The sequence below is a fragment of the Octopus bimaculoides genome, chromosome 13 (assembly GCF_046866305.1).
Source record: "Octopus bimaculoides isolate indiv1 chromosome 13, ASM4686630v1, whole genome shotgun sequence".
Classification (NCBI taxonomy): Eukaryota; Metazoa; Mollusca; class Cephalopoda; order Octopoda; family Octopodidae; genus Octopus; species Octopus bimaculoides.
In genome coordinates, this window is record NC_142940.1 from 30,028,669 (window position 1) to 30,169,175 (window position 140,507).

Sequence of the window (140,507 nt, forward strand, 5' to 3'; positions counted from 1 at the left end):
TCATTTTGCCCTACATTCTAATGACTGTGCCAACCAACAACAAGGAATAGATATGTGATTTGAGTTTCATCAGCAGAGTTTGTTTCACTTTTCTGTTTCAAAATTGGTGATTATAATGTCTAATAATAATAAACTCCTAATATTGATTTCTAACTTGACATAAGGCTGCATATTTTGGAGTTGGGTCTAATTGATTAAACTGCCTTCAGTGCTTGATTGGTATTTTATCAATTCTTGAAGGATGAAAAGCAAAATTGGCCTTGTTGGGGTTTAAATTCAAAATCTGAAATACTGCATCATTCTGTCAATCTGCCAGTTTTGTTATTTCTTCATCTATTGAAAGTCATTTGGTTTAATTATCTGTGTTGTATAAAATGTGTTGTGATATTTCACTCTCTCTGTGTGCTCTGATTTCAGATTGAGGTCAGCATTGCCTTTCATCTTTTCTAGGTCAATAAAGAAAATATCAGCTGAGTGTTGGTAAAACCATCTCTCTTTCCAGCTCTCACATTCTGGATGTTCCACTGGGTTAAAGAGAACTAAAAGATTGTCTATGCCTACTTTTGATTATATGGACAAACAATAAGCAAAAGAATGGTTACATCCTACTCAATCATCCTTGATTCTAAGTGACAGCCATTGTTTTGACTACAACTTATACTTGCATCAGATATGATGATGGCTGCACCACATATCTTGTTAATTATAGGCTTTATATGGCATTGTGGCCATACATCTTTCAAAGCTAATAAGTTGTTGGGGGTTACACCCTTATTTGTTCTTTAAAATGCACGAAGTGCTAAGAATATAAGTTCAGAATTCTCATCCATAGTTTTTTACAAGAAAAATTTAGGAGTATCACTAAATTTAAACTGGTCCCAGTTCTTGACTGTTCTTTATTTTATTAACTCTAGAAGGTAAAATGACAAAGTTAATCTCAGTAGCATTTCAACACTGAACATTAAGGCCTGGAACTAATTACCAATAATTCTTCCAGTTTAACACTCTTGTTGATTAAAATGGTTGTTCTAATGGTAATTTCATATATAGAACATTATTGAGGTATTTGTACTATTTTTTTTTTACTTCTACTTGTTTCAGTCATTGGACTGCAGCCATGATGGGGCATTGCCTTGAAGAGTTTAGTCAAACAAATCAACCCTAGTGCTTATTATTTTTAAGCCTAGTACTTATTCTCTTGTTCTCTTATGCCAAACCACTAAGTCATAGGGATGTAAAGAAACCAATACCATATTGTCAAGCAGTAGTGGAAGAGAATCACAGACACATAAATAGACTTTATTCATATAAATATATTCTTTTTATTTGTTTCAGTCATTTGATTGCAGCCATGCTGGAGCACCACTTTTACTTGAACGAATCGACCCCAGGACTTATTCTTTGTAAGCCTAGTACTTATTCTAGCGGTCTCTTTTGCTGACTGCTAAGTTATAGGGACATAAAAACACCAACATCGGTTGTCAAGCAATGGTGGGAGGGACAAACACTCACATATACACACACACACAAACACATTATATATATATATATATATATATATGACAGGCTTCTTTCAGTTTCTGCCTACTAAATCCATTCACAAGGCTTTGGTCGGTCTGAAGCTATAGTAGAAAACTCTTGCCCAAGGTGCCATGCAGTGGGACTGAATCCAAAACCATGAGTTGGTAAGCAAGCTACTTACCACACAGCCCCGCCATATTTTTATATGTATGTATATATATGTATGTATATATATATATATATATATATATATATATATATATATATATATATATATATATATATATATATATATATATACATATGTGTGTGTGTGTTATCATAACGGCATGTTGTAAGATGTGAAAGATGAACGAAGAACAGTGATTGAAGTTGTAAAGAAATATTTATTTACTGTTACTTTAATATTTGCCATACTATGACAGGTAGGTTAGTGTAATAGTATAACACAATTCGTAAAGCATGCAAGTTAAGAAAGTTAATTTCAGCCTGTATATGTGTATATACAATAGAGATATAGTAATGTTACAGAGAAAAGATAGTGAATTAGTGAAAGTGAGAGTGGTGGGACGAAACAACTGCTTCGTTGGTGAGTTACCATAGTTGTCCCTTTGTATCTTTTCTGTCAGAGACGGCATTTTGTTCAGCCGGTCAGCCAGACTCAGTTCTCCTTAACTGATTTGGCTTACCGAGTTCTTGTTTTTATAGCTATCCAAAAACACCTAGAAGGATAGACATATTGTTGTGAACAATAGATTTCGTTGGCAGTCTGTTATCTCTGTTCTAGCTTTTGGTGGCTCAGAAAAGGTTAGAAGGGTCAAGTGGCAAAGGCATTATTCTGCTTAGTGGAGGTATCTGGCAAATGTAACTGCTGTCACTCACAGAAAGAACTATTGTTTTACTGTGAGAAAAGTGCTGTTGAGCTGTTAAGTGAAATTAGGCAATCGAGGATCAAATCCATGCTATGCCTGCATGAAGCCACTACATATATATATATATATATATATATATATATATATATATATATATATATATATATAGGGAGAGAGAGAGAGAGAGAGAGAGAGAGTTAAAAAAATAGAGAGATCTAATGGATATAAATTAATTCATTAATTACTCAACATATTGACTTTTAGATCTCTCTGTTTTCTAACTCAATTATAATATCTGATATCCTACAATATCCTATATAATATATTCGTTGAAGGATTATCTCTTCAAAATTTAATATATTAAACCAGTGTATCTTGGATAAATAACCCTATAAGAGGTTTGAGTATCCTCATTGTGACTATATATATATATATATATATATATATGTATATTATGTTATATTTATGTATATAAATATCCTAGGTCCAAACTCCTGTCTGCTTTCTCTGATATATATATATATATATATATATATATATATATATATATATACACAAGGTGTGTGGGGTATTTGAGGACATTTCAATTTTAGTTCATTACACCTTCAAATTATTTTGTGATGCACACGAAATTTCCAGCAACTGTGATAGTTTTAGGAGTGGTGAGTAGTAAAGGTCATATGATACTTCTTGCTTTTTTTCCAAAGGGTCTAACTTAGAATTAATGCTGTTGGATACATTGAGATACTGGAAACTGTTTTCAACCTCTGGACTGATGAAGTAAACAATGGAAAAGCATATGTGTTTCAGCAAGACTCAACCACCTTCTCACAAAGCCCTAGTCACCCAAGAATGTTTCTCAGACAATCTTTACAATTATGTAACACCCAATATGTGGCCTCCAAACTCACCAGATTTGAGCCCCATGGACTACTACATGTGAAGCACTGTTGAAAGGGAGACCAATCGTCATCCTTATAATACCGTAGCTTCACTGAAGGCCACCATTGTCCAGGTGATGTCCAAAATGAATAAAGACTATATAGTGTCGGCATGCCAGCAGTTTCGGTCCTGCATTGAAGCTGTCATCAAAGCCGAAGGCGGTTTCATAGAATAATTTTCTTTAAAAATCATTATCAAGACTAATTGCACAAATGTTTATTCAAATGCATATTTATTTATGCTGAAATATAGTTGTTTTATTATGTACAAAAACTGTCCTCAAATACCCGCCCTATATAGCATTCTTTCGATATGGATATTTTATCTGTCATTCTTTCCAGCTATTTTGATGGCATGTTCGGTAAAATCTGTAAAAAAATTCTGCCGCTGCAGAAGACTGCAGTGCTGGCAAACTAAGGAAACTGAGGACCAGAGGTCCTGTAGACTGTTGAAAAGAGCTGCATGAAACCTATCTAGTGTGAGCTACTGACGCAATACTGCAGAAACCCCACAAAAGAGTGCTATCTATCAGGCACACAATGCTGCATCCACTTCTGCTGCGAGGTTGGCAAATGATAAATATTGGATGATGAAACTTCAGTCTAATGTTCACTGGAAAGCTCTTGCCCATGTTTATTTGAAGCCATCGAGTAGTCTATGGGTATCAAAGGCAGTCCACTATGATCCTGCTGAGGATTACACTATTCATTAAGAGACTATTACAGGGGATATGTCTATAATATGTCCATTTTGCAAGGCCCCTCAAGTAGGTTGGAGAATCCAGTGGCCTATGCTGCTCAAACGGAAAGGTTCGCTTGCCTGACCTACAAAATACTTCTCAGCCTTTCCTCCCTTTACTCCTTGGTCAACACTCTGATTCGTAGCAATTTATACAGAAAATTTGTGCTTATAACTCTGCCTTCCAGATGATAAGTTTCGGTCACAAACCCATTCATGAAGACTCCTATAGGCCAACGTTAAAAATTCAGGGCCAAACCTATCATCGGATAGGCTCTATTCTTCCTGTCAACAACGCTGAATACCGATTCCTTCAAATTTATTTCATGTGAGATACCACTGAGCAAATGGCTCGTTGAGCTCAGGTGGAACCTGGAACAAAGTGAAAAAAATATCACAAAAGCAACTTAAACCGTCCAAAGGATGGGTGCGTTTGCTAGTATATATATTGTTACGAATGGCAGGGTGGAATATATCCTAGTGATTTCACGTTCACACGACGTGAACATCGCTCTCTGGTTTCAAATTTTTTTTTTTAAAACAGGAAATAAAAAGTATTCAACATAGGGAGGGGGTGATATTGAGAAATATCCCTTTGCCATTAGCTAGGTTTGAAACAGTGCTCTGGTTAGTCATGTCAGTGAGATTTCTATTGTCTTGTCAGAAAGCACGGTTTCTTTATAGCTGTAGGTACTTGATCTCTTGACCTTTACGGTCATGGAAAGTTTAAATCAATGACAGAGTAACTCAGTTTCAAAAGTAAACACGCACTTTCTGACTGCATCACCTGATATATACAGATAGCCCTTAAGTTGCGAGGGCACAGCGAGAGAGATCAGCCAACTAGCAGTTTCTATGCAGAGAAGCTAAAGTGCAGAAGAAAACAACAGGCGCGAACAACACGGCCATTACAGAGGTAAATGAAAAAAAACTGTTGTCGTTAAATGTTTTTAAAGACAAAAGAAAGAAAGAAAGAAAGTAAGAAAGAAAGAACTCTCCAAAGAATTGTCTGTTGGTAAATGTTTTAACAGAAAAAGAAAGGAAAAAAAGAGAAGAAAAACTGTCTGTTGTTGTTAAATGTTTTTAAAGAAGAGAGAGAAAAAAGAAGTCTTGTTGTTAAATGTTTTTTCTTAAAAGGAAGATTTTGACTATACGCAACGGTTCTTCACTGATTCTTCTTCTTTTCTGAACGGTTTGATTTGTTAAGCATTTTGCACACGTGGTTTTCTGAGCCAGCAAAACTTTTCCAACGAACTCTTGGACACGTCTTGCAAGTTCATAATTTAACTTTTACACGCCCACATCAAACTCTACCACTTTAATTCTAAATGGCTGGATGACATCGGATTGTTGAAATGGTTATTAACATTAATGATATGGTCGAAAGGGACTACCTTCTGGATGAAATTTGTGTCATAATAAATGATATGGGTTCAACTATCCGATTCCTGGCGTATTTGGGATTAATCCACAATTCCTTGGATTGCTGTAACCAAGCTATGGTCTTGGTAAAGCAGCATCAAGTCTCTGAAGGAAAAATGTGGAAGTGTTCTGTGTACAAATGGTTTCGGAGTATTAGACGGGATTCCTTTTTCTCTAGTTCCCGTCTACCACTAAATCGTCTTGCAGAATTGATGTTGTAAAAACTAACAGCGATGTGGCAAATCTAAGGATTCTCGCTCATCTGAACCACCACAGACCGACAGGCACGAAGAAATTTTCTTTGTCCTGTCAAAAAAATGATAAATTATGTCCAAGAATATAGTCAGGATTCACTTCCATTTCATTGTTTCATTTTCAGCAAGAGTTTGTTGTTCTCTGTCTATTACCTTACCTTTGGAAAGGCGAATTTCTAGTTCTTTCCACTGAGTGAATGCATTCTCATGCGCAGTGCTAGATTCATGTTCTTGTATCTTAGGATTCAACTTCCACCAAGATTTGAAACCATCATCTGAGTAAAACTTTGAGTTTTAACTTGAAAATAGCTTACAAAAACAAAACAAAACATGGCTTCTTTCAGTGGAGAGTATATCATCCAAATTCTCAAAATTTTTTCCTCGTTTTGTAAAGTTCAAAAAACCAGTTTTTTGACAGTCTTCTAGTCTCCCCTTTCAGTTATGTTACCTGTCATGGATGTACAACTTCTTTGAATTCACAGTCAATATTTTGCACAGCCTTCGATCTTTGTTGTACAAGGATTTCCCGAATCCATGATTAAACTTAGCAGGCCACATTCTAATGTCTTTCAAATTAATATTAGAGTTTTGTTCTTCAGTAGCTTGTGGTGGATCAGCATCATCAACTTCATCTATCTTCTTTTCAAGTTGCACTTCATTACCAACATCATCTCCATGACCTTCTACAGTAATACCAGTTTCGCCTGGACAGTCAGAAATTTAATTATGGCACCTTCATTTCTCCTTTCTTCTCCTTCTCTCGTTTCTCTCACTTTTTTTTTTTTCAAAATGCTACACTGCTGTCCTAATTCGCTTCATCTCAAATTAGTGATATCATAAATTTACATGAATAAAATCAAATAGAGTATAGACCAACTTAAAAAATAATCAACTCTCTGGATATCATAGACACACTGTCACACAATATTACTGTATTAACAATATTACACCATATATTACACAATATTAACACACAATACAAGTTTATTGATGATAAGTTTAAATTTTAAGGTAATTTTAATAGCTACTTTACATTATTAAAGTCTATAATATTTATACTGCATTTTTATTAATGATATATTAATACAAATAAATTGTGCTGCCCGGGGTGGATCACCCTCCCATCCCATCTTGGTACGCCAATGTCCGTAGTGACTCAGCGGTGTCAGGTACTACCTAAATCAACATCCTCATGGCAGACTCAGAGTAATGAGGAACCTATCCCCACTATGCCAACTATAAGAGCGACAACAACACACACAACACTACATATCCTCAATACAACGTTCCGGTTACACACAGTACGATAGAATCAGGGTGTACAAAGGAGCGAACACATTCTAAGAGATGATGAAAATGGTATATGCCCATATAGATGGATATGTTGTTGAGCCAGCTAATGTGACTCTACTCAGAAGGCTGTAATATCATTTGACAGGAAACTCGGTATAAAGAATACATAAACAAGGCTGTGACTTTAAGTACTTTTAATGTGGCCACACGTATATACAGAAGCTGAATGATATTATGAAAATGGTCTGATGCTTGGAGGCCATGGTCTTCCGTGCGTTAGCTCCTATTTGCTACTGGCATGTGGTGTGAGAGAGAACCCATTAGGTTACGTCTTCATAGTCTCGTGTCTCGATGCAGAAAGAGAAAGTCCTGAGGGCTCGTACCAGGATCTCACACTCTAACGCCATCTAGTGCCAGTTTGTTTAATCCTGCTCTCAAAGGGTGTAACTGCGCCTACAGAGTCCCCCCCCCCATTAGACCGGAAGTGGTCGATTAAAAGAAGTGTAGGTGGAGTGTGTACTAGGAGGGCACAGAAAACGAACCATGGCAAAAACAGCTGTATAAACAGTTGAAATTGAAAAAATATATATAATGCAAGTATGTACAAGGAAACGTTCAGCAAATAAAGGTGTCCAATCAAATAGAACAAAAGATATATGTACAATGATACAGAAAGAGAGAAAATATGAATGTGGTGTCTATAACAACATGAGTCTATTCTCCGGAACAGTCACTGGCGAAGCAAAGTTAAGCAATGTAAATAGTCTGAGACAGTTTCTTCAGCCAATCTTCTTCTGCCAGAACGTGTCCTAAACTTAGCAGGTCACATTCCAATGTCTTTCAAATTAATATTAGAATTTTGTTCTTCAGTAGCTTGTGGTGGGTCAGCATTTGTGTGGTTGATGTTTTGGTAAGTGGAGGTGGTGCTTATAGGGGTGGGGTGACAGTGTTTGTGGAATGATGGTTGTTTCAGCAAGTGACATAAATGTTTCGGAAAAGGCTTTTTTTTACTCTGTCGATAGAGACAGTCTCTTTTTTCTGTGAATGTCTACAGTGAACAGTTTCGGTGTGCTTCTAAGAATGTGATAGGGTCCAGTGTAGGGAGGTGAGAGCGGTCTTTTGATGGCATCATTTCTTACAAACACGTGAGTCCAGGTAGAAATATCCGAAGGTACTGTCAAAAATGGCTTCAGGAGTTGTGAAGAAAGAAGTTGTACGTAGTCTGTTTGTGAGAGCTATTCTATTGGACGTCTGTCTAATCATTAAAAGATTTATTTAATTATGAACATAGAAAGAAATTATACATTAATCGCAATTTTTGTAAGCAGTTTTTAAAATGTTATTTGCAGAGAGAAAAATTGAAAGATATAGGAAATGGACATGCGCGTGTGTGTGTGTGTGGGGGGGGGGGTGTATGTAAGAGAGAAAGAGGGTAAGAATGAGAGATAGAGTGAGTGAGTGAATTTGTGTGTCATTGATTTGAAAAACAATTTATATTATAGAAATTGATACATACCTGTTGAAGATTAAAATGTATGTAAGGGCTATTGTTTTCGATGCGTGTATAATCATAGAGAAACAGAAAGATATGAAATGTCCGTTTGTGTGTGTATTTTTGGCGGGATTTTTGCATTTAGCAGGAGTTGGTTTGTGTTTTATCTGTCGATCAATGGCCAGACAAGTGAAAAGGAAAGGCGATCTTTTGAAGTGGGTGTCGAATGAAGGGACATGGACAGTTTTATGACTGAACTTCTTTTGAAGTTGTGGTGAGAGGGGAGAATTGATGTGCGTGCGTATGACTGTGTGTGTGTGTGAGTGTGTATGTTTGATGGGGTGTGCACGACAGAGAGAGTAATGTTGATGGTATATGTGTATATGAGAGAGAGAGAGAGATAACTGAAATTTATCATTCAGTTTATATATTTATTAATATGTATATATGTATGAATGGCTTCAGTGACACACACTCACATACACGCAGGTTGTTTTAATCGATTTTCTCTGTAAGTATGGGGGCTAGGAAAAAATAGAAAGCGCGTTCCAATTTATGTACCCGTCTCCACATATGTGCCATTTTTCACGCGAATCCACCCAGCCGTTTGGGCGTGAACCTCAAGACAAGAAAGAATAAAACTGTCGGCCGACTTCAATTTATATTATAGATATATATAGTTGTATGAATGTACATAGGTTTATATGTATGTGCATATGTGTAGATGTATGTGTATTTTAGCGTGTGAGTAGCTATGTGTGTATATATACATGCACATATAAGTATGTGTGTGTGTGTGTATATATATATATATATATATATATATATATAGGATCTAGATTCATATATATATATATATATGGACTTAAACGCAGGTGTTATTTAAATCTTTTTATTTCTGACATATGTTTCGAAGAAAACATTGGTATTATTCCAGTTGGAATAAAATGGTGTAAAATAATGCAATCTTCTCATCAGGGAAAGAAAGAAACCAAACACATCAATAAGACATTTTAACAGAATGTGATGACTGCGTATATGATGAAAGGAAAGCTAGCAAGTTTTTTTAAAAACCGTTTGTAGATACAACGTCAAGGAGGAGAAAGAAAGAAATTAGCAGAAAACTAATATAAAACTAAAAAGATTTAAATAACACCTATGTTTAACCCCATTATTTATCTATATAATTCAAAAACATTTCACCTAAACCTGGAGTTTCTATCTTTATAAGTAGGCTGTTACATCCTTGGTACTTGTGTGAATTTTTGGTATCCTGGTAACTATTGATTTATTTTTTGTTATTTGTAAACACTGAGAAAACACTTATATATATATATGTGTGTGTGTGTGTGTGTGTGTGTGTGTGTGTGTGTGTGTGTGTGTGCGTGCGTGTGTGTAAAATACAAAAGAAAAAAGTATTTGGGTTTAGCTGTTGTCCGTGAAAATAAAGACATATATATGTGTAGATGGATAAACATATATGTGTATATTGTAAGATTATACGTATATATGTGTGTGTATACAAGTTTATGTGATTGTGTGTGCTTGTACATAAGTATAGGTATGTTTGTGGAGGCGCAGTGGCCCAGTGGTTAGGGCAGAGGACTCACGGTCATAGGATTGCGGTTTTGATTCCCAGACCAGGTGTTGTGAGTGTTTATTGAGCGAAAACACCTAAAGCTCCGGCAGGGGATGGTGGAGAATCCTGCTGTACTCTTTCACCACAACTTTCTCTCACTCTTACTTCCTGTTTCTGTTGTGCCTGTAATTCAAAGTGTCAGCCTTGTCACACTGTCACGCTGAATATCCCCGAGAACTACGTTAAGGGTACACATGTCTGTGGAGTGCTCAGCCACTTGCACGTTAATTTCACAAGCAGGCTGTTCCGTTGATCAGATCAACTGGAATCCTCGACATCGTAAGTGACGGAGTGCCAACAACATAGGTATGTTTATATTTGCATGTATATATCTAAGATATTGTATCTATTTACCCATGGACGGTCGTCATGACAAGTATTGATGAAGGGAAAGGTGCATTCGCTTTTGAAGGTGATGATTGCGTGGGTACGGTGCTTGTAGTTTGTTGTGGTGTTTTGGAGAGGAATGTTTGGCTCTGGAGTGAAGGCCTCAGCAAAAGCACATGTCACCTTGTCAGTAGACACTGTTTCTTTTCTACCCTGAATGTCTATGGTGAAGAGTTTGTCTGTTTGTGAAAGGACACGATAGGGCCCTTTATATGGTTGTATGAGAGAACTTCTCACAGAGTCATCCCTAAGGAACACATGAGTCCAAGTAGCAAACAAGCAGTAATATTCCGTCGCAAATTCGGCCAGAAAAAAATGAGCCATAATAAGCTTTACTGAAGACACTATGCCAGGATGCCACAAGGTGTGCAAAGTGCTAAAAACAGTCCGACAATGAGATTCAGGAACGAAAGGACGAGGTGAACCTGTAGAAACATCACATAAAATATCTTGGTCAGCAGTTAACAAAGGTAGGTGGTTGAATTTACAATTTGCAAATTCAACAGACGAAGTGTCCAATGAAGCTAAAGAAGGTTGGTCAGCAGCTAATGCAATCAAGTCAATGGAAGAAGTAGATGACAACAAACAGGCTGGTAGACAATAAACCATCAGCAACCACATTATGGGAGCCGGAGATATGCTGGATATCGCTACAAAATTGAAAGATAAAATCAGGATGCCGTGTCTCTCTAGGCAAGTATTTATCTGACTTTGAATGTAAGGCGAAAGTAAGAGGTTTATGATCTGTAAATATAGTGAAATCTCTTCCCTCGAGAAAATGACACAAGTGTTTGACAGCTAGGTAAATCGCTAACAGTTCTCTGCCAAAAGTGCTATAGCGTGTCTCGACTGGCGAGAATAGAATGCCAAAGGTTGCAGATTTTCTTCATGAGGTTGCTGTAAAACAGCACCAACAGCTGAATCAAATGTATCAACAGCAAGCGAAAGCCTTTCATCAGATTTGGGGTGTGCCAATAACGATACTTTAGCAAGCTCATTTTTGACAGTTTCAAAAATCTCGGTAAGTGACGGTGAAAGGGAAATAACCTTATTCTTTTTCTTGCGGTCCTTCAAGAGATTAGTGAGGAGGACCAATTTTTCCACACAGTATGGGATAAAATATTGGTAAAAATTTACCAATTCCAAGAAACGGTGAAGCTGCTTAAGAGAAGTGGGAGCAAGAAGATTCTGAATAGCTTGTACCTTCTTCGGAATGGGTCAAATACCGTCGTGATCAATGATGTGACCTCAAAATTCCAAAGGTGAAGAGCCAAATACACACTTGGCATAGTTAATTTCCACTTGGTAGTCACTGAGACGCTGGAAAAGTAGCATTAAATGCTGAATATGTTCTTCCTTTGAAGAACTGGCACTGAGTAAGTTATCTATATAAGCATAGGCGAAGTCCAGACCACGAAAGACTTCATCTATAAACCTCTGGAATGTGCTAGCGGCATTCCACAAACCAAAAGAGATGGAAAGAAATTCAAAGGAACCAAAAGGTGTAGTGACAGCAGTTTTTGGTATGTCATCCAGGTTTTTGATGATATGCCCAGGTGAGGTTAAAAATGGCGCATCCATACAAGGTGGAAGAAAAATCCGTCAGGTGCATAATGGGGTATCTATCCGGTAGTGTAATAGCATTTAACTTCTTGTAGTCCTTAACTGGACGAAAACCAGTAGATCCTTTTCGAATTAAATGAAGAGGTGAAGACCAAGGGCTTGTTGAAGGATGAATAAACCCCAGCTGCAGCATGTGGTCGAATTTGGCTTTCGTAGCCTTGTGTTTGTCTGGCAGTAAATGTCGAGGACGAGCAAAAACTGGTAGTATTGATGAACTGCCTCATAGCACTCTACAACGATTACTCACATGGAAATTTAGGTCGATCAGCTCAGGAAAAGAGTTTAAATGTATCTGGCCCATAACAATTGATAATGATTTCATACAAAACTGTTTAATGCAAGACATCAATTTTTTTCAAAATAAAAAAACCAAATAATGTATATACTGAATCCAACAAGATTTACAAACAGTAAAATTGAAGTTTCTCAAAGAAGTACTTTGAAAAAAAAGATTGAAAAAATTGTCAGACTTTGATGACATCCTGGTTAGTTTACTCAAAGAGCAAACTCTTTTCTAAATGCCAAATATCACTTACAACAGGTGGGTTTTCTGATTGGATGAATATACTCAGAACTCTAGAAAATCATTAAGACAACATGGAACATAACAGGGTGATGTTGATCTGGCTAACGTGAGAGTCAATTAAAAAACACTGTGGATCAGCAACTTGAGGAACAGTTGAGAAAAAAACATGCAGTACTATTTTGAAGTACTAAAAAGAGTTGTAGCAGTTATAAAGTTTTTAAGTGAAAGAGGTTTAGCATTTAGAGGTCATGAGGAAAAGTGGGGCTCCCCAAACAATGGAAATTTCATGGGGGGGGGGCATTGGGCTTATTGCATAGTTTGACTCATTTTTACATGAACATTTAGGGAAATGTAAAAATGAAAAAGTAAATATTACTTACCTATCCAAATCTGTGTATGAGGATTTGGTAGAAATCATGGGAAAACATGTGAAAGATGAAGTAGTGAATCAGACCAACAACCTAGACATCAAATACTACTCAATTATTGTTGACTCTACACCTAACATGACACATGTTGACCAGCTGGTAATTGTGGTTCGATACTGTTATAATGGAAAGCCCTGTCAGAGATTCTTAGCATTTTTGCCAATAGAAAAACATTCATCCACAACCTTCAACAAAATAACAATTTCTGGAGGAGCATAAGCTTTCACTTGTATAACAAATAAGACAATTGGAAAGTCCTATAGGATAGCCTACTGAGGACCACAGACTGAATTTGTGGTTGGTGCAAAGTTCCAATCAAATCTGGGGTGATGTGGTGGTGAAACAGTGAAGTAGACAATACCATAAGAATAGAGAAACAGGCATAAAAGAACTGGAAGAGTTTGGTAACAGAGAACTATACCAGGTAGCTAGAAGAGAAGCTAGGTGATAAGTATATTTAACTAAGAGAAAAGCAGAAAGGAAGAGGTTTACCAATGTTCTGTGGTTGAGGATCAGAGAGATGACGTTTTCTGGATTGCGGGACAGTGTATTAGAGAAAATCATGATGTAGGAGAGAAGTGTCTTCAAACTGATGATGTTAAACTTGCACCAAGCGAAAGAGACATGGCAGTTCCACTTCGAAAGGCTGCTTAAATGTGAAGAATGCATAGAAAAAAGTCTTCCTAATATGGACCTGATAGAGGAACTAGCTATCCAAGTTGATAGCAGCATGATAGGTAAAGCAATTAAAGATATGAAGACAGGGAAATCCCCTGGCCCATCAAGAATTACTGCCAAGATGCTTAAAAGATCTGGTGGAGTGGGATACATCCTAGTTACCTGCATGATCAGGTTGTCTGGAAAAGGACCATGCTCAACGACTAGTCCTTCAATCAACCACTACAAAGGAAAAGGAGATACTTTGGACAGAAGTAATTATTGAGGTATCAAATTACTGAACCAGATCATGAAAGTAGCAGAAAGGATCATAGCTCAACTAACTAGGAAGAAAGCTAACTGAGATGAAGTGCAGTTTGCATTATGCCATGGAGAAGCACTACTGATGCTATCTTCCTAGTAAAGCAAATGCAGGAGAAGCATTCAACCAAAAATAAACTGCTGTACCTGGCATTTGTTGACATGGAGAAACGGGGTTACTTGTTTTCTCATTTGGTGCTGCTGCAGAAGTTAGGGTTAAATGAGTGGTGGGGGAGAGCTATCCAAACTATGTACAGGGATGATGTCTGTAAGATGAAAGTCAGCTAAGAGAATAGCAACAAATTTAGTGTGCACCACTAAACTGCTTATCATAGTCCTCCAGGCCTATGGAATTTAAAATTGGTTGCTCATGAGGGCTCTTCTATGTTGATGACCATGTTCTTATAGCTGAATCTATATTAGAATTAAAGAAAAATTTCAGGTGTGGAAGCAAGGCCTGGAATAAAAGGGCCTTAGAGTTAAATCAGCAAATACCAAAATATTAGTAAGCAGAAAAGCAGACAAGTTACTAATCTCTTCGGGGAAACAGTCTTACTCAATATGTAGTAAAGGTATAGGTACAAATTCCAGGTGCATGCTATGGATAAATAGAAGATGCAGTGGAATCACAGGAAAGTTAATAGAAAAAGTAGTCTTTGTGTGTGGCAGATGTGCAGGAACAATAAACACTAAGAATACACAGGAAATAGATTTCTTCCAGTGCTCAGAAAGATCCTTAGCAGTAGTAGATAGTTTCTGTTACTTAGGTGACCAAATTAGCTGTGGATGAGGAAGCTCTGAAAGTGTAGTTGCTAGAATAAGAATCAGCTGGGCAAAGTACAGAGGGCTATTATTTTTGTTGGTAACAAAGGAGCTCTCTTTCTCAGAGTGAGACAAATTGTATGATGCTTGTGTAAGAATAGTTATACTACATGTTAGTGAAATATGGGCTGTGGATACAGAGGGCATGCAAAAGCTTGAAAGAAATGAAGCTAGCATGCTTCACTGGATGTGCAATGTCAGTGTACGTGTATAACAAATTACGAATTGGGTGTAAGAAGCATTAGATATAGTGTGCAAGAGAGAAAACTGTGTTGGTGTGATCATGTGATGTGTACAGATGAGAACAGTTGCATACAGAAGTACTGATTTCTAAAATGTGGAGGGAGCTTATTGAACAGGAGTTACAAAGACATGGGATGAAGTGGTAAAAATGCTCTTAAGATGTTGTGCCTCACAATCTGTCCCTGACAAACCTCTCTTCCACAGCCCATTTTCCTAACACCACCTCCTTCCCTCCATCCAAGTTCACCACTCACTGTATTCTAAAGATATAAAGACAGGGAAATCTCCTGGCCCATCAAGAATTACTGCCAAGATGCTTAAAAGATCTGGTGGAGTGGGATATATCCTAGTTACCTGCATGATCAGGTTGTCTGTCTATCTACCTTCACACACATGCAAACTTACCTGTACATAATGTATCCCGGTTGAATCTCTTCACGACATATCCTCCTAACACCCCTCCATCTAACTGTGTCCACTCACATTACCTCCCCTCCATTGCTCTCTCTCTCCTTTACCAATTTTGTGAACTTACCCACCCACTCAACTTATCCAACCTTTAGTTTTGCTTTATTTAATACACCTGCTTGTAACATCTTCTCCCTCTCTCTCTCTCTCTCTTCAGCTGAGGCAGCCATGGCTCTCCTTTACTGCAAGGCACCTATCTCAGTCCCTCTATTCATATTCTAACCTCTCATCACCTGGCACAAAGCCACCACCCTTGATACTACTCCCCACTCAGTTTAGGGGTGGGTCTTGTCTTGTAAGTTACTTGGTGACCTAACTGCTGCACATGCCATGTAAAAAAGCACCGACACCTGGGAAGAAGGATGTTAAATGATGATGATGAGCCATGTGGAAACTTTATATGGTTACCCATTCTGCTAGAAAAAGAAGTACAGAAAATGAGCGTCAAATTTCATTGTATTGTATAATGTAGTCCTAGATACATATCTGATAATATAAATGAGATGGCTATGGTAAGTTCTTTTTAACTGTTTCATTGCTCTTGAACTTTTTAGAACATTTTGGTTCTTTTCTAGTAGAAACAGTAAATTATTGAACTAAATACTTTTCTATTGGTAGCTGATTTGCCACATGTATATATAGTTGATTTATTCAACTATGTACTTTTCTTCACATCACTTTGGTGTTGATCTATTCAGCTATGATAAATTCTCCAAATTCATGGCTTTTTCCAATGTTAGAAATCAGCATTTAGTTGCAATTGATTACATTGTGTGTACAAATCTGTCAAGGTTAGCTCTGTCTTATATCTCTTCTCTAGGGTTGATAAAATAAATCCCAATCACATATTGGGATCTAGTCACTCTCCTATACACCCAAGACAGACATCAGTATTATTATTAATAGGATAATTGCATTGTTGTTACAAATTGTTGTTACTACTGAACTAAATGTTTCACATCAAAGTAAGACAGTAGAACCTGATGTCGTCTGTGATAGCCTGTGTTTACAAGTTGCAAGTACAAAAGATTCATAAAGTGGAATAAATAATTTTTCTGAGAAGAAGAGAAATTTTTGTCATGCCAATAAATAAAAATTTCATTTTGGAAACTTTTTATCTTTAATCATTTTCAAAAAGTTATAATATTCTCATTAATTATTCTTCAGTGTAACCCTTATTCTTGGTAAATAAATAAGTATCAATAATATCGTGTAATAAGTTGAATTAAGTATGACTCTTTCCGACAAAATTTACGCTAAACAGTTTGTGAACAAATGTTGTTATCCTAGAACACCTTTGATTATAAGTTTACTTTGTCAAGTCCAACAAAACAGACTTATAATCAAAGGTATTCTGACCAGTACTGTAACAGTTTTTCATGCATAATTTATTTAGAAGCACATAAACCAATGCATCCATTTTTTTTTATACTTTTGCTAAAGACAGGGGAGTATGACTTTAAATGAATGTGACTGCTATTTCTTGCAGGTTAAGTTACCATATAGAAGTCCTCTCTTATTGATTCCACTTGTTCATGTCATAAAAAAAAAAATTATTGTTTGAACTTTATCCTTGAAATGAATTTTTCTGTATGCTTTTTATCATTTCAATTTTTCCTTGTTCTCTGAATTAGTTTGTATGAACAAATGTGCAAATTCATTAAAAGATTTCAGTCTTATAAAGAAAATTGTATTGTTGAAATAGCTTATAGTCCCTTCCTTGCAACATTTTCTTTGAACTTTTTGCAAAAAGAAAGAATTTAAAAACTTTCTGATATCTGACAATAACTGTTATTTCTTTCAGCATATTTCTACTTTCCTACTTTTTTCAAAAGTCCAATGATTCTCCCATCAGCAGAATGAAGTTTATTCTTTGATGATGAGGCTTAAACATGCCTGGAGTCATGTACTATATTCATTGAAGCTTCAAAATTTTTTCCATCTGCATAATTTTTTATTTTTGTTAGCTTTTTGATATTTTCTGCATTAGAAATGTTATTACTAACTGTTATTAATGAAAAAGGCCTGCAAGGAACTAAGAAAATTGAAATGTGACAACATTGAAGCTAAATACTCAGCTTTGGATGATATGACAGAGTAGAGTTGATTATTTACAATATTTGTGCAATAAAACGACTCGTGCGACCAGGTGAGATTCAAAGTCTAACGGCAGGTGTTAATCTATAAAAGCTTGCAAAAAAAAAGGGGGGGGGGGAATTGACGATTAGCTGACTTGTCCTCTTCAAAGTAGACAAAATATCCAATACGTTGGATTTTTGCTGATCATGATAAATCAATTCAACATAATCATTTTTTTCTGATGAACTTGTATTTTCGGAGGAGGGGGAGTAAAACCAACAAACAAACAAAAAAACACGATAGAATTATTTCCCTTGGACTTGTCTCCCAAGACACACGTGGGGAAGAAACGATAATGATTTAATAATGAGAAAATTAAACAATAAATATATAAAGAAAAGAAAGTTCTGAAAATAATTAGATTTAAGTGTGCTGGTAGTTTTAAGTATTTGGGAGTTTGTTGGCATATCAAAGAAACAATATATATTTATGTATGAGAAAATATCGACATTGGAGCGATGTAACTAAATGCAATCCAGTAGGTTGCCTCAAAACTTTCTAAAGGTGCACCAGTGTTCCTTGGTGCATAACCCTTTATTTTGTTTATTTGTTTACGAATTTTTTTCTTTTTGCACCATTTCTTTTTAGTTTATTTTTGCAAATTGTTTTCTTTCGATGAACAAAATACAATCATTTCCAATAAAGATTTTAGATTCATTGAATAATTCACAAGAAACAATTTTCTTCAAAATAAATTTTTAGAAAGACCCAATATTATTAAAAATGATGAATTGCCGAAAGTTGCAGCATTAAAACATGAAATATAAAATAGTTTTGAACACACACACGATCACACGCGTACGCGAAGTCTGTTCTGTCTAGAGTCAGTTTAATCAACCAATCGAATGCCACCACGTTAGTTGGTGCAGACCACATGATAAAATTACGTGTAAACCGGCAACAGTAAGTGGAAGTGGCTATCATTTTCCATTGTCAATGAGTAAGTAACTTTCTAATAATGATAATTAATTTTATTGAATTATTTTTGAAATCTCCACTACTCAAACATAATATATATTTGCTAATTTCAGTTCACCACTTTGTTGTTATAAGTAATTCTACATAACAGCGTCATTACTTACCGCCCTCCCCCTTTTTATGTTAACTTGAAATCTCGATATTTGAACATGTTACCTGAGGGAATGGCAGGTACCGTTGTTAATTCTCTGCTTGTTATTCAATTCCACTAACTTTTAACATCGCTCCAGTGTTGTCGATATTTTCTCATATACATATATATATATATATATATATATATATATATACTTAATGGATTTTTTTTTTTTATTACACAAACAAAACCACCACAAGGTTTATAAACGAGACAAATTAAAATATTTTATTGAACACACTATGAGGGGTGGTCTACTGATTGTATATCAGGAAAAATATTGAAAACATAACGTGGCGTACATGAGAACTGGCATTTGAAGAGCTAAAATAAAACACTGAGGGGAAAACCATTGAATCTTTAATTAATTGTATGTTTAACAGCTTACCTAATACATATTTTTATAAATGGCAGCACGTAACGTCTCTTTCAGACTGAAGCTTTCTTCTATAAAACAACCCCAGTGTCATTGGAATTATAATAGGCGAAAGATAAGCAAGATAAAATTTCATCAAATTAATTTCTTTTTTTCTCTGAAGTGCACGAGAGACCCATGTGAATGACATGAAATGGAAACTAGGTTGTTCGCCGGTATCTAGCAGTCACTGCTCTCTTGCATATTTAACAAAATGGTCATTTACTACTTTCTCCTCTTTGCTTATTTAGTTATTGTTAACGTTTCCAAAATTCTTAAGTTTGCCCCTTCACCAATTATAGTTCCTTGTTCTATGTAATCATAGAAGCTAACGCACATGTTAGCACAAGAAATGTTTGCTTGGATTTCATTTCCTTACTTCACTTGACAAGGAGTAGTGAATTTGAGTACATTAAAGTCGTTTACTCCTTAAAAAAAAAAAATCGTCGATGAGAATGAACTTACAAAAACGAGGGTGTATCTTTTGTTGCTATAAATAGTGTCCCAAACTCACCGTCTTTAAAAAAAATGGACATGAGATAATGTAGTTCACTGCTTGAAAAGCGACTTGGGGTATAATATATGGCTGGAATACTTTTAATCAAGAACCTTCATATAAACCTTCATACTAGCATGTCAAGACATGCTAGTAATAAAGGTTGTGTGTGTGTATATATATATATTCTTTTTTTTTTGTAGGGGAGTGATGCATTTTATGATGTAGTCTTACATTGATTTGTGTGAAGACTAAACGATGGTCACGACTAGAACACTTGATGATTGGCCTGCTTCAGTCCAGATTAACCTAATCGCTCTGATAAACTGCTACATAATTCATTACCGATTTTACTGTAATAAATAGTTTGTACCTATTTCACTTATGATGCTCCGGTGAAATGAATGAATGTTACATTCTCATATTTCCTTTGTAAATTTGAGGGCTTTGTCCCTCTAAATGAAGAAATCAATAACCCAGTCGCCCGCCCCGATTACTGTTCATGGTTGCAGGCATTTCATTTTACTTCATGTCGCTATTGCATATTATTGAAATTTATGAATGCCACAGCATTCTATTTCTAGCCTTCCACCCTTTTAAATAGCAAACGTTTGTGCTTTTAATTAATAGAAAAAGAACCCATCTAGCAACCCGTTTGCAGCCATTGCATTTTATTTTCGACTCTCGGTTCTTCGTGATAGGCATACTCGCCACATACTCTGCTTATGCTTTTAATATAAAGTTTTGTGCTTTACTTAACGAGAAGAAATAAATATATTAAATAGCGAGATGAATATATATGTGTGTGTACACTCTGGCGCGCGTACGTTCGTTCATTACGTCTAGTATTAATTGTACAAATAAAGCTAAAAAGTAATCGGACGGCTATTTCGTTTCGAAGGTCCTGATACAAATTCCCCTTGTTAACGCAAAAGACAATATAGCGCAATGTTATCAGTATTAGTATTATAACTTACATGGCTGTCCGAGCAGCAACAATTAAACATAACTAAATAAATGTAACATCGGTGTGTATTTCTAACACAGTACAGAGTATTAGGTCTGCTTTGCTTTGGGATGAATGGTTCTGCTCAATGCCCATAGCCTACGATTAGTCTTCGCGACCCAGTTTCGATTTCTAGTTGTAATTTTCTTAATATATAATTCCATTAAGAGAAAATGCATGAGCCCCACACAATCTCATTTGAAATTTCTGCCTTCTCATTCCCATTAAAAAAATCATAATTAAGGATCTTGTTCACGTAAGTGATAAATCGTTATTTTTCATCGCATGTTTTGACTCCCCCCTCCCTTTTGTAGTAAGCCAGCTGAAATTTTCCCGTTGAACCAATGATGGCTCCAACTGCTATAAACAGCTATCCATAAACTACTACTTCACATCTTATTTGCTTGAAAAAGGTATTGGATAGTGTAAACTGTAAAAGACGGGATTGTCACGATTGGAATGCCTTTGATAATAGGTTTGTTTGTTCGACCCCGGACAAAGCAACGATTACCGTCAGGAATATTATGGCTGAGGAAATGATTCCCCCCAAAAGACAAAATTGTTTTACCATCCGGTCTAGATAAATTATTTCTAGATTGTTCGTCCTCCGATTGTTTTTCTTTTTTCTCCTTCTTTTACAAAAAGGGGAAATGAAAAAAAAAGTTTTTTTTGATGAATAAAACTGTTTTAGAATCAGTTTTAATTTTTGCTCAAAAGAAAAGATTCTAAATTTCGAGTTGTCGTAAATTAATAGTTTGAACTTTCATCGAACAGGTTATTGAGTGACAAATCGATGAACAAAACTGGTTCCATTATTAAATACGATGTTAATAATGGACTCTCATTCAGTATTATATGTAGATCTATTTCCGTCTTTTTTTTTTCGTTTTAACTCCCCAATTTCTACTCGTCTCTATCGCTAACATGCAACATGCTTTTCATGTTTCTTTGTGCATAAATGTTTGCCCAATAATTGGACACACGCGCACGCACATAGATACACGTGTGTGTGTGTATATATATAATTATGTGTGTGTTATAAGTTTTTGACATCATGCTTCTTTGTGCCTGCTTAGTTCTTTTTATAATGGATGTGCAGATATTTCTAAGATTTAATTTAGGTAACAAAAATTGAAATCAATGTTTCTTTATATATTATCATTTGTTTGAGTTGCATTTTGTCTTGACATCAGTTCGTTTGCAATCCTTCATGAAATCATGTCTGGCCGAGGGGAAATATTAACTTTTTGGAAATAGGAAGGACATCAGGTTGTAGAAAATCTACCTCTACAAATTCCATCCAAGAAGTGAGCATTAAACAATGATGAAAATTGACTTAATGTGTAAATTTAAAGATCTTTTAAACATCCCCATTATAAGTATTTGTTAATAAGCAGCTCTAGTACAACTACCCATTGTTTGACTACCTGTTACTTGGTTTTATATGTTGCACCTACACTTGTTTTGGTTACCTTAGTAGTTAGTTGATGAATCCTCAATGTTAGGTTTAAATGTAGCATGGATTTATGGGTGTGGTACTTGTATTTGACATAGGAGCTAGACAGAAATGATTAACATAAAATTACACCAATGCACACACATTTAGTAGGCTTGAAAATGGATGAATCTAATTAACTTTAAGTTACTTTTAAGATGTGCTGTAATGGAATGTATTAAATGCTCTGTAATCTCTCTCTCTCTCCCTTATATGTTTGTGCAGACACACGCACACATATGTATATGGTCCATGCAGATACGAAAAATTCCTTATAAAAAGTGATTAAATCAAAATAGTGTTATCAGTGTATCATGTGTGTGCGTGGCAGATGGATAGAGGGGAATGGAGGAAGTGGGAATGGTAGGTATCAAGAAGATGAGTTGTGGAATAAAGATCCATCAGGGACAGATTGTGTGAGGGGCATGGATGTAAATATTTTTGCACAGTAAATCATTAATTGCCTTGGTCCTTTGGTGTTGGGAAGGGCATCCAGCTGTAGCAACCAAACCACATCAGATTGGAACCTGGTGCAGTTCTTCTGCTTGCCAGCTCTGGTCAAACCATCCAACCCATGCCAGCATGGAAAACAGATGATGATGATCACACACACACAAGTGGATTTGGTCAATGGAAACTGAAAGAACCCCGTTTGTGTTATTTATTTACGACCCACAAGGGGCTACACACAGAGGGGACAGACAAACGGATTAAGTCGATTATATCGACCCCAGTGCGTAACTGGTACTTATTTAATCGACCCCGAAAGGATGAAAGGCAAAGTCGACCTCGGCGGAATTTGAACTCAGAACGTAGCAGCAGACGAAATACCGCTAAGCATTTCGCCCGCCGTGCTAACGTTTCTGCCAGCTCGCCGCCTATTTGTGTGTGTATTTATATGTTTATATCTATATGTATGTCTGTGTTTGTCCCCCACTACCATTTGACAACTGGTGTTGGTGTGTTTATGTGCCCGTTACTTGGTAGTTCAGCAAGAAAGAGTGATATAAGTACTGGGGTTGATTCATTTGACTAAAAATTCTCCAGGGCATTGCCCCAGCATGGCCGCAATCTAATGACTGAAACAAATAAGATAAAAGATATATATAAGTTGGTATGAAAAAGTTCCTGGACTAGTTATGTTTAATAAAAAAATAACTCATAATAAAAAATAAGTTTTAACATCATCATCTTTGAAATAGTCACCTTGTACTGCAATACACTGGTCCCAGCATTCCTGCCATTTTTGGAATCTGGCCTGGAAGTCATTTTCCGTAAGCGAGTTGACCTGTGATTTGCCTTGATCTTGACAATGATGTTAAAATGGTAACCTTTGAGCTGCATTTTCATCTTGGGGAAGAGATGGCAGTCCACAGGTACTAAATCTGGTAAATTGGGTGTGTGCGGAGGCAATACCATGTTTTTGGCAAGAAACTGAGTGAGGAGAGCTCAGTGACAGGTTGCATTGTTGTGAAGAATCCAATTCTTCATGCTCCCCAGATCCAGTCACTTTCGTCAAATGTCCTCCCTCAAATGCTTCAAAATGTTGTTGATTGTCCTCCAACTATCCTCATGCACAAGCTGATGAATTTTCTCCACTTTTCCAGGGGTGTTACTCATGACTGGTCTTCCAGATTGCTCATTGTCTTCCAAGGATTTCTGCTTTTGAAACGCCTATTGCCCCATCACTGTAAGCTTATCAAAGCCTGCTCAATGTCTCTTGCAGACTTCCCAAGTTTAAGGCAAAATTTCACGGCTCTTTGTTTCAACATCCTGTCCATGACAAAAATCGCAGACTACAGCATACATGTGATCACAAAAATACAAATTTCACCACTTCAGAAGTAAATACTGTGATGTCACTCAGTACACTGCTTCATGAGGATAGCTGCTAGCTCTCACTGAGCACACAACTGTGTATTACCATCTGTTAACATGCTACAGAACTAGTCTGGGTACTTTTTGATACCACCTCATATTCTCTTTTATTCTTTTATCTTGTTTGTCATTTGACTGCGGCCATGCTGGAGCACTGCCTTTAGTCGAGCAAATCGACCGCAGGACTTATTCTTTGGAAGCCTAGTACTTATTCTATCGGTCTCTTTTGCCGAACTGCTAAGTTCCAGGAAAATAAGCACACCACCATCAGTTGTCAAGTGATGTTGGGAGTGACGAACACAGACACACAAACATATATACACACATACATACATATATATATATATATATATATATATATATATATATATATATATATATATATATATATATGTGCACACACATATATACGACAGGCTTCCTTCAGTTACCATCTACCAAATCTACTCACAAGGCTTTGGTCAGCCCGAGGCTAAAGTAGAAGACACTTGCCCAAAGTGCCACACAATGGGAATGAACCTGGAACTATGTGGTTGGTAAGCAAGCTACTTTATTTCATTTAAAGTTGCCACAAGGGCAGTACATAGAATCGTAGCTGCGGGCTGGACAAAAACATTAATGTGATGAGGATGATAACGACAAAATGAATAAAAAATGGGAGGGGCTCCAGCGCCCACCAACCGATAACCCCTCGAAGTCATGTGTTCAATACAAATCATTATTCAAAAATTTTACAAAAGCTCAAAGTTCTCAATTTCTAATCCTCCTTGTCCGGGCCCCCAAGCAAGTTTCCCGCTGCCTGCAGGAAAGACCGCATTGGCAGGCCCTGAATGATGGAAGCAAAGTCTTCCTTATTGCAGGTCCTCCCAACTTCCATCACCTCCGCAGCCACCTGCAGAGGCCAACTTGGATCGTCTATGCAGACCGAGTCAACTCTCTCGGTCCAAGAGACTATCCAAGCGCTTCTCGACGGGCCCAACAGAGGATAAGGTCCGTCTTCATCTCACAGGGAGGGACCACAGGCCTCTCTGTCAGTGGCACACTTCCCACCGGAGGGGCCTCTGGCTCAGTCGGCGTCACGGTGACGTCTGCCGCCCGTCTCCCATTTTTCTTGCTTTTCTTTCTTTTACTGGTTGCGGGGATCGGGGCCTCCATTGGCACTCCCGAAGGGTCCTCCTCCTCTCCCGCACCTGTGTTTCTCCTGGTGAGCAACAACAGATGCTCACCTTTCTTTTTCTTTTCGTGGAGGCACCCACCTCCACTACTTCCCCCGTCTCCCCCTCCCCTGGGGGGGGGCACTTTTTCTTCTGCTCTAGGGCCTCACCTGGGCCCTGGGGGCAGTTCTTTTTGATGTGGCCTTGTTCCAGGCATATGTGACACTTGGTGCGGCGGGGGGGGGGGGGGAGAGACCCTCAAGGATCACTGGGTACCTGGCCCCGGCCATTATCAAAAATTCAGGGAATATTAGGTCGTCAGCCAACTGGGTCCAAAGGGTCAGAACTGCTTTTGACCCAACCCGATCGGTCGCGGCTTCCACCCTGACACTAAGGAGCTTGGTTCCACTGCTGCCCAGACCTCTACGAATGGTCTGTTCGATCCATTCAGACTGAACTCTGGGCAGCAACCCACAGACCTAAGCCCTCATTATTTTCCTCCCACAGTATGTGGGAAGGAACAAGATTTTCTCCCCTTCCAGACGCTGGCCTGTCACATTGAAAGCCTCTTCAGGGGAGTCGAGCAGCAACCACACCATTGCATGTTTGATTCCCCTGGAAATGTAATTTTTTGCTGGCAAACAACTTGCCAGCTCACTCTCAATCACATCCCTATCAAAGAGGGCAATGGCGTCATGTGACCTAGAATAGGTCCGCAGGGCCACTGCCCTCTTCTCCAGGTGTACCAGTCGCTGCTTGGGTGGGACAATCTCCCACTCCAAGACGGGGTTTTTTTTCAATTCCATGTCCACAAGAAACACAAAACAGTTTTTAAACAGTTCAATAAAATAACACAAAGAAGAGAGAAAAAAATAAATTAAACTGATAAGAAAAAGAAGAAACCAAAATTTGGAAAGAAAGAGAAAAAAATGAATTTTAAAACAGACAGGGAATCCTTGGTAATGCTCCAACCAGGTAAATCTGACAGGACTCTCTTCAATAGCACTCCAGCTAGGCACACTCCGCAAGGTGAAATCCACAAAAGTGCAACTCCTTCCACGCGAAACATGTCCACCAGAATGTTCGAGTTATGGCGGAAAAAAACGCCACACAAAAAGTTTTCAAATAAAATTCTCAGTCCGCCTTTGTGGCGGCTCAAACACATCCACCAACAATGGCAAGTGAGAAACACAACCTTTTGTTTGCTAAAGCGAGCAATAATTTTGAGCTGCCGAGAGCAGGCGAAATTGTCCCAGAGCTGGCCAAAATTTACTGAAAAAATAAAGCAACAATAAATTCCGCCCAGCTCAAAAAAAAACAAATCCACCTACCTCGGCTGACTTCACAATTATTCACTTTTTGGACAGAGCCAAAACACTCGTGCCCACCTCGGTCAACAGCAAGCAAAAACACTAATGCGCATGTGCAGAAGCGAGCTACTTACCACACAGCCACTGCTATGTCTATTGCAGGAGAATTAAACAAAAGCTGGCAAATGACCTACAATATATATATATATATACACTCGTACTTGTTTCAGTCATTTGACTGTGGCCAAGCTGGAGCACCGCCTTTAGTCAAGCAAATTGATCCCAGGACTTATTCTTTGTAAGCCTAGTACTTATTCTATTGGTGTCTTTTGCCGAATCGCTAAGTTACGGGGACGTAAACACACCAGCATTGGTTATCAAGCAATGTTGGGGGGACAAACATATACACACATATATATGATGGGTTTCTTTCAGTTTCTGTCTACCAAATCCACTCACAAGGCTTTGGTCGGCCCAAGGCTATAGTAGAAGACACTTGCCCAAGGTGTCACCTGGTGGGACTGAACCAAGAAATATGTGGTTGGTAAGCAAGCTATTTACCACACAGCCTCACATAATGTGTATATATATATGTGTGTGTGTGTGTGTGTGTGTATATATATATATATATATATATATATATCATCACCATCATTATCATTTAACTTCTGTTTTCCATGCTGGCATGGGGTTGATGGTTTTACCGGAGTGCTGGCTAGACTACACACACATGATTTTCTTCTAGTGCTTCAATTCTGTTTATGTACATATATTTTACTTGATTGCTGACATTTAGCAATAGTTTCTCTCATTATTTTGATATGCTATTATCTGTTATTAATAAAACTATCAGCATTTTTGATGACATGAGTATGCTAGTTTATAATAAAACGGATGTCTTTAATTTTTGTATTGCCTCCTTACCCTAAGCACTAAGTAGAATTCCATTAATTCTTTAGTCTTCAGATTACTCTGTCAAATGTTAGGTTTATTTATTCACATTGTTTTGAATTAATCCTGCATTATTTTGGAGCTTTGAGAAGTCGATGATGTGATTATTTATTTTTCAGAATGACATTGTAGGGTATGTATGAGAGGCCAGATCTGGCAATAAAACAGATAGAATATTTTGGGCTGGATATGACTAGTTTAAAAAGGGTTAAATCATCATCATGTGGTTGAGCTTGCTTGGACATTTTTAACCAGAGGATCCACTGTCTTTGGTGAGTTGATCTACATATCTTGTATTTGGATGACCTGCTCAAGTATGGCCATGCTTTGGGATCCATTGCAGTAGGTCATTTGCCAGCTTTTGTTTAGCTCCCCTGCAATGTCCTGCAAAATGCAAGTTTCTTTCTCTTATGATTGTAGAAACAGGCAGGAGATATTCATGCTGACATTTCTCGGTGGGATGAGTTCTCCAAGATATGTTTAAGACTGATGTAGTAATAATAATGCTTGTCCATCAGGTCCCCAGTTGTAGATATACATGTTAGCTGTGCATACTCAATAAACAGTCTCAGACAAAATTACAGGGTTGCCTTTTGGCAAGTCATAGCACCTGTCAGCCACCTAGCCAGGGTCATGGTGAAATCTTGAAATCCTGAAAAGAGCAGAAATACCAATATCATTGGAATAGAGGGTGGTAATAGGGAATGAAATACAAAAAAAAATCTTTGGATTTCTTCTCACTTTGCAGAGCAAATTACACTTTTGTGAAACTTTGTCTGGGAAACTCAACAGTTTGACTCGCTCTCCAATTGTCTATAGGACCTGCGATCATAGGCAAGAAATTGGTAATCAAAAGACATTTCATGACTTGCATTCCATTAAAACTAGGATATAATGTATTCTCCAGTCAGGTTATTACCTATGGAAGGATTATTAATGAGGTTAGCATATTTTTGAATCACAGCCAAGGATATGCATAGGCTTGAAAGAAATGAAGCCAGTATGCTTTGCTGGATGTGCAATGTCAGTGTGCATGTTCGACAGAGTGTAAGCATCTTGAGAGAAAAGTTAGGCATAAGAGGAACTAGATGTAGTGTGCAGGAGAGGTAACTGCACTGGTATGGTCATGTGATGCGTATGGATGAGGACAGCTGTGTAAAGAAGTGCTGATCTTTAACTGTGGAGAGAACCTGTGGTAGAGGTAGACCCAGGAAGACATGGGACGCAGTGGTGAAGCATGATCTTTGAACCTTGAACCTCACAGAGGCAATGACTAGTGAATGAGACCTTTGATGATGTACTCTGCTTAAGAGGACTAAGCCAAGAACACCCATGCAGGTTGCACATAAGAAAATCAACCTTGAACGTTGGGCCTCACGGAGGCATAGTGGCTGAGTTCTTTTTGAGCGTTGGGACTGGGCCTCACAGAGGCAAAGTAGCTGAGTTCCTTTTGAATGTTGGGCTTCACAGAGGCAAGGTGGCTGAGTTCCTTTCGAGCATTGGGCCCCATGGGGCAAAGTGGCCAAGTTCCTTTCGAGTGTTGGGTCTTACAGAGGCAATGACCAAGACCTTTGGCATTATTTCGTGCTTGAGAAGAAGACCCATCAGGCCGTGCAAAATCGCAGTCATGGTAGATACCGGTGTCATGCAAATGGCACCTGTGCCAGTGGCACATAAAGAACACCCATTACACTTTCAGAGTGGTTGGCATTAGGAAGGGCATCCAACTGTAGAAAACCATGCGAAATCAGACTGGAGCCTGGCGCAGCCTTCTAGTGTACCAGCCCAAGTCAAACCATTCAACCTATGCCAGCATAGACAACGGATGTTAAATGATGATGATGAATTATTGTGTTAAAGATGCGTATGGAAAAACAAGGTTACATTTACAAAATAGTTAAAAGTTTGTTTGGAGGGACAATAAGATTTTGAGGAAAATTTAGGGTAATTCTAGTTTGCTTAAACACAGGCCTATTTCAGGTCACCTGGATGAGTTTTCATTGTATGACCCAAAACATCCATTGACTACATTTGTAGATTGTATGTAAAATTTTTAAGGACATGTTTATACTCTTCCAACATTCCAATAGATATTAAATTCAATTAGCCTTTCAAGCTCTGGCTTTCATTTTATGCACAAGCAGCACTCTGTCTTAGTGAAAAATATGAATATACATTGACACATGTTTGAAATGCCATTTGAAGTTAGCTTAATCAGTTTCATGAATATTGACTACAGTCCTCAAGATAAGGGAGAATGTTATACATTCATTGGTGGTGGAGAGGCTTTACATTTTGAGTTTAAATACCACTAAGGTTGACTTTGCTTTTCATTCTTTTGGGGTCAATAAGTACCAGTTGAGCACTTGGTTTGGTATAATCAATTAGCTCCTCACTTTAAAAATTTCAGGTCTTGTGACTATAGTAAAAAGAATTAAGTTTTTGTTTAGAACATAAAATTAACTTGGAATTTTGATGGAAGGTTTTAATTTAGAAATTTAAAACTGAAAATTTGTATCTTAGAACTAGGGATGGTCTAACACAGGTTAAGGGATATTGCTTGTGATCAGGGATTAAGAGATTTCTATTTTTTTAAATGATACTGATAATCACAAGTTCATACATTTACAGAGTAGGAATAGAGGTAACTGGATTGACCCAAGAATAATGAAATGTGAAATCACTCAAAGTGAGTTTTGAACTCAAAATATAGAAAGATGAAACTAAATACAGTGAGATTTAGTTCTGCATTCTTCCATTTTGTAATTTCTTAGTCAACACCTATATTTATATTATGAGATTGTTTTTGCTTGCCCTTATTCTCATTGTCTAGTTTTCTATCAAAAATTTGCCAGCCAGCATGTTGTTAGAGAGACACAAATGAAGAGTTTAGTTTTCAGGTAGTTAAAACAGATCACAGACCCTTTTAATCTCATTTATGAGAGGATCAATAGCTGTACATTGTAACCTTTGTGATCATTTAAAGTTTGGCCAAAGACAGTTTATTGCTGTTGTTGGAGTATTTCTTTCTTGGTAAGTAGACTGACAATCACTATTGGCTTTTCTTACTGTAACTTTTAATTCTATCTTGCAGAGTAATAAAATATAACAGACTAGGTTGCCTAAATGTCTTAGTATTTAGTTTAATTACTTGTCTTTGAATCTTGCTGGTTTCACTGCATTGTCAGACATGCATTACATTATTATTCCCTTTCATGGATCTTTCTAGCGTACTGGTCTGGTATGTCTGGTTGTCATGAAATTAAGCAGATGATGTCTTCCACTGGATTAGAAATCTGTCTACTGTAAACCTTTATGGGTAGAATTGAACTCTGTTTAAGCAATTCTATAGTGCTGTTAGTGTTAAAATGTAGCACTTACAGCAGCTAGTTGATATTGGGCCAATGAAAGTGTCAAGACCAGAAATAGGGAATCTCTGAACTACCACTGAAATTTTGGCTTCATCAAATTTGAAACTGCTTTGCCTTGAGTTTCTGGAAAGGTTTGAGACTTAAGACCAAAACAGTAGTTTATTACACTGCTTTCAACAATCTCTGATGATATTGAAAGCATTATAACTGTCTAATAAAACTAACATTAATTATAATTAATGTTGCTGATTAGTGTTATCATGTATATACATATGAATTTGTAAGATTCCTAATTATCAGCACTGATGCACCTTCAGGTTTTTACTTGAAATTCACTCCTGGTATTAAAGTTCTCCACCCCTGAAAAAAATCATTGATACATAACAGCACTGTTGATTGCCTGGTGTTTTCAACTGACTAAAACATTTGTACTCTCCAGTTCTCTATTATATTGAGTGAGGTTGTAGTTCACATGCTCTAAACTTGGGTGGTAGTAAGAGTTCCACAGCTGTTACAATGATCACATGCTTTTAAGAGAACAAAAGTAAAACATGATTTACTTTAATGCAAAATATTTTATGAGTCTCTCATACACAAATCACACATGAATCTTCTGTTGGCATCAATGATAAAAATTCCAGTTATTCAACAAACTTTCTACTCACTATATTTTTCTGTAGGCACATATAACTTTAGTGTATAATACTCAGACAAAATGTGCCTAACACAGTGTGTGATAGAAATAGATCCTTTGAATTACAATTTATTCAGATTATTTCCATACAGTTCCCATCTGTCCACTTTCACTCAGTAGGGTTGGGTTAACCTCATGCTGTAGTGTTATGCAGTGGAAACAAATCTGGGACCTTGTTATTGTGAAGTGAATTTTTTAACCACTTCACCATGCCTTCATCCATTTCCACACACTTTGCACAGTCACACACACACATACACACGCTCTCTCTTTCTTTCTCTCTCTCTTTCTCTCTCTCTCTCTCTTTCTCTCTCTCTCTCTCTCTTTCTCTCTCTCTCTCTCTCTCTCTCTCTTGTACACATACATAAATTGGGTAGTTAATTCTTAATTGAATCATTTGAATATTGTTACAGCTAAGTAGTCTTAGTTCTAACAACTTAACCATGAATTAAAGTCTGGTCTGAAGCTAACAGGGTAAAGTTCTTTTGTTATAGTAGAAGTGGAACATTCTGAAACCATTTTCTCCTTATGTCCGTTGAATCTTTGACATTCTTCGTATACTTAATGTAATGTTACCTGATTACTGTTTATAAAAGCTGTTTTTTCTATGTAGATGTGCAGGATTGGTTTTAATGTTGCCTGTTAAAAGTGAATTGATGTATAAGTGCCATGTATATATATATATATATATATATATATATATATATATATATAGTTGGGAAAAATTGGGTTGGTGGTGACCTGTTTCAAGAGGTGCAGTTAAGAGGTTTAACTACCATTATTGTTGCCAGTATTTTTTATTGTAATCGATATTGTTTTTCTGTATTGATGTTGGTTATTGTGGTTTTAACTCCAGTTCAGCCCTGATCCAGCAGCCTTATAAACAAAGACATTCCAGCTATGAGCATATTAATTTTATTTAGACATAGAATTTTACATTGCCTCTCTTTTAAAGTTACTAAAGTACAGTTTGAGGGAAATTTGGCTGCTATTTTTAACAAGATTAATAGCCATGTAGAGGCTCTCTTGGCTTGTTTTGATTTTACTGATTTACTATGTAGCAGCTTACTGTGCGTATCATTCTACAATTACAGATGCCTTCCAGTTAATGTTAACAGCACATTTTCATTCAACGTGTTGTCCATTTCTATTACATGTCCAGTGTTGGCCAATACTTGTAATGCTTCTATCTCTGCTTTTTAAGTTTCAATTGTCAATTTTGAGTGGCGCTAATCAACAATAATCATTAACCATTATATAAAGAGACCTTTATGATCAAAACTAGAGAAATGTCTCTGATCAGAACTAGAAAGTGACTCTTGAGAAATAATGATTTAGAATAAGCTGTATCCCTATAAAAAAATTTCATATATGTTGCAGTTATCTGATTCAGTAACAAATTGCTATGAACATTATCATCATGATTTTTGTCTTTGGGTAGCAACTATTATTTGCTTACCCTGAGGAAGTATGAAAAATGGCTAATATTGCCTTCAAACTTTGCTTTTGTTACATTTATTCAAACCTCAAAGAATCCTTTTCAACACATGGCTATGATGCTCCACCACTAAGAGACATGCTCAAGTGGTTACAGTCAAGCAGCTAGCAAGCAAATCTGGTATTGAGCAGAATATTTGCTATAACGCTATTTCTGCTTCAGCAACTCAGCATTGAATCTGTTTGAAATGTAATGGGAAACAGGTCAGTTTCAAAACATTGATGTTCGGGTCACAAAGCAAAGATCAAAAGGAATTGTAGTAATTTCCTTTGAATTTTAGATGGAAGCAAATAGGAAATAACACTTACTGATCAAGGCGGTGCCTCAGCATGGCCACAGTCAAATGACTGAAACAAGTAAAAGATAAAAAAAATAATAATTTTGTTACACAGTGTAATACATAGTTTCAATAAGAAAACTTCTCTTTTGATGTTATGAGTTTGCAATTCAAGATATTTCATTTTGCACCTATTTTTCATGCTGGCATGCATTATGTGAGTCATCACTATCCAACTCCGTTCTTACTTGGAGTTGATTCGTTCCAAGTTGATGGTCTTTTTGTCCTACCTTTTAATGCATGATTACGGGTGGGATCTTGCATTACAGCTTGGCAAAGGTGAGCTCAGTGTGTGGTAGCTATGATTCAATAGAGTTTAGTCATAGTATTCAGTGTATATTTCAACTAACGAATGACAAAATTCTAGAAATATTGTGTCTTTGTTTAAAATGATAGTGTAATTTGTGAAAGATTTGGTTGCTTTTTCTAGCAAGCTGAACAACTGCTTATTTTGCTTACCATGACAAAAACCTGAATTTTAATGTTTCTATTAACTTGCTACTAACAAGATATATACAATAATTATATCAATAATCTAACAGTAATTGATCTTTATTTCAATTATCAGAGAAATGAGAGATGTTGCCATTTGAGTTTATAGGCACAGTAGTTTGAATAAATAGTTGCAGGATGAAAGGTTACAGAAAGGACAAGTGGGGTTGGAGGGGAGGGGTGCCCAGAGAGTAGCGAATAGGCACAACAAAAGTAGTGGCGTGTGCAGTAAGCTTTTGCGGTGGGTCAAATCTTCTACAGTACCACATATCATTAGCCTTTAGTCATTTCCTTTTTCAGATGCAACATCCTGAGATCATTCTTCACCACTTCATTCCCTCCTCCTCCCACTGGTACCATTCACTTTGTGACTACTTGGCATTTTCCCATTTGCATCATATGTAAGCGACATACTAGTGCAGTCGCTTACTACAACTGATTCCACTTATATCTAGTTTGTCCTTGTTTATTTATACTTTGTTGTTCACATACACTAACATGACACGTCCAGCAAAGCATGCTCACTTTGTTTCTTTCAAGTTTTTGCATGTCTTCTTCCCTAAAGTCCCAAATCTTGCTGCTGTGCAGCAGTACATTTTGCATACAAGTATCATACAATCTACCCTTGATTTGAGGAATAAACCCTTGATGTCAGTAAAGATAACTGCCTATACTAGTTATCACACTTTGGCAATGTGTTAGCTAGAATGATAACTGCAAATTAGCCATGGGAGGGAGAATAGCCACTCTCACTGTTAATTTGGTCACGTAAGTAGCAAAAGCTATCAAGCACTTCTAGGGAACCATTTGAAAGATGTATATGTATATAAACTTGTATATACAAATATGTATGTGTGTTGTTTGGAAATCTTAAAGAAGTACATATAATATTTCATGGTTGTTGGTATTTTAGCATAAGGTAAAACAGAAGAATGGTTTGATCTCAGTGTTCAAAGAAAAAAAAAATTGTTACTGAAGAGAATCAGTTTTGAATTTTGTTTGAGGCAAAAGTTCATATAATAAAGGTTTGTACAATTTATAATAATACAGAGTATATCAAGGTTAAGTAATACAAGATTTAGCTGTTAATCTAATACACTGAATATACTTGGGACAAATGTAAACAAATATACTATCATACATTTACATTATGCAAGCCATATCACTTACTACATCTATAATTATGCCAGTGCAGTGCTATTTATGCAAATCAAAATTTTCTTATTTAATGAAGTCAATGTTTTAATTGACTAATATATATAATCACACAAAATAGATTATCAAATGTCCAGGAGATTCCCTAGGGTTAGTCGATAAATTCTGTTACCTGGGTGAAGTAGAATATTGTTGCTAGAATAATAGAATGGAGAAAGTTCCAGGAGTTATTGCTTTTGTTGGTAATGAAAGGGATCTCCCTCAGAGTGAAAGGCAGATTGTGTGATGCTAGTGAGACATGGGGCTTGAATGCAGAGGACATGTGAAGGCTAGAAAGAAATGAAGTTAATATGCTCCAGTGGATGTGCAGCATTAGATTGCATATAAAACAATGTAAATATGTTGATAGAAAAATTGAGTATAGGAGGAATCAGATGTAGTGTGTAAGAGAAAAGGCAATACAGGCATAATCATGTGATGCGCATGGATGACAACAGCTCTATAAAGAAGTGCTAATTCCTGAAGTGAGTGGAACTTGTGGCAAAGAGATGCAGGAAGACATGGGATGAAATAGTGAAGGCAGACCTCAAAATGTTGAACATTATGGTGGAGATGACAATGAGTTGAAGTGATTGGAATTTTGCTGTGCTTAAGAAAGGTCCTAAAAGCATTATAGTTATGTCCATTTACCTACTGGACCCTGTCCATGCACTCAATCTATCCCCATCATGCTTTCGCTTACAATAGTTACATATCTGAGCTACATTTTAGGACTGCCACACCTCATCTTTAACACTGTCTCATCTGCTATCACTCTTAACAGCCTTTCATATATGCTATTGGCACCCACCTCCCACCTTTGTCCTCTACCACTATGTACTTTTGATGTACTTCTGCTGCACCCATTTCTTTCCTCTACATCTCTCTCTCTCTCTCTCTTTCTATCTCTCTCTCTCTCTTTCTCTCTCTCTCTCTCTTTCTCTCTCTCTCTCTCTCTTTCTCTCTCTCTCTCTCTCTCTTTCTCTCTCTCTCTCTCTCTCTCTCTCTCTCTCTCTCATCCCCAATCTCTCACCACTTACATTTTTTACTTTATCTACAGATTTATTATACTGCTGCTCTCTGCCCTTCCTGCATCACCACTTGTTACCTACTTCCTGCATTTACATTAAATGAAATCTGCTGCTTAGCACGTCAGTAAACATTGTGTGAACTCTACTTTCAGTATCTCTTTACATATGTAGATTTAAGATTCTTCTATCCTTTTTCTGGGACAGTTTGTCTTGTGCACATTTACCAATACAAAAGCTATTCATTTAGTTGCTATATCAAATACATACAAATATACAAAATCGATTTAGTGTTGACCATGAAATGTTCTCCATTTTCCATCCTAGCTGGGCTAATTTAATCTTAAGCTTAAATTTAATGCTATTATTAAATGATCCTTTACTGAGCACTTCAGTGTAATAGTAAGCTCTCAACAAGCTGAGTCTGTAATCTTCTTTTTTTTCTTCCACTTCTTTGCTGAAATTATTTCAGTTGGCTTTCCATTCCCTAATCTCATTTTGGAAAACTGTTATATTTTTGTTTTCAATTCATTCAGTATTTATGCTCATGCTTTCATTTCTATTGACTTATTAGGGTACTAAATTCAGTCAGTAATTTTCTACATGGGAATTCCTAGAATGAGATACACTAGTAGCTACCAATAATTATCACAAGTGCTTGATCTGTTACTTTATTCTCAGTATGGATGTTTTTTTTTTCTTTTTTATCCTCTTCATTAAAAGTAATCTATGGGATAATGTCTAAGCTGGTTTGTTATATCAAATCAGCAATACCAGTTGAATACACTAACATTTGTAGCCCTGCTCCTCTATTCAATTGAATAAGGCCAGTTTTTGTTTCTTTGAATGATCCTAATTTGGATCTATTGATTCCTACTTGATGGAATGTAGATTTTTTTTTGTTCATTTTGTAATGTTAAAAGGTTTTATATGTGTATAAGTTTGTGAGTGGATGTTTGTGGTAGTATCTGTAAACAGTTGGGTATTTGTAATGTGCATAATTTTGTGACTGCATCTTCGTGTGGTAGTTAAATTATATTTGGGTCTCTATTTTATTGTGTAGAGATGAAAATAGTCATATTTCATATTGGATTTCCTATCGTCATTTGTAATATGGGGTATTTGAACCCAGCACCCTAACTTAATATGGTGTAGCTGCTTCTTATAGACAACTATGCTGTGCCCATAGTATTGTCTCTAGGTAGATAGGTAGAATGAATGATTGTCACTGAAGTGCCTTTCACATGTGGATAATGTAGTACAGTAGATTGCATATGAATCATCAAAACAATTCCTTTGATGCTGTGGAATGAATAGTGATAAGTCATAGATGTAACACAATCTTTTGTTGATACTTATTAGCATCTAAATACTATTAAAAAGTAAGACAAAAATGAATATAAGCATATATGTGTGTATTTTAAATGACTTATCATGTTACCACAATGTAACTGATTCAGATCAAGTTGTTTATTAACCAAATTTAACTCAAAACTATTAGTCTGAAATATAAAAAGTATGTTCCTTTTAAAAATATACAAGCTATGAATTTACAATCTTCCAATTACTGTAGATAGAGAAAAGATGCTTTTTGTGATGCAAAAAGAGGAAGGGGTGATTAATTTCTGAAGAGTGCAGTATTCTTTGTTTGTCATTGTTTTTATGTACTTTTATCTTGATTTTTGTTTAAGTACAAGCATGGCTGTGAAATACAGTGAAGAATTTAGCTTTACAATCATTTGCATTTTGGGTTTAGTTCCCCACATGGACGTGTGTATTTCTATTACAGTTCCAAACCAACCAAAGCTTTGTGAGTGGATTTGGTTGACAAAATGAAAAAAGACTATCATATATGTACATGTGTACACCTCTTTGTCTTGACTTTGGACAGTAATTATAAAAATCACCATCATACAAATGGTGTTTTTGTTTGCAATCTTCTGGATGTCATCATTATGATTTTATTTAGATTTATGGAAATCTATTCTTTAAAAGGTGTCTAAGTATTTAACTGGGCAGTTACTATTCATATTTGGCATTTACTATTTCATTACCAATAATTCAAGTAGTAGAATGACGGAATTTGTAGAGCATTTGACAAAATGTTTTGTGGTACTTTGGTGCCTTTCATCTTTCTTGATTTGATAAAAGTTAGTATCGGTCATGCAGTAAAATTAATGACCCCCACCTCCTACCCAATCTATGGTTTTGTAACCATTTGTGTGTTTTTATTCTGCTCAATTGTTACATTGACTGCTATTATAACCTAATTCTTCATGTTCCAGGCTATTTTCTTAATTACAATTAATTCTCAGCTATTTTGATGCAGACTTAACATCGAATCGTTCAATTAAACCGACATTTTATAATAGTCATTTTAATAGCAATGCCTCATTGGCTACAAGTTTCCAACAGGTCAGTCACTGGTTCCTTATACCTGACCGTGAATGATGAGGGCGTGTCTGTGCAACTTGGCTAGAACAAATGCCATACATGATATATTTGTTCAAAAGCATTTGTTTATTGGTTTTCTCGCTAATGTTTACCATTAAACATTGCTGAAATATATATGTATGCTCTTTTTTTTTTGCCTTAAGCATTATTTGTAAATCTAATAAAATGTTTATAAGTACTAATTTCAACATCCAGAATTGGCAGAACACATTCACTTTGGTTAGTAATATGGTCACATAGAAAGCAATATTTGTGGGATTCATCTACCATAGTGGAATGTTCTCTTTGCTGTCTTAAGCATACTTGTGTCAGATAGATAGATATAGTCAGAAAGGTAGAAAGACTAACTTGGTTTTGAAGGACAGTGAAAGCAGAGGTCAAGTAGTTAGAAGGGAAGCCAGACATCAAATATACTCAGCTTGGGGTGGAGCAGAAAGGGATAAATTTGCACAAGTTTTGTGATGTGAGAATCAGAGGATTGAAGTGTGCCCTATTGTAAGAATGTGCTTAAGAAAACTAATGTGTCCTATTATCCTGAAGTATATTCAGGATAATAGAGGTTCACTTGCCCTTGTATGGTGTTTGTGTGCAAACAGCAATGCTTCATGATAATCGAACATTTGTGAATACAGAGGACATGCAAAGACTTGAAGGAAATGAGGCTAGCATGCTCTACTGAATATGCGATGTTAGTATGCACATATGACAAAATGCAAATGATGTAGGAGAAAAAATGGGCATAAGGGGCATTGGATGTAGTGTGCAGGAGTGGGGACTGCACTGGTATGGTCATGTGATGCATATGGATGATAACAGCTGTATAAAGATGTTAAATGTGGATGAAACTTGTGGGAGAGGGAGATCCAGGAAGATGTGGGATGATATAATGAAAACTGCCCTTATGATTGGTAGTTCACTCTCCTCGAGAAGATCCATCCATTTCAGCCAGAAATGAGGTCCTAAAATCATTTCATTAATGTCTGTGCTCCTGCAGCCAATCAGTACCTATCAAACCTTCCCTACAACTCATCTTTTATAATACCAATCTCTCCTTCACCTTTTTAACTATGACACTGTTTCCTAAGCTGCTGTAGTATCTGCAATTGAAACCCCCTCTCACCTTTCTTTGTCACTCAAAACAACTATGTGACCTTCATCTCTTTCACCACAAATCCCTCCCTCTCTGCCTCTCTCTTTTCACACTTCACATCAGCTCCATATATCTCCTCTATCTATGGTCTCTCCACCTCCCTGCTTTTTATGTATTGCCACCTATTACCCACCCACTCATTTTCTTTTACCTTATCTCCCAATGAGACTCATTATCCATACCTCCACTCATGTTCAGCATTCACCTTTATTTCCATCTCTAACCATCTGTTACTTTCTTTTCACACTCTTGGGAACCTACCCATCCAGCTATCCAAGCCTTTATTTGCTGTCATTCTTTCACATCTCTGACTTCCACCTTTTACTTATCTGTTGATTACTTTTTTCCTTCATCTTTCTTCCTTGCCACAAGTGATTCTCACAAAAGACAAAGTGAATGGCTGTCCTCACCTTCCCATCATTCTGTTCTATTCTTCCTAGCATTCTGCTCTCTCACTCTTCATTAGGCCTTTATATGAGAGACTGTATTGATCCATCCTCATCACTCTACATGTACCCATCTTCCCTCCATCCTTGTCCCTATCACCATTTGTAATATTTGCAAATAACAAACACTCCCTTTTACCATCACTTCTCATTATTCTGTATTCTGCACCTAGCTTCAGTGATCCTATATTTAAAAGAGTGTATCAAACCATTGTCATCACTCTACCCACTCTCCCATCTCTGCATCATACTATCTGTACCTGATACACACTAAAACCTATTTGTACTGCCACTGTCACTCTCTCTCTCTCCTCTAGACATTTTCCGTTTATCACCCTTTATCTACTCTTGCTTTGTCCATATCTGCAATTGCTCATCATTCTCTATCTGAGTCCACCTCAATATCTTGAGACTTTGATTGATTCTTATTCAAGTTGCAGAGCGATGAACTTGTATCTGGATCCATGTGATTGCAAAGCAAAATTCTTCACCCCACATATTAGCTTTCATTCCATAAGCTTCATGCTTAATAATAAATGAAAGAAAACCCTGTCTCATAATTTTACTTTTTGACACCTGATGTCTGGAGAATAAGATATAACTGTACAATTTGTTCATGATGCTGTCATTTTTCTTTAAATAAGAGAAATGTGTATCAACTTGTAGCAGTGAAATTTGTGAAAGCCTAACATAACTGGACTGAATAAAAAAGAATTTATCATGTGTTTAGATCTTCATAAAGGATTCAGTGAATTCTTTTCAGTGTGTGTGTGTGTGTGTAGGATAAGGGTCATTCAGAATTATAACTCAACTGGCATAAGTGGTTAAGATAACATTGTTAGATTTAAATAATGATTTCTAACATTGGTACAAAGTTACTTATTTTGGTGGAGAATTAATGAAATTTAATCCTGGCAAATTTTGGTATTTTATCCCACCTCCAATGAAAGCAAAGTAGACTTCAGCTAATTTTGACCTCATAAAATAAAGAACTGTGACTAAATAGCTCAATGTTCCACTGAGTCAGTCAGCCTTACTATTCATTAGTTTAAGTATCAAGTCATTTGAGTTGGTTCTAATTTGGAGTGACTCTCCTCTTACACATCTTGCTTGAATGTTCTGTTTGTGGCATGATATCTACTGCTAGCTGTCTTTCCTAATACCAACTACTTTACAGGATGTATTGGATGCATTTTATCATGGTGCCCGCACTAGCAGTTGCCTTGTTCTCTGCAAGACTAAAAAGTTATCTTTACTTAACATAGTCTCTGTTTAAGACAAATATAACTGAATAGAGGAGAGAAAGAGAGAGAGAGAGAGAGTGTGTGTTTGTTATGAGGTAAACCACAATTTGAATGAAAAGATGATAGGAGAGGTAGGAGTAATAAAGGAGACAGTGGTAGCAACATATTCATTGTCAAGGAGATTGAATGTCAAAGTACCATGATAGGATAGCAGTAAAGATCTGTGATGGTAATAGACAAAAATAAAGATGGGCAATAAGTAAATGCTAAATGTTAATGTGAGGTCATATGAAGGAAAGAAATTGATGGTTAACAGTAAAGAATGGTGATGGTAGAGAGTAGTGAATATAGACGGGTCTTATGGTGTTCTTCATTACTTATGGAAGTGAAGAGTAAACAGATAAGGAGTGATAAGAGGATGATAACAGAGGAGATTGAAAATGAATAGATCAAATGACTTAAGCTGGCATGGTATAGCGAGTAGGATAAGAGAATGATACATGAGAGAGTACAACGAAGAGAATAGTGGAGAGGTAATCTGAATATATTGGGTGACTGAGCACAACTAATGTTATCTCAAGCTGAGTAACAGATATGATTTGATGAAATAATTCCAGATAGTTTTGATTATTGTTTTTTTATAAATTAGCTATTAGTGACAGTAGCAGTGTTTGTAATGATCCAGGTTAACCCTGTAGCATTCAGATTATCTTGTAGTGTTGAGGTTTTAATGATGTGACAGTTTACTTTTGAATGACATTCTTGAGTAGGTCGGAGAGGCTGAATCTGGTTAGTTTGAACTTAAAACAGGTAGAATTTTTGAGCCAGATATACTTGGTTTAAATGTTAAAGGGTTTAATTGGATGTGTTTAGATTATTTTTAACTGGTGTTAACATCTTGAGATACCATCGGATAATTTTTTTTGATTTGAAATGTTTTATTTTTAGGAAATTTTCTCATTTCTATTAGCTATTTTCATAAATATTTAACATTTGTTTCTCTTTTCTTTTTCTTCCTACCAGAAACACCAAGTATGTTTTTGAGAAAGAGTTTATTAATATTTCTATTACTTGCACTGTGTACCTCATTTGTGTGTGCAGTTGAAGGTGATAAAGATAATGATTATTTTACTGGAATCAAAGAAGGTGGGGACCTTGATGATGAAGCAGATGATGATATAGAGAAGCATATAGAGGGTGATGTCTCAGAAGAGGAAGAAAAAGTTGAAGAACCACCAGTTGAAAGAGTAAGTATTTATTTGATGCTTTTCATTTTAGATGAGCTTTTTTTTGTTGCTTGATTTGCTGGCATGATTGTACTAGTGAGGCCAGCCTGCCTGCTGCACTCTAATTTACATGAATTAAAGAGAGATCTGTATGCAGTTGCTAGCTGAATATCATGCTACTGCCTTAAAATAGGTATCACTATGAATTTTAGAAAATATTTAAATCTATTTTCTACTGTACTTTTTCTTGGAGCTTAACCATAAACATTTTGAAACCTCATTTATGAAATTTGGATGAATATTTTAGGAAATATGACATTTTGAATGGTCAACGAATTGGTTGAAATCTTTCCTAATTGGTCTAAATTATTAGCCATATTTGTGACGTCACACTTTTGAAACCAAAGTGATAATCATTTTCAAATTACACAAATAAATAGCGTCCATGGAAGAGCAGTTACTTTTTTTTTTTTTTTTTTCTTTTCAGGTTCTTGAAAATGAAACTTTTTTTGGGGCAATTTTTAAAATATTTGTATTAAATCTTATTTTAGTATATAACAAACAGTTGATTTCACAGTGTTTTCAGACCTAGCTAAATTCAAAAGTACAAGTTACAGGGACTTTAGTTTTGGCACATTTGTAGTAGGTATAGAACTAACTAAATCCCGAGATTTTTGGAAATGATACCATTTCAATAAAATTTTAATGGACTATTAAAATAGCTATAAACAGCAGTGTTTTGGATCAGGATGTCTACACAAGTTGGATTTCCTCCATTTTGACGGGGATTTTTCCTATTTTTCTTTCCCCACCACAGCCTTGGAAATGATGTGGAGAAGCTTTTAATGAAAATATTTTTTTGACAATTTATGAAGTTTTTCACCTCCAACTTCTTCCATGTGGACTGGTTTTGGCCAATTTTTTTGCACTACACACTTAAAAATACAATGGGAGAAGCCTTTTCAGTAAAAAAAAAAAAAATTTTGAAAATATTTTCAGCCGTAAAGGTGTGTGATTTAAAGGAGATTTAGCTGGTGTTTCTAGCACATCCCACGACCACCTGATACCTTATTCAGAATTGCATGTAGACCTAGATTAAAAGACAAACAAAATGTGAAAACTAATTCCTTGCTTTAGCATTTGGAACATAAATTAGAGGCATTAAAAACATATGTAACTTACAGCAAACTCATTAGTAGAAGAGAGAGAAAAAACAAAACAAAATGAATCAGCACTACTTGCAAAAATATAAACACTACCACAAATTATCTGATTGTATTCAAAATCAGAAAAAAAACATCACATTGAATTTTAATAGTCTACAAAATAATATTCATTGCATAATATATTTTACATATACAAGAATGTCCGCTTGTTAAAATTCAGACATCACTCACAAGCTGTTAAAACAGTGAGAGGGAATAAACAACTTTCTCAATGTGACTATTCTGTGCTGATTTGAGGCCCTAGAAGACTTATCCTTTTCTTGAAATTCTGACTCTAACTTGATATTTGAAGCTTTGGATTCATGTTTTTTTTTTCTTTTGACCTCTCGCTGTGCATCCATACATGTTAAATCTATATGTGCAGTAATTCTATATGTAGTACCACCATCTTTATTGACTTTGTGTGGGTTTTTGCATGGTCAAAGTGTGCTTGTCTCCCTTCAACAAAGCTCTGTATTGAAACCTACTTAAAAGAAGAGAAACCTTATTCCTAATGATGTAATAGTCATGGGCAGAATCTTGTAAGTCAGCTCTATCAGGGATGACCTGGGCCTAAACAACTATTTTGGCACACTGTTAGAATTTATTTTGCTGTGATAATCTGCTTGTGACACCTTCATCACCTTGAAATAATGTTTGCAAGAATAATAATTTCTGATTCTTTGAAATGACCTAACATTGGATGTGAGAAGGAGAACAATGTTATTTGTTTATAGCCTAAAGTAATCAAACTTAATTATGGCTGGAAATTTGCATTTCTGCACAACCCATCTCAGGAGGATAATGATATTAATAAATTAGCGAAATTAAATTAATGTGCTCAATAAATATATGAAACTGTTGTAAGCAAAGTTGATAGCCATGACTCTGTAATATACATCCAGTTTATCTTTGTTTCTCTCTCTCTCATTTTAATATTTTCACTTAGATCTTTGCAGGCCTTTTGAGACCAATGTGGTTGTTCTTAGACAGCTACAAGTTAACGACTATAGAAAAATAAGCAGGGATTCCAGAGGCAATCTGCATACATTGTGGGTGGATGCACTATGCAGCTGGCCAAGAAAAGCTATTGTAAGATCAAAAGAAAAGGCAGTGAGGTGGCACTATGTCTGTTAAATTTTGGAGTGCGTTGCTGAGTGACTCAGTTAGATGACCTTTCTCTTGTGAGACTGTTGTAGTTGTGGGTATTTATGAATGTATGTTTTGATAAAGATTTTGGAGACAGTTATTATTTAAAATTTTGTAACCAGTGTTATTAATGTAATCTCTCACTATACTGGTTCTGTAATACAACTTTGTAACAAATGGTATAAAGTAAAATTCCAGTGAGCTGGTTCTGTGATCAAATTTTGATTCTTGGTTATGATCATTTTACCTTCTTGCGAAAGCCATGCCATCTTATTCCCCACCCTCTTTTATAAATATGAAATCCTGTTCCCATAGATGACTGTTTTATTATTTATAATTTGTTTCTTAAATAATTGTTTTTCAGCCTCTTTATACAAAACCGAAAGTTGTTGGTTTTGCTTATTTTGCTGAACCTTTCCATAATGAAAAGGATCTTGATAAAAAGTTAGTATGTTTTTCTACATTATTTTTTAAAGTTTTTATATAATTAAGCAGTAATATTTTGTTTCTTAATTACTTTTGGAATTTAAGGTGGTGGAGCTGGCAAAATACTTGGCAGTATTTCATCCGTCTTTATATTCTGGGTTCAAATTCTGCCATGGTTAACTTTGTTTTTCATATTCTCAGGGTCAATGTAATCGACTTACCTCTTCCTATGAAATTGCTGGTCTTGTGCCAAAATTTGAAACCACTTTTGGAGTTATATATTTTCATCTTTAAAAACAATGGGGTAGTGGATAGCAGAATTGGTAACACTTTTGCTAAAATGTCTTGTGGTTTTGGTTATACCAATTAAATTTCTCAAATCCTCTGGATTCAAAATTACCAATTAAGAACTGAGGTTGATCAACTCCATTATCTCAAATTTGCAATTTTGTATTTCTTAATCCTTAAGAAATTTATTTTTATTATAAAGCAAAACAATTAGCTCATTCTGTGCATGGAGTGTGTTCATGGAGTTTATTTTTAGTTAAAGCTAGTTCATTTTACCTTTTCTATGAATTCTCTTCAAGGACGATTTTATAGCTGGATACTCTTTCTGTTGCCTACTCTTGTTTTTTAAGTAAGAGATTTTTTATTCTACAAGTCTTTGAAAGCACAGAGTTGTCAGTTGTAATGCCAACAAGGAATGTAAAATCACCATTCTACTCAGACAGTGACAAATTATCAACATTCACACACACGGGCTTCCTACAGTTTCCTTCTCTCAAATTCATTTTCAAAGCATTACTTAGTCCAGGGCTATAGTAGTAGACATAACGCTATGGCAAGTGTTTTCTACTACATCCCTGGATCAACTGATACATTGTGAGTGAATTTGATGGACTGCATGTACTGGGAATATTGGTGGGATTGTTTAAATTGGTTCTAAAGACATGAGTTAAATAAAGATCAATAGTTAGATTCATTTGGCATTTATAGGTGCTCAGATACAACTTCGATAAATATTTTAACTAAAAGAGAAAAAAAGTAAAGACCTTCTAGTTTGTTCTGAAACTGTTTTTATGTAAAGACATAGAAAGTAATGTACTCTTTCTCATTGATCATCATTCTCTACAAGTTCCTATGGTATCGTTTCTTTGTTTCGAAACATTTCCAAACTGTAGTTGGCAGTTTTGAATTTCTTTTTTGCAAACTCCTCTACTTCTACTTTTGTATTTTCTCTCATTTATAGCAATTAAAGGCTGTTTTTTTTTTTTTTAATAATCATTTGGTTATTCATTTTAGTGGGTTTCTTTTTCTTTTGTATATTTGGTGTGGACGGAACGATCTCTAGGTGTAAACTCAGAAGATACAGCTTAGTCAGAATTGATTTACCTGACTTATGAAATAACTAAATTTGACATTGAGTCTTAGTTTCATTAAATTTGATTTTGCTTTCCATCCTTTCATTATTAATTTAATCTACTATCTTTCTCAGATTTGTGTGGTCCTGTGCCAGTATTTGAAGTAGTTATTTTATTGGTAACTTAGTAACAGAAATAGTAATATTGGATTATATACCTTGTGGTATTACATACCTTTGAATTCTAAATTCAAATCCACTTGAGTAGAATTTACCTTTCATAATTGTGATTCTATTATCATTTTTATATTCATGTTCCTTTGCTGGTGTGTGTTAGATGGGTCATTTTCAATAAAGTGTTTCTCCACTTGTTGCAGCCCTTTGTCTTTATGAGGCTCAACATCTGTCTTTATTTTTCACTTCTTTTAATCAAGTCTTTGGTCTGCTAGCTGCTTCTATTTACATAGTTTGATATCTCTTTGCCTATCATTCTTCATGCATATTTCATGCCTTTACCATCACTATTTTCTTTTGCACATCATCATCTAATGTCTGTTGTCCATGCTGGCATGGGTTGAACGGTTTGACCAGGGCTGGAATGCTGGAAGGGTGCACCAGACTCCAGTCTAATTTGACATAGTTTCTATGGTTGGATGTCCTTCCTAATGCCAACCACTCCGAGAGTAATAAACACATAAATAATTATGAAACAAGTAAAAGGAGATAAAGATATGTCAGCTTGGAAAATCCAAATTAGCTGTTGCCCTTTAGCCTGAAGTTGACCCTTACCCAGCAGACCTATAAGTAAAGAAATTTGTGACCATCTCATCTTTTTCCCCAAGCCTAGTATACCTAGGGCTACATTATCCAATGTGTCCTTTCCTTTTTTAAGACAGTAAAGTGTAATACAAATGAAATTTGTCTGCATTTCTAGCATGTCATTCACACTATGGCAAATATCTCTGGTGTCCAGTTTGTTTCTTTCAGCACATTTGTGCTCTGTTATTCATGCATGTTGACTGTTATCCATCCTGCAGAGTATACTCTCTGTGTTTGTTACCAGCTTTTGTATATCCTCTACATCCAATAACCATATGCTACTTCCGTGTTATATCATACTTTGTATGCAAGCATCATGCAGTCTGTCCTTTGCGTGAGAAGCCATTTATTGTCAACTGAAGCAATTAATAAACTTTATAGACTTACCTTCGCTGCTGATTAGGTCACTTAGATAATAAAAGTTATCAATTATTTCTGTCAAGCCTTCGGGACAATTGAGATTTCAGTTCTTGTTTACATTTATTGTTAACTACTTGTAAGTGTATTACCTACAAAATCCTTCTCTGTCAGCCTGCCTGCCTGACATCCTACTGCACTTTCTGCATATTCAGAGTTTGCATTAGGTACTCAGTATAGAGTTCCTAACTATACCTTTCTGCAAATTGTGTATTATTTTTCTTTTTCTCTCTTGGTACCACTGTAGGTGTTGACTGCAGTGCTAAATGCAATCAGTGAAATTTTAAGTAAATTTTACTTTGACAAGCTGAATTATAACTGGGTTTAAATTTACAAGAGCAATTATTTCACTTGCATAGCTAATTCTCTGGTTAAAAAAAAAGGAAAAAATTTTTTTGCTAATTTTCAAAATTTTTATTTTATCAGTCCAAGTCTTTCTACTGCTATCAGAAATAATTATTAATGTTGATAAAGTTATGGTCAAACACTGGGATTAATTTGACTGTTCTTTTATCTACCTTTCTGGACAGTGTGTTGGACAAAATGCCTTACAATATTTTTCCAACTCTTTCCATTCTGAGCTCAAATTTGATTAAATAGTTACCTGTAATAACAGAAGGTAACTCAATTGACTACATCCATTCTTATAAGTTTGTTTCTTTGTACTTACTTTTGTGGCAAATTCATTATTAACGGTTCGGCTCTGGTAGAAAAGAGTGGCCGTAGCATAAAAATGTTAGGTCCTTCAGAATGAATTGACAGCTGGGAATGTCAAGAAATGCACTTTTCTGTGAATCTAACATTGGATCTTGAGGTGTTGGAGCAAATATATAATTTTGTTGCTTTTTTCATTCATTTATTTTTCATGCTTGCATAGGTTAGGAGAATATGTTTGAGGTATTGTTTACTGCTGGATTCCCTTTCTGATGCTAATCTTCACCTGCTTTTCAAGTAAGGGATGTTTTATTCCATCAAGCTTTGAAAGCATGATGTGACCCAACAATTTTTTACAGGAGAAACTGACGACACTGATTTCCACAATACAAGTGGTCACAAGTGCATACAAATATGCACATACATACACGTAATGGATTTTTGTTTTTTGAATTTTCTGTTTTCCAAATCCACTTGCAAGGCTTTGGTTGACCTTTGACTTGGGGTTACTGTAGAAGACATTTCCCAAGGTGTCATGCAATGGTATGGAATTTGAAACTTTGCTATTGGGGAGTGAATTTCTCAACTACACAGCCATGCATATTTAAGATTTCATACCTAGTTAAATTATTATTCTTGTCTTTTAAAGTGTAACCTTGCTAATAGTACTTTAAAAAAGCACATAAATTTCATTATTGCACTGTTTCATAATAGCTTATAAATCTTTGCAGATGGATCCTATCTCAAGCTAGGAAAGAAGGTGCTGAAGAAAGTATTGCTAAATATGATGGTATGTTAAGAAATTTGAACTGTTGTAGTTGTTTTGTGTGTTGATTTATAAAAGTGGTCAGTTAACATCAAAAGCTGCCATTGTTGTGACAGGGTGAAGAGGACTTTAGTTTGGTCATGCACTCAATCATCTCTTTAGTGTTGTGCCACAATAAAATGCACCCAGTGCACTGTAAGGTGATTAGTGCAGATATTTCCACAGCTTTTAAATCCACATCAAGTTTGGCCAGATTGAAATACCTGTAAAAGTAAATATATATATGGTTTTAGCTATGGTATGGTAGGAATAATTTCCAAACAACATTGTATCCCAGGTCATGCTGACTTAGTGCTCCCCCTTTATGAAATTTACCCCACTAGCACAACTGCATCATGGATCTTCCATACTTTGATACTCCATTTTGTGAGTTTGCCAGGTATATAAGTTAGAAAACATTTTTTTAAATAATTTTTATTTCCATATTTCTTGGAAGTAAAGAATATTTTTTTTATCCAAACTACATTAAACAGATAACATGTATATAGAATTCTTTTAAGAAAATAGTTTCAAATACTTTCAAAATCATTTTTGAACATATGCAAGAAATAAGATTGTTATGTTTGAATATCTTTTTTATTTAATTCTTTGTAAATCATGCAATTTTATTTTGTGCTATTTTTATCTCCTCACATTTTCTAAAGGTCGATGGAGTATAGAAGAACCTGATGTCAATCCTTTAAAAGGAGATCTTGCTTTAATTCTGAAGGTAAACTAATATTTCTGAGGATTTTGTTAATGATGCACTCAACCTTTTACACTATAATAAAATGAGTAGCTAGTGCCATTGCTTGAACAATAGTTGAAACTGGTGGCAGATCCATAAACAGAGATCTATATTGGTACCTACATTGTTCTCTACTTTTCTTGTAGCCATACATAGGGAAATTTTATGTGGTCTTGAATTTGGAATTTATATATTGTTTTGCCAAATTCGATCTCTTCAATTTTTCTTATTAGAGTGCAAAAACAATAACTTCCCATTTCTTTTTTGGACAACTACAGTGTGTCTGTAGTAATATAGAAGTCATTCTTATGCCACAGCACATACACTGGATTATGATTATGTTCTGTGCATCTAAAAAATACAATTTTGAGTTGTATCAAAATGAAATGACAGTGCTATTCTATGTATCAGTTGATGGCATTCGTTTGAAAACTGTAGAAGACCTTACAGTATTATACCGAAAGACAGACTTATTGACACTAAACTACACACAAGTATGGTAAAAGCAAGCATAGCATTTGGATGACTACTTCTATATCTATAGAACAATCATCGGGTTTCCACCAGAATCAAATGCAAGATCGGCATATTCGTTGTATTATCATTCACTTTTTAAATGTACCAAAACTTTATTGTGCAAGAGTCAGGTTAAGATTTATTAAGCTGATAGTCCAATTTTTTTAACAATTTGATCTGCACAGGTATAATTGTGTGGTTGAGAAGTTTGCTTCACAACCACTTAGTTTTGAGTTCAGTCTTACTACATGGTAAACAAGTGTCTTCTACTGTTGTACCAAACTGATCAATGTCTTGTGAGTGGATTTGTTGGATAGAAAGTAAAAGAAGTTGGTTGTAGAAATATGTGTGTGTATATTCAGGTCTCCTTCTCTTCACATCACATGCTAATTATAAAACAAACTTCATTATCAAACAAATGATGTTTGTTTGCATGAAAATGTATTTGGCCATTGTACTGTTCATTTTTCAAAGGACCAGGAGTAACATTAGGTTGCTTAGAGGTGAGGATTGGCGAAGAAAAGACCATGTAGCTGTAGAAAATCTGCCTCACCTAATTTCATCTGACCCATGTAAATATGGAAAAGTGGGTGTTATGATAACATTTGGATTAGTAGATCAGTACAAAATATTGACAGTTGAACAAGACCACAGATATGGCCAACTCCCACTTTGTAATTTTATGTATCAAAGCCCGCCCCCACCCCCACCTTTTTTTATTCTCATTACCTAAAGATTTTTTTTGCCTATGTCAGTATTGACAAAGTGGGTTTTTTTTTTTTTTTTTTTTTTATAGTCAAAAGCCAAGCATCATGCCATATCTTGTAAATTGCAAAAGCCCTATGAATTTTTTGGTAAACCTTTTATTATACAGTAAGTACAAAAACGAAATATACAGTAAGTGTAATGCTTTTATTATCTAATAAGAATTCAGAACCTGTTGATGTACAATATATTTTAAATGTTTCGATTCATCATTTGTTTTAACCCTTTTGCTCCAAATGGGACACATGTGTCTCAAGAAAAGTTTTTTCATACTAAAGTGAATTTTCTTCATTTAAAATAGCTTGAGATGGAACAAATCAGGGTTACAGTAAGAAGCAGGATGGAAAAAAAGGAATTCTCTTGTCCAGAAGCAATTATCTTTTATAACAAATATATGGGTAGAGTGGATCGCTCTGATCAAATGGTAACACTGTATGAACCGGGAAAGAAGCAAATGGTGGACTAAAGTGTTCTTCAGGCTTCTGATGACTGCTGTTTTATAACAGCTGTTATTCACTCTGAAATTCACCATATGAAACCACCATTTATAAATTTCTTAGTAAATGTAGCTGAATGTTTGGTCAAGGCAGGAAGGTCAAATTTTCCTCAAAAAAGAATGAGATCTTTCGGATGGCCTTCTAAGACTTTAAAGTTGATTTTGAGTGTAGGTGATCATATGTCTGTAAAACCAAAGAGTCGCAGAGGATGTACTTCGAGGAACAAAGAAAGGAGGACCCGATACATTTGCTGGAAATGCAACATTCCGTTATGCATTGGTGAATGTTTTACAATATATCACATATAGCATGTATTTATAAATCATGGTAGTTCTTGTAAATATTATTTGAGAAAAGGAATATATTCGTTAGTTAGTATGATATAAGGAGAAAAAAAAACTATGTAATTACATAATAATTATATGAGGAAATAAGTTTATTATTTCATAAGTATTATTTGGAAGGAGTCATTATATTTATTATTTTATAAGTGTTATTCGAAAAGATAATTGTAATTTATAATAAATATATGAGAAAGCAATTATAGCTTCATTTTGCGTTTGAAATAAACGAAGATTTATCTTAGTTTTATTTTCGTAATTTTCTGAACTTGTTCAATGTGCATGTTAAATACTGTTGAGATAGGATAGTTCCAAGTTCATTAGAATACTATTGGGACATTTTTCTCCCATGTTTAAAAATCATAATGTAGCGATAAAAAAAAAGTTTAGATTTTAATTATGGTAGATAATGAAGGTCTAAAGAAGCGGAAAATGTGAAAAGATAAAATAAAGTCTGATGTGCAAAAGTCAGAGCAAAAGGGTTAATATAATGGTAATAATTTAAAAATTGATTAAAAAAAAAAAAATTAAATTTGCTTTCTAAAATCATCATCACTGTTTAACGTCCACTTTCCATGCTAGCATGGGTTGGACGATTTGACTGAGGACTGGTGAAACCAGATGGCTACACCAGGCTCCAATCTGTACTTTTAACTCTACCGTTTTGAATATTAACTATTAATCAATTTTTATTAAGCTCTAAAAGTTTTTGAATGGTTGTAGACATAACATGTTCATTTTAAACACTACTGCCTAGCAATTTTAGTGCCTTTACTGGTATTTATGCTGTTGCAAAAGTATTTGGAATAGACCCACCTTTTATTTTGAAGGGTATTGACCTGCAGATAGACATCAACCCTGCCAATTTCACAAGTCTAGGAAGGCTGGCCTGCAAAGGTCATGGCCACCTGCTAACAAAATCTTATTAAAAATAGACAATGTGCACTTTTGGAATTGAAGACAAAGGTTGCTATGAATGTAGTGTCATTTATTACCTTCTCATTTTCTTTGCTCACCACTTCATAACTTGTTTCTGAATTTCATATTGATCTATTGCCGTTTTGTTGGAATTGTTTTGTTGTTGAAAGCCATTGCTGAGGTGGTTTAATGTGACTACCAGCTACGCAGCTGCAGTTAGCAGCGGCAGGCCGACCAGCGACATGGGAATGAGAGAGGTGAAGGTAGATATGGAAAATTTGAAGAAACATTTCAAATATTTGAAGAAGGAGGGAGACTGTTTGAGGGTCGACCCTCCCAAAGAAGTGATGGAAGAAGCAGAAAAGAAAATTATCACATATAAAACTTTAAGAATCGGCTCCAAGAAAATAGAAATAGCGGACACTGAAATGATTGAGAAGTGCCTGAAGGAAATCACAGACGAAGTTGTGCTGTTTATGAGAGGAAAAAAATACGGAACGGTGAAGGTGTATTTGAAGACGGAGCAAGGAGCTAAGAAATACTCTACCATGCCTCTGAGTACGGAAAAATGGGCCCTTTTACCAGTGTATTGCGGTAGAAGGGCGGCGAGAGTGAGGATTGGTAGAGTACCGTTGGAGATAGATATGGAATGGTTGGTGTCAGCTGTAATATATAAATGCAAAGACAAGGTGGATATCATTAAGGTGGAGAGGTCGAGAGAAATCGAATGGTGGGGTTTTGGGGTAGAAATTCTAGCTCACATTACCCTACCGGACCTGCACAACATTGCTGAGGAATTAGTGCTTCCCGATGACACTCGTTTACGGATCGTGGTGGAGGGAAGGCAACCAGTATGCTACAAATGCAGAAGTAGAGGTCACATGCAAGCGGTGTGCCCTCGCAGAGAAATAATCGTAGAAGAAACAAGTCTGTGAGGAGGAAATGGTACTGATCGAACAGGAAGAGGAAGAAGGAAAACAGGAAGAGACTGAGGAGCATGGAGAAAAAAAAGCGTATGCGGACTGAATCGCCGCCAAAGTCCCCAAAAAGAAAGAAAAGGGGAAAGAAAAAAAAGATGATGGAAGATGGAAATGATAGCGAGGAACAGAACGTAACTAAGATTGAAACCCAAGATACAAAGCAGGAAAAACAGTTGACAAGATAGGAGAGGTGGCTAAACTGGTGGACTGTGTTGATGGAACAGAAGGAAAAGGCGAAGGCAGACGGAAGGATAATCGGAAAGGTAGATTTTAAAAATATTAGAACAATACTTTTCTACAATAAGGGTGTAGAAACGGAAAAAACGATAGCTAAGATAAAAGGATTGGTGCGACTGAAATTAGAACCCGAAACGTTTGATGATGAAACAAAAGCAATAGTGGTGGAGGAATGGATAGCGAAGAAACTGCGAGAAATGAACAGATTTGATTTCCAACTAAGTGGGTTATATGTGGGCTACAACACTTCGCCAAGCGTCGTAACGGCGGAGGAGTTGAAACAATACATAATAATGAAAGAATAAGAACTGTATAAGAAAACTGTGAAATGAAACTGCGAGTTTTGGGGGACTCGTAAGCCATTCCATCATCATATTGTAATTTACTCAATTCATCTCATAATTCGATCTATGTACCCCATGTTTTGTGTTGTCTGTCCTTGTAATGTCCCCCTTCTTTGTAAATGAGGCCTTCGTGCCTGTAATAAAGATTTATCTATTGCAAACTTCTACATTCTATAAAATTGCTTGTTAATAGGATGAGGTGAGAAGGCACAGGAAACCAAAGCTGCGAGCAGGCTTCAGATCTAGAAATTTTCTCAAGTTAAAATTTAATCAAAGCTTTTTTTATTTGCATTTTCTTTTTACTCCAGCAAAATAAACTAAATAAAAGACTTTATTTTCAGTTAACACTATAATTTTTTATTTCTGTCCCTTTCTCTTTTTCTGAAAGGTATGAAGTTAAATTTCAAAATGGTATTGAATGTGGAGGGGCATATGTGAAGTTGTTGTCTAAAGATAATTTAGACCTTGTGAGTAAAATGTATTTCTTACTTCTCTCATCAAATGATTTCTTTTTTGAACTTGGATGGTGATTATTTATGTAGATTTTTATATTGGTAATTTAGAATTTTTTTTTCCACATGTGAGAAGAACTATTTATCAATCTATGTAGAGCCTTTCATTGGAGCGAAATTGTCATTGTAAATGAATATATCTCATTTTCACTCTATATGTAATTCTATTTACGTAGACCTCCATGAGTGTCTTTGCATTCTTGTTTTTATGTGTGTGTTGAATACAAAACCCCATATTCATCCTCTTCTAGTGAAAGATTATTATTCTACATTTCTTGAAATTTGAACCACTCTTATCACTTTCTGGCAGGCTTTAGACCAAATTGTTCTTCAGTAAATTCATCCATTCCAAGAACAGCAGCAATTACATGATTAAAGTGCTCAACTACTGATTTCTCTAACTTAAAATTATGACTTAGAATTAGATTTGTCTTTTGGTGTAGCATTGTGTCTATTTACAACAGTTTATATACAATCTACAGCTAAAAAATGGTTTAGTAGTTGCTTCTAAGAATGGTAGCCTGTTAAAAATATCTATTCAAAAATTTATATACAAAATGCTTCAAGTTACAGAACCATTCAGCTCAGAATAGTCAAGAAGATGAACTGATGATACATAAGACAGTGTGTGAGAGAAAATTGTGATGTCATTGGAGAGAAGTGTGTCCACATGGACGATGGTTCACTTGCATTTAGTGATTCTGCAAAGAAAGAGGTCTGAAAATGCCTTTATGAAAGGCTGCTAAATGTAGAGACTGCATGGGAATAGGAGTCTGCCTAATATAAACCCAACTGAGAGACTAGCTATCTGAATCAACAGTAGCTTGGTAGATAAAGCAATTAAAGATATGAAGACCGGGGAAAAACCCCAGCCCATCAGTAATCATCACTGAGATGCTTAAAATATCTGGTGGAGTGAGATATGACTTAGTCACTCATATAGTTAATCAGGTTGTCTATGAAGGAGTCATACCCAATGATTGGTGTAGCAGCATTATAGTGAGCTGCTACAAAGGCAAAACTGATGCCTCAGGCAGAAATAATTACAGAGGCACCAAATTGCTGGAAAATTGTTGAAAGTCACAGAAAAGGTAATAGCTCAATTAATTAGAAAGAGAGTTAGCATAGATGAGATGCAGTTTGGATTTTTGCCAGGTAGGAGCACAACTGAGGCTATATTCCTGGTTAGGCAACTGCAGAAGTATTTAGCCAAAAATAAACCTCTGTATGTGGCTTTTGTTGACATGGAGAAAGCCTTTGACAGGGTCCCCTCGCTCCCTTGTGTGATGGTCAACGTAGAAGCTTGGGATAGATGAGTGGTTAGTGAGAGCTGTATAAGCTATGTACAGGGATGCTGCCAGTAAGGTGAAGGTTGGCAACGAGTGTAGCAATTCAGTATAGAGGTAGGTGGGGGGTGTTATTTTAATTTTTTCAAGCCTCTGGAAAGTTGATATAAACATTTTTGGCAATTTCGATTTTTGGCAACCCCACCGTACATACCCTGTAAATCTTGTAAATACTAATTTAATCAATTTAAACCCCATAGTGTACGTAAATATATAGTATTTTAGCTTAGCATGAGTTTTTTAATGTGCTGAATCTAAAAATAGTATTTTGCAATTTGATTCACCAATAAGGCAGAAATCCAAGATGGCAGCCAAAATACACAATTTTTTAACAAAATCAGTAGTTGTTACCAAGAATTTCATGTGATATGTCTTTATATATGTTTTTGAGATCATAAAACTCAAATTTGATGTAGAATAAACAAGTAACAAATAAGTAATTTACAAAAGGAAAAAAGGCATTCCTCGAGTTCTGTAATTTTTATGATAGAGTAATATTTTTACAACCATTATGGTATGAGAACCTCACACCAAGTCATCTTGGTGCTGCGAGTAAATGGTCCACCATAATTTTTCAAAGTATCCAAGTTGGCTGTTCATCATCTATCCACTGCAATGTTGGTGATTTCCTTCTTCTCCAGTCCCTCCACCATTAACTGCTGCTGGTGGTTATCCCATTCTTTAATGATGTTAGGCATTCGCCCAGGTTTGGCGAGTTTGGTATATTGCCTGAATGCCTTGGACTCTCAACGTTCAATCAGATCAGCCAACTTGGATTTAACTTGGAAAGAAGATGCTAATTTTAGTTGCTTGGCACCTCAACAACTCAACTCATAGTTGATAAATCCCATACTGTGTTCTGAGTTGAGATTGTGAATGGGAGCTCTCTCTAGTTTAGCTTAGTCCATGTTTGCCAGAGCATGGGGAGATCCTTTGATGATGTTTCCAAAACCAAACAGAACTCTCTTCTGGTTTTGGAAACCATCTGCTAACTTTGAAAGAAGCCTTGATAATACCTTTGGCTTCAACTTGGTTGCAAAAGCTTCAACAGCACAGCATGCATCTTCATCATACCTGGTTTCCTGGAATCTGCTAGAAGATAGAAAACTAAGTGCAGGACTATGTACATTTAGCAATCAATTTGGATCGATTGGAAAGGTCATCATAAAGTTGTTTGAAAGCAGGTATAAATTTTGAGTAGGTCATGATTGTTGAAGTGGCAAGCAAAAGGAGTGATTCGACAAGGTACAGTCCAATCAGTGCTCCTGTGCAATACAAGACTGAGGAACTCTAGATCTATGGAAACATTGTACAATACAAGCTAGTTGGTCTGTAACATGCTTGTATTTTGTCAAATACAATGCCACATCAACTAGGTCATAAAAAGTTATTGCACAAGTCAAAGTGTGACAGTTAAATTATTCATTCTTCAGGGCAACCTGTGGTTGAATGTGCTTGTCAAATTTACTGGCTTTGTGATCAAAATCACAATTGATTAATCTTGTTATACAATCAAGAGTCTGTTCAGTGACACTAGATGAGTTTGATGTTGCATTTACAAGGAAACTTGAATAAATTTTGTCTCATCCAGTCACATTCTCAATGTCACTCCACTATTTAGTTATTACTCAATTGAACATAAGTGAAGGATGCACATTGCAAAACAGATGTTCAGGTACATGTTCTGCTACAGTCTCTTCAACCCCAACATTGTGTGATGTTTGGTCCAAGATAAAATCAATTTTTTCAAATAGTGTTTTAACTGGGATATTACTTGCTGCTTCTAGTAGTGAAACTGTGGTTTGAAGGCACATAAGTAAAATTGTTTTTACCTTGACTAGCAATCAGGTACTGCTGGCAGATTGATCAGTTCTTCATCCGTGTTGTCACAACCTCTCTATCTCCACAACTGGCGTCTGTCACTGCTTGCATCCCTAGGAAAAGCAAAATGCAGGGAAAAACTTTTCTCACTTGCTGACGATACGCCATCCCTTGTTGCTTCCAGTCTTCCTTCCACCATATGCCCCCACTGATCTAAAGATCACATCTCCCCTGTTCTCTCTCATAATCATCCATCCACCTGGGGGGATGACATTCCCTTGGAGATCTCCGTAGGGTCTTGGGGCCACCTTCCTCCTCCCCTTCATCATTACAAGAGCTAATCACCCTTCTAATATCCAGGTCATGACATGGCATTCCACCCACTGATACATTATTCAGAGTACTGATCATGGTCACCTTTCCTTTTCCCCACTGCATTGTGCACCAAGTGTTCAGAGACTTCACCGACACTTCATCTCCAACCTGCACAGATGTAATCCCTTCCACCTCTTGCTGTTGTGGCACCACGCTCTGGTGTCCCTATTTGTATCGGAATACAGCCCTGTGCAGGACCAACTCTTTGGCTTGCACTACCCTGGGCAACATATACCAGAAGACTGCTTCCATGGGGGAGATTTGTCCCCTCTCAGCTTTGGCTTTAATCATACAGTGGGGCTGTTCCACAATCCCGTTTCCACCTGGCCTGCATACAGCTCTGAAAAAGTGTCTTGTGCTCCATCTTCCGAGCATCTCTTTCAGCTACTTTGAGCGAAAAACTGCAGTTATCCATCAATAGCTCGTCTACAGGCCCCTTTTCCAAATGCACCACATTCAGCACCTCTGTGACCTCGGCAGCAGTTTCCGCCCTGATTTCTCTCCATATAGCCATTCGCCCTGTTCCACAGTCGACCAGTGAAAAGTACACCTTTCCCCAATAGTGTGTCATCAATGGCTAGCCTCTTCCATTCTTCCTCTGCCTGAGTCTTTCCTGGTTCTTGTGTGTTTGGATAGGATCAATCTATTAGCACCTCTTACAGTTCCTGACTATCCTCTGGACGCTCTCCTTGGTGACATTGGGGTCGACCTTCCTAGCCAAAAACATCGTCCAGTTGACCGCCATATGGTGCATATTGTGCAGCCTCTTTAGTTCTGTGCCCTCCAACTGAAAAACCGCAGAGGTCAACTCCTGGACGGAGAAAGATCCAGCTCCCTGTTTTTTTAGATCCATCATCAGAATAAGTAACAACTGACTTTTTTGTCCAATGCCAAGAGTTCAATACTTTTACCAGTCTCTCATGTTACAGGGTGCAGGTGAAGTGTCTAGATTGATGAAATCTGCCTGATCATATGCCTTCCAACTTCTACCAAACAGTTTATTACCCACTGTTATCAAAGCCCCTTCTACTTATTACACTGGTGTATACTGGGTCTTTTGAAAAATGAAGGTTGGTGGAGCATATAAATTCAGCATTTGGCTTACAACATTTTGTAACCCATTTTAAACAAAAGATTTGAACTTCTGGACCTCACAAACATATGAAATGACAAAAATAAGCCACCTATCTAATATACCCTGAAATCCATCGATCTAAATTGTGAATTTTGACCACCATCTTGCAAAAGTTTTATTAGTTAGAATATTTTATATTAGTATACTTATTAGTAAATTAAAGTTATAGTTTTTATGTAGTTTCATTCAAAATCATGCATTATATGTATTAGAATGCGATTTTTCACCATTTTGAGGGGTTACCAACCTTCAAGAGATATGTACAGTGGGTGATATTTAGACCCAGCCACAACTTTTCAGAGGGTTCTGAAAATAAAGTAAGATTAACATCCTTCCCCCATACAAGTAGGAGTTCATCAAGGATCAGTTCTCAGCCCTCTCTTGTTTATCTTAGTCCTCCTTAAGAGGAATTCGAGAACAGTTATCCCTGGAAACTCCTCTGTGCTAATGACCTTGTTCTTATAGCTGAATAACTACCTGACTTAGAGAAGAAATTTCAGGTGTGGAAGCAAGGCCTGGAATCTAAGGGCCTCTTAGTAAAAACCAAAGTCCTAATAAATAGGAAATCAGGCAAATCACAAGTCCCTTCAGGAAGATAGCTTTGCTTGATATGTAAGAAGGGTGTTGGTAAAAACTCCATACGTGATACCCAGTCCAAGCTTTGGACACAGAAGAGACACAGCAATATCACAGAAAGGTTAATAGAGAAAATAGTCATTGTGTGTGGCAAATGTGTGGGTACAATAAGCAATAAAAATGCACAGACAATAGACTCACTCAAATTCTTGGGGAGATCCTTAGAAGCAGTAGATAGCTTCTGTTTCCTAGGCGACCAAGTTAACAGTGGAGGAGGAAGTTCTGAAAGTGTAGTTGTTAGAATAAGAATAGACTGGGCAAAGTTCAGAGAGCTTCTACCTTTGTTGATAACTAAGGGCCTATCCCTCAGAGTGAAAGGCAAATTGTATAATGCTTGTGTGTATACAGCTATGCTACATGACAGTGAAACGGGCTTTTGACTACAGAGGACTTGCAAAGGCTTGTAAGAAATGAAGCTAGCATACTCTGCTGGATGATTAATGTTAGTGTGCATGCACAAGAGTGTGTAAATGATTTAAGAGGAAAACTTGGTATAAGAGCATCAGATGTAGTGTGCAAGAGAAAAGACTGCACTAGTTTGGCCATGTGATGCATATGGATGAGGTGAGCTCTAATTGTGGAAGGGGTAAACCCAGAAAGAAGTGGGATGAAGTGGTGAGAACAGATCTTCAGACACTGGGAGTTGTGGTGACTTGCTGTACTTGAGAGGATGCGTCAAGCTAAGTAAAATCACTGTCATTCCATACATACAGGCTTGTCCTTTCAGGTGCTGGTGCCACATAAAATGCACTCAAGTTGATGTTGTGTAAATGCACCCATGCCAGTGGCTTGTAAAATGCACCCAGTACACCCTTTAAAGTGGTTGGCATTAGGAAGGGCATTCAGCTGTAGAAACCATGCTGAAAGAGACAAATGTAGTCTGGACAGCTCCCTGGCTGGCCAACTCCATGTCAAACCCATGCCCTCATGGAAAATGGCCACCAAATGATGATGTTGTTATATGTATTATCATATTTGGAATCCATTAGTTTTGATTAGATGGAATGAACCTTCCTCATAGTACTGTACCTTTCTGTTGTATCATTCCCTTCTAGTCTTGTACTTTATTGCTCATGTAAAAGCTAACATATGTGAAGCAAAGAAGACTGTTAGAGTAGCTTAGCCATCCCTTGTATGTAGATATGATCAGGTAGATTACACCACACTTTTGTTAATTGTTTATGTAATTGGGAGCAGACTTAGAAACCATCTTGAGCCTCTCACCTAGCCTAGTGGAACTTATTTTTAATTGGAGTAATAAGGATAACTCTAAGATTTAAAAAAATCAAAACGGAAACCCAGAAGTCTTGCATCTCTTAACTACTGATCAAAGATTATAAAGTTTAAGTATTTATTTTAAATTGTCAGAAAAATGTTTTATTTTAACTGTATTCTTTGAATGTATATTGGTCTGATATTAGAACTAAACAAGTTAATATGTCAGCATACTAGCTGAAGAGACTACACTTTGTTTCCTAAAATTTGTGGCTAATAGATCATCTCTATTGTAAATAGGCACTTTGAGTAGTTACAAACCTATCTTTGTTAAACTTAGTTAATTAAAACAAATGACTTGAAAAAAGGTAATGTATTTCACTCTTGTACTCACTTTACGGCTAGAGCCCTTTTTTGTTCTAATTAGACTTCTGTACCTCAGATTTGGATTATGGTTCTTTTAGAATGTGAGCAGTGGTTTGTATACAATGATTCATTCTACATTAAACTCATCATATATGAGTAGCTGTCTCTTGGTGGGTGTCCTCAAAATAATCCTTTCAAAATGTTTTGAACAAACTCCTTTTTCCTATTTTTATAATATTTTCATTTATAAATTTTCTTTATTTCAGGTTCATTTTCATGATAAAACATCTTACACAATTATGTTTGGTCCAGACAAATGTGGTTTGGATTATAAGGTAGGCAGAAATCAGTTTTTAAACAAAGTAATTGTTAAAAATTGAATGCTAAGTACAATGTTGAGTTCTTGATGGATCTGGAACTAAATTATGACTATTCATAAGAACATATGCTTGTGTGAATGTGTGTGTCTATACACACACAGTTCCCCACCCTAGCTGTCATTCTGATGTTATCCAGTCTCTCAATCCTTCAGATAACATGCATGCATACATGATTAAAATTTTTTTTTATAAAAGATTAGGTACAGGTATAGCTTCATAGCCATATGATTTTGAGTTCACTCCCACTATGTGACATCTTGGGCAAGTGTCATCTATAATTCTTTGTGAGTAAATGTGGTAGGCAAAAATTGCAGAAGTCATGTGCATTTGTGTATACATGCCCTCTCTTTGAGTTGTTTCTCACGGCAAATAGAGATTGCTAAAGTAAATAGTCCAAAAGTTGAAACGAGAATAATAAAGAATTATTCATAACTGTGTGTTGCTGAACATACCATCAGGTATCATCATTGTCTTCATTGTTTTGTCTGCTGTTCTTGCTGGCATGCATTGGACAAGCTGGCTGTCCTCATCTAGCTTTCTATGGCTGGATACCATAAAATTATTTTTGTTAGCTCCCTAGTTTTTTTTTTTTTTTTTTTTTTTTTTTAGGTTCAGACATAGCTATGTGATAAGTTCACTTTCCAACCTGATGGTTGTAGGTTCAGTCCATAGTATGACACCTTGGGCAAGTGTCTTTATTTTAACATAAAGGGTTAATCCCTTCAGCTGGCTTAAATGCTGGCAACTATGTTAGGAAAACTTAATCTTTTACTTATTAAATCTTCTTTGTCATTCCCTTGGCTTCTAAATATTTCATGATATTATTCATAAGCCAATATACTAAGTTAATGTTTCATGTTTATATTGCAGTTTCAATTGCATTGTCTCTACTTAATGTATGCATTAACAGGAAATTCTGGCTGTCATTCTGGTGTCTACGTCCTTTTTTAAAAAATTTGTGTGATTTGAAGTTGATGTATTTGAATGCATCACTTTTCATTGACTTTATTTAGTTTAAAAGTTATCTTCATATAGCTAAATTCTTTATATCGTAATTAAACTTTAAATGTTATACTGCAGTTAAACTTCAATCAAAAATAATTTTTATTTTTGTACATTATTTTTCAGCTTCATTTCATTTTTAGACACAAAAATCCTAAAACTGGAGATATTACAGTAAGTAAATTAAATCATTTATATTTAATTATACTTTTATGTCAGAATCTTAATTTACTGTGTTTATATATATATTTGAAAGACTACTGCTTCTTCTATTTATATTATACCTAGAATAGGTATTGATGCATAATTGCTGATGTCTTCTACTACTACCAATGTCATTGCTACTGATGTTCTTTACCAGATTGTTATGACAATAGTGTACCTAACAAAATAACTTTCACTATTTAGTTGTGACCTCATATTCTGAGATCAAATCTAAGGTCAACTTTACCCTTTCTCTTTCCAAGATCAAAGAAGTAATAGATTTGGCCTGGCATCTGATTGAACCAGTTTCACTCTTTTTCCCAAATTTTGTATTTTGGGACTCTGTTTTGATACCTGTTTGATATTATTTTGCTTCTATTACATTACTGATTCCAATAAGAAAGACAAAATACATCATGATGTCACACTTTGTTTTCCCTTATAAATTTTTAGGCCTTCTGTCTATGGAAGAAACATTGTTTCTCTTATTCAATGTATGACCAACATGACATCTATGTCTGTGTCTACTTGACTCTAATGGGAAGTAAATTTAATTGCTTTATAGCAGAAAAAAATGTTGTGTTCAAATAAGAATTTAAACATTTGTTTAATATTTTATAGATTCAAGTAATTGCTTAATTAAATTTGTACATATATATATATATATATATATATAGTGCCACACCCTAACAGTTGAGGGAACCCGTGGAAGAGGTAGGCCCAGGAAGACCTGGGCTGAGGTGGTGAGGCAAGACCTTCGTACATTGGGCCTCACCGAGGCGATGACTACGGACCGAGACCTTTGGAAATGGGCTGTGCGTGAGAAGACCCGGCAAGCCAAGTAAGATCGTTGCCAGTGCCCCTGGACTGGTTCTTGTGCGGGTGGCACATGAGATGCACCATTTTGAGCGTGGCCGTTGCCAGTACCGCCTGACTGGCTCCTGTAGGATTTTCGAGCGAGATCGTTGCCAGTGCCCCTGGACTGGCTTGTGCGGGTGGCACATAAAAGACACCATTTCGAGCGTGGCTGTTTTCGTGCGGGTGACACGTAAAAGCACCCACTACACTCTCTGAGTGGTTGGCGTTAGGAAGGGCATCCAGCTGTAGAAACTCTGCCAAATCAGACTGGAGCCTGGTGTTGCCATCCGGTTTCACCAGTCCTCAGTCAAATCGTCCAACCCATGCTAGCATGGAAAGCGGACGTTAAACGATGATGATGATGATGATGATATATATATATATATATATATATATATATATATATAAATACATATATATATGTGTGTGTGTGTATATATATATATATACAATTAGCGTTATATTCCTATCTCCCGGGCTGGGTTTTGAACCCATACTCTGGTCAGTTGAGGACAATGGTATTTCCTTTGTCTTGTCGGCAACCAATGCTATTTTTAGCGTAGCTGCCCCCTTTCCGGTCACCGAAAGTTCAGCAGGCAGGACAGGAATTGTACCGAACCGACCCAGTTCTAGGAGGGGGTAAAGTAACACTATGAGCTATGGTATTTGGGATGAATAGGAGAACAGGAATTGGTGGGAAGCAGTTGGCCGGGAGGATTTGGTGCAGTCGAGTGGTAGCAGTCAGCCGAAGCAGTTGGGGACAGCAGTTTGCCCAAGGAGATGAAGCCAGTCGAGTTGGATGAAGTGAAGATGAAGAATGATAAGTCTGACAGAGAGAAAGCTATAGTCAGCAGAAATGCATAGAGTCTCAGAGAGAGGGAACTGTTGAAGCAGGCAAAAAGGGAAGTACTTGGTTACTTGGATATAGTGAGTTTTGTGAAAGAAAGGAATTGAGTACAGCAAAGGTTTATTACAAATATTCTTCCAAGAAATGTATTTGTTTGATGTTTAAAGAAAAAGACAACTGTGATGTGTAACTGAAAAGAGAAAACGAAGAAAAGAAAGAACAGAAAGAACTTTTGATGGACTTAATGATTGCAAACCCTTGATTATGTTCACACAATGTAACACCATTATATGTTATTGAACTGTCATGTAATGTTTTGAAATGTATTCTCATGTTTATGTAATGCTTTATTCTCATGTTTTTGATGTTATGTAAAAAGAAAAGGTTACCCAACGCATGGTTTTCGTGTTGTTTCTTCCACCCCTCCTTTTGCCTGTGTTGTTCTTCGTTGCGTGCTCCAGCTGGGGCTTATTATTGGCCAAGTGACCGAGGCGAGCTGCTAACTCACTGAGCGTTCGACATTCGCGCGCACGCGAGTTCTCTCTTCGGTTAAGGAGGTGCTTCGTGTGCAGGCGTTCGTAACAACACATATACACATACAATCCATTTGTATTTTCTTGAATACCTGTTCTGCATTATTATGGACCATAAATCTCTTGGACACCTGCTACCAAGAATCATATAATGTTAATCATCATTGTTTTAACATCCATTTTCCGATGCCCATGGGATGTAATTTGTTGAAGCATATTATCTATTGCTGGATGTTCTTTCCGTTGTCAACCCTGACTGTTTCCAAATAAGGAAATATTTCCCCATGACTGACACATATTTTCACAGAAGATTGGAAACACCTTGCATAATGTTGACACTTGCTGACAATGTGATGGCAAAGAATCACAAACACATCCACGCACCTACTCTCACAAATACACACACAGGTGTGCACTTACATGATGGGCTTCTTTCAATTTCTGTCTTTCAAATCCAGGTCCCAGGTTTTGGTTGGCTTGGTGCTATAGTGGAAGTCACTTGCCTAAGATGCCATGCAGTGGGGCTAAACTCAAAACCAGGTGGTTGTGAATAAACTTCTTATTACATAGCTAGGACTATATGATAGTTGCTATTAATAACCACATGCAGTTTTACATTAGAATACAGGATTTGATTCACACAGTATTTCAGATGAGTTTTAGACAAGCTTCACTAGTGTCACTCTGGAATAATCAAAATGAAAGCTGTCACCTGAAATTATGTGTGGTGAACTGACATTGAGTTTAATATTGAAAATTGAACAAATGATACCTTTGTCACTGTACCAGGAGTTCACTGGCAAAGGCTTCTCTACACAAGTGGTAATGGTTAATTGAATTGCTGCATTGGGTTCATGTGGCTGATCCATGTTGTGCAAATGTCAATCCACTTTGAATGTGCATCTATAATAATGAACAGGTATTCACCATCATAATCTGCATAGTCTACACAAACTCAATGTTTCAGTTCCACATGTCTTTCCCCACTGAGCATTTTTAGGGGTATTATTTGTTGATCACCAGCATGAAGCATCCCATTTCATCCACAATCAGGAGAATCAAAAGTTTCTTCATGACAGAAATGCTCAGTTGCATTCATTTCACAATGATGATGTAGTTTCTTGCTTGGAAAAGGTTTGATCATCTGCTTATAATTTTGATACAAAGCAGGCATGCATCTTAAGGACCATATTAGGCTTCATCATTAGGTGTTTGAGCTGACATCTTTTCCAATCTGTAATGTACTGAACTTACTTCCAAACATAGCACCTTCAGATTCTATTCCATTGCAGGCCCACCATGTTCTTGGTGATTCACAACTAAATTATTGAATTTTTAATTAAAGACAAAAATGTTTTCACTCTTTTGTCTTTTTACCTCCTGCTTCATTTGACCACTTAAGCAGATTAATCTCCAGCCACCTTGCAGAGGTCAGAAGGACAAAAAGAAAAAAATATTAAAGTGGCAAGGTAGCAGAATTCTTAGCATGTCAAACAAAACGCTTAGTGGCATGTCTTCAAGATTGATTTTTGCCTTGCATCCTTTTGAGGTCAATAAAGTACCAGTCAAGTACTAGGGTTGATGTAATTGACTTGCTTCCTCCTATCAAAATTGTTGGTCTTGTGCCAAAATTAGTATTATGGTTTTGTAAATACCTACTTTTTATTTCTAGGAAAAGCATGCCAAAAAACCTACAGGAAGCATTGAAAGTTACTTTACAGATAAAAAGACACATTTATATCAACTTAGTAAGTTTATTTAATCTTTCATTATTCATATAGTATTCTGTGTTATAATAAAATAGCTTTGATATCTTGTTTTAGGAATAATAAATAGTGGTAAGTAGCTTTGACAGCTAATAATGTATATTATTATTATAAAATATTAAAGTAGAAGTGAAGACAATACTATTCCTTTTATGCATACCTGGCTTGGCTAAATTTATTTCAAGGCTCTTCAATTCCAGTTTTTGCTTCCATGTCTGATATTTCTTCTCCAAATCTTCCACAGATTCTACTATAAGATCATGATCATCAACATGCTGGAGTTCATGTGGCCAACCAATCTTAAACTCCTGTCATGGCTTGGAGGTCTGTTATAAACAGTAGAGGGTTGAAGACTGATCCCTGTGTGCATGTTAAATTCACCTGTAATCATTAACTCCAACCTTGCTGATTGTCCCTTTGTACATAGCTTGAATGGCCTTTCTAGCCACTCATTTACTCCAAACTTCTTTAGTACCCACCAGATGACTGAGAAAAGAACCCAGTTGAAGGCTTTCTCCAGGTCTATGAATGTTGCATATAGCGGCTTACTGCTAGTTAATTATTTCTCTTACAGTTGCCATCACTTGGAGGATGGCATCTACGGCACTTCTTCCTGATACAAAACCAAACTGCATCTCATTCTAGGTCCTGTGGAAGTTAACATCTTTATAAATTTTCATTTTAGAAAGATTTCTAGCAAGTATTTAATATGTAGATATTTCTGGAAGTAAAACTGCATCAGATTTCAATATTTAGCCAAGCAACTGTGAAGTATAATGGTAATGTTGAAACAATAGTATCTAAACAGGCCAGTGAGAAGATTCCATGCTATTTTTTGACTTGCTAGAAATAGCAGCCAAAGTCTCTTAAAAATGCACCCAATTGTTTTGAAAGTGATATTGCCTTTTGGAAAGCTGATATTAGATGACAATCTGAATTGAGTACTATCTTTAAGAGAATTGGATGATCAAGACTTATTTCAGTCTAGTGCAGCATTGTGTCCAAACATGATCAAGTAGATATGTTACATGTCTGCTCAAATTACTGGAGAAAATTAAACTTTCATGATCTCTGTTGCTTTCTAAATTGCATGGGTATACAACTGAGAACCTTGTTGCTTATTGCATGCATTGCTGTACAGTATAATAGCTGTTTTATATTTTGTTGAAATTCTTTATGGATAGAACTCCTTGCCTATGTGCAGCACAAAGTTCTCAATCCTTATTAATACTAGGCATCAAAATCTCTGATCCCTCAGGACAATTTCATGTGTATAATCTTGCACAAACTTTGTATATATGTATCTGGAACTGTGTTTGCTGTTACACACACAAACTCTAATTCTAGGCAGCTCTTCCACCCATTACTATTCAGCTGCTTTGGAAAAGATTCTCTAATATGTTAGAACCACTGGCTTACATGACTTTAAGCCATTAAATGTGCTCGTCTGATTGAGCTAGCTGCACCCACCTCTACCCAAACTTATTGTGTGTGCCTATCCCTTTTCTCACTTCCCAGATTGTACACTAAACATTTTGCACTATCATTCTTACCCAGAATTACAACTTTTTGAATTCTCTCTTTCCACACATTTTGCTTGCAGACAGCAATCTTCTGAATTTCAAACTGAATCTCAACTTTCCAAAAGGCAATATCACTTTCAAAACAATTGGGTGCAATTTTAAGGGACTTGAGCTGTTATTTCTAGCAAATCAAAAAAACAGCATGGAATCTTCTCACTGGCCTGTTAATCTACTATTGTTTCAACACCTGTAGGGTATCAATTTCACTGGTCAGGGAGATCCTGTATAGATCAGCAGTCCTGAACTTCCTCCTTCAATGACTGACTAATGTAACAAAAGTCTTCTAGATCCATTGTATACAAAGGCATTGCGAATCTTCCACAACACTAGCTATCTCAATAAGAATGTTTACAATTATCTATGTTTTTAAACTTGCACAGTTGGGGTAGACTTGTTTTATTGACTTGTATAAAGCATTCTATTATGAGTGAGTGTTTGAATGTTTCTGGACATTTAAACTTTGCACAATTGAGATGTCTTGATCTGAACAAGGCTCTTTACTTTAAGTTGTGTGTGTGCATTTTTGTGGACATGTTGGCATTTGTTAATGTAATGTTATCTTAGCTGAGAAGATAACATTACATTAACAAATACCATTTTCTTTTTCTTTTGTACTTATAAATATGAACTGAAATATATTTTAAAAAGTAATCTGAATTTATTACATGATAACTGAAAACTTAATGTATAAAATGTTTCTTCACAGTTGTGAATCCTGATAACACTTTCAAAATCTCTGTTGATGGAACAGTTGTTAATGAAGGAAATTTGTTAGAAGACATGACGTAAGTATCAATCAAATTTTTGTACCTTTGTTTCTCTGTTATTCAAGTATGTATGTCATGGAATGCAATTACAGCAAGTTAAGTGCATAGAATTTGCCTTCTGGGTTCAAACCCATACCTTCAACTTAAAGAAATTGTTTTGGCTCTTGTATTCTACCACCTGTTGGGTACCAGATTGTCTAAGTATCCTACAACTGGTGCGGTACTATATAGAAGCCTTTCTATATGGTCCAGATATTTAATTTTTTCAAGTTCTAGTTATAGATGAATATCGTGTGAGGCCACATAATTAGGGTGTATTTTGTTAGTTTGCTGACTAATAAAATATTCCCTCACGATCTATTGTGATTATATGCTGATTTAAGAATTCATTAGTGGATTGGTTGAATTGTTAGTGTTGGACAAAATACAGGTGTCTGTTTGACATGTTCTAAATTCAAATCTCACCAAGGTTGACTTTGCTATACAATGTCCATTTTCCCATGCTTGCGTGTGTCAGATGAAATTCAATGAACCACATCTATAACCAGATGTCCTTTCTGTTGCCAACCCCTCGCATTTCATTTTACATCAGTTATATATGTATGCTCTCTTGGAGCAGATACATTGTTTTACAACTGGATAGCCTTCTTCATGCTAACCCTTGTCTGCTTTGCATTTAAGGAATCTTTTATTCCACATAACTTCAAAGATACAAAATAACTGGATGATTTGTTGACAGGACAAGTGATAACAACTCCACCCACTGCTACATATGTACATGTGATTGCAAATATAATCACACACACATCAGCATCATCTTCCATGGGTTGGACAGTTTGACTAGAAGCTCTGCCTAATGCCAAGCACTTTACAAGTCCCTTTTTTTTTCCACAAGCACTAGTAAGGTTATGTCACTGAACCTAAAACCACATGGTTAGGAAGTGAACTTCTCAGCCACAGAACTTTGTCCTAGCCATGTGTGTGTGTGTATAATATATAGTAAAGTCAATAAAAAGAGTAAGTAAACTTGCTGTGAGAAGTGAAAAATCCAATGTGCCCTTCTCCAAGAAAAATTGGAATGAGAGAAATTGTGACAGCAGAGTTGTACATCTTCCCAAGTTAGAAAAACTGGCAGCAACTGATAAGAAATGCAGGACCTCCTGAGCTTTGTATGTAAACAATAAATGGTAGGAGAAATAGTGTGAGAAGGAAAGAGGATTGGAATGAGGAGAAATAGGCTAAGATGAAGGGAAAAGATGAGAATAAAGGGGAGGTGAAAGATAAGAAAGTGTTGAATAAACTAAGAGTAGATATAGGAGTAGAGAGTTAAAAAAAAAAAACGTTCATTTAAACTTTGAATACGAAATGTTGTTCCCCTCTGTTCCTTTGAGATTGTGGTTTTGTAGTGTGCAGTGATGACCCACACTGATAAGTAAGTGGTGGAGTGGCCTGTTATGTTGAAGTGGGTGGCAATAAACTGGCCTGACATATGTAGTAGTATGCTTTGAATATACTCCTGAAACAGATCAACAAGGCATTTGCCTGTTTCCCTAATGTAAATTGCACTGCAAAGTTTGTAGATGATGCAATGTATAAGGTTAGGCAATGTGCAAGAGAAGTTCTGATTAATATCATATTGTGTCTTGGGCCTAGTGGTGATAGTAATATCATTAACATAGGGGAAAGTGTTGTATCATAAGCAAGTGCATTCAAAAGTGCTTGGTTGTGTGGAACTGAGTTTTATAGTGCTTCTTATTAGGAAATTTCAAAGATTCTTATCTTTTTTAAAGGCGAACAGAAATGGTCCAGGAAAGTTTGGAGCAGTTGTGAGGTCGGAAAGTAGAATACAGTCTGTAGATGTGTGTAAAGGCAATAGGAGAACAGCAGCATGGTCAGTGACATGGACCTAGCAGAGTGTCAACTGATCGAGGGTGCTCTTGATTCAGGAAGAATTGTTGCATTGTTTGGCATTGGGGTTTAGAATATGAATCCACTGCAGAGCCAGCATAAGTGAAAGAATTGCGAGGGGTATGGCAGATTTAGTGTGTTTGGTGTCAGAAGAAGAGTAGTGGAGGTAGGAGTGGGAGTCAGTAGGTTGGATTGGACATGGGTAGATAGGTGGATATTGTTTGGAGATATTGAGAAAACTAACAAAAGTATGGGATACAGTGGAAGTAAATTCTAAGACAGGGTCGAAAGTTGTTAACAAAAGAGATAAAATTGTTATCTGGTAAGTGTGGTGGCTTACAAAGAGGTTGGTATAATTGGGGTCCGTCCTAGTTCCTATAACAGCACTGCTAACCTATTCATAAAATTCTCCAGAAAAAAGCAATTAAGTGTTTCGATGAGTTCAGCTAGGTAGAGGAGACAGACGAAGAAATGTTTTAAGGCTAGTAGACTGTTGTTATGGAGGATGACAGTGTACAGTGATTTGGTGGCCTTGGTGAAAAAGGCTTTGGATTCTCCAGATGGAAAAGAGAATGAGTTGAAGAGGTTTAGGGTTTGGTTGGTGTCTTTTATACATATATATTAGGTTGTCAAGAAAGTTCTTAAGGAATTTTTAATTTTGGTTTTAAATGATGAGTTTTCAAATTAATTTTCATTAAATCACTTTGACTTCATATATAATTTTAAAGCTCATTTTTCACTCTATCTAATCGTGTTATTCATTTCCTTTTTGAATAATTAGGCCATTTTTTCCGGAATGTTGAATACAACATGGACAAAAAGCAAATTCGCACAATTTTCTTATTTCCGTTCAAGCTAGGCTGAAAAGCTACTGAAACAGCTCACGATATCAACGATGTGTTTGGCCCAGGAACCACTAATGAATGTACAGCACAATAGTGGTTCAAGAAATTTCATAGCGGTGATGAGAGTCATGAAGATGATAAGCATAGTGGTCAGCCATCGGATGTTGACAACAATAAACTAAGAGCCTTAGTCAAAGCCAATCCACGCACAACTGTTCAGGAGCTTGCTTCTGTATTAGACTTAACATATACGACAATTTCCAACCACTTGAAAGAGATTGGAAAAACAAAAATACTTGAGAAATGGGTGCCACATGAATTGAACAACAAAAAGTGTTGTCTTCTCTTTTACGCAACAAGAACAACCTGTTTCTCGACCAGATTGTGACTTGCGATGAAAAGTGGATTCTTTATGACAACTGGCAACGCTCAGCTCAGTGGTTGGACACCGACGAAGCTCCACGGCACTTCCCGAAGCCAAAGTTGCACCAAAAGAAGGTCATGGTGACTGTTTGGTGGTCTGTGGCCAGTCTCATCCATCACAGCTTTTTGAATCCAGGCGAAACCATTACAGTGGAGAAGTACTGTCAGCAAATGGGTGAAATGCATAAGAAACTCCGACAAGAACAGCCAGCATTGGTCAATAGAAAAGGACCAATTCTTCTCCACGTCAACACTCGGCCGCACGTCACACAACTGACTCTGCAGAGGTTGAAAGAATTGGGCTATGAAACTGCCTCATCTGCCATACTCACCAGACCTCTTGCCTACCGATTACCACTTTTTCAAGCATCTTGACAACTTCCTGCGTGAGAAATGCTTCAGAAACAAAGACAATGCCAAACACACCTTCAGCGACTTCATCGCCACCAGAGCGCATGATTTTTACGCTACTGGCATAAATAAACTTGTTTCGCGTTGGCAAAAGTGCGTTGATTCTGATGGTGTTTATTTCGATTAATAAAGTTTTGTTTGAGCCAAAGATATGTGCATCTGAATTTAAAGGTTAAAAACTGCAAGAACTTTCTTGACAACCTAATACATATATATGTATATAGATGTGTGTGTGTATGTATATATATATATATAATATTGTTTAACATCTTCCATGCTAGCATGGGTTGGACAGTTTAACAGGAGCTGGCAAGCCAGTGGATTGCACCAAGCTCTACTCTCTGTTTTGGCATAGATTTTATTGCTGGATTCCCTTCCTAACACCAACCACTTTACAGAGTGAACTGGATGCTTTTTACATGGCACCAACCCCAGTGAGATCACCAAGTAACTTGCAAGACAAAGATTGTTTGAGTGGGGTATGGTATTGAAGAAAGTGGCTTTGTGCTGGGTGATGAGAGCTTAGAATATGACCAAGAGACAGAAACAGGTGTCTTGCATAGAGGGGATACATAGTTACTCCTGTCAGAGGGAGAGAGAGAGGGGGAGAAATTATGGCAGTATGCTAGGGCATACTCAAGGTATGAGGATATGACTATAAAAGGGATGGTAAAGTATTGCCCAGGGTATATGAGTAGGAAGTTCATGTGAATGCAAGGGATGTTGTTGTGACTGGTAGAACCTGGGTGTATAGAGAGAGGAGACAATTAAATAGCAATGATACAGTTGGCTGGGCAGAGAGGATAAGATTGGGCTGCAGGAATAGGGAGGGAGAGATAAGCATAGTGCATGAAGAAGATGCAGTGTAGTTTGATTCATTGGAGTAGTGTGTGAAAAATTTAATGTTACATGTGGGTGGAATACACAGCTCTTCCAAAACTCAGTTTTGCTGAGGTGTATGAGTCTTAAGAATCTCATATTGGTTCAGTCATCTCCTCGGTGGGACATGCACACACACCTCGTTTTCTCATATCCTGTGCTTTTAACATGCACTGTTTTTACTCATTTCAAATCTACTGGTTTGTTACTCAGCATGTCAGATTTTAATGGAGTTTCATCCATATTTCCAATATGAGACAATGGAAACTGATTCTTTTTCTCAGCTGGACGATGAATTATTTCGTGTTACAATGTAGCTATCTTGTCTCTAGAGTACCCATTCTGCTACATCATTTTCCAGCTTCAGCCATCGAGTGCTTCCTTTTATTGCACATTTTTGTTTGAGCATTTGTCTTAATTTTACTTCATTCTTTCTCCACTCTTGTATCATCTTCTCAGTAATGCCGAATGTTCTAGCAGTAGCATAGTGTTTCGAACTCTTGACTACTTCTGTAACTTTCAGTTTGAAACTAGCCACCATATATTGCTGGTGGTTGCATATTGGTATAGGTATAGAATAATTATAAATTTCACTTGACTAGACAGTTCGTGATTTTATATGAAGTATAGATAACTGGTTATTAATAGTCCAGGCTGACTGTAACAGTTTAGAACATTTCAGTCATATGAATCACCATTTTTAGCAGTTATGATAGCAATAATGTTTTGATAAAGAAGAATCAGGTTCCCTTTTTGGTGATGTATGTATGAAAAAAATATGATATAGAAAGGGATTTACTATTTCATTTATTTTAATTTCTAAGGATATAGTAAGTAAAAAAAACATTTGTAATAACATCATCTTTACATGACCAATATTTCTAAAGATACTTGTTGCAAAAGCTAGTCTGTACATAGATGGTTTTGTAATTTAGCAGTTGTCTTATACTACAGACATGAGATAAATTCATGAAATTTTTTTCACAAATTTTAACCTCATCTGATCGAAAGGTCGTCTTATACATGGAAATATACAGTACTTTATCTTATAAACCCCTGAAATGATAACAAACTTATATTCAACATAAAGAGCCAGAGGAAACACCACAAACCATTTTGTCTGTTGCACTGAAATTTCTGGTATTCCACTACTCTAATAAATGTGTTTATAATTTAGATACACTTTTGAGGGAAGTGGCTTATTTGATTACATCAACCATAGTATTTGACTGGTATTTTATTTTATTATTCCATTTTGGTGAGCAAGGTCTTTGTACAAGGTTGAAATACATCAAATTCTGAACTGTATCATTGAGTAAAAAGATAGGCAACACAATCCCTCCATTCCTCATCGGCTTGTTTCTCTCTAAATGTAGTGATAAGTATTAGATGTGACATTCAAAGTCTCTTTGCTTAGTGATATTTGTTTCATTATAGACCTCCAGTTAATCCAGCTAAAGAAATTGAAGATAATAAAGATCAGAAACCTGCTGACTGGGATGATAGAGAGAAGTAAGTAACTGAACTTTTTTGAAACCCTGCTTCTATTGAAATACACAACCTTTCTTTGAATTAATTTAGAAAATAATCATGATGTTTGGAACATAAATTAACATGAAATTATGAAAGGTTTCACTTTAAATAAAAAGTGTAACTTTTTCTTGTGTAGTTTGTTTCTTGAATGTTTTCATAACCTGAATCATTACATTCATGTTCAATGAAATATTTACTTTATTTTCAGAATAGCTGATCCTGATGCAGTGAAACCTGATGATTGGTAAAATTTTATTACATTTTCTTACAATCTTGTCTTGATTTAACAAAATCAGTTATGTAAAAATTTTCCCTCTTACCTCTAAACTCATTTGTTCTTTATCCATATCTACTCAATGTGATCTTTAATGTAATACTAACCCCACCCACCCAAACATTTTCTACCTAAAAATCAGTTGTGTATTATCTTCTTTTACTCTGAAGTATATTAATCAGTAATTTCAATCCTAATGTATTAAATTTTTAGCATTTAAAATGAGTAAATGTGGTGAAATATTTGTTGAAATGATGGCATAGTACCCCACCTTCCTTTGTTTTTTGTTTTGTGCATGCTCTCCCTTTGATCAGTCTATGGTCCATTTCATGACCTCATATTACTCTACCCCCTTATCTGTTCTTTTATCAAGTATGGAGAAAGGAGGTAAGTATCTCCATACTTGAATCGCTTATGTCTTGGTATCTCTCCTTCCTTTTTCTTCCTAAATCATGATGCTCAATTAGGCAAGGATTGCGCTCTGGCAACCTTTACCCACCCACCCATCCATCCCTCATTCTCCTGTCACCATGTTCTCTCGGACATTATCTTGAGGACATGCATTCGTCCCTCATCATCATTTTATCTCTCCTCCAGGCACCACTCTATTCACTCACCCATATATATTGTATGATGACACTACTTCCCCTCATACTGAGTCCTCCCTGCTGGCCTTATCCCTATATAGTAGCTAGAGTAAAATCTCAGAAAAAGTTCAGGGAGCTGCTACCACTGCTGACAACAAAGATCTTTTCCCTAAGAGTGAAGAGTAGATTTTATGATGCTTGTGTTAGAACTACAAAGCTGCATGGTAGTGAAACATGGGCCTTGGATGTAGAGCACTTGAGAAGACTACAGAGAAATGAAGTGAGTATACTCTATTGGATGTGCAATGTGAGTGTGCATGAAATAATTAGTATGAAGGTGCTGAGTGAAAAACTGGGTATTGAAGGAATCAGATCTACTGTGCAAGAAAGAAGTCATGTGATGCATGATGCATATGGATGAGGACAGCTGTATAAAAATGTGTTGATCACTAAATGTAGATGGAACTTATGGAAGAAGGAGATGCTGGAAGACATGGGATGAAGTGGTGAAGGCTGACCCCAGTACCCTGAGCATAGTGGAGGAGATGACAAAGGACTAGGATCTCTGGTGATTTGAGGTTCTTGAAAAGACCCACCCTCTTCAGTGAAACTCGGCTCTGGATGTGGTACGTTTTGTGCCCTCCACACATTACTGTGATTCATCCTCACCTTTACATATACTATGCCTGCTTAACATGTCATTTTCCTCTGGCAACTGTGTCACCTTTACTACTCCTGTCGTTTACATCCACCTTTCAATCCTACCCATTTTGACAGTCTACCTTCCATCCCTTCATTCTTCTTCCTATACAATCTTGCAAATCACCTACTCACTTCTACTCACCTTGTGCCTTGTAGGGCCATCTAGGCACCTCATTGCCATTATCTATCCCTAGCAGCTCCTATTGATCATTTTTTCTTTCTCTCTCTGCCCCACCCCCTCCTCAGTAATTCTTTCATCCCTAAGCATGAAGCTCAACCTACCCTCCCACCTCCTTCAAGATTTGTAGTCCTCTGAGCCGAATATATGTATAACTGAATACACACATGCGTTTGAGAATTAAATTATTTCCTTATCTGTATCAACGCTTCTAAAGCAAACTTCGTTTGTTGACTTTCAGCATAAGTTTAATTTAACATGCGATAGCATATTATAAAAGCTAGATTTATATATCCTAAATTTACAGAAGAATTTATCGTCTGGGCAGTTTAGTTTAATGGTAAAGCACTTGACGCGTAATAACGGGGATGTGAGTTTGAGTCTCATGGCTGGCTGCCGACAGATTTTTCTGCAAAATATTGATAGTTTGTCCTGTTCATGCTACTTCCTTATCTGTATCTTTCAATACATCTCAAACACTTGACATTCAACGTAAGTTGAATATATATATATATATATATATATATATATATAGAGAGAGAGAGAGAGAGAGAGAGAGAGAGAGAGAGAGAGACAAAAGAAACAGGCTTGGAAGGACTGGAAAAACGGTGGTAGCAGGGAATTGTATCAGACTGCCAGAAGGGAAGCTAAGCGACAGGTTTATTAAGCCAGAGGGGAAGCAGATAAGAAAAAATTTGCCAATGTTCTGCACCATGAGGCCGAAAGACTTGAGGTATTTGGGGTTGCAAGACAGTGTGAGAGAGAGAATCGGATGTCGTGGGAGAGAAATGTGTTCGCATGGATGATGGCACGCTTGCACTAAACGAAGCTGCAAAGAAAGAGGTTTGGAGACACCACTACAAAAGGTTGCTCAATAAAGAGAATGAATGGGAGGAAGAGAGTCTGCTGAATGTCAACCCAACAGAGGGACCAGCGATTCGAGTTGACAGTACCATGGTAGATAAAGCTGTTAAGAGTATGAAAACAAGGAAAGCCCCCCCAGCCCATCAGGAATCACTGCAGAGATGCTAAAAATATCTGGCAGTGTAGGCTATATAGCCTAGTCACCCGTATTGTTAACCAGGTAATACACGAAGGAGTCAGCGGTGTAATGTGAGAATTCCAAGGTAAGAGGAAAGCCTCACAACCACATCAGAGAGCATGATAATATGGAGCAGCTGCAGTCTTCCCAGCAACTTGGTTTTAATGCAGTATGTGTAGCAAAGTGATGAAATCAAAGGCTGGCATGAAGAATTATTTACCAAGTAAAAAAAGAAGCTCAAGAAGTTCCAAGATATCATATTCAAGGACTAGTTGACAACTAATATATATATATATATATATATATATATATATATATACCTACACACACACACACCTAACCACTCCCAGCTTCTCTCCTAAAATGTGAGTAATCATGTAGCTTCACAGCAAGAAACATGCTGTGCTCTAACCCTTTTCTTTCCTGCTTTATCCCCCTTCACTTCTTATTCTCTTACTATAAAGTTGCTCCCTATTGTAATTTGAAAGAGATATGGTGATATGTCCAAGTGAACATATGTTTTGTGTACATGTGTATACACACACTTGTACATGAGTATTTGTGTTTCCTTGTCTTGACACTGCATGACAGTTGTAAGCATGTGTTACCATCATAAATTAGTGTCCTTTTCAATCCTTTGTGAAAACATGTCTGGCCATGAGGAAATATTTCCTCATGTAAAAACAGGAGAAAGAGCATTTAATTGTAGAAAATTTGCCTCAAAAAATAATTCTGTCCAGCTCAAGCAAACATAAAGTGGACACCAGAACAATTTTATATATAATTTGTGTATCTAACTTCAGGGATGAAGAACAACCAGAAAAAATTATTGATGAGGATGCTGTGAAGCCTTCTGGTTGGCTTGATGATGAACCAGAAGATATTCCAGACCCTGATGCTGAAAAACCAGCTGACTGGTATGTTAACTTTGAGATTTAGAAGTATGTGTGAGGTGTAACATTTGTTGTTGGAAAAATCTGGGCTTGTTTATATAGACCTGCCATTACTGGCATTCAGTATATGACTTGAACAATAGAAGTGAGGTAGGGGCGTAGTAAATTGTAAAGGAATAAGACAGGTTGTGGGTGATGCAATGTGTACTTGGAGTGATGTTACAGACAAGGGTTGAAGAAGAGTGAGAATAATCTAAGTATGTGAATCAGTGCTGTTTGGACAGCATGAGAAAGAAATAACTATTCAGTTATTATCTAACTGAAAGTGATATTGTGCAGATGGAAAATGATTACCTTGATAACATGATGGATGTTTGTTACATTGTGGTATTTGTACTTCACTAAATTAAACATGCCATGAACCAATGGCTAATCCATTGGAAACCGTTTACAAATGCTATTGTTCAGTTGTTTTTTGAAAACAAATGGTTGCTCATACAAGCACTATTGATATATACTTCATAGTTACAGTAATTTGGTAAAAAAAAAAAATTTATTTATATTTCAAGGTTTTTTCAAATGACAAGATGTCAAACATATTTTAATAATTTAAAAATTACCTAAAATCAATTAACTGAAGTTTTCTCTTTGAATTTGCAGATGTTTGTATTTCTACTTCTTTTGTACGAATTTAACTTCTGGCCAGGTTATTTTTACTTGTCTTTCTCTTATTCATATAGGGATGATGATATGGATGGAGAATGGGAGGCTCCCTTGATCTGTAAGTAATTTCTCACTTCTGTAATTATATTTACAAGATATTACTTACTCTTTTGTTTGAAATGTGTTAAGTTGTAGTAAATTTTTAAGAAAATAAATTTCACAACTAAATAACATAATTTTGTTGACCTACACAAAGAACACATTTTTCATGATATATGCTATAACTTTTTGAATTTATTTTCATTTTTGTAAATTTAGCTAACCCAAAATGTGCAGATGCACCTGGTTGTGGTGAATGGAAACCAGGTATGATTGATAATCCTAAATACAAGGGCAAATGGAGACCTCCAATGATTGACAACCCAAATTACCAGGTCAGTTTTTTCGTCTTGATAAGAAAGGGATGCTGTATCCATGATTTTTTTAAGTATCTTTGAAAATTTTGGTATGTGATGGTGGGTGAATTATTTAGGAATTTCCTTTGTAGGATTTCTGAGACCTTTGGGAGCTTATGGGTGGGGGAGACAACTCGAGTATTCACCCTTTTAAGGCTTTTCAGATGGTGGGAGTTGGGTAGTGGGCAAAGCAATTCTCCAGTTTCTGTCTGTCCAGAGATTTCTGTGCATACTTGTAACAATGGATTCCACTAAAGGCAATTAAGAGCCAAATTTGGGCAAAAACAAAAGAAAACGTAACTGGATGAGATAGCTATTTTGGTATTAGGGTTAATTTTTGTCTTCCATACTACTTTGTTGGTCAAATAATTACTTGTTATATACTAGGGTTAAATTTAGTTGACCATGTAAATATTCTCTTCTATAAAAATTGATCTTCAGATGAATTAGTAAACAGAAAGTAATATAGCTGAAGTAATAGAAACTAATACTAAAATTAATAAACTATACTAATTCTGCCTTTTTTTTTTTTTTTTTTATGTTCTGATCTGAGAATGACTTTTGTTCCTAGCAAGTCTAAAGAATGTTTTCCATCCTTTATTGTCTCTATTCATTATCAGTAGAGACCTTGTCCCCTCTTCCTTATGTTCTCTGTTTATTCTTTTCTTTTCACTCAACTAAGAGGGCAGAAGTGGTCAGAAAGCGCTATTAGGTGATAGGGAGAGTGTGGGAGAGAGATGATAGTATAAAGGTTGTTAGTAAGGAGATTAAATAGGAACATGGCAAAGAGAGTGGTAGGAGAGAGCCAGTGCAAGAGAGGATAGAAGGGAAATTAATGGAAAATAGTGATAGACTGCTTCATGATGGATTAGGTAACAATGAGAAGAAAGTGTAAAGAGAAAAAAGAAAATAATTATGCAATAGTGACTGGGGTATTGGAAGCGATATTGAATTGAGAGAAATCCAGTATGTTGCAATTGTCATTTCACAAGTGGCAGGATGAGAGAAAGAGATAGTGCTAGGAGCCAATGGACAGAGAAAGAAACAATTATAAATATATTGAATATCCCAGCCTTCATCACTGTTGTTATTTTAGATGGTCATACTAGTGGGCAAGACTTCTCTAGTACAGCATTTATCTCTTCATGAATTCTGCTTCTTGAGATCAGTTTTTGCTACATATTAGGTTTTCTGCAGGTTTCCTTTCTACAAATTCCATTTACTTGGATCACTTGCTCCTGTATATAGCCTGTGTTCTCCCTACATGTCACATAACCTTATCAGCACTATCTTGATCCCTCTTGTATCCAATTTTTCTCTCTGTTCATTTGTGCTCTACTGTATGTTTACTAGCGTTACAGATCCACCTTAGCATTCTTACATCATCACTTTCTTGCCTTTCCATATCTTCTTCATTCAAGGCTCACATCTTGTTACCATGCAGCATCCCAGTTCATACACAAGTATCATATAATTTGCACTTTACTCTGAAAAAGCTTTTGTTGAGAACAGAAGCAATAGATTTTAATGATTTTCTACCTTGTTCTGATACTGGCTTCTGTGCTTTCTCAACCCTACTTCCCTTTTCACTACTGATTTATTCACACGCATAACAAATGTTATCAACTACTTCTAGGTAGTTTTCTAAGCATTTGAAAGAATCTATTTGACTTGTAGTTTATTACTAACTCTTATACATCTGCCTTATACAAAATCTACCTTTTCTGTCAGCCTGCTTGTGCTTCTACTACAGCTCTTGTGTGCACTTAATTTACACTGTGTACACCGTAAAGAATTTCTACTTTATCTCTGCATATTGAACATAGTCACTTTTCCATTGGCAAAAGAATCCTGTTTTCATTCCTGCTAATTAAAACTTTTAGTCTTTGGGCAGTTAATAGATGTTATCCAAATTTTCCTCAAATCACACTCTACTATCTTATGTATGCATAAACCAACAAGCAAGATCTTTAGTAGTTAATTCTTCCTCAAATCACACCCTCATGTTCATTTGATACTTGAGCATCACTGAGTACCTCTGTTGATATATCATCATCACACATACATAAATGTATATATGGGCATAAATATGTGTTTTATATATATATATATACCTTTCTCTCTCTCTAGGGTATATGGAAACCAAGAATGATTCCTAATCCTGATTATTTTGAAGACTTGAATCCTTATCAAATGATACCAATTGTAAGTGGATTATTTAATTTTGTTCAAAAGTTAAAAAAATAAAAATTAACCCACCCCTTCTTTCTGCATCAGTGGTTCTTAAATGGTATGCTGCAAAGTACTGTAAGTATGCCTGGATTAAAAATAATATATAATCTAGGAATTTAGAAAATTCATATTAATGTCTTTGAAAACACAAGATGCTTATATAGCAGTTAGGAAGCTTGCTTCCTCAGCAACATAGTTTTGTGGGGAAATTTCTTCTACTCTAGGTCCTAGCCTAACAATGTTTTGTGAGTAAATTAGGTAGACAGTGATTTCCATGTGTGCGAATGATTACATTCTGCATTCGCATATAAATAGTGCTGAGCACAAATGGGGAACTTTGTTGACAGTTCTCTGTCAACAAACTAGAAGACATAAGAAATTTTTTAAAAATCTCTTGAAAAACAGGCCAGTTTAATGCCAGGAAGGGGATCTAATTATAAAACAATACTTTAGTAGTATATACTGATCAAACCCATGCAAGCATGGAAAAATAAATGCAAGAGAAATGAACAAAGTTTTTAATGCACAGAGTTGAATGATAGAAAACCACTGCTCTATGTACTCACTGGAAATGCAAAATTTACTTCAAAAATTGATATCCTATTTACCAAAAAAAAAAAAATGAAAATGAAGAAAAATTTGATGGAGATTCATTATGCTTTTACTTAAATTTGAAAATTTCTTTTCCAGGGTGCTGTTGGATTAGAGTTATGGTCTATGACTGAATCTATCATGTTTGATAACATTCTTATAACAGACAACCTTGCAACAACTACGAAATGGACTGAAGATACGTTTGCACTAAAACAAGCTCAGGAAAAATCTTCCATTTCTGGTGTAAGTTGAATAAGCCTTCTTACTGATAAAAATCTGTTTTCATCTACAGCTACTTTAAATGTTTCTGTTATTTCATCCAAAACTAAATTTGTGACAAGGCAGTGGTTCTCAAATCCTACACTGAAATCAACTTTGCCTCTCATCCTTCTGGACTAGATAAAATTACATTCCAGACAAGTACTGAGATTATTTTAATTGACTCTACTTTCCTCTTTAATATGTGTCATTCCAATGTTATATTAAGGCAACGTTTTACATCATCATTTAGTATCTGCTTTCCATACTGGCATGGGTTAGAGACAGTTTGATTGAAACTGGTAAGCTGTAGAGCTACACCAGGTTCCAATCTGATTAGGCATAGTTTCTACAGCTGGACGCCCTTCCTAATGCCAACCACTCCAAGAATGTAATGGGTGCTTGCTTTTTATGTGCTGTTGTATTTTCGGGTTCTTATTTTGTTGTCTTCATATATATTCTGTGGTTGATGATGTATTTACTCTTTACTCTTTTACTTGTTTCAGTCTTTTTGACTGTGGCCATGCTGGAGCACCGCCTTTAGTTGAGCAAATCGACCCCAGGACTTATTCTTTGGAAGCCTAGTACTTATTCTATCGGTCTCTTTTGCCGAACTGCTAAATTACGGGGATGTAAACACGCCATCGGTTGTCAAGCGATGTTGGGGGGACAAACACACACACACACACACACACACACATACACATATATATATATATATATATTATATACACATATATACAACGAGCTTCTTTCAGTTTCCGTGTACCAAATCCACTCACAAGGCTTTGGTCAGCCCGAGGCTATAGTAGAATACACTTGCCCAAGATGCCACGCAGTGCGACTGAATCCGGAACCATGTGGTTGGTAAGCAAGCTACTTACCACACAGCCACTCCTCCCCAGATATAATATATTGAAGTTGACCTAATTTCTTTTATCACTTCCTGTTGGTAAAATGACAAGAATCATCAAATAAATTTCTGTGAAAGCTCAATTTCAAAGATATTTTCATTTGGTTCTCGTTTATTTTACTAAGTTTAATTACAATTAAATATAAATACATGAGAGTAATCTCTCCCTTCGTCAATAAAGAAAGACGTGAGAAAACATACGTATAGTAGGAAATTTAAAATTTTTCTCTAAGAGTTTATCTACCACAAAGACATAACAAGAATTAAATTACCTATCTATTTCATTGAAACTAAACTAAAGAAAGCAAAGGTCATTATGGAGGAAAGCAACGTCTTGTATCATAGCAGGAATGTTAAACTACAAGAAGTGTATGTGAGAGCGAGTAACAGCTTCCAGAAGCCACACTATCCACTAACTAAAATCGGAAAAAATTCAGGCTTTTATAACTTTCCATGGAAGTTTCTAGAAGCGTTCTGAAATATCTTTTAGAATAATTCTGGCTAAAACCTAGGATGATTTCGGTTGAAATTTTTTCAACCAATGAGAGAACTTGTTTTAAATTAGTTTAAAACAAAGCCTCCAAATAAACAGCTTTGACTATGATTTCACTTGGCTTGCCGAGTCATCTCATGCATGGCATATCGCCAAAAGTGTCAGCACTTATCATTGTCTCCATGGGGTCCAATGTTCAAAGGGTGCTTTTTATGTGCCACTGGCATTGGCCATGACTATGAATTCACTTGGCTTGTTGGTGCTTCTCAAGCATGGCCAATCACAAAGGTCTCAGTCACTTGTCATTGCTTCTGTGAGACCCAATGTTCGAAGATCATGCTTCATCACCTCATCCCATTACTTCTTGGGTCTACCCCTTCCACAGGTTCCCTCTACAGTTAGAGATCGACTCCTCTTTACACAGCTGTCCTCATCCATACACATCACATGACCATACCAACACAGACGTCTCTCTTGCACACTGCATCAATAATTATTATTAGGCTTAGGGAGTGGCTGTGTGGTAAGAAGCTTGCTTCCCAACTACGTGGTTCTGGGTTCAGTCCTACTGTGTGGCACCTTGTACAAATGTTTTCTACTATTCTACTATAGCCTCAGGCTGACCAAAGCCTTGTGAGTGAATTTGGTAGATGGAAACTGAAGGAAGCCCATCGCTTTTAATATATATATATATATATTTGTGTTTGTTTGTCCCACTGTCTTCACTTGACAACCAATGTTGGTGTGTTTATGTCCCTGTAACTTAGTGGTTTGGCAAAAGAGACCGATAAAATAAGTACTAGGCTAAGTCCAGAGGTCGATTTGTTCAACTAAAGGTGGTGCTCCAGTATGGCCGCAGTCAAATGACTGAAACAAACAAAAAAAATACAAGACTGAATGATTTTATTTTGAAATTGTTTACAATATTTAAAATCATCCTCACATATTGCTGATGCCAACTATAGTTGAAGCAATACAAATATTAAATCAGAAAACTTTTGAAAAGAATATAAATCAATAAAAGAAGACAAGAGAGAGATAGTTTTTAAAAGTAGATGATTTTTTGCTATCTAAATTTTTAGTTTTATTCTTTTACTTGTTTCAGTCATTTGACTGCGGCCATGTTGGAGCACTTCCTTTAGTCAAACAAACTGAACCCAGGACTTATTCTTTGTAAGGCTAGTACTTATTCTATTGGTCTCTTTTGCTAAACTGCTAATTAACAGGTACATAAACACACCAACAATTCAGTTGTCAAGCGATGGTGGGGGGACAAACCCAGACACACACACAAATATATACATGTGTATGTATATATGTATGTATATATATATATATATATATATATATATATATATATATATATATATATATACATACATACAACGGGCTTCTTTCAGTTTCCGCCTACCAAATCCACTCACAAAGCTTTGGTTGGTCTGAGGTTAAAGTAGAAACCCAAAAAGTATCAGTTACATACTGAGGTTGGTTAAGTATATCTTTTACTTAAATTTGTGACTTTCTCAGTTATTGCTTAGGAGAGTGACGGATGGGAAAATTTATAGAGTGATTGAACTTTGCACTATATAGTTATGTTTTTAAGTTTAAATAGTGTCTGTGTTGACATTGAGTAGATTTAAGTTGACATGCTCTTACCTCTAAATTTGTGGGTTTGTTCCAAAGTTAGAACTTACTACAAGTAGTAATAGTAATTAAGCACAGTGGAATGGCAGAAATAGACTGAATGTCTAAAAGTATATATTTTGTCGTTAGTCTTTCGTTTTCATCATCATCATCATCATCATCATCGTTTAACGTCCGCTTTCCATGCTAGCATGGGTTGGACGATTTGACTGAGGACTGGTGAAACCGGATGGCAACACCAGGCTCCAGTCTGATTTGGCAGAGTTTCTACAGCTGGATGCCCTTCCTAACGCCAACCACTCAGAGAGTGTAGTTTTCTCTTTTGAAATTACTTGGCTTGACTTCATTTATATATCTGGGGACAATTTCTTCCTCAGCACTGTTGTGGCCTTGTGCCATTATCAAAAAGTATTCTTAATGAAATGTGTTTAATGATGTTTTATAGTTTTTTCTGACTCATAGTATCACAGTATCGACCAGGCCTTCAGATGTTGTTATACTCCACTGGTCACAGTGCACTTCCAAACCCCAATTGCTTAACCAAATCGTCTTCCTATTGTTGTGAAGACCTTCCAAGTGACCTTTTGTGATCTTTCGGCTATTACTCAGCAACTGCACAGGTCCACCTGTAGTCTCTCAACCTTGTGACATGTATGGCCCAGCAGAACTTGTGCTTTTGGTACTCTGTGATCACATGATTCACTCACTCCATTCTTGAAGTATCTCATTTTGAATGTGCTCTCTTAATGATATTCCTAACATAGATCTTTCCATGGCCCTTTGCATCATTGCCAATTGATGTTCTATTGTCTTCGTTGTCTCAATATCATATTAGAGCACAAGTAGGACAATGCTACTGAAGAGTCTGGCACATATGGCAATTGCTAGCTTTGTTTTGAGCTCATCCTTTGAGTTAAATACCTGAAAAACTTAATTAAATGAGTTTGTCTTCAAGGAATAAGTGAGGCAATATAGCTCAAAATGAAAGTTTCTCTTTTTAGCTTAAAAATGGAACCTATTAATCCTGTGCTCTAAGGATCAGGCATTTTTGTGATTTCATCATCACCTTAGTCCCACTGCATGGTACCTTGGGCTAGTGTCTTATACTATAGCCTCAGGCTGACCAAAGCTTGTGAGTAGATTTGGTAGATGGAAACTGAAAGAAGCCCGTCATGTGTTTGTCCCCCCACCACCATTGCTTGACAACCAATGTTGATGTGTTTACATCCTCATAACTTAGCAGTTCAGCAAAAGAGATTAATAGAATAAGTACTAGGCTTACAAAGAATAAGTCCTGGGGGCAATTTGTTTGACTAAAGGTGGTGCTCCAGCATGGTCACAGTCAAATGACTGAAACAAATAAAAGAATAGTTTTAACATCTATTTATTTATCAGCTCTTATCAATATTTATGATTATCAATTGCTTATGTTCCTGTAAATAATGACAAGTGATACAAAGCTATGATATATAAGGGTGCACTGGGTAAATCATCGCCATTTTATATTTTTAATTTCACGCATGTGCATTGTTTGTTTTTGATTTTGTTGACTACACAGTATAGTAGGGTCAGTTGGACACCATCTGTGAGAAAAATAGCACCATGACACAATTCATTCTGCCCAAAATTTGGTAACGACATACTGTACTGCTTGGCATTTGTGCCAGAAGGTCCAATACAAACATTTCAAAGTATTTGGGAGTCAATCTGAGGACCAAGTGTGATGAAAATCAAACATCCAGTCAACATCATGGTGTTTGGGGTGGTCTCTAGTGATGGTGACGTTATGCCTCCATTCGTCTTCCCACACGGCCTCAGTCTCAACATGGAGGCTTACATCAAGTGCCTGGAAGAAGTAGTGCTACCCTGGGTCAAGAGGGTGGCTGCTGGAAGACCCTCTGTTTGGCAGCAGGACTCTGCATCATGTCACATAAGCAGGAGAACCCAGTCATGGTTTTCAGATAATTTCTGTGACCATATCACCCTTAACATCTGACCACCTAACTCCCCACACTGCAACTCCCTTGATTTTTATGTGTGAGGCGCAGTTGAGCAAGAGACCAACAAAACTCTTTGTAACACCAAAGATGAACTGAAAGCAAGGATTATGGCAGCATTCATCAACTTAAACAAGGAGACCATCCAGAAGAGTTGCGGGAGATTCCGAAGTCGTCTGGAGGCCATGATTGAAACCAATGAGGATTTTATTGAATAAATTTACTCTTTAGTATTTGAATATATTTTTATGCAACTTTGGTAAATATATCTGTTAAAATGTGATGTCATTGTTGTTTTCATTTTCATGTAATTTAGACGACAGTTTACTTAACTGCACTATATATATATATATAGTGCAGTGAATAAAAGTGTGGCTCTGTTTAAAGCCCCCCCCCCCCCTTTTCTGTGCAATATAACTAACTGCTCTTGGAGAATATGTCTGGATACTGAACCCATTTCTGGACATTGCTTAAATATTTGTGACTAACTCCTCCCCTTCCCAATGTCAAGATATTTCCCTTTCAGCATTCTATATATATATATATTGATGCAGTAACAATATTCTCAAGGTTTTTTATGGCTAATCAGTAGCTGTAATTTATTACATTTAGCTATAAAATAAGACGAAAAATATTACTGTATTGTTTTTGATTTTAATATTGCAATTGAATGGCATGTTAGTTGGGCTTTGACCTGCCAGCAGAAGGTTCATCAGCTCATACCCTGACAATGATGTGCAGTGTTTATACAATTATAAAATGTCAAGACCATTCAATTGTATATAGGTATCATGTGCAGGTTTAATTTACTGCTTTAAATCATGTGAGCTGTGTGTATCAGATGTGTTTGGTTAGCTTGAAGTATTAAGCTAATATTTTTCCATGGATTTTGAGAAGGTTAAAATAATCAAACCTTCCTTGTGACCCTGTTAAAACCACAACCTTGAATCACTGTCCAAATAATGAAAAATTATATTCAGTGGTTCCCCAAGAACTCAATGGGTTATGGAGTATTACTTTTTAATTCTCTAATTTATGTCAACTTTCTTCAATTAAATGCTTCTCTGTTTCAGAAAAGTGTAGTGCAAGCTGTTCTTGATGTGACTAATGAACGGCCTTGGCTATGGGCCGTATTCATTGTTGTTGTTTTGCTTCCTATTGTACTTGTTATTGCCTATTGCTGTGTAGGCAGCTCAGCAAAGGTAAGCTTTCCCTTTGAAAATAGCTGGTTTGCATTGCATGCAGCTGCATATCCAGTTTTTTCTTTATCTTCTAAAATACTAAAGCCTTTGTGTGTACATGAAAAAAGTGTGGCTCTGTTTAAAGCCCCCGTTTTTCTGTGCAATGTAACTAACTGCTCTTGGAGAATATGTCTGGATACTGAACCCATTTCTGGACATTGCTTAAATATTTGTGACTAACTCCTCCCCTTCCCAATGGCAAGATATTTCCCTTTCAGCATTCTACTTATCATTGTTTCAATGATTCATGTTTTGTCGCATTTTAAAAAAAAGATTTGGTTTTGTTTTCTGTATACAGGAAAGTAGCTATTTCATGATGTTGATGAATAAACTTTCATTTGCTGCTGAAGACAATCCCTGGTTAATTGTTACATATGGAATGATTATTATCATTCCTATCATACTACTGTCTCTCTACATTATCTCTAAAGGAGGGAATCAAGAGGTAGTTTATGTGTTGTGGCTGCATTGTCCAGTATTTTCTATACTAGTTGCAGTAGTTGCTCAAGTATAGCTTTCACATTGCTTTTTCTCCCACTTGCCTCTCTTTGATATATTTGTTCATTCAAAACCTGCAGTTTAAGTACCCCACTTTTAGATGTAGTGATTATATTGTTTTTGTGCACAGGTATGGCTGCAATGTTAAGAATTTTGCAACTGATCCAACTTCATGGCAACTTAGGGCAGATGTCTTCTACTATAGCTGCAGGTTGATTAATATCTTGTCAGTGCTGAGAAACTATCATTATGTGTGTCTTTCTATACTGGTTGGAGAAACTGGTGCTTTACAAATGAAGCCCTTTCAAATATTTGTTCAACATCAAGTTTATAGATACTCCTTAACTACTTATTCTTTCAGAAATAGAGTGAGCAGTGGTTGGCCTGTCAGAAGCTTGTGACTACTAATGCTCTAGTTGTGATATATAACACATTGTATACAAGTACTACAAACTGGTAGTGAACTCTATCTTGAGCTGAGTTTGTGGTTAAACTTAAATTACCAGCTGACATATAACACCATGTACATGCTATTTTCAGTGCTTATCAAGCCAGTCCTCCTTAGATAAGTGTGAAGAATTTGTCTTGGTTTGTATATTCCATTATGGCATAGTTTCTGTTATTGGATGCCCTTTCTATACAATTCAGAGTATACTTATTATGATACTAATACTACAGAGGTTACTTTGTTCCCTGCAAGACTAAAAAGTACTCTTGACTTAAAATTCAATGCAAACATTGACCAAGAATGTGAATAGGAAAAGCATGAAAATCAAGAGGGTGAAAGAAGCAAGATTATAAGTATCATGGTGCAAGCAGGGTGGTAGGGGAAAGTGATAGGGAGACATTAATGCAGGTGTTGTATGACATTCACAGTGATAGAGATAGGGAATAATGTTTGAGACAGATAGGAGTAAACAAGAATGCATTCAATGGCATAAACAATACAGCAGATCTGATGCCAACCTTTATATATATACTAGCAGCATAACCTGACGTTGTCCGGGTGTGACTTATTACGCCATCTACGATAAGTCTTGCTAGGTGAAAATCAACTAAAAAAGGAAGCCTTACAACGAATAAACCCTTATGATGTAAATATGTTCATAATTCAAAAGACAGTGAAATTAATAGGGAAAGTCTGAAGGCTGTTTTGCGTAACATTATTAAGCATACGTAAATTTCATCCGTCTAATTGGCTATAGAAATGCTTGTGCAAAACAACTTTTTGCGCTGCCCTGATTATACATAGCAGGGTAATCCCTTTTAGCAGGAACTAGGATGGCAATTTGTGATGAAGCAATTGCTGGCGATCTGTTGCTACACAGTTTTGCCAGAATTCTATCAGATTGGGCAGAAATCTTATATCTATAATGTTTATGTGTATGTTGTTGTCACAGATCACGTATGTGTGGTTGTGTGTGTGTTTTTACGCTTCTATGTTATGAAAAATATGTTAGAGGTAGAGGGATACAAGAAAACTATTAAATGGGAGAGAGGAAAAAGAAAGAAGACTTTGTATGTATCACTTTCTCTTTCTCTCTCTCTCTCTCTCTCACTCTTATTCTATATTTTATGTTGAGCGCGTGATATATGTGTATAAGAACGCTGTTACAGGTAGAAGGGAAGAAATATAAAAGTTGCTAGAAATAACAGCCAAACCTCCCTTAAATCACAAAGTAAACGGAATTTTAAAAAATCTAATTACTGCATTGGAAAGTCCACATCGAGAAAATTTCATTGATGTAAAAAAATTTACGAAAAAGTGGAAAATGTGGATTTCTATAAACTTTTAAAAAGACTTCACACAGATCCACAACTTCACGTTTATTATATACAAGATAAATTAGAGAATATAAACTATAGATAATAAGTGAAATAAATTAGGTTACATTCAGATTGCAGCTATCAAAGTTTAAGAAAAATTATAATAAATTAACTTAGTAATGGGGTTCAGATACAATATTAAAAATAATATCAAAAGAAAGAACGGATTTAATCAATAAAGTGAAAAGTAAACAAATATTACGATGTAATCGTTACTATCTCACATATACATATAAATTAAAAATTAAGTAACTATTATGATGTAAAGTAGGTAGATGAAAACAACACCACTATATCAAATAATTCATTAGATACTTGAGAAAAAACACCCAACTCATTTAAAGGTTTATATTAAAATAGAAATAAAGTTAAAGTTAACATATCTGTTATCTCTGTTGCTCTCTGTCTTTGCACCGTCGCTAGAAGGGGACTGAACTCATGTTTGCAAATAATGGCGACTTGAAACTTGTTAGAATTTATGGTTTAAAATTATTTTTAATGCAAAATTTCACGTGTTAGGAAGCAACGAAAAAAAAAGACAAATAGCCGATTCCGGGCATTTTCAACCATGAGGAATCCATCGGTGCGACTCCCAGATTGCTATCTTGTAAGGCGTGGATTTCTATAGATGCAACACACTCACAAACTCAGCTATATAGATATGGATATATATGTATGTATGTGTATGTATATATATGTATATACATATATTTATATGTCTATATATATATACATATATATATATATGTATGTATATATATATGTATGTATATATATGTATGTATATATATGTATGTACATATATGTATATACATATATATATATATGTATGTATATATATATGTATGTATATATATGTATGTACATATATGTATATACATATATATGTATATATATATGTATGTATATATGTATATACATATATATGTATATATATGTATCATCATCATCATCACTTAACGTCCGCTTTCCATGCTATCATGGCTTGGACGATTTGACTGAGGACTGGCGAACAAGATGGCTGCACCAAGATCCAATCTGATCTGGCAGAGTTTCTACAGCTGGATGCCCTTCCTAACGCCAACCACTCTGAGAGTGTAGTAGGTGCTTTTACGTTCCACCAGCACAAGGGCCAGTCTGGCTATACTGGCAATGGCCATGCTCAAATGTTTTGTCCGCGTGCGACCAGCACAAGTGCCAGTAAGGCGATGCTGGTAACAATCATGCTCAAATAGTGCTTTTTACGTGCCACCGGCACGAAAGCCAGACACCTGCTCTGGCAGTGATCGCGCTCGGATGGTGCTGTTAGTGCTCCACTGGCACGGGTGCCAGTCATTGAATTAGGTTTATATATATATATATATATATATATATATATGTATGTATGTATGTATGTATGTATATGTATGTATGTATGTGTATGTATATGTATGTATGTATGTATATATATATATATATATGTATGTATGTATATATATATGTATGTATGTATATATATATGTATGTATGTATATATATATGTATGTATATATATATGTATGTATATATGTATGTATGTATATATGTATGTATGTATATATATATATGTATGTATGTATATATGTATGTATGCATGTATATATATATGTATGCATGTATATATATATGTATGCATATATGTAGTTATGTATGTGTATATACGTATATATATGTGTATCACCATGATAGATCGCTAGCCACTACACATTCTTTTTTTTCTCTACTAGTTTCTTTCTGTGGAAGAACGTAGGCTCAAAACATTGAAAGACTTTTTCACTTCCCAAGCGTTATACTAGTACATCTGTTTGTTGTCTCCAGCACCTGTCTTCGTCTTTAGCTTTTTTTTAAATTCTCCCTATATATATATATATATATATATATATATATATATATATATATATATATATATATATATACATATATATATATATATATCAATTTAACTAAGAGCCATAACGCAATCCTTAATAAAGCTTGTTTAATAACCTATGCACATTTCAATGCAAGATCCCGACTCACTCTTGTCTGAGATAAAAACATGAAGTCTTGCACCTCTTCAGGGCCAAGTTACATTAATTCACAACAGACAGTAAACAACAGACAACATTATTAGTTGTACTTAAATTACATGTGTATAGAAAAGTTATAACTTTTTGTATATTCGGAATCTGCAATATAGAAGTAGTACCAACTTTTGGCTAGTCAAGTCGTACAGTTAAGGAGATAATGCCAGTTACAGAAATGGTACCAGTCCTTGTTGTCATGGCTTTTATCTTCAAAGTTTCAGGTTGCCAAAATGTATCTGATCAGATAGTTATTTGAGGATTAGCTGACCAAAATACTCATGAAATGTGACCAAGTGAAGTTTATTTTTCAATATAGTCCCCTTTGCAGTCCACACACTTCTTCCATTAGTGCTTGGATCCCATTGGTAAAGAAACTTTCATCCTGTTGGTTAAAAAAGTCATCAACAGCAGATATGATATCATCATTGCTGGAATACTGGTTCCCAGCCAAATGTTTTCTTATGTTTGGGAAGATATGATAGTCAGATGAGGCCAAATCAACCAGTTCTAAGCAACAATTATGTACAGCAGCCATTGAAACCAAGAACTTGTGTACTGGAGCATTGTCCTGAGGAAACAAGTCAGCTTTTGTTGGTTTTCCTGGGCATTTGGTCTTGATACCTTTTGTAACTGCCTCAGCAAGTTGGCATGATCCTTTTGAAGATAATTTTTGGGGCTGCAAAAGGCATTGTGTTTATTGACTGAGGCCTTCATACTATCTGCAGATGAAATTAATTTGACTGTCTTTAGAACAGGTGAAGAAGAGTATTTCCACACTATGGATTGTCTCTTTGTCTCTAGCTCAAAGTGATGAGCCCAACTCTCATCCTGGGTTGGGAAACATTTAAGGAAATCATCTGGCTCTGCCTGAAACAATGTCAGATTTTCCCATAACAAGATCAGCTTGGTCACTTTTGATCAAGTATCTGAAGCCATGGTACCCACCAAGCAGAAACTTTCATCCTTCCAATTTCATTGTGCAGAATATTCTCAACTCTCTCACGTGATATGCTAATAGCATTGGCTATTTGATTTATAGTCAGTCACCTGTCATTCATCAGTATGTGGTGAACACAATCAATGTTTTCCTTGATAGTGGCAGTTGCAGGATGTCCAAATGTTGAGTCATCATCAAGACTCCATTCCCCTCCTAAATTCTGCTGTCCACTTTTCCACTGTTGATATAGGTGGAGTATCATCCCCTAATGTAGCAACCATGTCAACATGAAAATCCTTGGGAGTTAAAGCCTTTTTCTGCAGGTACTTGACAACACCACGATGCCAATTTTTGTCCATTTTCAAGAGAAGTTGCTACAAGTTACTTTTGAAGTGTTCTTTGAACAATCAGATGTCAGTTTACCTGGAAAGAAAGAAACAATGAAGTTACTAATAAGGAAAGTTGAAATTAATGCATGCAAGATTTCACAACTCTAGCATCACTCCTTCATAGTCAGCTTATGAACTTTTCAGCCATGGTGTTACATACAGCAACTTCAGGCAAAATTTTGCATGTTTATTTAAAGTTCATTTTATGCAGATATAGCATCCTATTCTTATAAAAACTTCTTAGTAATCCAAGTTGTCTGAAATAAGAATAAAATTTTTACCTTTCTAAGTCCACATCTGAGACTTGCCTTTATACTTGTGGGCACTGCATGATTTTTTTTCTTTTTAAATCCTGTCTCTATAGTGATTTGATATTAACTAAACAGATTAGATATGCACATAGTTATGTATCTATTTTGGTTTCTTAGCATTCTGTTGTAAAATGTGACATTTCACATTAAAATCAGCTATGGTCTCAAAAAATAAATTGGCTTGAGTTATTGACTGAATATGGTTGTTACATTGAAAAACTATAACACTAAATTTTCCCAGTTTTCAAAATAGTTTACATCCTCAAATCTTGCCCTCCCCCAGCACATTTCATGTACACATCACTGGCACATTGTAATCTGTTCATGTTTCTCTTTACCAGCAATGATATTGTACATATATGTGCGAGTGTTGTGTGAAAGAGAAATGCTATAACAAAACTTTGCACTAAATACTTCCCTAATATTGACTATTTTCAATGTATATCAGATGTATGTAAACATTATTAGGGTACTGTCATAAATTCTGTGAGTTGTAAATGTTTTGTTGAGGATCCTTATAAATAATGAACACAATCATTTTCATGAATTTTGATGTTAAATGATTTTTATCTATTAATAAAAATAACCCAAAATAGTCTAATGTATAAATAAAGAATTAATTTCCTGAAAGAATTTCTGAACTAATCCAATTCAATAGACTATAAAATCAGCTTCTGTTATGTCATATTTATTAAGTTGGTTTCAGTTTTGTTGTTTAAATAAGTTAAACATTTAAAGACTTTCTTCGATGTTAAATGGAGTTGAAAGAAATATAAATTAGAACAGTTAAAACAAATGATGTTTGATATGCATATACATTATAATCTCAAAGAAGAAAATTCTGTTCAATATTGTTGATAGGTATTAGAAAAAAGAAAACCTGTGTATGGGTATGAAGGACATAATTGAATATGTATGTGGGTGTGACTAAGTTGCCACTTGCTTCTCTTCTATTTACTTTGCAGGGCATCTCTAGCTTTTGATATTAAATGTTTAACTGTTTATATATAGAAGTTTGCTTCTAATATTTATTCTCACATTGCTTCAAGGATGAAACTGCAGAGAGGAAGAAAACCGATGCACCATCACCTGATGACAAAATTAGTGATGATTCTGGCAAGGTGAAAGGTGATTCTGAGGAGATGAAAGATGATTCTGACAAGAAGAAAGACAATTCTGATAAACTTGCAGATGAAGGTGGTCAAGAAGAAGAAGAAGAAGAAGAAGAAGGTGATAATGCTTCAGGTTCTGAAGAAAAAGTGGAGCCGGTTGATGGTAGACCTAAAAAACCTTTGAAGGGGGATCTTGAAGTTGAAAAAGTAAGTTGAAAATGCTGTTACAGAATTCTCTCAGCACTTATTCAAATAATGTTTACCTATTTTTAAGTGATAATTAAGTAAACTTCATGGTTTCTCTTAATGATTTAGCTATTTTCATTTTTTAGATAAGTGAATGATTAGGCTGTTTGGAGAAAACACTTGGTTTTACATTACTTTAACTGATGTTTTAGATAGTTCAACTTAAATTCTCAACTGATAGAAATAACATTTTTTTTTTGTCTCGTTAACCTTTTAATGCTTTAGGAACTAGAGTTCAGCACCAGCTCCATAAAAACTTGTAATTTATGTATGACAGCCCTAATGCTCTCACCTGTATTTTCAAATTTGCTTTTTAAAATTCATGACTTCATGGTATTTTTCACATTTTAGTAACCAACAAGAACACATGTTGCTGTGGCAGTCTATTTTACACACCTTCACATACAAAAGAAACTGTGACTTCAGTTATAAGTCTAATTGCTGCCAATGTACTAAAACTTGTGTCAGCTCAGTTTGTGTCATCAACGTAGTTTAACGTCTGCTTTCCATGCTAGCATGGGTTGGACGATTTGACTGAGGACTGGTGAACCAGATGGCTACACCAGGCTCCAATCTGATTTGGCAGAGTTTCTACAGCTGGATGCTCTTCCTAACGCCAACCACTCCGAGAGTGTAGTGGGTGTTATTACGTGCCACCGGCATAAAGGCCAGTCAAGCGGTACTGGCAATGGCCATGCTCGAAATTGTGTATTTTACGTGCCACCTGCACAGGAGCCAGTCCAGCGGCAGTGGCAACGATCTTGCTTGAATGTCTTTTCACGTGCCAGGAAGGCGACGTTGGTAACGATCACGCTTAAATGGTGCTATTTATGTGCCACTGGCACAAGTGCCAGGAAGGCGACGTTGGTAACGATCATGCTTAAATGGTGCTATTTACGTGCCACCGGAACGGAAGCCAGACAGCTGGTGCTCTGGCAACGATCCCGCTTGGACGGTGCTCTTAGTGATCTACTGGTACAGGTACCATCACGATTTCGCTTTCGCTTGCCCCAACAGGTCTTCACAAGCTGAGTTTAGTGTTCAATGAAGAGACGTTGGCATGGGTGCCAATCTACAAATTTAGTTCGATTTTGATTTCACTTGCCTCAACGATTCTGTCTTTGCAAGCGGAGTTTAGTGTCCAAAGAAGGAATGTTATGCATAAGTGGGCTGGCTACATCCCTGGCAGAGGCCTTGGATTTTGGTCTCACTTGTCTTGCCGGGTCGTCTCATGCACAGCATATTTCCAAAGGTCTCGGTCAGAAGTCATTGCCTCGGTGAGGCCAAATGTTCGGAGGTTGTGCTTCACCACCTCATCCCAGGTCTTCCTGGGCCTGCCTCTTCCACAGGTTCCCTCAACCGCTAGGGTGTGGTACTTTTTCACACAGCTATCCTCATCCATACAAAAACTAGATATTATTATTTGTAAGTGAATAATTGATCATAGCACCTTGCTAAGAAATGATTCACTTGTTGTTTGTATGTTATTTATATCTCCTTGTGATTGTTTCTCTTCAATAACTGTAATCCTTGATAAGACAAAGAATATTGAAATATCTTTTCACAGAAAACAGATGCTGCTGAAAGTGCAGATGATGATGAAACACCCAGGTAAATGGAAGATTTCTTTAATAACAGTAATTAAGGGATTGAATAATTGTAATTAAATGATTGTTGCATTTCTTGTGACTAGAATATATGTGGGATATTAACCTCAATCTTACTGATCTCAAAAGCATTGGACATTGCTCATTTATTCAGACTTAACTAACAAACAAAAGATATTGAATTATACGATGATATACTAAATGTTCTTTATTCATTTTGGACATTACCTAGACAATGATGAGTTTCAGTGAAGCTATGGTATTGGAAGGAGGTCCATTAGTCTGCCTTTTTCAACAATGCTCCACACATAGTAGTCCATGTAATTTAAATCTGGTGAGTTTGGAGGCTACAAGTTTGGTGTTAAATGAATGTAAAGCATTTGTCCATTGATGGATTATGTAAGCTTTGTGAGACATGCATAGCCTTCAACCGTGTACATCACTCATCCAGGGCTTAATAACATAAGCTTTTTGTTACCAACCTGCCTAGAACTGCTCAAGATAACCTATTCATATTTAAATGAAAATTTTAGAATGGATCTTGTTAGTACATGTAAGCACATGATCTCACTGAGTTATAGTGTCTGACATTATTTGACATGCTGAGTTCTGTGAATTTTTGGAGGTTTTTTTCTACATCTATTTTCTGAAAGTTTTTACTACTGATAAAAACTAGATACCAGTTTCATGTTCTCAAGTAGCAAATCAGAATTTGAAAGATTTTAGAAGACATGGAGAAATCCAGCAAAATATAAAGTGAACATAAAAACCATGTGGTGTGTGATGAATCTAGTATTTTGATTTTTAAAAGTGAAACCAGCCATTTCGTCAGCTCTGATAATGATTTTAAAAAAAGAAGAATTTGTACTTGAATGAAATGAAACTTTGAAAACTGCTTCTCTTAATGATTTTCAGAAGAGGTTGGACCTAGTCACAGTCTTTCCACAGAAACAAAACCGATGGGGTTTTTTTAACCGCTTCTTAGTTTGAATTAACAAATGTTATACTAAATTCATGATTATTTTAGAATTTTATTGAAACACATAAGGGTGTATTTTGGTTAGCAATATAGTGACAAAAGGGTTAGTTGTAGACCCTGTGGAAAGATGTGAGGTGGTGAGGTATGACCTTTATTATCACTCCTAAAAAACAATTCACAGTTATTGAAAACATTGTGCATCACTCTGGAGACGTTAGAATGATCTGCATATTACTGTGTTATTTTTCTTGTTAGACTGTTGGTGTTAATCAAAGTTTTTCTGATCGGAGAAGAATCAAAGCATGCCATGCTTTTGAGATTATAACCACTTAGCAGAGATCAAATAGTTTTCCTTTATCTTTGCTAAAATGAATTGGCCTCTTAGTACATTTGACTTGTATAGAACGTTCTCATGCACAGGAGTTCTGGTAGTCCACTGTAGCATCTTAAGTTCTTCAGCAATTGTCCTCATTGATTTTCTGGAATGATCATCAGTAATGTTTTTAACCCATTGGATGAATTGTTGTGTTTTTATTTTGTGTCTGAATGTTATGGGCTTTTTTTTTAAACATTCCCCTTTGATACAGTTGAAACATTCTCACCAGAAGCTTCCAATTCCATCTGATCTTTGTTTGGAAAAGATCTTGCAACATTCAGAAAGTTGGCAATTTCTAAACTACTGCATTCCATACATAGCACCGATGACTGCGTGTGTTTTCATTTCTTGTTTCATTTCATTGGCCTTTATCTGTCAAGGAGGTCTGAAAGAAATAAAATCTTTTAATTAGTTTGAATAGAATAATATACTGATAATTAAATGTCCTTGAATAGCCCTCATATCCTATATTTCATATCATTTTCTCTTCATCTTAATATGTTTTCTATAGTGTCTAGGGAGAGTCATTATGCCAATATTATTAACACTCACTGGTTCAATTTCACTCCTTTATTATTAGTCAATTGGTTAAATATCCAACTAATTGATTGTTTGTTTACTTTGGTTAAACAGTAAGTCATTTGTTTTGTTTTTATTTGTCAAAGCTCTTTCATTGCTATTTGAAACTTTTTCAGTGACTTTTGACTTAGTTTATTCAGAGGCTGTGTTTGTCTACCTGAGACCTTGTTTCGTGCAAGTGTGCACATGTGCTAGCATATGTATATGTGATTGAATGTATTTTTCTGTGTATTCGTATGTATTATGTATCTGCATACTTCTGCTTCTTTGTGCGTGTGTGCCTGAGTGTGTCTATTCATATGAGTTTGTGTATGTATGTGTGCCTGCATATGTCTGTATGTATGGTCATGTGTTTCTTTCTTCTGTATGTGTGTGTGTCCATACTACCTATGTACCTACCTATCTATGTAATTAACTAACTAACTAACAATCTATATAACTGATCTAACCACCTAAAACGTATCTGCCTACCTGCTTGACTGCCTACTTATGAGTGTACCTATGTATGTATACTGTGTGGGTGGTATCTGTGGCATTGGGGGTATCCCTACCTTTGTGTATTTCTTATTTCGTATGAGTAATGTTTCATTTATGAGGGTGTACTCTTGTATTTGTCTTAGTGATAGGGCCTTCGGGTGTTTGGACAAAATGTGGATGTCATTTTGGCCCAGTGTGCTGCCATGTTGGTCTTTGGCATGTTGATAGAGCATGGACAACTGTTTCTTGTCATTATACTCTCTCTGGTGCTCCGCTGTGTTTCTGTCCTTACAAACTTCTTCCATGCACCTTATTCTGTAGACTACATTCTTAGTTTTACAAGTAATATTGGAGTTAAACTTTCATACTACACAGTTCTCATTAGTGCATGTGATATTTTCGAAGCTGTACATCCTACATAATTGTGATCTGATGGAGCTCCTTGGCTTCTCAATGACCTTAATGTTGAGTTTGGTGTCCTTCAGAGCTTTCCTAAGTCTGCGGGCTAATTCTTCATGAGGTGTGGCCTCCACAAACATCACTCCTTGATATTTATCAGCCCTGTACCATGTGTTCACTCTCTTTGCTTTGTCACAAATCCTCTGTGTATTCCAATCTTTACACAGGCATCATTACGTATGATGTCGTCTAATTTCTTACTCGAATCCTATCTTTCTGGTCATATCCAGATAATTGCATGTTGTGCATGAAGTTCTGTACATGTCTCCTTGTTTCACTGGGTTCACATAGGGGGGATACATTATTCATTACTCTAAGTCTAAATTAGTATGCTAATTTTCATATCGTGTGACAAAGCTGAGTTCTTGTGAACAACATATTTAGAAGCTATGGATTTCATGTAATAGTGGAGGAGCTGTACTCTGTTGTTTATCTCTAACCAAAGTTCAGTATCAAGGATCGAATGTCTATTGTTAGGGTGCCTAGTTGGGTAATCTATAGTTACCTTGATACTTTGCCGGATGGAATTAGCTATATGCTGGATGCTTGCCATCATGCTCCTCTTGGTTTCCTTGGTAGTCATGGGGTTATCATCATCATCATTTAACATCTGTATTTAACAACATGGGTTGTTTGACTGGAGCTGATGAGCCAGAGAGCTGCACCAGGTTCCAGTCCGATTTGACATGGTTTCTACAGCTGGATGTCCTTCCTAACACCATAACACCAACCACTCCAGGAGTGTAATGGGTGCTTTTATGTGTCACTGGCAACAATCATGATTATGATTCATAGGTGGGTGCCATTTACATGGGACCGGCAATGACGGTGGCTAGATGCACAGGTGCCATTTACATGGCACTGCCAATGACCATGAGTCCCAGGTGCCAATTTACATAACACCATTGATGACAAATAAAAGAGTACATCCTTGTAAATGAAACATTACCCATACTAAATAGGAAATATACATAGAAGGTAGGAATACACCAATGTCACATATCATCCACACAGTACGTGCACATAGGTACATTTGTGAAGTAGGTAAATAGGTAGGTAGATAGGTAAGTAGATGGGTTTTACATGGTTAGGTCAGTTATATAGATTGTTAGTTACTTAGTCAGTTATGTAGGTAGCTAGATAGGTAGGAAGATAGGCAAGTTAATAGGTAGATAAATAAGGTATGTATGTATGAAGGAAGGTAGGTATATAGGTAGTACAGACATGCACACACACAAAAACATATATAGGCACTCATGCATATACACAAACTCATGCGTAGATACACTTAAGCATGCACACACAAGGAAGCAGAAGTATGCATACACACGCGCACACAACAAAGTTGCAAGTAGCAACGAAAGAGCTTTGACAAACAAAACAAATCACTTATTGTTTAACAAAATTAAACAATCAATCGAGTTAGCTGGATATTTAACCATTTGACTAATATCAGGTCATCCCATAAGTTCTGTCCGATTTTACCTTTTTTAAAATTGAATGAAATTTAATAGTATTTTAGAATGTTTATGAAACAAAGTTACCATTTGTTTCATAGTTTACAGAATCATTTGGGGGACATAATTTTCACAAGCCAGGAGGAGGTCGAAACTGACATTTCAGAGTTCTTCGCTTTGAAACCAAAAGAATTTTACATTGATGGGATTAAAAAGCTCGTAAATAGATGGAAGGAAGTCATAGATAATCAGGGAAAGTACATTGATGATTAAATTTCAATTAAATATAACATTTGATCGCTTGTTTTCTTTATTCAAAATTCAGACAGAACTTATGGGATGACCTGATAATAAAGGAGTGGAACTGAATCAGTGCATGTGTTAATAACACTGGTCAACATAATTTTTGGTGCCAAGAAACAAAACACATTTTTTAGTTAATTTGATGGTCCTGATTCTGAAAATGACCTTAGTTTTTCATGGTTAGCTACTGTTTTTGCTGTACTGAAATTGTTCATTTTTGGAATAAAGATCAATTTACGATCTTGGCTGATCGCAAAATTTAGTTCAAAAAGGTAGTAGAAACCCATGAATTTTCAAGTAGGCTGAGCAATTTACATCAGCCACCTGAAATAATTTTTTAAGAAAAAAGTGTTTTTGAGTCGAAACTTTTAAAATAGAAGTACAGAATTTTTCCAATTTATTGCCAAAATTTTAATTAACTGATAAACTTTTTCAGTAATAGACTAGTAAACCTGATAATTAAGGTGACATCAAAAAAATGAAACCCTAAAATCTTTTGTTTGATATTCATAAATTTATCCCATCTTCCTTTCAATATGGAAGAAAACCAAGCACATTAAGAGCTTTTGTTTTCACAGTTGGAAAAAAAAAACTCCAACTAAAGACATTTGAACATCTTGAAAATGGTTTCACCATAACATCTGCCCTCCATGCGGGATTACAAAGATACAAAGTAGAATCAGCGTAAAGACTCTTTCCATCTCTTGCTATTGGCAGTTTTATGAGTCTTTCAATGGGACATTAGGAAAGATCAAATTAGCTAAATGTGAACATGCAAAGTGTAATGTAAATGCTCAACCAACTTGTGTTATTTTTTAATCATAGAGGTAGACATCAAATAACATGGCTTCAACGAGAAAATGCAAAAATGATCCCAACTTATTTTGCTATATATGCGGCGAGTTCACACCAAAAGCCAACAGTAAACCCGATATCTAACTTTTACAAGAAAGCCTATCGTGCTTACTTTTACATCGAGCTTGGTGGTCAGGACAAATCATGGGCCCTTCACATTGTTTGCCAGACATGTTTGGAACACATGAGACAGTGGACTCCAGGTACCCGAAAATCGCTGAGATTCGCTGTTCCTATGATCTGACGTGAGCCAAAGAACCACTCTGACAAATGTTACTTCTGCTCAGTCAGTGTTGTGGGACTGAACCAAAAGAAACGCAGTTCTATCGACTATCCCAGTCTTCATTCCGCTATTCAGCCAGTACTGCATTCAGATGATTTGCCAATCCCAGTTTTTCATAAAAATTTGTTGAAACTTGTTGAAAGTGACATGTCTGATACTGATGTAAATGAGCGATACAGAGAAAAGGATCCTGACTATGTTCCCGAAACCGTGCCAGAGCCGTTTAACCAAAATGAGCTGAATGATTTGGTTCGAGACTTAAATCTAAGCAAAGAATCAGCAGAACTTTTGGCCTCTAGGCTCAATGAAAAATACATGTTAGCAAAAGGCACAAAGGTAACATTCTATCAAAATAGGGATGCCGAATTTGTACCAATCTTTAATGAGAACATGGATCTTGTTCATTGCAATGACATTGAGAGCGTTCTTTGACTAAGCGTCCACAAATATGATCCTAATAAATGGAGATTGTTCATTGATAGTTCAAAATGTGTTTTGCTCCATAATACCAACATGTATGCGCCAATACCTACAGGTCATACAACAACACTGAAAAAAAAACATGATGCCATCAAGCAGGTTCTGGAACAGATTGACTATACCAAACATAAATGGGTGTTGTGTGTTGATTTGAAAATGGTAAATTTCCTGCTTGGTCAACAAAGTGGCTACACGAACTTCCCATATTTTTTGTGTATGTGGGAGAGTAGAGCAAAAGAGGGGCATTGGAAAAGGAAAGAGAGTTGAAGGCCAGTGAAAAGAGTGTTATTAGTGCAGCGCTAGTTCCCTCCTTTGCATATCAAATTGGGATTAATGAAACAGTATGTAAAATCACTCAACAAAGAAAGTAAATGTTTTGAGTCTATATGTAAATCGTTTCCAGGACTTAGCACTGAAAAACTCAAAGCAGGAGTGTTTGGTGGTCCTGATATCAGGAAACTTACTAAGGATGATGAATTTAATTCAATGAATGACTTGGAATTACGTGTTTGGACATCATTTGTTGACGTGATGAAAAGCTGTTGAAAAGTCTTCAGGACATAGGCGCTAATATGAGTATTAAGGTTCATTTTTTTACATAGCCATCTAGATAAATTTCTGGATAATTGTGGCGATGTGAGTGATGAGCAAGGAGAAAGATATCCATCAGGATACCAAAATGGAAGAGCGCTACCAGAGACGGTGAGACAATCAAATGATAGCTGACTACTGCTGGAGTATCAAAAGGGACTTAAATAACATTGAATATGGCAATCAAGAAAGAGAAAATTTTTACCATAGTTCTTATGTTCACGAAGGTTTTATTTCTGCTGTTAGTTTATTTAACGATTTGATGAAAATACTTGTTGGTCTTGGTATATTCAATTGTGTTATTTTTAAAGACTTAGGGTCTGATTGTTATTGCAAAAGTAGTATTTCTCAATAAGCAGACCAATATTTGTTGGTTTAAATATGAATTGAGAGGTTTCTACAATTTTACTTTAAAAAATATTGCCATTGATCAATATCAAATATACAGAAAACAAATGCAAAAAATGCTTTTTTCTCCAAAAATGAGGCATTTCTGTACAGCAAAAACTAGCTAACCAAGAAAAAGTAAGGTCATTTTCAGATTCAGCACCCTCAAATTAGCTAAAAAAGATGTTTGGTGTCTCAACACCATTTCAAAAAATTTTTTTTTGTTGACCAGACAACAAAATTTGTTTCAACCTATGAATTCACATAAAGAATTGTGCCGACCAGATACAAAAATAGTTTTCTATATATTTGGATTATATTAACATCTATTTTTTTAATAGAATAGAAATTTTTAAGAGATTTTTTTTTGTCTCTAAATGTGTATTGAAAAGGAATGATTCCATGGTCACCACAGGCATGTAAAACATGCATACATATATTATTACATTCAGCTTTGTTTTATTTCTTAATAGTATTATATACTATAAGCATTTTAAGTTTGCCTTTTCCATGCTAGTGTAGATGAGATGAGTCACCTCTGATGCTGGATGATCTCAAACTACTTGATAGCCTGGACTGGGTACATTTTATGCCACTAACACTAGTTAGATAGTTTGTAGTAGGTTTAACAAGTCACCTCTACCTTGTATCGAGTTACTGCTTTCTTTGACAACTTGCCTGTATGTAGCTTGCAGTTAGTGTCTCTTCTGGTGGGAGTGCATGGTAGAGCTAGGGAAGTTACATTGGTGGTTTGAAGTGGTTGAGAGTAAAGCTCTCCATCGTGCAAGGTGAAAAAGTTGATATCTGTCAAAGGAACTTATTGTCAAATGGCAGCTGAGCCCAGTTTGTTCAAGTTCAGTGGTGGGAAATTGGAGAGATGATATATTGACCAGTTATGGTCATCATTGATGTTTGAAGCCTTAGAAAATATCAATCATAATGAGATATGGGAGTGGATAAATTTTGTAAATAATGATGAAATATATTATAATGATAATTTTTTATCTAAATGAAGAATCAGTTCTCATTCTGAATGAATGGCTACAATGTAATTGTTCAGTAGTATCTGTCAGTGTGTTTTAATCGTTACCATGACTACTTGTGAAACTTTATGTTAATGGACATTTGGACTCTATTAACATACCAATTTTAATGAAATGACAATTTTCTTAACAAAATTTCAGTATTCTCCAATTGTTTTTGTTTTTCTTTTATTTTCTTTTGTAGAAGACGGCGTTCAAGAAAAGATTAACATGTAGCAAAAGTATTTTCATTTCCATCCAGCCATCAACTTAAATGGAACTGAAATGGTACTTCAAAAATTGTAGCCACTTTCAGTTAAAAGAGCAATTCATTCGTGGTGTGAGTTAAAATAAAATTGATTGTATGTGTGCATGTATGTGTGTGTGTGTGTGTGCGTGTGTGTGTGTGTGTGTGTATATATATAAAATTCAACAAGAACAAGTCTTTTTCTAGATGGTCAACCCAATATTTCAAGTATATAAAAACAAAAAAAAATTAAATTACAAATTACAGTTAATCAACAGATTATTGTATGGGAAAACCAGGATGGGTTTTCTGTTGAAGCCTTCTGTTAGGCAGGTTTGGCGGGATTTCGTCATAATAGCAAAAATTCTAAGTTCTTTACTATTTCTACTAGCCATTTAATTTAAAACATATATACCAATGGCTTATATTACATACATACATGCGCATATACACACACATACAAATACATATATACATACAAAGACACCCACACATATATGAACACACACATGTGTGAATCTTTTTCACAAACTTATGAGTTTATTTTGAAAAAAAATGTGTTTATTATTTAGAAAAAATGGAAGGAGGCTCATTGTATTAATTTTTTTTTTTTTTTACTTAGAACTAGTGAAATAAAACTTACTTTCATTGTTTTAGATACAAGCCAAAACTATTAAGGCTGTCTAGATTTCAATCCTGGCTGAACTGCAACATTTTTCTGTATTTTCATGTTTTATTTTTATTAATTTTCCTTTTCTATTTTAATAATGGGTGTGTGTTAAATAAAAATTGAGAGAGAGAGAAGACACTTGTAGACACATTAACATGTATAAATACTCCATTAACCATAAAATCTTGGTGATTTTCAAGTTTTTTCCTCCCATTCCCATTTGCATGTGTTCATAAATGTTTGAGTACATGTTTATTTAGAAATGTGTGTGTGTATGCATTATATATTGTTTGTATTTTTGGCGTACAAAGTGAAGGGTACTCTATATTGTTGAAATAAGAACTAGACACATATTTTTAAGTTCACTGTCATCTATGAATTTTTCAGATGGCATGTTAATGAAGAAAGTGCTCTTCATTGAAATGTCAAGGAAGTCCTGTTGATACAAAACTTTAAATAATGGCACAATAGATATTCAACTTAAATATATTTTCAAAAATGAATATAACATTGTTTTGCAAGATTTAATGGAAAAATGCAAAATCTTCATTATAGCCATTGAAAAGTTTTTTTAGAGTCATAGTAAAACCTTCTCTGAATAATAGTTAGCATTATTGAGTTGTGAATATTTTTAATTTGTTGGCACTAGTTTTGTTATTTGTGATTATTTTCCAAATAAACCAACATAAACTTGACACTGTTTGTTTAAAAGATAAAGCCTGTGTGCATTCAACTTTTGAAAGACTTTTCGTGCTTGCTCTCCACTTTATTATAAACAGGTTCCATTACACCATACATTCATGGTTGGCAATCATGCAAAGACATCTAAAAAGGATCTTTAAAAAAAATCAACTTCAGCAAGAAAACCTAATGCAAACAAGCTGTTTTTTAATTTTATTATTTATATTTTCTTTATATAATGTATGAGAAAATTTAATGGTTATAGTTGTTAATTTGTTATTGATATTGTTGTTAATAATAGATGCAGAAAGACTGTCCAGAATTTCATTTTTTTTGTGTGTGTATATACGTGTGTGTGTGCGTGTGTGCGTGTGTGTGTATGTATGTATATATATATATATTAATATATATATACACACATACACGTACACACATTCATTCTTTCTATGAAATGTATTAAAATTCTTTCATCTGCTCTAAACAATGTATTTATTGTTTCTGATTTAGGCACAGAGCCAGTAATTCTCAGGGGAGGTGTTTAATCAATAACATCACTTCTAGTACTCCACCTCTGAGGGATGAAAGACAGAGTTGGCCTTTGTAGCGTCTGAGCTAAGAAAGTAAAGAACCAGAACAGTGCAAGATATTATTTTCTCAAAACGATTCTGCCTCTATGCCACTTTTATAAATTCTATTTAATAATCAAACTATATACAACCCCTACCACCACCACCACCACCACCACCAGTTTGAACCATCTGGGGTTGATGAACTTCTACTTTGCATCCAATAGTAGCAAACCACTGGTCTGCCCCTTTTATCCAGATGTTCTTCTCTCCAAGCCCTCTCAGAGCTTTGTAGAATGACCACCCGCTATTGGCCCACTTCTGTTGCCTTGCAATATGCTTTCAAGCCCTGCACTACCAGCTCCCGATATTTGGCATGCTTCATCCTTGTGTTCCTCTCAAAACACAGTTCCCACACCATCTCATGTTTGAGGGAATTTGAGAACACAATTGTTTCTGGGCAGAGTGTTGGTATGATGTGGTCTGGGAGCTATAACTGTTCCACATGATCCACTCTCAGCTGCCAGTCTGGGGCTGTTGAAAGTAAGTATGATGGTTGTTGATGTTTCAGTGAATTGGAATACTTTTTACCTCTGAGTAAAGTGATGGCCTCTTTCCTAGGATGGTATTTACTTGGCTATTGACATCACCTCCAAATCAGCTTTGAGCACCTGGTCATTTTGCCAGTGGTAATAGCCATTAACTAAGGCTCTAGTGCAGCTGCTGAAAGGACAGGCTGTTGTTTCACTACTGCCCTATGTATGAAGGTTTGTTGGACTTTTTATATATATATATATATATATATATATATATATATATATATATATATATATATATATATATATTTAATAACAGTTTGATTCAGCTGTATGCAATGTAAAGTTTTATAGGTTCATTCATTGACCCTAACTTGTCGGGCATGGTGGTCTGAACGCAGAAGATTCTAGGTGACTTCTGTATGTTGTACTGCTATTGGTCAAAATGAGTCATATGGTGTTACTAACGTAGTGTTATTGACACATGCAACAATTAGAAACTGAGTTCCTGGCCCATATGGTTAGGCGGGATGTTGATGGTGATTGCCTGTCTAGGAAGTGGAAGCGTCTGCAAATCATTGGTATGAGCATCTGACACATGTATGTACGAGGAGGTCCCCATAAGTAACTGGAAACATTCTCTGTGGGACAAAGCCCATTGTAGTTCAGACTTCTGCCGCTAGAAGCCAGATGCAACCCTCAGCATCAGTCTGCTGACTGGCATCATTGATTAGAGTCCAACTGCCATGTGGTGTATCTTTGTTTTGCAGTACTTCTCCCCTGTTCATCAATTTATGCGATCGTTGAAACGAAGGAACAGCGTGCTTTCATGAAATTCTGTTTTCTGCTAGGGAAAACGGTGGCCGAAACAGTTGTCATGCCTCAAACAGCTTACAAAGATGCTACCATGAGCAAAACGCAAGTTTACGAGTGATTTTCATGCTTTAGGAACGGTCAGGTGTTGCTTGATGACCAACCTCATTCAGAGCGACTGTTGAGCTCCTGAACGAATGAAAACATCACGAAAATTCATGAACTGATCTTGGAGGACCGTTGCTGAACAATTAATGAATTTGTTGATATGACTGGTGTATCCTGGAGCTCCTGCCAACAAATTTTGAGTCAAGAATTGCAAATCAAAAAAGGTGCAGCAAAATTTGTGCTTTGCTTATTCACAGAAGATCAAAACAGTCATGACTGACTGTGTGTCGTGAACTGAAAGAACAGTTAGGAGTTGATCCGGACCCTTTTTCAAAGGTCATCACTGGTGATGAAAGCTGGTATTATGGCTACAATCCGGAAACAAAGCAGCAATGAAGTCAATGGAAGCATTTGATGTCCCCATGCCCCAAAAAAGCACATCAAGTGAAGTCCAATGTCAAGATGATGCTGACTTGTTTCATCGATGCGAAAGGAATTGTCCACACAGAATTTATTCCTCCTGGTCAAACTGTTAATTAGACATTTTACTTAGCAGTTCTGAAGCATTTGCAAGACGTAGTGATACAAAAACACTCCGACCTGTGGCAAAGTGGAGAGCAGTGGTTTCATCATGACAACGTGCCTGTGCACACCACCTTGAGTGTGAGACAGTTTTTGACCAAAAATTACACGACCCTTCTCTATTCACCTGATCTTGCTCCTTGTGATTTTTTTGTTTCCCCAAATGAAAGAAAGTCCTTAAAGGAAAATGTTTTGCAGATGTGGAAGAGTTAAAGAAAAAAAATGACAAAGGTGTTAAAAGTATCACTTCACAAGAGTTCCAGGACTACTTTGAACAATGGAAAACACATCTGGACCAATGCATTGCTTCAGATGGAGAATACTTTGAAGGCAGTAGAAGTACAAACATGTAAAACAAAGTGAATAAAATATTGCAAAATTCCGATTTCTTTTGGGTACCCTCTTGTATGTATGCGTTTGTGGTGTGTGATACGTCTGGAGTGTACACATGAGACTGCATGTACTGATGTGTTATATTTATTGCCAAACATTGGTGAGAGCATTTTGAAGAGCGTAACCAGAATTATGATGGTGCTTGACAGAGGTGTGTGTGTATCATCATCATCGTCGTTTAACGTCTGCTTCCCATGCTAGCATGGGTTGGACGATTTCACTGAGGACTGGTGAACCAGATTGCTCCAATCTGATTTGGCAGTTTCTACAGCTGGATGCCCTATATATTCTTTTATTTGTTTTAGTCATTTGACTGCGGCCATGCTGGAGCACCACCTTTAGTGGAACAAATCGACCCTAGTACTTATTCTTTGTAAGCCTAATACTTATTCTAATGGTCTCTTTTGCTGAACTGTTAAGTTATGGGGATGCAAGCACATCAATGTTGGTTGTCAAGTGATGGTGGGTGGGGGACAAATTCACACACACACACACGTATACATATACAAGAGACTTCTTTCAGTTTCCATCTACCAAATCCATTCACAAGCCTATGGTCAGTCTGAGGCTATAGTAGAAGACACTTGCCCAAGGAGCCACGAGGTGGGGCTGAACCTGGAACCATGTGGTTGGGAAGCATGCTTCTTACCATGTAGTCACGCCTGTACCTACCTAAATATATAGATATATAGAGAGAGAGTTCAAATAAGCGGATAAAAAAGAAAAATGACAGATGTGAAAAAGTATATTAGTTTGGTGAAAGGAGAGAATTTAACGTTTCGAGCATAGCTCTTCATCAGAAAGGAGATGGGAAAATCCAAAGAAGGAGAAGAAATTGCCAACAGTACATGTAGTTACATTGCAACTGAATGATCTACTTGGGTAAGCTTGTTTATACAGGTGGGTGAGTATCTTACTCCTGTGTATGAGGTAGTCAGATTTATGATGGTCTATCCGGATTATTAGCTGCTCGAAGTTTACCTGTATAATGTACATATGGTGGCAACAATATGATAGCTCATTCTTCCTGTTGATAGAAAATATGCAGTCTTTCATGGAGGCACAGCTGGCAATTGTGAGTTCTGGGTGAATAGGGCGGAGGCCTATCAGTAATGTTCCATTCAATGTTGAGGTGGTTGTTCCAATGGTTGCAAAGTCTCCGGATAAAGCATAACAGGAAGTTAGAATTTTCCCTATCCCTACAACTGAGGGAGTGCATATGCTGTGTGTACCTTCCCTTGAAGTCGTCTGTCATATCCGTATCTTGTGTTACTGTAGACCACAGCTCTTGAAGGACAGGATCCACCCAGAGGGTAATTATTAGGGTTCTGGTAGTTATAGGTTAGGGGAGTATATGGGTGTGTTTGCATCTTTTGTGCCATGCAATGTTGTCGAAACAGAGTAGCTAACCTCAGCATTGTAAAAGTTGAAGAGCATGGGAAATGCTTCTTGGTCAACAACAGGAAACTCCAAGCTATGTTGGTGGAAATTTCAAGGTTAAAAGTAGGTTTTAGCCATATTTTATTTCTTTCTCTGGCTATCTTTGGAGGCAGAGGTGGGTGAGACTTCTCTATATGTTAACGTCTTGGTGAGTCCACTCCTCACTAATTCTTTGTTGTAATTAAGTGGAGCCTTGTTGAAGATCCCAGTCTGCAGGAAATTTAGAGATTGTTTTGCTAATTCCAGATAAGTTTCTGATTACAGGGAGAGCTTTTACAGTTTCCTTTATGGGTAGTACTTATCAGTTACCAGGTCTAGGGTTATGGCCAGGAAGTCAGCCTTTGTCAAGTTGGTAGAAACTGTTATGGTTAGACTGAATTCTTTGAAGATTGTTACGAAGTCCTTCCTGAACTTGTCCATAACATGACTATTCATATAGTTTGAGATTTCCAGGCTGGTGCATGTGCTTCCAAAAGTTATCCAAGATAACTCAATGAGATCAGTGAATTTGGTGCCTTCATAGCTTCCATAGGTACATTGAACTGTGAGTCACCTTTCTTAACTCTGTAAGAATGGTCATGAATCAAGACACTTTCTAGCATTTGTGATGATTCTGACATCAAGGTCACTGATGTTGGTGAATTGCCTGCTCATACCTAAATCCTTCAGAAGAAAGGATTTCAACATTACATGCTAGAAATAGACAATGTCAAACTGAATAAATCTGCTGGCTGTGCCCCAACATGGGCACAGCCTTTGGGCTGAAATGCACAAAATTATATATATGTTATAATTCAAGGGATGGTTATGATCCAGGCAATCACTTTATCAGCACATCATGTATGAACCTGGTTAGTGTAGTATTCTGATAACTGAAGGAAGGTTGATTATACTTCAATCAATTACAAAGGTGAACATGGTTTGATCCAATGGGCATTATATAAGTTATGTAATACATACATTATATGGAACTTATGCAGTAATATTGTTAATTCAAATTTGAAAGACAACCTAAGAAATAAACCTGCATGTCAACTCTATGCAAATAGACCAAATGTATATAATACTTCATCAACAAACCTCCTAACATTTGATATTTAAGTCAACGAACCAAAATCAAAATAACATTCAGTGAGAAATAAACAATTAGAATGAAAACAGATGAGTAATTTCTTTGCTAAGAACAACAGAACAGGTTACAAAATAAAGAATACCAGCAGTACCCATGGAAATTCCACAATAAATACAGAATTTTTTAGATGGTTGGAAGTTTATATATAGAACATTAAAATGAGTGTTTCTTATGATATTGTATATTCTGTCTTATTTTCATTAAAAAAAAAGTCTTTCCTTCCTGGAAAAGGCTGTGGTTGAGGGAGTATGACTTACCCAGTCTCTCAGAAGTTCATTTATAAATTTAAGAGTTTCACAATGATTACATAGAATATTCATGTCATCAATGTAATTTTCAACCATTTTTTAAATTCATTTCTTTTTTGATGTTCTCTCATTGTCATTTTCTATTCTGTCTTATCTATTGCAAACACTCACTTTCTCTTTGATTCATATTTTCCCTTCTACGCTATTGTTTCTGTGATTACACTAGTGATCCAACCCTCTGCTTCTCTTTACGTTGTTGCCTATGCTGTCTCATTCTGTTTCTTGTTAGCTTAAGTCATCTCTCATTCATATTTTATAAATGAATATCAATTTTCAAGTGAGCAAATAAGTAATTGCACTTATACTCCTGTATTGTGATAGGCAATATAAATTTAGTTCAATTAAAAAAAACACTTTTTATTATCCACTCACCCACCACCATTATAGTTTTCAGCAACAAAACTCAGTCTAAATTGTTTCATTTCAGTTCAGTTCAGCTGTTTGTTTATATCTACTTTTCCTACTGCACTGTACTTTGTACTTTGACAATACAAAGTTCAAATAACAAAATAAGATGAAAAAACAGAAACATCCACAGCTATTTTGCTTGGTTATTTCACTTTCATTGAAAAATCTATCTTTCTATTTATGATAAGTTTATTAGTATGTCTAATGTAAGCTTTCTTTTTTCCATATATCCATCAATGTGGATAGAAAAATAAATAGTTTGATTTTTAAAATGATTGGCTATTAAAATTTTGTTTTTGTCAGTCATAATAATAATGTTTAAAATTTTCCTCTGTTAAACACTTTACATTTCTCTCTCTCTCTTTCTCTCTACTTCAACAAACTTTTTAACCATGTAATTCTCCTCTTCACCTCTCACTTCCACTATGTGACAGCGTAATGCATTGGTTGGCATAGCATCACTACTCTCTCTCTCTCTCTCTCTGCCTCTCACTCTTAAAATAACTGCCTTCCCCTCTCTCTCTACTTGCATTTCTTTAAATGCACCACTAGAACATCACCTCTCTGCTAAACATTGTATTTCTAACTCTCTATACCTCTCCCTTTAATTTGTTATCTATATGATAACTACTCCTTTCTCCTACAACCTCACATCTTCAACACTTCTCTCACTCTCTCTCCAACTAATATCCACATGATAGTGTAACACATATGGCCTTAGCATATTGATATGTATGTATACAGCTTTCTCTACTTCTTTCTCTTCTTCCTCTCTCTCTCTCGTGCCATCTCACTCACTCCACCTTCCCCTTTCTCTCTTGCTCTCCCTCCATCTCTCACATTTTTATTCCATTTTTCACTCACTCCACTCCACTTCTCTCTCTAACTAGCTAAAGTGTAATGTGTGAACAAACAAGCAGAATGATAATGTAGACTAACATGCCCATGTCATCAAAAATGTTGACAGTTCTGTTTAAAACAGTCGGAGAAACCATTGATAAAGGTTGACAATCAAGTAAATATATGTACGTATACTGAATTGAAGTGCTTGAAGAGATACAGTTGTAATGTCTTACTTGGAAATATCATCCAAGTGATATATATTATTTTAATATTTCACTTTGGCAATGTGTATGCTTCAGAACACAAAGCTAGATGAATGTAGAGTGGTAATAAAAACAAAGAGATGACACTGGTAAAAAAGCAAAGGTTATGTAATGAACTTCATTTAGCTTACAGCTGTTTCTGCTATAAGATGCAGTGGATTCTTAGCTGATTACCCAGATAACATCCTAAAGTTTCATCTTGAATATGAAATGCACCTTATCTGAGAAAATTAGATTTTCGGAATACACAGACATTATGACTGAGAAAGTCTCTGTTAATATAATGAATATATATATACATACTTTTGCATGTTCACATGGATCAGACATTTTGTACAGCCGGATGCCCTTCCCATCACCTAACCCTTACCTCTTTCCAAAAAGATAATGTTTCACTATGTCCAAACATGATTATGTGAAAGATTGAAAACAAAGAACACCTCTTGCATGACTGACACACGCTTACAGTTATTGCTTGATGTCAAGGTAATGAGACAATAAAACGCACATCATCATCATCATTGTTTAACATCCACCTTCCATGCTGGCATGGGTTGGACGGTTTGACAGGAGCTGGCTAGGCAAGAGCCTGCATCAGACTTCTGTAACTGTTTTGGCTGGGTTTTTACAGCTGGATGCCCTTCCTAACGCCAACCACCCAGCAGAGTGGACTGAGTGCTTTTTATGTGACACAAGCACTGGCAGGGTCAGTTTTTACAGCTGGATGCCAACCACTTTACAGTGTGGACTGGATGCTTTGGCACTGACAGGGTCACCAAGTAACTTGCAAGACAAAGATCCTTTGAGAGGGTCAGGGTCATTGGAGGAGGTGATCTTGTGTCAGATGATGAAAGGTTATAGTGGAACAGAGAGACAGAAACAGGTGTCTTGCTGTGGGGAAGTACGTGGTTACCTAGCCAGAGAGAAATAAGAATGAGGACAGAAACTTGTACTGCTGTAATGGAGAGAGATGGTTGCAAAATGCCAGACATTCTCACAAGGGACAGGGATCAGAATATAAATGGGATGGTCAAGTAAAAGAAGAGAGAGATAGATGGTGGCAAATGCCAGGGCATACCTTTGAGGTACAGAGGTCATAAGTAGCAAGGCATTGCCAAGGAAGCGTGGGGAGAAGAATGCAGTGAGGGGTGAAAACCTGGGTATACAGAGGGGCGGGGGGCTACTGGATAGCAATAATATGGTGAACAGGGCCACGAAGACAGGACTGGAGGGTGAGAGATAAGCATAGTGCATGAAAGAGATGTAGTTTGGTTTGCTGGGGTAGGTTATGTGAAAAGTTATCTTGTTACGTGTGGGTGGGGCACTCAGCTCTTCTAGAACTCAGTTCCCCTGACATATGTGGGTCTTCAGAATTTCACATTGCCAGACATCTCAGTCTATTGACATTTCCTCCGTGAAGCCCAACTTTCTGAGATTGGTCTTTATCACTTCATCCCTTGTCTTCCTGGGTCTCCCCCTTCCACGAGTACCCTCCACTTACTTATACAGCTGCCTTTATTCATATGCATCACATCCAAACCAGCATAGTCTTTTCTCTTGCATGCAAGAGAAAAGACTATGATTCCTCATTTGATTCCTCTTATGTCCAACTTTTCTCTCAATACATTAGCACTGCCATACATGCACACTGATGTTGCATATCCATCGGAGAATACTGCCTTCATTTCTCTCCAGTCTCTACATGTCTTCCACATCCGGAGCCCGTGTCTCACTACCATGGAGTATAGCCGTTTGCACGCAAGCATCATACAGTCTACCTTTCACTCTGAGAGAAAGTCCTTTTGTTACCAACAGAGGTAATAGCTCTCTGAACTTCATCCTATTCTTATTCTAGAATCAATACTTTCAGAGCATCCTCCACCATTGTTAATTTGGTTACCTGGGTTCAGAAACTATTTACATTCTCAAGAGAGCCTCCTTGGCATTTTAGAATCTAAGTCCCGAGTGCTCTTAGTGCTTATTGTTCATGCACATCTGCCACATATGAAGACAGTTTTATCTGTTAATCTATCTGTGATTCCACTGCACCTCTTATGTGTCCATAGCTTACACTAGGTGCAGCAAATAGAATTACTTCCAACTCCTTTCCTACATATTGAGCAGAGCCGTTTACTTGATGGAAAGAGAATTTTATCTTCTTTCTTGCAAACAACAACTTTGGTCTTTGTTAGGTTAACTTTAAGGCCCTTTGATACCAAGTTTTGCTTCCATACATGGAATCTCTTCTCCAATTCTGTTACAGTTTCTGCAATAAGAGTGAAGGCATCAGCATAAAGTAGTTCCGATAGACATCCAGTTTTGAATTCTGCTGTTATGACCTGAAGGACTATTAATATAATGAATAAGAGTGGGCTAAGAACTGAAACTTAGTGAACCTCTACTTGTACGCTAAATTCACCACTTTACTGGCAACACTACTGTACATGGCTTGTACAGCTGTAACATGCTACTCTTCTACTCCTAACTTCCTTGGAAACCACCAGATAACAGAGTGGGAATTTTCTGTCAAAAGCTTTCTCCAGGTTGACAAAAGTTAAGTACAGTGGCTTACTTTTGGCCAAATACTTTTCCTGTAGCTGTCTCATTAGGAAGGTGGCATCTGTGGTACTCTTCCCAGGTACAAAACCAAACTGCAACTCATCTAGTTTAATTTTATTCCTAATCATTTGAGCTATTACCCTCTTGTAATTTTCATGACCTGATCTAATAGTTTGATACCTCTGTAGTTGTTTCTATCTAAGGCATCACCTTCCCCATTGTAGCAGTTAACTGTAATACTATACACCAGTCAGTGGAGATGGTGCCTTCCTGAATAACCTGATTAACTATACAGGTGACTAGGCTGTATCCTACACCACTGAATATTTTTATCATCTTGGCAGTGATTCCTGATGGCTCAGGGGCTTTTCCTGACTTCATATCCTTAATTGCCTTAAGTATTATGCTGCTATCAACTCTGATGGCTGGTCCCTCAATTCATTTTCCACATTTAGTAACTCTTCATAGTGGCACTTCCTCACATCTTTCTTCTCTGAGTCACTAAGTGCAAGCATACCATTATCCATTTGCACACATTTCTCCCCCACCACATCTCTATTCTCTCTGATACACTGCTTTGCAATCCTGAACACCTCATACTGTAGAACATTGGCAAGCCTCTTACCTTCAGCTATTCCTTTTGCTATGTAAACCTGTCACCTAGCTTCCCTTCAGGCTACCTGATATAATTCTCTGCTCCCATCATTTTTCCAGGCCTGTTTCTCTGCTTTTATAGTGCTGTCCATCACCATGTCATCTGCAGTCTAGCTGGGACTTTGCATCAGCCACAGATTTGGTTTGGAGCCTTCAGTCGAATGTCCTGCAAGAACTTCCAATTGTCCTCTAATTTATATGTCCCTACTTCGTCCTCTCTGTTGTCAGGCTTCCATTAGAATGTCTTTGGATTTCTGTCCATTTGCTGGGTCTTTGAGCTTCCATGATCTTTTTCAGTATGGTTTATTTTTCCAAGTCTTTCTAGCCCTAATTCTGAAGTCACTAACTAGCCTATGTTGGGGTGTACATGCTTCACCTGAGAAAGACTTTTCATTTGTGAGCATCTGCCTATTATTTTGCCTGGTCAGGAGGTAATCAATCTGACTTATGTGCCAACGAAACTGATAAGTGATTACGTAGCTGGCTGGTTTTCTGAAGTTAGTGTTGCAGACCATGAAATCATTTGCATCACAGAACTACAGTAGCCTTGTTCCTCACTCATTCTTGAATCCATGGGAATGCTACCAGACATGTCCATTAAAGTCACCAGCCACAATAACCAAGTCTCTGTTACTTGTCATTGAAGTAGTTTGTTGAAGGACCTTGTAGAATTGGTTCTTCAGGTCATCAGCCAGCCCAACCTGTGGAGCATAGACAGAGATAAACATAATTTATCTATAAGTCTTAGATTAATAACCCTATCACATACTCTGATTACCTCTATTACCTTATCCACCTGCTTTTCTGCTAACAGTATGCCCACTCCATCACTCCTGCCTACCCAGTAGAATCTGTTTCTTACCCATGAGCAATCTAGCAGAGGCCTCTTTCCATCTCACTTCTTGTACACATCAACATGGTGAAACTCCATCACTTCAATAATCTCAGATCTACCTTTCATTGTGCCAATGTTGATGGTAGCAGCCCTGAAATTCTATACTTGGAAGAGGCAGTAATTGTGAGTATTTTGTCGAGACCTGAAAAGATCTGTGCAAACACTTGCCAGGTGGGATAAAGCTTTTATACATTATTCAATTCATTTGAATTACAATTTCCCCAATCCCATACAACATCCAAGTTAAGGGATAACAAGGAAAGAGGACATAAAGGTAGGGCACGTAGGTTGACCAGGAAGAGAGGTAGGGAGACGGAACATGAATGTAGGGTAACTACACAGCATGGTATCAGTCTTATATGTTTATATATATATATGTGTGTATGTATGTATGTATATATATATATATATATAGTGGAGGTGCAATGGCTCAGTGGTTAGGGCAGCAGACTCGCGGTCATAGGAGCGCGGTTTCGATTCCCAGATCGGGCGTTGTGAGTGTTTATTGAGCAAAAACACCTAAAGCTCCACGAGGCTCCGGCAGGGGATGGTGGCGAACCCTGCTGTACAAGAGTACACCACAACTTCCTGTTTCTGTTGTACATGTATTTCAAAGGGTCAGCCTTGTCACACTGTGTCACGCTGAATATCCCCGAGAACTACGTTAAGGGTACACGTGTATGTGGAGTGCTCAGCGACTTGCATGTTAATTTCACGAGCAGGCTGTTCCATTGATCGGATCAACTGGAACCTTCGACGTCTTAAGCGACAGAGTGCTAACAACAACATATATATATATATATATATATATATATATATATGTATATATATATACATATATCATCATTATCATTTAATGTCCGTTTTCCATGCTGGCATGGGTTGGATGGTTTGACTGAGGTCTGGAGAGCCAGCGGCTGCACCAGGCTCCAATCTGATCTGGCAATGTTTCTGGATGCCCTTCCTAAAGCCAACCACTCTGAGAGTATAGTGGGTACTTTCTATGTGCCACCAGCACAGAAGCCAGTTAGGTGGGCCTGGCATTGATCACGTTTGGATAGTGCTTTTTACATCCCACCAGCACAGGGGCTTGTCAGCAGGTATTGTCATCTGCTACATTTGGTTGGTGCTTTTTATATGCCACTAGCACAGTCAGTGGGCACTGGCCGATATTGGTTTTGCTTGATTCAACAGGTCTTCTCAAGCATATTATGTTGCACAGAGCATCAGGGATGGGCTGGACATACGTGGCTGCGATCTCACTTTAGTTGCTGGGTCTTTTCAATCACAGCATATCTCCAAAGGTCTCAGTCTCCTGTCATTGCCTCTGTGAGACCCAATGTTCAAAGGTCATGCTTCACCACCTCATCCCATGTCTTCCTTGGTCTACCACTTCTACAGGTTCCTTCCACAGTTAGGGAGTGGCACTTTGTCATGCAGTTGTCTTCATCCATATGTAACACATGACCATACCTGTGCAGTTGTTTCTCATGCGCACCACATTTGATGTCCAGCATTTCTCTCAGGGTGCTTACACTCTGTTGTGTGTGCACACTGGCATTACGCATCCAGCCGATCATACTAGCTTTATTTCTTTCAAGCCTATGCATGTCCTCAACAGTCATGGTCCATGTTTCATCACCTTGTAGCATGGCAGTTCACACACATGCATCATACAGTCTACCTTTCATCCTGAGCAAGAGGCGCTTAGTTGCCAGCAGAGGGAGGAGCTCCCCAAACTCTTCCCAGTCTGCTCTTATTCTAGCTGCTACACTCTCAGAGCATCCACCCCACTACAGACTTGGTCGTGTAGGTAGCGGAAGCAATTAACTACTAGTTTCTCCCCCTGGCATGTGATGGAATCTGTTTTCTGTACATCTTCAGTGTTTATTGTCCCTGTGCATCTGCCACACATAAAAACTATTTTCCCAGTTAACCTTCCTGTGATATTGCTGCACCTATTAAGTGTCCATAGCTTACACCGGGTACATCATATGGAGTTTCTACCCACGCCTTTCCTACAGATCAAGCAGGTCCATCTACCTGAAGGGGATTGTGGTTTGACAGCCTTCCTACTTACTAAGACTTTGGTTTTTGCTAGGTTGATACTAAGGCCCTTCGATTCTACACCTTGCTTCTGCACCCTAAATTTCATCTCTAGTTCTGGCAGTGACTCGGCTATTAGGACAAGGTCATCAGGATAGAGGAGCGCTCAGGGGAAACCTGTCTTGAATTCCTCTGTTATTGCCTGGAGGACTATAATAAATAAGAGGAGACTGAGGACTGATCCTTGGTGAACCCCTACTTCTACTTGGAATTCTTCACTATACTCGTTGCCAACCCTCACCTTAATGACACCATCCTTGTACAGCTCTTACCAACCACTAGTCTATCCCCAGTTTCCACATTGACCACCAGATATGGGATTGGGGGACTCTGTCAAAGGCTTTCTCCAAGTCAACAAACGCCAGGTACAGAGGTTTATCTTTGGCTAGATATTTCTCCTGCAGTTGCTTTACCAGAAATATAGCATCAGTGGTGCTTCTGCCTGGCACAAAACCAAACTGCATCTCATCTAGGCTAACTCTCTCCCTAAGTAGTTAGGCTATGACCTTCTCTGTAACTTTCATCACTACTACCTCTGTCAAATGAATCACCAAACTCAGCCTTTCATTGTTTATAATCTGTACCTGTTTTTTGGTTACAAAATAAGCTACACAAAATGTGATTTTTAAATACATATATTTACTTTATATACATATATGAGTTGAAAATTTTCTTTCAAAATTTCACAAGTCTATGTTCCATACTGGCATGGACTGCAGATTTATTAATGTAGAAAGTTGGCATTTCAGCTACTAGCAGTTGAAACCTACATAATCTACATAGCATTTAAAAATTTCCTTATCCTCTTTAACCCGGACAAAGCTGGGTATTTCTGCTAGTATATATATATATATATATATATATATATATATCATCATCATCGTCGTCGTCGTCGTTTAACGTCAGCCTTCCATGAAGACTTACTGAAATGATTCATTATTGTTGCCACATGATGCCCTTATATGACTTTTAAGCCCAGCCAAGCTTTTACACATTTTCTTATATACTAGACAATTGTGCTGGCTGGCAGGAGAAACAGGTGCCATCATATGCACTCTCTTAACATGTCTTTTGTCTTTTTAGACCTCCAACTGAGAGGCACACCCTTCCACATTTTACACATTTTGATGGATGTGATTCAGAGGGTTTGGCAAAGTGAAGAGGTTCCTCCGGATTGGCGTGATGCAGCGTCTGATAATCATCGCAGCAGCTGTCTGTTAGCTGTTGCTTGAAATATATATATTTATATATATTTAAAATTTCACATTAATAATAATTTTATGAATACATGGAAAATGAACTATTCTTTCGAACAATGAAAGACACAAATAATTTTACCGATCTACTTGGTAAAAGTATTAATTAATTGATTGATTAATGAATTTTACCCTTTTATTATTAATTTGAAATTATAATTTACTCCCTGATCGAATACTGCAGTTTTCGGCAGTACTGCTCATAACATACACGTGAGTACAAGGGATAACTATGTATGTACATTCGGGTGTGTAAATTTTGGAAGTGTTGGTTGGATATCTGTTGCACAATATCGTTCAATCGTATGCATATTTAACCCTAGCACTTTCAAATTTTATACTGGAAATGCTACACTGATGACGGGAAGTAAGTAATTAAACACTTTAATCTAAAAACGCTTCTGTGGCTAATTGGAGTCGTGTTGATTCATTTTTCTCTTTCCCTACTTAAAAGAAGTGTGTCTGGGAGATTCTTACAGTAGTAGAAAGGGAATTTTTTAACGCTGATTTCTAAATTCGGTATGTGGTGAAGCAATTAGCTGACACCTAATTATAATTATGTTTATAATTACAGAATGTGTGTGTATATATATATATATATATATATATATATGTATGTATGTATGTATGTATGTATATATATATGTATATATACGTATATGTATATATATATATATATATATATATATATATTTATTTATTTATGGGTTTCAGCCAAGTGGCTGCGGTCATGCTGGTGCAATATATATATATGTATATATACGTATATGTATATATATATAAAGTGTAGTATATTGCCACTTAAGTGTGGCTGACCCCTAGGGGTGGATGTTACTGTTGCTTTTAGCCCCAGGAGGACATCTCCTCCTGGGGCTAAAAGCAACAGTAACATCCACCCCTAGGGGTCAGCCACACTTAAGTGGCAATATACTACACTTTATCGTGCAGTTACTGTTAATACTTCATTTAGAGAATTAACATTGCTTATATATATATATATGTATATATATATATATTGGTTGGCGTTAGGAAGGGCATCCAGCTGTAGAAACTCTGCCAAATTAGATTGGAGCCTGGTGTTGCCATCCGGTTTCACCAGTCCTCAGTCAAATCATCCAACCCATGCTAGCATGGAAAGCGGACGTTAAACGATGATGATGATGATATGTATATACGTATATAAATATATATACATATAGATATATATACATATACGTATATATATATATATATATATATATATATATATATATGGGAGAATGTACGAAAAAAACAACAGATGAGGACAGGTGGTGTAAATAACAAAAGGATGTATTAGTATGACGCTCGGGAATACGGAAAGTCTTTAACGTTTTGAGCTACGCTCTTCAACAGAAAGAATACGGAGACAAGGAGAAAAACACGGAGAAAAAAAAATTGAATAGTGTTCAGTCAACGATATATACATATATATATATATATATACATATATATATACGTATATATATATATATATATTTATATACGTATATACATAATAATATTAGGGACAAAAACCAAAATTACAGGTAAAAACTCAATTAAAATCAATTTATAAAAATCAAAATTAAATTGAGGTATATACATATATATATATATGTATGTATATATATGTGTATATATATAAATATATATATATGTGTGTGTGTGTGTGTATAATGCAAGAGAGTTAGGGGTTGAGGATTCAACCCACTAAGGGATAGTATCTATCCAATATATTACTGGGAGGGTACCCAATTATTGTTACACTAGTGTTATACCAAGTGTAATAAGTGAGTGCAGGTAAAAGGGGGTATTATTTTACCCTAAATTTATATAGCAATTAGAAAATGGAGGAGAATATGCAGACAGTTTATTCCGTTGAATTAATTAATTTATTTTGTAACTAAAATGACAAAAACCACAGTTGATGGGTACCGCATATTCTCCTCCATTTTCTAATTGCTATATATATGTATATATATATATATATATTATTTAAAAGGGTTCCAACTCTGTCTGTTTTTTATGTTTTATTTATATTCTTATAAAATTAATGTGTGATATAGAATATGGAATATATAATATAATATAAATAGTAAAATGAAATGAAGTATTGAATGTCTTATTGAATATATGAAATATTGAGTATTAAATATAGAGAATTAAATATATTCCATATTTTATATCTTACATTAATTTTATAAGAATATAAATAAAACACAAAAAAACAGACAGAATTGGAACTTTTTTTAATAATATATACCTCTATACACGATCATACAAAACCCTTTTTTGTATATTTTATATTTTTATTTTTATTCACATATATGTATATATATATATATATATATATATATATATATATATATATATATATATATAATATATATATGTATACATATATATACGTATATATATATATATAGTATATATATGTATACATATATATACGTATATATATATGTACGTATATATATATGTACGTATATATATATATATGTATATGTATATATATATGTATATATATATATTCTCTTTTACTTGTTTCAGTCATTTGACTGCGGCCATGCTGGAGCACCACCTTTAGTCGAACAAATCGACCCCAGGACTTATTCTTTGTAAGCCTAGTACTTATTCTATCGGTCTCTTTTACCAAACCGCTAAGTTACGGGGACGTAAACACACCAGAATCGGTTGTGAAGCGATGGTGGGGGACAAACACAGACACACAAACACACATACATATATATACATATATATATGACAGGCTTCTTTCAGTTTCCATCTACCAAATCCACTCACAAGACTTTGGTCGGCCCGAAGCTATAGTAGAAGACACTTGCCCAAGGTGCCACGCAGTGGGACTGAACCCGGAACCATGTGGTTGGTAAGCAAGCTACTTATCACACAGCCACTCCTGCACTTATATATATATATATATATATATATATATATATACGTTTATATATATATATGTATATATATATACGTATATATATATATACATATATATATATATATGTATGTATGTATATATATATATATGTGTGTATATATGTATATATATATATATATATATAAATTCATAAGAATGGTACAACAAGGTACCGATATTTGCTGGAGAATAGCGATCGATATAAAAACGACGCTATTGTATAGCTTCACTGCGTATATACTGGCAAAAATGCGTGTGTGCAACAAAACATGAAAAACTTGTCTTACCTTAGGAAGAACATCCGAAAATGAACAACCCAGATTAAGGATAATGCAATACCTAGGTTTCAGACTTTTCAAATACGTTCCACAACGTAAATCTGATTAGTCTTCATCAGTTGCATTTACCTAGACAACATTTCAAATGTTGCTACATCAATGCCAAGTATACTCGCCCGAACGCCAAGCCGTTAATGGAACTGAGAACAGTGAAGAAGTCAATAATGAAAAATATTTCAATACAAATGTATTAATACAAATGTATCAATTTCCAGCAAAAAGTAGCCCTAAAGGGTATATATATATAAATTCATAAGAATGGTACAACAAGGTACCGATATTTGCTGGAGAATAGCGATCGATATAAAAACGACGCTATTGTATAGCTTCACTGCGTATATACTGGCAAAAATGCGTGTGTGCAACAAAACATGAAAAACTTGTCTTACCTTAGGAAGAACATCCGAAAATGAACAACCCAGATTAAGGATAATGCAATACCTAGGTTTCAGACTTTTCAAATACGTTCCACAACGTAAATCTGATTAGTCTTCATCAGTTGCATTTACCTAGACAACATTTCAAATGTTGCTACATCAATGCCAAGTATACTCGCCCGAACGCCAAGCCGTTAACGGAACTGAGAACAGTGAAGAAGTCAATAATGAAAAATATTTCAATACAAATGTATTAATACAAATGTATCAATTTCCAGCAAAAAGTAGCCCTAAAGGGTATATATATATAAATTCATAAGAATGGTACAACAAGGTACCGATATTTGCTGGAGAATAGCGATCGATATAAAAACGACGCTATTGTATAGCTTCACTGCGTATATACTGGCAAAAATGCGTGTGTGCAACAAAACATGAAAAACTTGTCTTACCTTAGGAAGAACATCCGAAAATGAACAACCCAGATTAAGGATAATGCAATACCTAGGTTTCAGACTTTTCAAATACGTTCCACAACGTAAATCTGATTAGTCTTCATCAGTTGCATTTACCTAGACAACATTTCAAATGTTGCTACATCAATGCCAAGTATACTCGCCCGAACGCCAAGCCGTTAACGGAACTGAGAACAGTGAAGAAGTCAATAATGAAAAATATTTCAATACAAATGTATTAATACAAATGTATCAATTTCCAGCAAAAAGTAGCCCTAAAGGGTATATATATATAAATTCATAAGAATGGTACAACAAGGTACCGATATTTGCTGGAGAATAGCGATCGATATAAAAACGACGCTATTGTATAGCTTCACTGCGTATATACTGGCAAAAATGCGTGTGTGCAACAAAACATGAAAAACTTGTCTTACCTTAGGAAGAACATCCGAAAATGAACAACCCAGATTAAGGATAATGCAATACCTAGGTTTCAGACTTTTCAAATACGTTCCACAACGTAAATCTGATTAGTCTTCATCAGTTGCATGTTTTTGCTTTTCACTCTGGTTTTTTGTTCTATGTGCGCCATAAATATCGCCATCCATTTAGAGAAAAATTTGTAGTTTAGAATCAGTAGTTTTTTGACTGCTATTTCTAAATATATATATATATATATATATATATATATATCATCGTAAATATACAGGGATTAGCATTGAGTTGCTTCTCCAACATACTGAAAATTTAGAAATAGCAGTCAAAAAACTACTGATTCTAAACTACAAATTTTTCTCTAAATGGATGGCGATATTTATGGCGCACATAGAACAAAAAACCAGAGTGAAAAGCAAAAACAAACCTGCCTTTAGTTAATTGGATACGAACGTTTCGCGGTTAAGATATTAATCTATTCCGTCTCATCAGCCCAATATTCTGATAAATCTGAAAGTGTCTCTAAAAAATTCACGGTAATTTCTGGCCATGCGACGCCGTAATCCCTTCACACGGGACTTTTTTTCATACGGGACTATTTTGTGACGCACATGGAATGGATTTCTTTTGAGATGGGATGCCTGAACTCGCTAGCCGATGAATTCGTAAGTGCCTTTTCTTCTCGTTGATTTTTGGCGTCGCATGGCCAGAAATTACCGTGAATTTTTTAGAGACACTTTCAGATTTATCAGAATATTGGGTTGATGAGACGGAATAGATTAATATCTTAACCGCGAAACGTTCGTATCCAATTAACTAAAGGCAGGTTTGTTTTTGCTTTTCACTCTGGTTTTTTGTTCTATGTGCGCCATAAATATCGCCATCCATTTAGAGAAAAATTTGTAGTTTAGAATCAGTAGTTTTTTGACTGCTATTTCTAAATTTTCAGTATGTTGGAGAAGCAACTCAATGCTAATCCCTGTATATTTACGATGATAAATGATTTTACCGATAAAGGTTTTTTTCATACTGAACTACTTGGCAAAATTGTTAATTATTAATTCTACTACTAATTGACGATTCCCTGCCCTTATTCTTGTATATATATATATATATATATATATATATATATATATATATATATATGTATGTATATATACATATGTGTATATATAGATCATCATCATCATCATCATCATCGTTTAACGCCCGCTTTCCATGCTAGCATGGGTTGGACGACTTGACTGAGGACTGGTGAAACCAGATGGCAACACCAGGCTCCAATCTAAATTTGGCAGAGTTTCTACAGCTGGATGCCCTTCCTAACGCCAACCACTGAGAGAGTGTAGTAGGTGCTTTTACGTGTCACCTGCACGAAGGCCTGTCAGGCGATACTGGCAACGGCCACGCTCGAAATGGTGTCTTTTATGTGCCACCCGCACAAGCCAGTCCAGGGGCACTGTCAACGATCTCGCTCGAAAATCCTACGGGAGCCAGTCAGGCAGTACTGGCAACATGTATATATATGTATATATATATGTATATATATATATATGCATATATACATACGTATATATACATACATCTATACGTATATATTTATGCATATGTGGGCACAGGACGTCACGAAACGTGTACAATAAAAAAATACGAAGCACGTGTACATGAACTATTCTTTCGAACAATGAAAGGCACAAATGGAAAACAAAACAAACAACCGCCCTTCATCAGTTGTTGGCTGTTTCTCCTCTCTCGCATTTCACGCATTTAACAACTAGATACGCTTTCGATAAAACAATTGCTCCCACAAAGTAAATTAAATAAACAGGATAGTGAAAACAAACAGGAGGGGCTGCTAGGCCTAAATGAGGCTGTGGTAGTTAACGCATAAATCAAGATTGGACAGGAGACAAACAAGAACACATCTTTCCCACATGACCATCGGCCATCTTTCTTTTTTCTCTTAACTTGTGTTTCTTTTGTTCTCTCTATTGTAGCTGGAACATTGTTCAAAAGAATAGTTCATTTTCCATGTATTTGTGCTTAGATTTTTTTTGTTGTTGTACAATTTTCGTGACATCCTGTGCCCAAATATGCATAGATATATACCTATAGATGAAAGTATGTACATACATGTATGTACATATGCATATACATACATATATATATATATATATATATATATATATATATATATATATATATATATATATATATATAACAATAATAATAAATGCGCCCTTTTAAAGCCTAGCCAGGCTCATGGGCCCGGTTTCATGGTTTCAATGGCGTATGTATTCCCCAGCTGGAATACATGTGAGTGAGGGGATATCTGAGTATGGTTATGCACATGGACTCATATATATGTATTGGAGTGTCTATAGCTATTTGTACTGTTTGTAGGCTTTTTATGTGCCTTATATTTTTATATTTCCTATATGTTATATTTTCATTTTTCATTTATTTTTATTATTATTTTTTTCTTGCTGTACCCTTATTTTTATTTTATTTTTGCTTTTGTTTTTGTTCTTGTTTCTATTTCACCTTTGTTTTCACCTCTTACTCTATATTTGTATGAAATTCTTTGTGAATCTCTGAAGAGGCCTAGCAAATCGTGCATGTACCCCCCATTTCAACATTTCATCCGGCAGGAACTATTCAGATAGAATGGGGCATGCCAACTAGACCGAAACAGCTGTAAGATTAAACTTTTGTTCATTCTCTAATTCCTTATGTACTTTGTACTTTTATCTGTAAACCCGGTTGTCAAAATAACATGGTTTGTCATAAACACCTGTACTTTGTGTTGTTTTTTTTTTTGTCACTTTAGCTATTAATTAAATTAATGAATTCAACGGGATACACTGTCTGCAAATCGTTGGGTTCAGCATATTATGCTACATTATATATATATATATATATATATATATATATATATATACATTGTATATATATATACATATATATATACATTGTATATATATATATATATATATATATATATATATATATATATTCGTTTATATATATATAAAGGGCATTACTACAGAATAATGCCACATACTAGACTTCCCAAATAAACACATTTTAGTACCGAATGCGAGGGAAACAAACTTTGAAAGAAACCAACATTTTAAAAACATAATAAACTCAAAAAATGTTGGTTTCTTTCAAAGGTTGTTTTCCTCGCATTCGGTACTAAAATGTGTTTATTTGGGAAGTCTAGTGTGTGGCATTATTCTGTAGTAATGCCCTTTATATATATATATATATATATATATATATATATATATATATATAAACGAATAAGTATATTCTTGGGAATAGAAATTTCCCTTAAGAATTTTTTTGCACACTGACTTCCTGATAAAATTCTTGTAAAAGATTTTATCCTTTTTTGATTTTATTAACCAAATATATATATATATATATATATACATTATATATATATATATATATATATATATATATATATATATATATCATCATCATCATCATCATCATCGTTTAACGTCCGCTTTCCATGCTAGCATGGGTTGGACGATTTGACTGAGGACTGGTGAAACCGGATGGCAACACCAGGCTCCAGTCTGATTTGGCAGAGTTTCTACAGCTGGATGCCCTTCCTAACGCCAACCACTCAGAGAGTGTAGTGGGTGCTTTTACGTGTCACCCGCACGAAAACGGCCACGCTCGAAATGGTGTCTTTTATGTGCCACCCGCACAAGCCAGTCCAGGGGCACTGGCAACGATCTCGCTCGAAAATCCTACAGGAGCCAGTCAGGCGGTACTGGCAACGGCCACGCTCAAAATGGTGCATCTCATGTGCCACCCGCACAAGAACCAGTCCAGGGGCACTGGCAACGATCTTACTTGGCTTGCCGGGTCTTCTCACGCACAGCCCATTTCCAAAGGTCTCGGTCCGTAGTCATCGCCTCGGTGAGGCCCAATGTACGAAGGTCTTGCCTCACCACCTCAGCCCAGGTCTTCCTGGGCCTACCTCTTCCACGGGTTCCCTCAACTGTTAGGGTGTGGCACTTTTTCACGCAGCTATCCTCCTCCATTCTCACCACATGTCCATACCAGCGCAATCGTCTCTCTTGCACGCCACAACTGATGCTTCTAATGTTCAGCTTTTCTCTCAAGATACTTACACTCTGACGGGTATTCACATTGACATTACACATCCAACGGAGCATACTGGCTTCATTCCTTGCGAGCTTACGTATGTCCTCAGCAGTTACAGCCCATGTTTCACTGCCATGTAGCATGGTTGTTCGTACGCATGCGTCATACAATCTGCCTTTTACTCTGAGTGAGAGTCCCTTTGTCGCCAGCAGGGGTAAGAGCTCTCTAAACTTTGCCCAGGCTATTCTTATTCTAGCAGCTACACTTTCAGCGCACCCACCCCCACTACTAACTTGGTCGCCCAGATAGCGGAAGCTATCGACTACCTCTAGTTTTTCACCCTGGAATGAGATAGAAGTTGTTTCCTGTTTGTTTGCAGTCTTTATTGCACCTGAACATCTGCCACAAACAAAAACTAACTTGCTAGTTAACCTACCTTTGATGTTGCTGCACCTCTTATGTGTCCATAGCTTGCACCGGGTACATCTTATAGAGTTACTACCTACTCCTTTTCTACATACTGAGCAGGGCCATCTACCTGAAGGGGTTTGTGTTTTATCTACCTTCCTACTTATTAGGATTTTGGTTTTAGCTAGGTTGACTCTAAGGCCCTTCAATTCTAGACCTTGCTTCCACACCTGAAACTTCTCCTCTAGTTCTGATAGTGACTCCGCAATTAGGGCAAGGTCATCAGCATAGAGGAGCTCCCAGGGGCAACCTGTCTTGAACTCCTCTGTGATTGCCTGGAGGACTATGGTAAATAATAGGGGGCTGAGGACGGAACCTTGGTGGACCCCTACCTCTACCCGGAATTCATTGCTGTACTCATTTCCAACCCTCACCTTACTGGCCGCATCTCTGTACATGGCTCGCACAGCTCTCACTAGCCATTCTTCTATCCCAAGTTTCCTCATTGACCACCAGATAAGGGATCGGGGGACCCTGTCAAAGGCTTTCTCCATGTCAACGAAAGCCAGGTACAGAGGTTTATCCTTGGCTAGGTATTTCTCTTGCAACTGTCTCACTAGAAATAAGGCATCAGTAGTGCTTTTACCTGGCACGAACCCAAACTGCATCTCATCTAAATTGATTCGCTCCCTAATTAGTTGGGCTATGACCCTCTCTGTAACTTTCATAACCTGATCTAACAGCTTGATGCCTCTGTAATTATTTGTATCTAAAGCGTCCCCTTTACCTTTGTAGCAGTTGACTATGATGCTGCTACACCAGTCATAGGGTATGACTCCTTCGTGTATCACCTGGTTCGTAATACGGGTGACTAGGCTATAGCCAACACTGCCAGATATTTTGAGCATCTCTGCAGTGATTCCTGATGGGCCGGGGGCTTTCCCGGTCTTCATACTCTTAATTGCTTTATCTACCCTGGTACTATCAACTCGGATAGCTGGTCCCTCTATTGGGTCGACATATATATATATATATATATATACCTTATATATATACATAATATATATATATTTAATATTATTTACATTATTTACATTTGACGGATATTTGTCCTCATCTTGTTTGTTGTTAACACAACGTTTCGGCTGATATACCCTCCAGCCTTCGTCAGGTGTCTTGGGGAAAATTCGAACCTGGGTTCTCATTCCTAACGATGTTACTATTATTATATTATTATTATTATTATTACTATTATTAATCAGGTCGCTGCCGTGAACCGAACTCGGAATCTTGGGGTTAGTAGCCCGCGCTCTTAACCACTACGCCATATGCCTGTGGGCAATTATGGAGTGAATTTTTTTTTTAGGGCTTATAAATCTATTATTTTTCTATCCTTCCTCAATACCGGTTCCCATATGCTATTCATATCTGCACTCGGTCTGCTTAGGAGGTTGTTGTGTCCTAGCATATGTGCTGCTTCTTTTAGTTTTCGTATTTTCCAGTGTTGTTCCCTGTCCATTATTTTAACTTCATCCCACAGGGGGAGGTGGTCTCCATTTTGCCATACATGATCAGCTATACCCGATTTATCAATATCTCCTCGTGTCACAGCTTTGCGATGTTCTTCTACCCTTATTTTGAGGGGGCGATATGTTTCGCCTTTGTATAACCTACCACAGCTGCATGGGATGGAGTACACGCAGTTTTTGGTCATATTCTCTTCTGTTGGTGGTTTTACCCGAAGGAGATATTTGCGAAGTGTTATATTGCTCTTGAATACTGCCCTGATGTCATATGGGCCGCATATCTTTTGTATCTTTTCGGAGAGGCTTTTCACATAGGGTAGACAGACTGTAGACAGTTTATTGGTTTCATCCACTCTTTTCTTCATAATTGGAGTAGATAGTATGTTCTTGGGGTAGTTGTTTCTTAATAGATTGTTACTGAGCTTGATCATTTCTTCGTGGTGGGTATCACGATCGCTACTTATATTCTTTGCTCGATGTTTTAGGCACTGAGCAATTCCTCTCTTTACACTGTATGGATGGTGGGAATTGAAGTTAAGGTATCATCCAGTGAAGGTTGGCTTGCGATATACGGATGTCCTGAATCCATACTCGGTGCGTGTTATTAATACGTCCAGGAATGCCAGCTGATTGTTCTGTTCCTTTTCCATGGTGAACTCTATGGATGGATTTATTGAGTTCACATGATCTAACAGCATTTGGACATCTTGCTGGTGGGGCCAGAGAATAAGGGTGTCATCAACGTATCGCAGCCATAGGGTTGGTTTTAGTGGTGTTGATCCTAAAGCCAAATTCTCGAAGTATTCCATGTATATATTGGCTATTATCGGTGATAATGGCGAACCCATAGCTAAACCATCTTTTTGTCGATATATATCAGTGTCCATACTGAAGTAGGTAGTTTCTACACAGAAAGTCAACATTTCCATCAAGTTTGTTATTGGTATACTAGTGCGTTCTTTTAGATGGGTGTCTGTCACTAGTTTTTCTTGAATCACCGATAGTGCTTCACCAGTTGGGACTTTGGTGAATAGACTTATCACATCTAGGCTCACCATCTGGTTGGATTCAATAGGGGTATCCTTGATCAATTCTGTGAAGTGGGTGGAATTCTTCACGTGTGATGTTGACTTTCCTGCTAATGGACTGATTATATCCACCAAGAAGCGGCTCAGTGGATGACATGCTGAACCTCTACAGCTCACTATAGGTCTTAGTGGAATACCTTCCTTGTGAATCTTAGGGAGACCGTACATGTGTGGTAGTTTACTGTAGTGTTGAGTCAGTTGTCTGTACTTCATTGGTGTGAAGTGATCCTTGTTCTTGATCAAGATCTGTGACAACTTCCTCTCTGTTTTCAGAGTTAGGTCTTTCTTTACTCTACTGTAGCTACCATCACTTATAAGACTTGCCAATTTTTCGGAGTAGTTAGACTTGTTCATCACCACTGTAGCATTTCCCTTGTCCGCTGGGAGTATTATGATAGAATTGTCTCTTTGTAGCCTTTTGATAGCGAACTTTTCTTCCTTAGTGATGTTTGGTTTGGGAAGTTTCGCTTTTTCCAGTACCTGTCTCACCTTCCACCTTAGTTCATCTCCCTGAGCTTTCGGTATCTTTACGGCTATCTCTTCAATAGGGACTATTATGTCCAAGTATGGAATGCGCTTGATGGTTGTTGCAAAGTTGAGACCTTTGTTTAGTACGGCTTCTTCGGAGTCTTCCAGACGTCGGCTACTTACATTAATCACTGCTTTCACAGGTGGGTGATGAACTTCAGTCTTCATTCTCTGACCTTTGAGTTTCATAAACTTCTTAATCTGGCATGTCTTCACCGTTTCAAATTCTTTCATGTACGATTTTCCTAGATCTTGTTGGATTCTCTTTCTGTCGTCATCTCTAATTATTTTTCTAAGTAATGAAGATAGCCTTTCTTTGATTTCGTTACTTAGTTGATGTTTTTTCCAACGGTTGTAATGGATCCTCTCACGGACGAGGGCATGTCCTGCCCTTTCCGCTACTCTTCTAGCTTTATATGAATCCACTGGTGTCATTATATTTAAGCCAGGTGGTATTAGCTTTGAGTCTCTACATCTACACAGGAAAGTTAGATGGTTTGAAAGACGAGCTAGTTTTTGATGGAGTTTCTCTATATGTCTCCAATGAAGTCTATGTCGGCTCCGTACCGATTAGATAATACGTTCTATATTTAAGAGATGAGGAATTATTTACATTATTTACATTTGACGGATATTTGTCCTCATCTTGTTTGTTGTTAACACAACGTTTCGGCTGATATACCCTCCAGCCTTCGTCAGGTGTCTTGAATCGAACTCGGAATCTTGGGGTTAGTAGCCCGCGCTCTTAACCACTACGCCATATACCCATGGGCAATTATGGAGTGAATTTTTTAGGGCTTATAAATCTATTATTTTTCTATCCTTCCTCAATACCGGTTCCCATATGCTATTCATATCTGCACTCGGTCTGCTTAGGAGGTTGTGTCCTAGCACATGTGCTGCTTCTTTTAGTTTTCGTATTTTCCAGTGTTGTTCCCTGTCTATTATTTTAACTTCATCCCACAGGGGAAGGTGGTCTCCATTTTGCCATACATGATCAACTATACCCGATTTATCAATATCTCCTCGTGTCACAACTTTGCGATGTTCTTCTACCCTTATTTTGAGGGGGCGACATGTTTCGCCTTTGTATAACCTACCACAGCTGCATGGGATGGAGTACACGCAGTTTTTGGTCATATTCTCTTCTCTTGAATACTGCCCTGATGTCATATGGGCACCATCCATACAGTGTGAAGAGAGTGCCTAAAACATCGAGCAAAGAATATAAGTAGCGATCGTGATACCCTCCACGAAGAAATGATCAAGCTCAGTAACAATCTATTAAGAAACAACTACCCCCAAAATATACTTTCCACTCCAATTATGAAGAAGAGAGAGGATGAGGCCAATAAACTGTCCACAGTCTGTTTATCCTATGTGAAAGGCCTCTCCGAAAAGATACAAAAGATATGCAGCCCGTATGACATCATGACAGTATTCAAGAGCAATACAACACTTCGCAAATATCTCCTTCGGGTAAAACCACCAACAGAAGAGAATATGACCAAAAACTGCGTGTACTCCATCCCATGCAGCTGTGGTAGGTTATACAAAGGCGAAACATATCGCCCCCTCAAAATAAGGGTAGAAGAACATCGCAAAGCTGTGACACGAGGAGATGTTGATAAATCGGGTATAGCTGATCATGTATGGCAAAATGGAGACCACCTCCCCCTGTGGGATGAAGTTAAAATAATAGACAGGGAACAACACTGGAAAATACGAAAACTAAAAGAAGCAGCACATATGCTAGGACACAACAACCTCCTAAGCAGACCGAGTGCAGATATGAATAGCATATGGGAACCGGTATTGAGGAAGGATAGAAAAATAATAGATTTATAAGCCCTAAAAAAAATAATTCACTCCATAATTGCCCACGGGCATATGGCATAGTGGTTAAGAGTGTGGGCTACTAACCCCAAGATTCCGAGTTCGATTCACGGCAGCGACCTGATTAATAATAGTAATAATAATAATAATAATAATAATAGTAATATAATAATAGTAACATCGTTAGGAATGAGAACCCAGGTTCGAATTTTCCCCAAGACACCTGACGAAGGCTGGAAGGTATATCAGCCGAAACGTTGTGTTAACAACAAACAAGATGAGGACAAATATCCGTCAAATGTAAATAATGTAAATAATGTAAATAATTCCTCATCTCTTAAATATAGAACTGTATTATATATTTTATATATATATATATACACATTATATATAAATATATACATTATATATATATATACATTTTATATATATACATACATTGTATAAATATATATATACACTGTATATATATATACAATGTGTGTATATATATATATATGTATATATATATATACATTGTATATATATACAATGTGTATATATATACATTATATATATATCTCCACTCACCATTGTCCATAAGCACCCACTAACTATTCCTGCTACTAATTCCTTCCACTACGTCACACACACACACACACACACAAACACACATACACACTAACAGATAAACCACCAAACCATGCACACACACACACACACACATACATACGCACACGCATGTTCTGTTATCACACACACACTCGCAGACTCTCGCGCACGCACAGATATTCACCTCCCTTTTTCACTCTCCTGTCTTAGAAAGAACTTTTCCCCCACCACCTCCTCTTCCGGTCCTTTCACAATGTAACCTCGTGGGCATCGGTGCCATTTTCCTCTTCCTCCGTTTTTCCATTCTCCGAACTTTCTGTCTTTCCGACGAAGGGCTCCGCCCGAAACGTCATACTCTCTCTCCTTCCTTTCCCGACCGTCCAATAACACTATCCGTATCACGTCCTCACTTTGTTGTTTTTTTTGTTATTGTTTTTTGTGTTTTTTTGAACCTATATATATATATATATATATATATATATATATATATATATATATATATATTTATATGTACATTAGGCCTCAGCCAGTCCACTTATGCGTACTTTCCTTCCTTCATTGGACACTAAACTCCACTTGCGAAGACCTGTTGAGGCAAGTGAAATCGAAATCGAGTTAAATTCGACGACTGGCACCCGTGCCAACGTCGTCTCCTTCATTTATTAATCTTACGTATAACATCAGTTATGTTAGAGGAATATGATAATGTAATGGAATAGGGGTTCAAATCTTTCTATACACGAGAAGGTGCCTTGCTAAAGTAGTAAAAAACAATTTTGATAGTCTACTTTCAATATTGAGGGTGAAGGGTGGATGAAACCAGATTACATCCTATTGTCTAACATTCTTGAAAACCCTGGGAGAGGTCCTGGATTAGGATTTTGGGTGATGAGTCTGGGCAGAGGCCAGGTCTTGTGATCAGGGTTGTTAGTATCCTATGTAGAAAATACAGGAATATTTCAAATGGGTATATACATGGGCACAGGCATAGCTTACCCCCACTCCTCAGTCTGGCAGGCTGTATCACACCACAAAAAAAGCACCCAATACATGTTGTAGAGTAATTAGCATTAGGAAGAGTATACAGCCAGAGAAAATATGCCAAAGAAGACATAGGCACAATGCAACTCTCAGACTTATTGGATCTTATCACAGCATCCAACACATACCAGTTAGAACATGGCTGTTAAATAATATATGTGTGTGTGTGTGTATATATATATATATATATATATATATATATATATGTGTGTGTGTGTGTGTGGGTGTATGTGTATGCACACCCACATTATGTGGTAATGTTTCAAGTAGAAAAGCAGTCAATCAACTGAGTAAAGATAATCTTATAATAAAAACCACAAATCTTGTAAATACAGCTACCCAGGGTTTCAGTTGCTTTTTGAGCAGATAACATTTAAACAAGAGATGCTGGTAAAGAAGAATACAAGAAAAAAACAAGGGAGATAACCGACACTATAATAATTCAATGTGAAGCAGATGTAAACAAGATATTAATGGTTTATGAAGTGTCCAGTGGCCTACTTTTAAATTCTGACAAGATGTATTTCTTGAAATGCAGACATATAGAAAAAAAATCTTGGTCCTCGAATTTATGTATCCATTGGAGGTTTACAAGTCTTTTAAGAGATACAAGAAAAGGTAACTTTTAGCATGTCTTTGTTCTCCTAATGTTAAGTCATATATCAATAAG

The 140,507-nt window shown here is 36.4% G+C and overlaps 1 protein-coding gene across 6 annotated transcripts; it reads left to right on the forward strand.

Moving 5' to 3' along the window:
- The first annotated feature begins 10,281 nt into the window (after positions 1–10,281).
- Positions 10,282–109,300, forward strand: LOC106883675 (calnexin). Of its 6 annotated transcripts, none has more exons than XM_089361613.1 (22): positions 10,282–10,479; positions 42,535–42,758; positions 45,456–45,535; positions 49,499–49,557; positions 50,238–50,302; positions 51,633–51,709; positions 55,307–55,385; positions 62,591–62,659; positions 63,833–63,880; positions 67,821–67,896; positions 70,204–70,282; positions 76,168–76,242; positions 76,472–76,507; positions 79,850–79,963; positions 80,680–80,720; positions 80,921–81,036; positions 83,188–83,262; positions 83,980–84,126; positions 90,262–90,390; positions 97,525–97,794; positions 99,401–99,444; positions 107,894–109,300. In XM_089361613.1, the coding sequence occupies exons 2-22, from the start codon at positions 42,546–42,548 to the stop codon at positions 107,916–107,918; spliced, it is 1,917 nt and encodes a 638-aa protein (XP_089217739.1). In that variant the 5' UTR covers positions 10,282–10,479; positions 42,535–42,545; the 3' UTR covers positions 107,919–109,300. The 6 variants fall into 6 exon arrangements, with proteins under 6 accessions (XP_089217739.1, XP_089217737.1, XP_089217738.1 ...); XM_089361611.1 differs by lacking the exon at positions 10,282–10,479 and adding an exon at positions 18,653–18,936; XM_089361612.1 differs by lacking the exon at positions 10,282–10,479 and adding an exon at positions 18,653–18,727.
- Positions 109,301–140,507: the final 31,207 nt, after the last annotated feature.

Coding starts and splice junctions, on each gene's coding strand:
- LOC106883675 (XM_089361611.1), top strand. CDS start 18,915: ATGTTACCTGAGGGAATGGCAG. Junction 50,303..51,632: donor ATCTTGCTTTAATTCTGAAG/GTAAACTAATAT, acceptor TTTTTTTTATAG/TCAAAAGCCAAGCATCATGC. Junction 80,721..80,920: donor ATGGGAGGCTCCCTTGATCT/GTAAGTAATTTC, acceptor TTGTAAATTTAG/CTAACCCAAAATGTGCAGAT.